The sequence below is a fragment of the Equus asinus genome, chromosome 11, assembly GCF_041296235.1.
Source record: "Equus asinus isolate D_3611 breed Donkey chromosome 11, EquAss-T2T_v2, whole genome shotgun sequence".
NCBI classification, from domain to species: Eukaryota; Metazoa; Chordata; class Mammalia; order Perissodactyla; family Equidae; genus Equus; species Equus asinus.
In genome coordinates, this window is record NC_091800.1 from 18,020,025 (window position 1) to 18,164,203 (window position 144,179).

Here is a 144,179-nt window from a genome sequence, read left to right on the forward strand (position 1 = left end):
GCCATGAGACCAGCAAGACCCCTGCCTGTTTGCTGCCTGGCTGAAAGATGCAGATTTCTCCCTAGTTATTTGTTAGTGATTAATACGTTGACTTTTTGCCATTCTGTGTGGCCTTCTCTTCTTTATCAGGGCTAATAAAGCTGATACTCTTTGATCCATACATTGCTCTTCAATTTACCTTAATTTATAGATGACTTCTGGCAGAGTGAATTCTAGGAGAAATTAAAGAGATATTCAAAACACTTTACATGAGAATAAAATAATATCTCTCAAAGCATTTTCTGTACAAATGTTTCATATTCATCCAGAATCTTAAATGCTTGACCAGTAAAACTTAATCATTTTTGGTCCTTAATAGTGGGCTGCTGTCTTTGCATATTATTTAGTGAGCCTTAGGTCTACTTTTAAGGCCTTTATTGAAAATAGTTAAGCACTAGAATAAAACAGATCCATTAGTTTTTGCTTTCTTCTTTGAGAGAGAAGTTTGGGTAGAGAAATAAGATCTTTTAGAATAAAGTTACCTTTAGAATAAGGCAGGTCATAAACAAACCAATAAAACATAAGATAATATTCTGCATTTACCAAATACAAAAATATTCTTTCCGATATGTACATATAAGTTATCTTACATTTTCATAAAATTGTAGTTTTCAATGCTTAACCTCGTATTATTTCATGTGGTTCTCGCAGTAACCCTGTGGGGAGGCAGCTCTGGTGTTCTCTCTGTCTTACCACCTCATAGGTAAGAAAACTAAGGTGGACACAGCTTTCATCACTGGAAAAAGTCTCCTGACTCACCCAAACGGTATCCAGCCACATCAATTGCCTGTCCAGAGGGAAAAATAATGCCCAAGAAACCACATTTTTAATGAAATTAAATTTTCTAACATATATTTCCTATAAGAAATAGAAATAAGGTTCTATTTTTGTTGAAGTATCTTTTGCACAATGATAATCTTTAAAAAATGAATGAGATGTAATTGCTGCTAAAACTCAACTATCGTGCACTTATTAACTATCAGAAAAGGTAAATTTGCAGATATTAGAGAAATTTAAAAAATTGTATGAGACTTGACTAAACTGATGGTTTTATTTTATTTATTTTTTTTAAGGTATGCTGCGTTTTTTTTTTCTTGGTGGGAAGATTGGCCCTGAGCTAACAGCTGTTGTCAATCTTCCTCTTTTTTTTTTTTTCCCCAAAGCTCCAGCACATAGTTATATATCGTAGTTGTAGGCCATTCTAGTTCCTTTATGTGGGATGCCCCACAGCATGGCTTGATGGGCAGTGTGTAGCTCCATGCCCAGGATCCAAACCGGTGAAGCCCCCAGCTGCAGAAGTGGAGCATGCGAACTTAACCACTTGACCACAGGGCCGGCCCCCTAAACTGATGGTTTTAAATTTGAAAGTCTCAATTCATTTTTCTCTTTATATAATTGGCCTGTGGGAAGAGAAAACTAATCATAGTTGAAAACATTAATGGGTCAGAATCTTACACTGCCTACTTTAGTAGGACAAGCTGTCACCTGATTTGGGCTTGCATTTGGCAGATTCTGCAAATATGTCGTTTCTTTTAAAAAAGGACAAGGTGGGTACTAGTTGCATCCTTAGCTTATGGATTCTCCAACAGTGGGTCACAGCTCCCCACCTGCGATGCCAGAAGAGTTTCTAGGGGATCGCAAGGCCTATTTCAATGTTCAAGACTCATTTTTACCATAAAAGACTAGGACTTTTACATTTTGAGTTAAAAGCATCTCTGGACATTAAAAAAAAATCATGAAACAAAACTAGTAGTTGCTGCAGCAGTAGCTGATAGTGGTAATAGCAGCAGTAGAAAAAAGAAAAACTCTTTCTGTCCTTTTTTTAAAAATAAACTTTTTATTTTGACTTGTAGATTCATAAGCAGTTGTAAGAAATACTACAGAAAGACCTTGTGTACCCTTTACCCAGTTCTCCCAGTGGTAAAGTCCTGCAAAACTATGGTGCAACATCACAACCAGGATACTGACACTGATACAGTTGAAAGACAGAACATGTCCATCACCATGGGGTTCCTCATGACGCCCTTTTACAGCCACACCCACTTCCTCCCCACCCCAACCCTCTCCTCAACTACTAATATGTTTTCCATTTCTATAAATTTGTCATTTCAGACTGTTTTATAAATAGAATCGTACAGTACGTACCCTTTTTTTTCACTCAGCATAATTCTCTGGAGATTAACCCAGGTTCTTGCGTGGATCTATAGTCGGCTCATTTTTATTGCTGCGTAGCAGAGCGTGGTGTGGATGTCCCACAGTTTGTTTAACCATTCACCTGTAGAAGGACTTCTGAGTTGTTGCCAGCTTTTGGCTATTGTGAATAAAGCTGCTATAAACATTCATATACACATTTTTTGTGTGAACATAAGTCTTCATTTGTCTGAAATAAATGCCCAGGAGTGCAGTTGCTGGTGCCATGGTAGTTGCATGTTTAGTTTTTTAAGAAACTGCCAAAATGTTTGCCACAGTGGCTGTACCATTTTACGTGCCCACCAGCAATGTGTGTGCAATCTGGTGTGACTGCATCCTCACCAGCATTTGGTGTTATCACTATTTTTTGTTTTAGTCGTTCTGATAGATGTACAGTGATAGCTCATTGTGATTTTAATATGCATTTCCCTAATGGCTAAAGATGTTGAACATCTTTTCATGTGCTCATTTTTCATCCATATATCTTCTCTGATAAATAGCTCTTCGTGCTTTTGCCCATTTTCTAATTAGAATGTTTATTTTTTTACTGTTGAGTTTTAAGAGATCTTTATATATTTGAGATACTAGTCCTTTGTTGGATATGTGGTTTTTGAGTATTTTCTCCCACTTTGTAATTAGTCTTTTCATCCTCTAACAAAGTCTTTTGTAGAGCAAGAGGTCTTAATTTTGAAGTCCAATTCATCAATTTTTCCTTTTATTGATTGTGCCTTTGGTGTAAAGTCGAAGAACTCTTTGTCTAGCGCTAGATGCCATTTTTTCTTATGTTTTTCTTCTTAAACAGTTCCCTTTGCATTTAAGCCTGTGATCCATTTTGAGTTAAGTTTTGTGTAAGGTGTGAGAGTTAGGCTGAGGTTCACTTTTTGCCCATGGATGTCCATTGCGCCACCACCATTTGTAGAAAAGACTGTCTTTCCTTCACTGAACTGCTTTTGCACATTTGTCAAAAATCAGTTGGGCATATTTGTGTGGCCCAAGTGTTCTCTGCTCTGTTTCATCAATCTATGTGTCTATTCCTCCACCATACTACACAGTCTTGATTATTGTAGCTATATAATAAGTTTTGAAGTCAGATAGATTGATTCCTTCTACTTTATTTTTCTTTTTCAAAATTATTTTAGTTATTCTAGTTCCTTTATCTTTCTATATAAATTTTAGAGTAATCTTGTCTACATCTTCTGAAAATCTTGCTGTGATTTTCATAGGAATTGTGTTAAACCTGTGTAACAATTTGGGGAGAATTGACATCTTTACTATGTTAAGTCTTCCAATCCGTGAACATGGTATATGTCTCTCCATTTATTTAGATCTTTTTTGATGTCTTTCATCAGCATTGTGTAGTTTTCTGCATATATGTCTTGTACATGTTTTATTAGATTTACACCTAACTATTTAATTATTTTGATTGAATGTAAATGATATTACATTTTTACTTTGTGTCCATGTGTTCGTTGCTAGTATATGAAAATATAATTGATATTTGTGTGTCTATCTTGTACCCTGTGACCTTGCTGAACTCATTTATTAGTTCTAGGAGGGGTTTTTTTTGGGTTTCCTGGGATTTTCTATGTAGACAATCATGTCATCTGCAGATACAGACTTTTCCTCTTTTCTAGTGTATGCATTTAGTGCCATAAATTTCCCTTTCAGCACTGCTTCTGGTGTGTTCCACAAATTTTGATATGTTCTATTTTTTATTTTAATTCAATATATTGTTTAAAATTTCCCTTGAAATTTCCTCTTTGGCCCATGGACGGTTTAAAAGTGTGATGTTTAGTTTCCAAGTTATTAGATGGCGATTTTTCTGTTATGTTTCTGTTATTGACTTCTAGTTTGATTTTCTTGTGGTTGGAGAGCACGTTCTGCATGATTTCAGTTCTTTTTAATTTGTTGAGGTTTGTTTTATGGTCCAAGAGATGATCTATCTTGATATATGTTCTATGGGCATTTGAAAAGAATGTATATTCTGCTGTTGTTGGGTAGAGTTTTCTATAAACGTCTATTAGATCCTGTTAGTTGATGGTTTTATTTTTTATATTCTTGCCGATTTTCTGTATTGTTTTTAAAGAAATCTTTTGTTAAGAGAGGAGTATTGAGGCCTCCAACTATTCTTTATCTATTTCTCCTTGCAGTTTTTGCTTCACATATTTTGCAGCTTTGTTGTTTGGGACGTACACATTGAAGATTTCTATGTCTTCTTGGTGGATTGAATCTTTTTTATAATTATATAATGTTCCTTTTTGCTTCTGGTATTTTTCTTTGATTGAAAGCCTACTTCATCCGATATGATAGCCACTCTTGCTTTCCTTTTATTAAGGTTTGTATGATATATATTTTTCCATCTTTTACTTTCAACTTGTCTATATTGTCATGTTTGTAGTGACTTTGTTGTAGACAGCATATAGTTGGGTCATGTTTTTAAATCCTGTCTGCCAATCTGTCTTTCATGTGTTGAATTTAGACCATTTACATTGAATGTAACATATTATTGATATGTCAGGGCTTGTCCGCTATTATATATTTTTTTGTATGGATGTTCTGTTTTTTGTTTTTCTCTTTTCTTTTTCTGCCATCCTGTGGGTTACTCAAACAACTTTTTGAATTCCATTTTGATTTATTTATAGTATTTTTGAGTATATCTCTTTGTATAGTTTTTTAGTGATCGCTTTAGTTGTTCTGGTTTTTCTCCCTTTACTCTCCCTCATTTATAATTGTCCTATATATTCCTCTACATATATTTAGAACCACCTCAGACAGTGTCATAGTATTTACTTCTACCATCAAACATAAAATTAAAACTCTAGAAGGGAAGGAAAGTTTTTTGTATTTAGCAATATTTTGCTTACCATATGCTTTCTTCCTTTCCAATGTTCCTGCTTTTAATGTTTTCTTTCTGTTTATAAAACTTTGTTTAGCTGTTGTTTTAGGGTAGGTCTGTGAGTGTCAAATCCTCTAAGCTTTCCTTCATCTGAGATTGTTTTGATTTTTGCTTTATACTTGAAGGACTTTTTTGCTAAGTATAAGATTCTATACTGACAGTTCCTTTCTTTTAGCATTTGAAAAATACTCCAACCTCCATGGCTTCTGATGGTAAATTCATTGTTATTGTGTTTTTTTTCCCTCTGTGGGTAAGGTGTCATTTTTTTCTGGTGGCTGTCAAGATCTTTTGCCTTTAGTTTTCACAGGTTTAATTATGATGTGTTTTGGTGTGGATTTCTTTGGGTTTATCCTGTAAGGAATCTGAATCTATAGGCTTATATCTCTTGCCACGTTTGAGGAGTTTTAAGCCATTATTTCTTCAAGCACTTTTTCAGCCCTTCCAGGGACTCTGATGATACAAATGTTAGATCTTTTTATAGTTTCACAGGTTCCCGAGGCTTTTTTTTAATTCTGTTTTCTCTCTTGATCAGATTGAGTAATTTCTATTGTCCTATCCTTCAGTTTACTGATTCTTTCCTTTGTCACCTCCGTTCTACTGTTGAGCTGATCCACTGAGGTTTTAATTTCAGTTATTTTATTTTTCAGTTTTAAAATTTCTATTTGGTTCTTCTTGATATCTTCTTTTACTTTCCTAATACTTTCTATTTCTTTGCTGAGGCTTCTGTTTTTTCATTCCCGTCAAGCATGTTTGTAATTGCATTGAAGCATTTTTATGTTGGTTGCTTTAAAATCATTGTCAGATAATTCTAACATCTCTGAAATCTCAGGGTTGGCATCTATTGATTGTCTTTTTTCATTCAAGTTGTGCTTTTTCTCGTTCTTGCTTTGATGAATGATTTTCTTTTGAAACCTGGACATTTTAAAATTTTGTTCTGACACTCTGGATCTTATTAAGCCTTTTGTTTTAGTTGACGTTTACCGACACTGCTCCAGCAGGGGCAGGGAGAGTGCTCTCTTGTTATATTGCCAGTGGAGCTGTAAGTACAGTTCCCCACTTGGCCTCCATCAACACCAAGGGGAAGCAGGACTACTTATTACTGTTGGGCAGGGGTAGGAGTTCTGGCTTACTACATGGTCTTTACTGTCACTCTAGTGGGGGTGGACTCATTACTGCTGGGCCACCAGAGGAAACGAGCCTCCTCTGACACCATCCCAGCGGGGAGTGGGTGAAGCAGCTTGTTACTGCAGGGTGGGAATGGAAGTGCAGGCTCCCCTGGTGACCTGCACTGGTGTCATGATGTAGAGGACTCATTACTGGCTGGTAAGGATGAGGCCCTGCTCTCTACTTGGTCTTCTCTGACAACACCTGGTAAGGGTGTTTAAGTGCCTTCTTACAGCCTCATGAGGGTATGAGTCTAGGTTCCCCACTTGGCCTTTGCTGTTGTCAGCAGGGGCCAGGGCATCATTTTTTCCATAGTGTTTGGTTGGAGTAGAGCACTTATTGTCTAGAGGTTTTCTGCCCCTTTCTTGGTCCTTTAGCAAGGGAGAGAGGCATTTATTGGGGCTCCTTTTTCGTCTGTGCTCATTGGCATTTTTAGGTTGCTGGTTTCAGCTCCAAGTCTGAGATATATGAGATGAAAAGAAAAGCCAAGGAGCCCACCATCATGGCAGTCCCTAGACAGTCTGCCTTGTTTGCACCTTTCAAAGTCTACTTATGGTTGTTTTATGTATAATGTCCAGGGGTTTTAGTTGTACTTAGCAAGAAGGATAGGGAAAAGTACATTTACTCCATCTTCCCAGAAGTCAAAGTCGTCCTTACTTTCATTTTTTTTTTGTCATGGTATAATTATTCTGATTTAGCTGGCCCTTCGACTAAAATTCCTGAGAAAATATTTCTTTAGATCTCAAGGAATACAGTGCAAAATATAAATGAATAGGACTGCTCTTCTAAGTTTATTTGAGAAGAATGACGAAGACCAAAAGGAACTGAGAGGATGTAAACTGTCTCCCCAGATGGAGGTGATTCTACTTTCATTGAAGTTGTACACTGTACATGGAGAGTCCCATAGAAATATATGAATTTATGGAAAGTTTTCCTAATTTTGAACTGCAAAGATTTATGTCCTTATAATATATCTAGCTCCTTGATTTTACATTATTTGAATTGTTATATAAACGTATCGCATTTTCTTTTTTAAGTAGACTATTTGAGGACAGACACCTTTTAATGCAGGGCTGCTATTGATTTCCTCGTAACAGTGTAGTAAATCCATCCAGAGATGCTTGGAAGCTCAGCATTCACCATGTACTCACTGAGTGAATGATGGAAGAAATAAATGATATATAAAATATATTCTAAAGACCTGACAGCATATGTATTCTTACTTTAATGACTTGTACTTTCTCTTTAATTTTATTTTGGAGGATTTGAATTTAAATTTATACCACTGGATGGTTGGGGGGTGTTTTGTGGGCATGATGCTTTTCGGGCCTAGGTTTTACCATCCGTGCTCTGATAGTAGAGTGAGTTGCACTGACAATGACCTACCCTCCACCTTCATCACACACACACACACACACATACAGGTACATCTTGTCACTGTAGACATTCATGGGTCAGAGAAATAGTATATGTACCTTCCTTTTCCTAGGAGTATTTCTGAGGTGCATTGTGATGCTACCCAGACAAGGACCGCTGCTGTCATTCTTGGTCCTCTCTCTGCTCCCAGTCCTTTCTATAGGACTGTCTGCCCTTTTGATGTGGCACTGGAAGCAGGTTTCCCTGACTCTCACACTGCCATTGATGATGGCTGGAGCCCTTGCTCTCCCCCAGCAGACTCTCCCTGGTGGGGGAAGTTGCCTGCAGTCTCCGCAGAGGTCACAATGAGGTTTAAACCCACTGCTGATGTGCCTGAGTTTTCACTGGGATTCCTAGAGATAGACGCCAGGGTAGAGATAGTTCCCTGGCATTCCCACTTAGAAAATGGAAAACAATTTTTCCACAGAAATACTGTTGCAAAGCATGGTTAGGTTTTACTGCAGACCAGTACAGAGTAGTTTAGGTATATTACAGACACGTTATACGTGTTTTAGACTGTTCTAAGGACGTAACCATCCTTTCCAACATTATTTCTAAGGGAAAACGCCTTCTGAGTTTCAAACAACTGATTTACAAGCTGGCTTGAATGAAACCCGCTTCTAAGTTGACGACAGGCTGAATGCTTCTAGGCATGTGGTTCTACAGGTGAGATTTGTAGGCATCACGCCCTTGAAATGCAAAGTCCTCAGAGGGTGGCGCCGGGATCTGTTTTGCTTGCACACGTAGAGCACTCTATTACTACAGCAAGTGATCCTGGATGAGTTTCAAATAAAGAAAATTTCTGTAATGCTATCAATTTAAACTACATTTTTCTCTTACTGAGTGCCTCAGATTCTATACTGTGCTTTTAGCTTAGGTGAAGCTGTGCCTAGAAAGGTAAATTAGCATCAAGGATATCAAACCTTTCTTAATAGTGTTCATGGATGAACTACGTATAAAGTATTGACACTTTCCCTCAAAATTCCTATTACGCTTCAAATACACATTTTTATTACTAGCTTACAAAGAACAGTACATACTTTGTCTTATTATAGTTTCATTAGGGATCTTATTTTTGGTTCAAGGCTTATCCTGAAATTGTTGTATATGCTCATGGTCATTATTCTATTTGCTGTCTGTCACTTCTACTTGCATAAACCTCGCCTTTTCCATTCATTTAAGTGACTTAAATGCTCTCAAACCCTGGTAGTAAAGGAAGTTTGTATTACCTGAGGGCTAAGCTGCTTCTCTATGGACTAGCCAAGACAGGACAAAGACTGGTGACTGATTCCAAATCTACTAGCTACCACTAAGAGGCTGATCCTTTTAGTAGATAATAATCTAAATTATGGTATTAAGTGTTTACTACATGCTAAGCATTGTGCTGGGGACATTTTTTTTAGATATTGTTTTTATTTTTATTGAGGTAACATTGGTTTTAACATTATATAAATTTCAGGTGTGCATCATGATATTTTGATGTCTGTGTAGATTACATCATGTTCACCCATGACTAATTACCGTCATCACCACAGGCACGTACAAATCACCCCTTTCACCCTCCTCCCCTCTGGTAACCACCAATCCAATCTCTGTTTGTATGTGTTTGTTTGTCATTGTTTTTATCTTCTATTTATGAGTGAGATCTTATGGTATTTGACTTTTTCCCTCTGACTTATTTTGCTTAGCATGATACCCTCAAGGTCCTCCCATGTTGTCACAAATGGCTGGATTTCATTTCTTATGGCTGAGTAGTATTCCATTGTGTATATATACCACATCTTCTTTACCCATTCGTCCCTTGGTGGGCACCCAGGTTGTTTCCAAGTCTTGCCTATTGTGAATAAGGCTGCAATGAACATAGGGGTGCATATATCTCTACGCATTTGGGTTTTTATGTCCTTTGGATAAATACCCAGCAGTGGAATAGCTGGGTCGTATGGTAGTCTTTAATTTTTTGAGGAATCTCCATACCATTTTCCATAGTGGCTGCACCAGTTTGTAGTTTTGATTTGCATTTCCCTAATAATTAGCGATGCTGAACATCTTTTCATGTGCCTGTTGGCCATCTGTATATCTTCTTTGGAAAAATGTGCTGATCTTCTGCCCATTTTTTAATTGGGTTGTTAGTTTGTTGTTGAGATGTATGAGTTCTTTATATATTTTGGATATTAACCCCTTATCAGATATACAGTTCGCAAATATCTTCTCCCGATTGTTAGGTTGTCTTTTCGTTTTGTTGATGCGTTTCCTTTGCTGTGCAGAAGCTCTTTAGTTTGATGTAGTCCCATTTGTTTATTTTTTCTCGTTTCTCTTGCCTGGTCAGACATGGTACTTGAAAACATGCTGCTAAGATGGATGTCGAAGAGCATACGTGGACACTAATTTTGAGTAAGAAATCATTTGTTTTCAAGGAGCTTATTGTCTAACGCAGATGTGATAGTATCACTGTTGTTGAAACTACCGGAGAGGAGTCATTTTTAGCCTATTTCCTTTTCCACTTAAACCTTGTCTTTAAAATGTTATATTCAATGTACTTGTATCTTTCTACTTATCCCCAATTTTCATACCTTCAGAAACTGAAGTAGCATAGTCAGTAAAAAATGGAGGCTCTGGATCCAGACGACATGGGCTAGTCATGACTCCACTATTTCCTAGCTCTGGGACGTCGAGGACCTAACCACGTCGCGCCTGTTCCCTCTGCTGTTGTTAAGTTAGGTGAGTCATTACACACTAAGCGCTCAGAACTGTGGTGGGCACAGAGTAAGCGCTCAATAAATATTAGGTATTATTATGATTAGTTTGCTTCTCTAAAACATCAGAAACAATCTAATTCTGATTTTTAGGGGTCAATTATTTTATGATTACTATTTGTTAGCCTTTACAGTATCTGAAAACACAGGCTTCTGATGTTACTAAGTAAATACATTTATTAATATTATGAAACTTTCTTTTTAATAAAGAATTTCTAATTTCTAATAACATGAACTCAAGAGAGAAGGATTGACAGGAGGTAAGAGAGTAAGTGCAGTAAAAGTAAGTAAAATTAGGAAGGAGACAAGTAAGACTGTATAAAAAAGCGGATACCTTTGTGACCAAGTCTATATCCTTTCTTTAACATACAATTTCCTAGGGTTTTATAGATTGAAATATGGGTTTAATATTGATGAATTTGTATATATTTAAATACATGCTAACTTTATTTTTAAATCTCTGAACACTGTTATATGATTGTGGTTTTTATTTACGTTCATGAGAATTATGCAGGCACTTTAGAGTACGAATAATTGCTTCTGTCTTCTGTTTAAAGACTGTATTTCTCAGAATCATAAGGATAATTAATCTAAATAAACAAAATTGCTAAAGCAAAAGAAAATCTGATTTTGTTTACAAACACCTTAACATTTTTTTGTTGTCGTTCCTAAAGGTGTATACAAATTTTTCCTTACGGCAGTTAATTCTTTAACATTATCAAAAGGCAGACAATGGCATAGGTTTATTCCAGCTTTATTTAAAATTTTAATTGCAAATGAAATAATATGACACTGATGCATAAGAACACAATCAATGATGGCAAATAAGCTAATTCACTTTCCTGGGTTGTTGAAGCCTCCAGGCCCCAGTCAGATATCGAAGTCGTATAAAAAGCAGGTCCTTGCCCATCTGTAGCCAGCTCCAAAACGGAACTAATTTAGAACCTGCAATTTAAAAATAAACTTAAATAAACTCAGGAGAAAATATATCAGTGTAAAATAGTATTTTAGAAGTCAATCTACATGACCTTGGTGAGCTTCTGGTAACCTTATTATTCATATTGTTAATGTATGTATGTATTTATGTGTGTATGCATGTTAAACATTTAATTCCACCTGTACGTTTAAAGATGACTTTTGGGGACAAATTTTCACGTTTTACACGCTGCTTTTCAGTCTCTCATGTACTACAGGGAATCAGCTACCCCTCCACACATAATACAAGTATGGATTAATAATCTTGAGATAAGTCCAAGACAAAAATCCAATTTTTATTCTAATTCTATCAAAGACTCTCAATCAGCTAAAATAAATACCATCTTGGCTAGGCCATCTTCTTGTGCTGTGATTGCCAAATGGCAACATGCCAAGCCCAGTTGACTACATGAGATTTGCCTCCTTGAACATGTTTTAAAAGCCCTTGCTTTGACCCCGAGGGATTTCTTTTTAGTAGGAAGTGGAGCTCCACCCCACTCCCCCCAGTTCAGGTAACTAGGGTGCTGGCTGGTAAAGTGACATGGCCAAGATCAGTACTAATCACTGACAATTTCCAGATTGGAGCATTGGGGCTCCAGCTGCTTTCTCTTTTTCTTTCTTTTCCCCCCCAGCTTTACTGAGGTTTAATTGACAAATAAAATTGAAATCTATTTAAAGTATACAATGTGATGATTCGATGTACGTATACACTGTGAAATGATTACCACAATCAAGTTAATTAACACATCCACCTTAATTATGTTTAAATCATGGACAAAAGAATTAAACATCTTCAAAGATGAAGTGAGTGGTTTCTCTAAAAACAACAAAAACAAAACATCTTGAAGTGAAATCAAACTTGGATCTAAACTGTGACAATTTCAGATGGCCCTAATAGGGAGGTGGGACTGACTATATGGCCGAGGGTTCTGGGAACAACTAATACAAAACTACTCTTTGAGTGCTGGTTATTGAAAAATAATACACAACTATCTCTGAAATGCAAACGAGCAAATGATATAAATATGAAACACATTTTTACTTTTCCCCACTTCATCTTCCCATAGAGTCTATGCTGGGCATAGATCAACACAGACAGATAACAGAGTTATCACTACAAGTCTGAGCAATCCTTTTACCTGCTTCCCAGTCCCCTTTGATCCATACTGCTACTGTGGAGATTAGTTAAATTTCTGTAAACTCTATTCGATTCAGCAAGACTCCAAGAGGTTTAAATTCGTTCTAGACTGTATAGTTTGTATGACTGCCAGACCGGCTCTTAATCTTTTTCTGTCCCTAAACATCTGAGGTTACAGAGCAATAATGGCTTACTGCAACAATGACTTTCCAGAGGAGGCCATGCTCACCTGGGGGACAGGTGACTTTGAAAGTCTCCAGATGATTGTTAACTGTTCCCACACTGTTAACTAACATAGGTTCATTCTAAAGTAAGCAAAGGAGAAAACTAGAATATGTTTTAAATTCTATACAGCCAGAGTAGTCTACACTTTTCTGAACAGGAATTATTAAGAATTATGATAGGGGCTGGCCCCGTGGCCGAGGGGTTAAGTTCGCGCGCTCCACTGCAGCGGCCCAGGGTTTCGCCGGTTTGGATCCTGGGCGCGGACATGGCACCGCTCATCAGGCCACACTGAGGCAGCCCACATGCCACTACTAGAAGGACCCACAAAAGAATTATGATAGATTTCACATTATTACAGATCTTAGAGATCTTTACGTCTTCACATTATTAAAGATCTTAGAGATCTTTTTGAACATATGTACAGATACAGTTAAAAATTGGCTGTGAATGGATTGTGGACATTTGGAGTAAAAACAACTATAATTCCTTATTTAGCTTTGCATAGTGGTTTGCAGGTACTCAATACCCACTGAGTTATGATTATCCAATGAGTAATACAATACTAAAATTACCCAATGAGTAATATAATACTAAAAAAAAAGGTGATGCAAACAATAAAGTTTATTTCTAGCCTCAGATTACTGTGATCTTGTCTACTGTAGCAAGTTTGATTGAATTTCTTGGGCAGAGCAGTAGGCCTACTGAAGACCTCAAGAAGAGACTGAAGTAAAAGAGAAGGCAGTGAGCCGGGTGGAGGGGATCAGCAGGCAGGCAGTACTCTCTATGGAACAGCCTCTCTGAGTCAAGACAGCTGAGTAGGCCCAATGGGGGCAGGGGGGAACATTAAAGCCAGCTGACTTTATTGGGCAACTGTATTTCTGATGTCTCCCCCACCCCCACATAAGATCAGCTGTAACATAAACAGTATACTCACCTTCAATTTCAGTCCAGTTGACAGCAATTTCTGCTATTGGAATTTTAAAGAACTGTGCTATGTAAAGCAGTTCTACGTCAAATGCCCTGAAATAGAATATATATTGATATTTATTTTTAAAAAGACAAATAGAGCGTAATTAAATCTCTACCTTGGCAGGTTTTAAAGAAGCTTACATGGCAGATGTAAAGCTTATACTGTTAAACTAAAGATCAGATTCACATAAGGTCAAATAAAAGGTAAGTAGTTCAGGAGCTTCAAGGCAAATAAAATAATTTAGTGTGTCATTGCATAACATTTAAATGAGAAATATCCTGTCTCTATCACAACTCAGAAACCCCAAGGATAAAAATGGCCTCTTGCGCTCCAAGAGCAAATTTAATCCTGGAAATTTTCATGATCCATGGTTTGCAATCCTAGCCTTAATTAGCTCAAGGTACAGAACTGACAGCATTTTCAACTGATTCAGAGAGCTGATAAAGAGGAACTCTGAGGAGCTCTTGGAGAGAATGTTCTAAATCACTTTAGAGTTGCTTGATTACATTCTACTGTCAAAGGATCAAGGGTTCTTTTCTAAACACAGGGCCCCTAGGGCCCCATCTTTTCCTTTGCCCTTCCCCGTGCCGTCGTGGACAATACAGCACTGGCAGCTGTTGAAAGTGAAAAGCCAGTTTAGACTGGTCGGAAATGCTCTTTGGGCATAACTAATACATACAGAGGAAGTAGATATATTGTCTCTTTCTAACATACACCGTTAAAAACATCTCCAGTCTCAATTCCCGGTCATCCTTCCTTCTACCTACGAAAGGTTTCCTCCTCACAGCCCCTCGGTTTAGGTCAAATCTGCTTTCCCTGACTCAGAAGTTTTCCTGGGCTCTGTTTACAAAGTTCTCTGAACCAGCTGCTTCCTTTCTCTGGCATCAAGCGCAGGAAGAGAAGCAGCACTACCTGTTAACCTTCATGCTCTTTAACTGCCCCTAAAAGTGCTCAAGTCCTTCACGGTTCTGCTTTGATCCTTGAGTCATCAGGCCCTCACTTTCTAGACTACATGGAACACACTTCAAACTTTCAGGGCTTGGTTTTAAAATATTAGCATAGAGAGGAAAATGCCTAAAACCCACTTCTGTTTGATTTCCCTGATCCAAGACAACTTGAATTCGCGAGTTTTGTTTTCTTGGCCATAATACCACCACCATCCATTATGCAACTAGTTTAAATCCCAAGTATTTGGATAATTCAACGAGAAAACTATTTTTTAAAACACTTAATGCTTTTTCTTATCCTAATAAAATATTTACTTAAGATGATAAACCATTTACAAAAGTGTTCTTTGTATTTTTAAAAGGACTATGTGAAACTTCCGTTAACTAGAATTATGACACTCATGAAAGGAGATAATCTGAATATTAAGCCTTGTGCTTAACCCTCTCCTTTAACACAAAAACAAAAATTTACCTAATGGGCTGAGTTAGTTCTAATGATATTCAATAATCTGAACAAGATTATTAAGTGTTTTTCTAAGAATATCAGTATATTCTTAGTGACTTATCAAAGACACAAAACAACATAAGAATGATGAAAGGAAAGGAGGAAAAAAGCACTGATTAATTGACATTACTTTATATTAAAAAAAATCCCTTAAAGGGCTATTTGTTTTCTAAATGATTACTTTTTTTTACTCTATCTTTCTTCCCTTAAACATTTTAGATGAAATGAAGATGCTTATTTTTTAAAAATTGCAGTAAACTTCACCGTATTATAAGAGACCAATCTGTTACCACAGCAAAGATTATAATTAAAATATCAAGTACTTCTGCACTGAACTGTATGCTACTATGGAGAAGCAGTACAAGGCTTATTCTCCAGTAAGATGCCTCCATGTGTTTTTGCAAGTGTGGGGAGGGCAGAGGCACCGTGTTTTCTTTTGTTACTCAGCTCTTGGACTAGCTGTTACCTCACAAACAGATGTATTCCTGTAGAAGAAAGGGCACGCTGAGACTCTGGGAAACACAGCAGACACACACGTACCCGACCATTCACTCCTGAAATTCCACTGAAATTAAAACAAGGATGGAACAGACACACAGGAACAAAGAGAAGAGGAGATGATAGCAGTAAAAGAGGAAATTTCAAAGTTGGAAAGTAGTTGGACAAGTGGTAACTAGGGAAAGTAGACAATGGCAGGGGGAGAAGTCTAGAAGCAGGTTAAGGGGTGCCACAGAAGGCCCAAAGGCTCAGACATCAGAGCCTCAAATGATGCCTGCAAGTGGGTGTGCAGGTGGGTTGCAGATGGGACGACTCACTGAAATCTAGATGAGATTCTCCTTTCCTCCAAAGATTCTGCGAATGCTGGCAGGCAGGCTCATATCTCCTAGGCAGGAGACCGAGGGATCCCATTTTAGTGAAAACGACCAGCCCAAAGGGTGGCGACAGCTAGGAGTTTCCTACACAAAATGGCCCCACTATTCAATCTGTAGTGAAATCTACGAGTCAATCAGAGGCTCTGACCATGCACACAGCTTCTGATGAGCTTTTTTTAGTATCAGACTAAAGACATCTGGGATAAACTTTAATGACTAAAACAAAGAAAAAAAATTGGTGCAACAGACACAATGCAGGGAAAGAAGAAAATGTCAAAGTTTTAAATGAGACATTAAGAGAAGTAGTGGAAGATATAGTAGTCATGAAACAAAGAGAGATTTTTTTTTAAAAGTGAATATTGGAAAACAAGAGTTGTAGGAAATTAAAATTTTCATAGCAGAAATAAAAATTCAAAAGGAGGGCTGAATGATAAAATTGAGGAAATCTTCTCAAAAGAAGAAAAATAGAAAAGAGGAGAGAAGATAAAATTATAGGATCAGTAAGGAGGTTCCATATCTGTTTTATAAGAGAGAAGAGAGAAAAGGGAGAGAGGAAATTGTCAAAGAAATGATTAAAGGACATTTCTCAGAACTAAAAGACAAGAGTTTCCAGATTTAGATGGCCTACTGAGTACCCAAGAAAACACATGAAAAAGGGCCACATGAGTCTCTGAATAATTTTAAAACACTGAAGCAAACTTCCAGAGGGGGATGGAAACAGCATGCCACAGACAAAGAAGCAGGATTCAGATTATCTACAGAATTGGACTTCTCCACAGAAACACCGAGTGCCAAAGACAACAGGGCCAGGCTTTCAAAATCCCGAGGAAATGATTTCCAACCTCTAATTCCTTCTCCCGTTAACTATTAGACAAGTGTGAGAGTAGAATAAAGACAAGTTTTCACATGCGAGGTCTCAAAGTTTCCTTCTCATATTTTTAGCAAGTTTAACAGAGGACGTGTTCTACTAAAACAGGTGTATAAACCAAGGAAAAGGAGATCGAGGACAGGAGCTGTGCAGCCGGCCAAAGAACAGCTAGAAAGAGCCCATGAGATGTCCCCAAGAAAAAAGGATCAGACTGGCGCATAATCTGATGTGTCAGATCATACTGAGAAAGAATTTATACTCCTGAAGGAGTGTGAGCGTGAGTAAGTGACAGATTCACAGGAGAATAAGGCCAACACAAAACTGCAGATATGGGGCCAGCCCGGGGGTGCAGTGGTTAAGTTTTTGCGCTCTGCTTCGGTGGCTCAGGGTTTATGGGTTTGGATCCTGGGTGTGGACCTACACCACTCATCAACTCATGCTGTGGCAGCAACCCCATACAAGATAGAGGAAGACTGGCACAGATGTTAGCTCAGGGCCAATGTTCCTCACCAAAAAAGCAAATGAACAAAAGAACCTCCAGATATTTATTATCTCTAGGAAAACAAAAAGTATGATAAGAAAGGTAATATAATCATACTGTATGCTACAGCCCAAATGTGAATTATCTTCACACAGCTATAACAATCAATACTGATCTGACCAAAAATTATTTTAAAATTGTATGAGGAGTGTAAGTGTGGAGGGTGTACAGGAGTTTAAGAGAACTAAATACTTATCCACTGATTTCCTATTTTGGAAAGTAACATCTAAAACTGGAAAATGGACACAGCTATGCAGACCCATTATTTTGAATATGAAAGCAAATACCACAAAGACAAAGTAAAAAGATGAAAGTAGCTACAGCCAGGGCGTAGGGATTGGGGATGGCGGGAGATGGGGCAAAGGACAACTGTTTTTCTGTTATAAGTCTTATTGACTTTAAATCATAAAAATGTATAACATGGATTAAGTATTTATTGAAGGAAGGACATTTCAAAGAATCCACTTTTAAAATTACTCATAAAGTAGGTCAAATTATACCTTAACATTAAATGGAAAGAATTTAGGTGAGGTACAGTTCTGCAGATGGAGATTATATATATATATATATATATATATATGTATTTAACATTACCCAAACTCAAGCCTCTAATTCTGCATCAAAGAGATGCCTATAACTCCTCAGTTGAGGGAAACAATAGACAAAATAAACAAATGGGATTTCATCAGACTAAAGAGCTTCTTCAAGGCAAGGGAAAACAGGATTGAAACAAAAAAACAGCCCACTAATTGGGAAAAAATATTTACAAGCCACTTATCCGACAAAGGCTTAATCTCCATAATATACAAAGAACTCACACAGCTTAACAACAAAAAAACAAACAACCCGATCAAAAAATGGGCAGAGGACATGAACAGACATTTCTCCAAAGAAGATATAAGTATGGCCAATAGACACATGAAAAAATGTTCATCATCGCTAATCATAAAGGAAATGCAAATCAAAACTACACTAAGATATCACCTTACACCCGTTAGATTGGCAAAAACATCCAAAACCAAGAGCGACAAATGTTGGAGAGGTTGTGGAGAAAAAGGAACCCTCATACACTGTCGGTGGGAATGCAAACTAGTACAGCCACTATGGAAAACAGTATGGAGATATCTCAAAAAGTTAAAAATAGAAATACCTTATGACCCAGCCATCCCACTACTGGGTATCTATCCTAAGAATCTGAAATCAGAAATCTCAAGAGTCCCTTGCACGCCTATGTTCATCGCAGCATTATTTACAATAGCCAAGATATGGAACCAACCTAAATGCCCAAAAACTGATGATTGGATAAAGAAGATATGGTATATATACACAATGGAATACTACTCAGCCATAAAAAAGGACAAAATTGGTCCATTCACAGCAACATGGATGGACCTCGAGGGTATTATGCTAAGCGAAATAAGCCAGACAGAGAAAGACGAACTATATATGACCCCACTCATAGGTGGAAGATAACATATAGACAAGGAGAACTGATCGGTGGTTACCAGGGAAAACGGGGGGTGGGGGGAGGGCACAAAGGGGGAAGTGGTGTACCCACAACAAGACTAACAATAATGTACAACTGAAATCTCACAAGGCTGTAATCTATCATAATCTTAATAATAAAAAAAAAATCCAACCCGTATTAAAGGTCAAAAAAAAGAGATGCCTATAGTCTTTTAACTTCAGCTGTCCTCATTGATGTTTTCTAATACCTAGAAAGTCTACTTGACTTGGATTTCCTGAAAGTTAGGAGAAAAATTTCAATGAATCTCTGTTACAATAAATTCTTAAAAAAGAGCAGTCTAGGGGCTGGCCCCGTGGCCGAGTGGTTAAGCTCGCGCGCTCCGTTGCAGGCAGCCCAGTGTTTCGTTGGTTCGAATCCTGGGCGAGGACATGGCACTGCTCATCAAACCACACTGAGGCAGCATCCCACGTGCCACAACTAGAAGGACCCACAACAAAGAATATACAACTATGTACTGGGGGGCTTTGGGGAGAAAAAGGAAAAAAAAAAAAAAAATCTTAAAAAAAAAAAAGAACAGTCTAAGGTGACACTTAAATGGAAATAAGGAGTAAATGCAGAACTTGGTTTCTATAAGTTATGCTGCATAAGAAAAAAGTACATCTGTTCTTTAGTCTTTCTTGACTTAAGTGCAGGAACAAACAGGTTTCAATAAAAGCCACTGATGAAACATTACTGTGGTGAAGGGTATACTGCTAATCAAGTCGATACATACATATTTGGTGGTTCTCCTTTACAGGCACAAAATAAATATAATTAAACCCTAACGAGAGATACAAGAGGCTAAAATTTTAAGTCAGATCAATAGCATGTCAATCAAGTCCAAAATAAATGACTCAAAAAGCATGCACATGAACATAAAATTTAAAGAAAAAAATTAAAAAATGTTCTTTAACTAAAAAAAAAAACAAAAACCCCAAAACACTAGAATTGTGCTGTCCAATAGAGCAACCAAGAGCCACATTTGGCTACTGGGCACTTGAAATGTGGCTAGTCTGAACTGAGATGTACTGTTGCTTGAAGACACAGTACAAAGAAAAGAATGTAAAATATCTCAATATTTTTTCATATTGAGTGCATGATGAAATGACAATATTTTTATACTGTTTTAAAGTATATTATTAAAATAAATTTCATCTTTCTTTTTACTTTCTAATGTGGCTACTAGAAAATTTAAAATTACATGTATGGCTTGCATTTGTGTCTCATATTATATTTATATTGGACAGTGCAGCCCTAGAACAATCCTGACAAGGAAACTTCATGATTTTTAAGTTATCACCCTAACCCTAATGTACTCCATTTCATAATCCTTCCTTTCAAACTGCAGAGAACCCTAGTTCTAGACGTAACGGCTGATGGCTCAATGCCCAAAGTAGAGGAAGGCATCAAGAGTGGCTTCTTAAATTAGGTTCTCTCATTTTGGAGTCCATTAACTATCAGGATGTTTTATTCTTTAACATAATAGAAACATGTCTGAATCTGAAGACCAAATATACATTAATTAAAATTTTTTAATCTAGGAAAAAAAGATTGAAAAACATGTTTGAATGATAATTTTCATTCTGAAATTATAGTTTCTTTAAAGTTATTTGGAGGGCTATATGATATCTATTTCTAGGGAGACTATAGATCTTTGCAAATAGATGCAAGAAAGTTGCAGAGACTACAAAAATGAACATCTACTGAAATAATTATGCAGATTCCACCATGAAAAGAATTCACATAGAGCCCACGACTAAGAGTAAGTATTAATTCTTTCAACGATATTGAGTACCTACGATGGGCCAGGCACGCTATCAGATAGTGGAATATACTAGTAAACAAAATCACATAGGACTCTTCTCTTGTGGAGCTTATGTTTTAACAGAGAAAAGGAAACATTACACAAATAAGCAAAGACTACAGATGTGATAGGTGCTATGAGAAAGGCTTATGGTACTGCAACAGTATACAATTAGGGGTGTCTGATCTAGTTTGGAGAGTGAAGCCAGGCTGTCCTAGGGAAGACCTGAAGGATAAGGAGAAGGTGAGAGGCTGAGGGGTGGGGGTGAGAAGGGAAGAATCTGCATGTGGAGACTCTGGTGGGCCAGACTATGCAATCAGTGCTGATATTGTGTATCAGTACACCTGTCAAGGCCACAGAAGGGGCCAAAAGGCAATGGGAAGCCACTGAAGGATTCTAAGCAGAAGAGATGCATTTGATTAATCACTTTTAATTTTTGAAAAGACCCCTTGGGCTGAAGCATAGGAAGTGATGATGTCCTGGATGGTGGAAGTGAAGATGAAGAGAAATGGAGTGACATAAAAGCTAAAATCAACAGGACTGGGTCATGGATTGGATATATGGAGGGGCTGTGGGGGATGTTGGGGCTGACCCCAAGGTTTCAAGCTTCTGTGTGACAGCGTTATTCATTAAATAGGTTGAGAGCTGAGGTGAGGTCCAGGATAAAGATACGCTGAGGGAACAGGATATTTCAAGACAGAAAGCTGAGAAGTGTTGAATACCAATGGGTTAATTAAGATAGTAAGTGGTCATATTAAACATGGTCACTGGGATTAACAACATGGGGTTAACGAGGTGTTTAGATGGAGGGATGGGGGAAAATCCATAGTAAGGTAGGTAAGGAGTGAGTGAGAAGTGATAAGATGGAGACACTGAATATAGACAACTCTTTCAAGGAAAGGTTTGCTGTGAAAGGAGAGAGGGCTAGAGCTGGAGGGGTGTTTGGGGTATCAATGGAGAGGGTTTTTTTAATGGCAAGAGAAATTTAAACTTGTTTCAAGAACTGATGGGCAAGATGTGGTTGAGGGGAAAAGGCTGCAGACACAAGAGAGAAAATAAGCCAAAAGGATTAGGCTCTTAGATGGTAGAAGGGGATGCAGAGGTCAAAGCATTGGCTCTTAGGCAGGAGAGCGAACTTACTCCTATAAAAGGAAGGGAAGAAGAGAAAATGGGTACCCTTCTCTTTTTCTTTTTTCTTCAAGGAAAAAAACAAAGCTGAAGGAAAGGGGATATTTTCAGGCCTCCCAATTTATACTGTCTACAATTAAGGTGAATACATAAGTTTATACCCTATGTTTGGTTTGACATTTTCAAAATAAGATCCAACCCAGTAAAAGGATAAAGGCACAGATTAAGTTTACATATAAAAATGTCAATCTGTTTAAATCTGGAGGTTCATTGTGAGAACACAGGGCTGCCTCTCATGATCTGGAATACCTTCTGTATAATAAGATATACCACATACATGCTGGTGAGGAACCTACCATCGTTCAATGTGTAGCGATGAAAACGTCCGCGAAGCTGCTTCTCGAGTTAATAATTTGAACCCACACTGTGTGTCCCTGATTCCTTTGACACAAAGGAACCACACCAGAAAGTGGAACCCATACATGAGAAGAGTACGGAAGTAAGAACGCTGAAACAAAGACAAAATAGAAATGATTTTTCCATTTATCTATAACAGAGACATTGAAATCACCTGGCCTGTACACAACTGCATTTTAATATTTAATTGACTGGTCGATGAACACACTGTTCCATTCCCTTCACTGGCAAAGCATTATACAGAAAGGGGGAGGATGCCTACTGCTGAGCGGACGGAGGCTCTGGAGAAGCAGTTACTCACGTCCTGGTGGTTGAGCGACAAGAAGCAGCACAGTACCGGTGAGAGGTCAGGGCCTCAACCTACCAGAATCATACCACAGCAGTTCTGGGCTGCCATGAGCAAGGAGAACATCTCATTCATCTACATATTTTGTGCCTCTCTGCCCAAAATATATTCCAGTTTCAAAAAAGGTGACAGTTACCAGAATATTTTGCAAAAGCAAAACACTAAGATTTGAACCTGAAGTTTGATACCTAGCTAAAGAGAATATTGATAAAAGAGGTACAGCAGAGTGTCATGGAAGTTACAGACTAGAAAGAAGTTTGAAGCAAAAACCCTGTCTCTCTAATTAGGTAAGACAGATATCTGATTAAATATATTTTAAATATAAGTTCTTTAATACTTTGGATATTAAACTTAAGTAGTCTTTAATCCTGAGTATTCACTGCTGTCATTAGTAATTAATTTTATAATTAGTAGTAACAGGACATAATATTCCATTATTCATTAAACATTGCAAACTTTAAAACATAGTAACAATAGATCATTATCATTGTATTCAAGACTTTCATGTTTAGGATTAAAAAAAGATAGGAATCTCAACATTTTTTATAACTAAGGTAATAGACCCACGTGATACATGCACATAAGGAACCTATTCAGAGTCTGCGGAGAACATTTAATGTCTCATACTATTAAATAGAGGTCCCTTCCTCCTTTTGGATTTTGCTTTTCATAATTGTAATCTTTAGTACTGTTCTTCACTCACATGGCTTTTTCTATCATTACTGAGCAGAACCATGACTGACCAGCGATGACACGACATAGTAGAAAAACGCCACTGACCTGTGCAGATCTCTATTTGAATCCTGGCTCCACTAACAACTAGCAGGGTGACCTTGAGCAAGTTACCTCAACTCTCAAAGTCCCACTTTCCTCATTTATAAAATAGGAATGAAAATGCCTACCTCATAAAGTTATTATAAGGATTACAGGAGATAATATTAAAGCCTTTAGCCAAATGTTTGGCACAGAAAGTAACAGGAACTCAATAAATGTTTTTAATATAAAGGAAGAAGGCTTGAAGCTCACTTTAACCTCCCGACTACAATTTCACTTGTGTATTAAATAGGGCAGGAAGGGAAGGAAGAATAAAATACCTATCTATAAAGTATGTAAAACAAACTTTTTGAAAGCATCTAGCACTTCTTATTATCTAGAATCATTAGTTACGTTTTGATGTAAATATGTCTTACCTCTCTAAGTAGGGCAGAAACCTCATTTTAAAATACTCTGGGAATCTCACAACAGCTTGCTCAGTGCCTTCCATATAAAATACTTCCAATACATACTGGTTGACTGATTAAACCTCCAAAAGAGTATTTATGCTTAGAAAAGAACAAATAGAAATTGAAAGATAGAAAAATAAAAATTAAAAGGTAGAAAAATAATACCTATATTCTCCTAGAATGATTTTTAATGTGATTTAGGTGAGCTTACTAGTTACCAAATAAAAATATTTACAACTGCTTGTGCTTGCATGTTAATACAAGATTTTTGCTTGTTTTATGATAATGGCTATCTTTGAAAAACCAGAAACATGTGGAGTTCACATGAAAACCTTAATTTATTTGATTTCCAACATATTTAAAAGCATAACAAGATACTACAAAAAGAGGATCTTTAAATTTTAAAACTTGGCAAAATACCTTAAAATTTAGAAGATATCTAAAAACATCATAGGATAGACTTATTTAGTTAAACTAAGCTAACAAAATCATAGAGTAGTACTATATGAATTTCTGAAGTAGATGTTTAAAAACATGAAAAAAAGACATTCACTACTTCAATATTAACAATAATCTCTCTAATGTTTATGAAATGTAAACAAAGAATTCAGGTGAAATTTAAAGTTGACTGGTAATTTCATTATCTTAAAGTCAGAAGTTCAAAGAAGTCCCAAGACTTAAGAAAAGACTCTTCAAAGAAAATCTGAAGACATCAAACAAATGGTAATGGATTCTATTTTAAGTCCTTTAAAAGTGATAAATTAAGAATACCCAATTTCCACATGATTGTTGTAACTGTTATACAGAACACATGGGGATGTGCACACATTTACGGATGCTAAAGGACTCCACTGGGGCTGTGTCATGTTTATCTTCCAAGAGAACAGTACAACAGATGGCAGGATTAACTGAGAATGTGTATAAACGTATCTAGCAAAGATAAGACTGAAAACTACAGGGTTAAACTATTGAAGTTGCTGTTTACTATCCTGATTAATTCTTTCACAATTTTTTTACTGTCCAGAGACTGATCACCATGCAAGCACATTAAGAGAAAACCTGAGTGGCTCAGAAAAGGAAGGCTATGCCGCAGTTTCTTGGACATGTGGCAGATGGATATGTTGCCTCTTGGAGATGAGCATCTCTAAGACAGGTCTAGCTCTACGAGGATCATCTGGATTTGAACTTGAACTACAAGCCTACTGAGCATCGGCAGTAGACAACTGCTGATCCCTAGTCAGTAGATCAGTTTATCCTTTCTTTCTACAGAGTAGTAGCCAACTCTATGGGGTCCAAAAAGCACTAAATCAATCACTAAGTTTTAGAGATGGAGGAACAGATGGATGGATAACAAGATAAATTATAAACATGTGGATCCTGGGCTAGATCCCTTGATGTGTGGCTAAAAGCAGTACTAGGTAAAAGAAGATTTAGACCATAGCAGTCTTATTTGAATACTATTCTAAGAAAAATTCAAAGAGTTTTCAACTAATGGATGTTCTATTTGAAAAGAATTTACACCATTAAAAACAAAACCAAAGAACAACATACTTCCTTTCTACTGCCACCAACAATAAATACAGGGCCCAAGTATCTCGTGCCTAGAGTATTTCAATAGCTTCCTAATTACTGCTTCCTATTTCTTCAATCTATCTTTTTTCCTCCACCAAGTAGATTATCCTCTTTTTCCCATTAATATATTATTTGAAAAAAGAAAAAATTCAATCACACAACCATGAAATTAATATCAGTCTATTTTGTGTTTTCGTTTGCATAGATATTTTTACACAATTATACTGTATTTACAATATAATACTGTTTTTTATACAACCTAATATTTTAGGTATTTTTCCCATGTGATTATGTAGTCTCCATTATCATCTGTTTTATTGGCTGCGTGACATTTCAGCCAGGGGAAATATCTATATTTTCTAGTGTTGGAATTTAGTATTTTATAGTTTCTAGTGTAACTATAAATAATGTGCTGAACATCTTGGGCATACACTTTTCCTTCCCTTATCCCTTGTGTGTCAGTAAAGTAATAAAGTTGGACTAGTTAATCTCTAAACTCTCTTTCAGTTTTAAATTCCTGGGAGTATGATATTCTCTATGGTTAATGGATTAAACTTTTTCAAATACCAGTAAGAGTCCATAGGAATATAGAATACTGGACCAGATGCTCAAGATGTTAAAATAATTTATTTATTAAAAAAAAGGAGAGTCTGTGTTTCCACATGTGAGCATAATCCTTAAGAGGTTTTATGACTCTGCCATCAGTATATTTTTTATAAAAAAATCAGAATTTCTTATCTTATTTCAGAATCATTGAGGAAAAGGTTAAATCTTCTATGCCACTGGTTCTCAAACTCTGGTATGCATAAAGGTGACCTGGGAAATTGTTAAAAATGCAGACTCTTGGTCCCATGCCTAGAGTCTGATTCAGTGTGGCTGAGACTGACCCAGAAATATGTATTTAAAAAAAACCTCCCCAAATAATTTTGACCTTGCACTGAAAAATATGGCTTTATTCTCAAACTACTTGACCACTCTAGATGAACCATTAAGAATATAATGGACAGGGGCTGGCTCTGTGGCGTACTGGTTAAGTTCACACACTCTGCTTTGGTGGCCCAGGGTTCGCAGGTTCAGATCCCAGGCGAGGACCTACTTACTACTCATCAAGTCATGGTGTGGTGGTGTCCCACATACAAAACAGAGGAAGACTGGCACAGATGTTAGCTCGGGGACAATCTTCCTCAAGCAAAAAGAGGAAGATTGGCAATAGATATTAGCTTAGGGACAATCTTCCTCACCAAAAGAAAAGAAAAAAAGAGACTATAATGGACAATTACTGAGCTTGTTACACTAGACCAACATTTTTAAGTGAAAAAATGATTCAAATAAAAAAAATTGCATAGAATAATTCCTTAATATATTTTTTCCTTTAAGTTACTCCAGCTTTTCTAGCCTAATCTACAAATTACAAAATGAAGAATTTCATGTCTTCGGTGAATTTTTTTTTTTTTTTTTTGGTGGGGAAGATTGGCCCTGAGGTAACATCTGTCGCCAATCTTCCTCTTTTTGCTTGAGGAAGGTCGTCTGCTGAGCTAACATCTGTGCCAATCTTCCTCTATTTTACATGGAATGCCGCCACAGTGTGGCATGATGAGAAGTGCTAGGTCTGCGCCTGGGATCCGAACTTGCGAACCCCAGGCCACCAAAGCAGAATGCATGAACTTAACCACTACACCACCAGGCTGGCGCCCCCTTCAGTGATTTTTTTTTATATCCTAAAAAGGGCAGTTACAACTTGTCAAATTTTAAGGTATAGTGCTTTTGTAAGAGGAATAAAGTTAAAAAAGAATTTAAACTTTGAATGAAACAAAATATAGTATCTAAGTGTGCAAGTATGACAAAACTAAAGGCAGTTGATAGGTTCAAAAATGCATCATTTAGAAGTTTGTTATATATTATAACTGAATGGGGACTGTTTGTGTCTTAAAAAAAAATAAAAAAGAGCTGCTTGCATCCTAAGTCAAAGTGAAGTCTACATCCTTCTGTAAACTCATTAAAAGAAAAAATCAATTCCTAAATGTTCCAATTCTTCACAAATTTCCAAAATTAAAAAAATTCTTTTCTTTTGAAAGGAACCTCATTTTTATGAGATTAAGTATGAAAGCTTATTTTGTGCTAATTTCTATGTAAAACAGGAATAAACTGCTGACCCCTGCCAGTTAATGAGCCTCACCTGAGCAATTGATTCTTTTTCCAAATGAGCTCGAGATCCACATGCAATAGCCATTTGATCCTGAAGAAAACAAAATCAAACGATTTTTCAAAACTTATGTATCATTAATAAAAATATTTATTTTCAATGTGAATATCTCATTTTTTAGAAAATGATTTTTTAAAAAAGTAAGACTAAATATCTTTAAAGGTTTATTGAGGAGCTCAGAATAGTTACAGCTTCAAGAAGCCTAATTGCACTTACTAAGAGGACACTAAATATAAGAGGCATGTATTACTTCAAAATTCACATATTTAAATGATTTTTCTGATTAAAAATACTATATCAATATAAGTATACTTTTTTAGAAAGAAAAATTAATAGTATTAGAAAGACAAGGGTTATCTGTAGATGGTATGATTTTATATATAATCACTAAAATCTTGAAAATCTAAGAATATCAACTGAAAACCTACTACAAACAAGAGAATTTGAAAAGATGAGTGGGAACAAAATGAATATATAATATTTTAGCCTTCATATGTACAAACAATAATCAGAAGATAAAGTGGAAGAAAAGACAACATTTACAACATCAATAAAAAAGAAAAATCTAGAAATAAACTTTACAAGAAATGTAGCAAGATCTAAACAAAGGAAACAAGTAAATGCTACCAAGGGAAACAAAACAACACAGCACACAGAGGGGCACACCATGATCGTGGGCAACGGCAGGTGACGACAGCATTAAAAAGTCAGTGCTCCTTAAATTAATCTTTAGTTTGAAGGCCATACCAATAGAAATACCAAAACAATTTTTCATTGAACTAGACAAGCTGATTTGAAAGTTAATATTGAAAAATAAAGAACCAAGAAGAGCCAGGAAAATTCTAAGAGTGAGGAAGGACTTGCTCCAGAGGATTTAAAAACATATTACAAATTACAATAATTAAAAAGGTACTGGAATGTAAACAGATAAATGCATGGGCCAGAATGGAAAGGCCAGAAACACAAACACACACACGTGGGTACTTAAAATACAATAAAGATGACATTTTAAATCCCGTGGGAAAAAGATCAATGAATAAATGCTGTGGGGTGTCCTGGTAGCCATTTGGAAACCAAGCCGCATGCTGACAAGGATATATTCCAGATACATCGAAGATTTAAGGGTAAAATAGAAATAATTTGATCTCAAGGAAGGCACAAGTACATAAAACCCAGAAGAATAAATGAATTTGAAATAAAAAAAATTGCTGTGTGGCAAAACAACAAAAATTCAACCATATTAAAAATTAAAAGACAAAATAAATGGAGGAAAATGTTGATAATTTATATTACAGACAAAAGGCTAATTTCCAAAATGCACAAAGTACTTCTACAAATTATTAAAAAAGTACTCAACAACTCAGGTGGAAAAGAGGCAAAGGCTATGGACAGAGAGTTCACAAAAAAGTAAGTAAAAACAGCTCTTAAACAACTGAAAAGATCCTCAATCACACTTATACCAAGAGCAATGCAAATAAAACCTAGCAGTTTTTACCGTACTGTGCCTACACACTATATGGACAATGATTTGAAAACTGTTAACAGAATTACAAATATACATATAATTTGACCCAGCAATTCCACAACTGGGAAGTCTTCCTAAAAATAAACTTGCATATGTGTAAGAAGATATTCATGCAAGGCTAATCATTTCATTGTTTGAAGCAGCAAACTTGTATATCTATCCAAAGGAACTAGCTATGAAGTTGTGAAAGAATGAAGAAGTGCTTTGATGTATATATACAGCTCAATCTCCAAGATATATTGTTAAATGGAAATAACAGAACAGTGTATAATGTTATGGTTTTGCGCTTTATTAAATAAAGAATACATATACAAACTTCCAGATGGAGATATAAGAAATGGATAACACTAGTTACTTCTAGGAGTAATTGGTTGACTGAAAAATGAAGGGTGGGGCTAATTTCACTGTATATCTTCTAATACTATTTGAATTTTGAATCATTCACCAAAATAATTAAAATTCGTGTTCATTGTAAAAAAAATTAGAATATAAATTTACATATATATGACAAAACTTTATTATAAAGAGAGAAGTCACATATAATCTCACTACCTAAAAGCAGCCACTGATAAATTTTGTATATTTACTTGTCTATTTTTTGTACTTTTTTCCCTCTGCATTTAAAAAACCATAGCTAAAATTTAGTCATGTGTATCATGCTCTTTTTCATTTAAAATAACCTAAAGTTTTCTTATATTCAAGTTCATTGTTTCCGAACTTTTTATTACAGGCATTTTCAAACATACCCAAAAGTAGAGAGAATAAGAAAATAAAGCCCCATGTGCCCGCCACCTGGATTCAACAATTATCAACAAGCCCCTCACTACCACCCACCCAACCTAGGATTATTTTGAAACAAATTCTAAGCATCCTATAAATTGATATATATTTCAATTATAATATCACTATCATACCAAAAACATTAATAATTCCTTAACACCATCACATATACTCAGTTTTCAAATTTGCCCTATTATCTCGTAATGTTTTCAGTTTGTTTCAATCAAGAGCCAAATAAAATCCATACAAATTGATTGGTATTTCTTTTATCCACGGGTTCCCCCTTATGTCTTTTAAGTTTTTTTCTTATAATTTATTTGTTAAAGAAACAATGGAATTTATCCTGTAGAGTTTCCTAGGTTTTGAATTTTGCTGATTTGACCCCCCTGGTGACATTTAACATGTTCCTCCGTCCTCTGCATTTCCTGTGAACTGGGTGTTAGAGTTAGAGGCTTGATAAGATTCAGGTTTATTTTGCAAGAACTTGTCATAGTCGTGCTTCACGTCGGTCTTTCTTTCCTGTGCCGATTTAAGGACAATACAATATTTCACTGTACAGATAACCACACATACTTTCATTTTTTGCCTATGTGTTGATGATTTCTAATTTCATGTTATTATAAAGGTGCCTAAAAGAATATCTTTGATATAAAACTCCAAATGTATTTTGGATTTCTTTCTTTGGAGAAGTCATAGAAGTAGAATATTAAGTTAAAAATATGAATGTTTTTAATGTATAGGATCCAAATTAATCTTTAAAAAGGCTCTTTACATTCCCACTAATTGGGTATGATATTGACTATTTCATTAAATTCTTGTCAGTTCTAATCATTCTCATTTTAAATTTGCTAATTTGATAACAGAAAAATATAACTACACATGATCTAATTTACTTTTTTTTAAAAATAAAAAGGTAAACTTCCGGGAAATTTTTATTAGCCATCTATATTTTCTTCTAGAAATTATCTGTTATCTCTTTGCTTACGTACTATTTAATAGTAAGAATAATTTCTTCCCTTTTTCTGGCAGAGGTACTTTGCTCAGGAAGGGAGAGAAGGGTTTTCTTAGAGGAGAACCACGTTAAAAGTTCAGATCATATATGGCGAATAAGCTTTAACTTTGAATCCAAAAAGAGCAGTAGCATTACTGAGCAATAGATAAAGAAGGACATCCTTCTACCTTTCAGAGACTGAGTAGAGTTAAAATACCACTTAATTAAACTAAAAACAAAGCAAAAGCAAAAGATTTCATTTTAAAATCTCCTTTTCTTTCAGCATAAGCCTCTAAAAGCTTTTAAAGCGGGTTTTGTGTATCTGGAGTTCTGATGTAAGAACTGAATCCCTGATAGTGATCTCAGTATCAGGTGGAATTCATCTAAGTAGCTTTTAGAACAGTTAGCTGTTCTTCAGGCATGAAGGATATTCTTGTTTTAAAAACTGCTCATATTAGAATATATATGTAGACATGGAGTCTCTTTCTTCTAAGCTTCTTTCAGAGTATAGCTGAATTTCTTATTGTTTTAAAAAATGAATATTTTAGTTGCTATGACAGTTGGCTTTTAAAAGTGGAAAAACTGGTGCTGTATTCTATTCTAGAAAGAAATGCTTAATTAGAATCTCTCTTTCCTAACACTTTTTTAGTTAAGTGTTCTCTCACAATTCATGGGAGAGAAGTAATAGACTAGAAAAACTAGGAAAGTCCAATGTACATTAACAATTATAAACAGTAACATTACAATTAGTTCTGAAAATCAATCACAGACTAATGTTAATAATTAGAGGTAACGGTTACTGAGTGCTGAACACACACGAAACGGTTGACATAGATTTCTAAATTTTGATCATTTCCTCAGGATTATGAACTTGGGCTCATCGTCCTTATGTCAGAGATGAGCAAACTGAGATGCCTGGATTAACCTGCCCCAGTTTGCATGGGATTTGAAACTAGGTCTATTCAAACTCCACATCCAAAGTTAAGAAACATATTGAAATGGAAATTGGCACAGGGCACTCCAAAAGACAAAAATGCTTCCAAATAAGGTAGAGCTATAGAAACAAAGTTGAAAAAATTTAGAAATTAGTAAAAAAAAAAAAAGTAAATAGTAAAATTAGCCATATTCAGCCAATATGGGCAGAAACGGAAAACTTGGTATATGAAGCAAACTACCAAGTTAAGAATAAGTTTTATTTATTATAAAAAATAAAGTTTTGATTTAAAAAAAATCACCCCTCCCCTTTTTCTTTAAAAGCAATATAGGTTCATTGTTAAAAACTAACAATAGAATTAATCTAAAAAAAAATCTGAAAAGATACCCATAATCCCACCATCCAGACAACTGATGTTAACACACTATTTCATATATAGATAGATTTATCCATATATATCCAGATGTTTAAAATTTGCTTTTTTCACTTAATTATGTATAATGAATAGCCATCCTATATGATAATGAGTTTAACCAGTGTAATTTAATATCGGACATGTTAAATTGTTTCTAGTTTTTTCCTCTTATTAAAAAACACTGCTCCTTGAAAATTTATTTTTATACACATTCTTAATTATTCCCTTAAGATAAATTTCTCAAAATTGGGTCAATGGATATGAATTATTTAAAGCTTTTGATTCATATTTCCAACTTGTTCTAAAAAAACTTTGTATCAATCTGCACAGACTCAACAGATAAACTTGGCAATATCTGTTTTGTTTCCTTTTATTTGAGGAAAGGTACCTTATTACTTCCCTGCCTTTTAAATTAAGAGTATTTTCTCTCGACAATCACAAGGATATGCAATTTATGAAAATTTCTGTGGTTAGAAAAAATTATGGTTGTTAAAATCAAGGTTTCAATCTTCTAGAACAAGGGTGGTAAACTACGGCCTGTGGGTCAAAGCCGGCCTGCTGCCTGTTTTTGGATGGCCTATGAGCCAAGAACGGTTTTTAAAAAAAGAAGAATATTCCAACAGAGACCATACATGGTCCACAGAGCCTAAAGTGTTTCCTCTCTGTCCTTTACAGAAAAAGTCTGCTGTTCCCTGTTCTAAGGGAGATCCACTTTCAAACTCGGTTCGTTGGTATTGAACACCTGCTCTGACAGGCAGCCCTTGGACTCCACTAGTTTGGGAAACACACTGTGATCTGCTGAGACAGACTCTCCTAAAGTTTTATTATGTACAGTCTACCACTTTTTTACATTTTCAAGCCTGCCTTTTTAATTTTTGCATTCTCCTTTGTTTGATTTTCACAAAGATTTCAGCAAAATGCTTGTGTAACTACCTGGTCTATAAAACGAATGACTTGGGAAGTCAAGGGATCTCTTTTGGAAGCCTGGTCATCTACCCACGTATTGAGAGGGTGAAGCAAATAGACTAGGTTCTTAGACCTGCCTGCGTGGTCCAAAAAAGGGGAAACATAATTGTTATTCTTTTATTTAAGGAACAACCAAACCACACATACACACATGAAATGCTGGTGTACCAAAACCGCACTTAACCAAGGTACCAGGTTGAAGATACAGGAACATGCAGGGTCATTAGTTAGCAATCACTCCAGATTGAGCTGTGTGCGTGGTTAATATTTGTTTCCTATAGTTTTTCTTAATGTAATTTTACTCCATATCTCTTTAATATCCATTACCTTTAATCATTTGTGGCCTTAAAAACCTGAAAACTAAGTTTGTTGGAACTATGTCTAAATGAGAATTTAAGATACAAATCATGGCCTGAGGAATTATCCTATGATTATGGATTACAGACTTCTTGTCATCTATGTTGCCTGTTCACGGATTTTTGACTCTATTTCAAATAGTTAAATCACTAAACAAGTGATCATCATATACTTTACTTAGAAAAATTACTGTAAAATCAACCATAATTTTATTAGAAGGGTAGAAAAACTACTGGTTAGGAAGTTGAAAAGCTGGGAGAAAGTTTTGCACTTAAAAAAAAAGATAATACAAGTAAAATATTTGGAACTAAAGGTAAATATCTCTTTTACTTGTTTATCGTACATAGCTCTACTTAAATTATGTACATTTAGTTTAGAACTTTAAAAGAACAATTTTCTTCAGAGAAGGAATTACAGGCAGTTTTTCTAAGTTCATCATATAAGAATAATCAGACCAGAATATATGACCTGGCTACTCTAAGAGGAAATCCAAGTAAGAAGCAGCAGCAAATTTCTTTTTGTTGCAATTAAAAATAAAATCCGCTGAGAAGCAAACATTAGAAGCCGTCAATACTGTAGAAGACATTTAAGTGAACTACTGCCATCTAGTGAGTCAGTCGTGGAGTCATTATAGAACTCAGCTACTTTGAAACCCATGTTCCCGTTTCATTATTTTCAGAACTGTTCTAGTCAATTTTTATCAGGGCTTAAGGAAGTATATGCAACGCATGCTTATCAAATCTGTGGCCTACATGAATTGAGAAGGCAAGAGCAAGTGTACTAAAGATAGAATAAGAAGCCACACCTTGAGAAACTGAAATTGAACGTGCTGATGTTTAATAGGGATAAGTAGCGAGCCACACTTTCCTTCCTAAACAAAACAAAGCAAAGGAAACACAGAAACAAAAATAACAACGGTACCAGTACAGGGATGTGGAGGCAAGGTTCAATGGCAACACATATGACAAAGACCTGGCTGTATGAGGTAAAAATGTAACGTGGTGACCAGATCGATACCAGCTGAAGCATCTTCAGTGGAAAATGACCAAGATGGTAAGAAAAAGAAATATGCTCTTTACAAACTGGAAGAACTACTGACAGCGTAAAATAGAGAAGACACATGGAAAATAGCTTTAACGCTCTGAAGGGCTGTCACAAAGAAGTAGAAGTAGACTGTTTTGTGTAGCTGTAAAATTAGAACCACCAAAAGGAGACAGACGTGCATTTAATGTAAAGAGGAACTTTATAACTGAGTTGGGATGGAAGGGCTGCTTGGGCATCACCAGGGCTATGCAAACAGACACTGAAAGATCACTTGGTGGTTGTGAAAAGTTTCCAATAGTGAATAAGTGACTAAATTAGATCAAGGGTCTGCAAACTACAGCCCGTGGCCTGAATCTGGCCTGCTGCTTGTTTTTATAAATCAAGTTTCATTGGAACACAGGCATGGTCATTCATCTACGTATTTGTGCTACAACCACAGAGTTGAGTAGCTGCAACAGAGATTGTATGGCTTTAAAGTTGAAAATATTTACCAAATGGCCCTTTATAGAAAAAGTGCCAACACCTGAATTAGATAATTAAAAAGTTTCTAATTCCTCTATGCACATTAGCTTCAGAATATAAGTTTTCTGAGAGCAATGACTCTTTATAAGCTTTGTGAGAATCATGAGTAGACAGGAGTCCTGATTCAAAAATAATTTTCACTGGGTCGATCCAAAGACTATGGATTTTGGAACTTTAATTACCTATCATTTATCTGCCTCCTTTCCACTTCCTCCAAAAAGTGTTACATGATGCATATTGATAAAAACTCTTAATAAACTGAGTTCCAATTAATTCAAGTGAGTTGTGATCCTCTTAAATAATCAGGCTTCCCTTGAGGTGCTACAGACCAAGGCTGTGAATTAATAGCTTAATCATATGAGTTAGTTCTTTAAAACGCAACATTTACAGTAACAATGCAGTAAACTGAATTATGACAAGGAAAAAAGATGGCATCAGAACTCCTTTCCTTTTCAGAGTAGTTTAAAGGGAACTGGATTTACAAGAGGAAGGATCAGATTTTTTTCCTGTTTATTGTTTGGTTCACCTCCTAATTTTGGTTAAATCATTTAATTTTTCTTTGCCCCACCAGAGGATGACAAAGTCAGCTGCTAACAATTTGACACCTTCCACCCCGCCCCCCCACTCATGGCTCCCCAGCTACAGGGATAATGAGGGAGCAACATCTATCAAGTCTCTGTGGGTTCTTTCGGGGGAAGTAGGAAATCAAACCCAAAAACTTCATCAGTTGGATTTTTCTTTTAGCTTATCATGATTTTGTGAGAGGTGGAAGAAGACATACTTTTTCAGTAAGAGTGAACATGTAACATATCCAATAATAATTTTGTATCATAGAGTATAAGGCAGTACTGTCCAACATAACTTTCTGTGATGATGGAAATGGTCTATGTCTGTGTGAGCCAATAAGGTAGCTTACAAGCTACAAGGATATGAAATGTGGCCAGTGAGACTGAGGAACTGAAATTTTAATTTAAATTTAAATAGCCACACGTGGCTAGTACCTACTGTGTTGAATAGCACAGGTAAAAGGGATATTTTCAGAACTAATTCTTTTAAGAACTATATTAATTAATTCATTTAGTATCTCTAAAGAAAAACTGCTGGGAAGAAAGGGGGAGTGGGTGATGGTGGAGGGGGAAATAGAATACTTCACAAATCACGAAATTAAATAGATACTGATTTCTAGGAAGTAGGATATGAGGTGAGGGTTTGTAATATTAAATTTTCTGTTGTTTGGAGTTTTGCTTTAATGAGTTTTATATGTTGTGTTTTACTTTATTTGGTTTTTGCTATAATGAATAGGGATTATTTTAACAAATATATAATAATAAAAAACAGTTCTAAATTAGGTCTATTTCATTCATGGGTAGTTCTATTTATTGATCTTATTGTAGCACTCAATTTTGCTTCCTTAGTTCTGTAACTTCTTTTTTAATATCGTTCTGTTGTTTTGTCATCTCACCTTCAAATGCCTGAATTTGTGTTGCTGAATGCTTATTTTCATTAATTATTATTTCCTTAGCAAAAATATTCTCATGTAATTTTACCCTTTTCCTTGGATTATAATGGCTTTCAGACAGGGTTTATCTTTCTTTTGTATGAAACTTTAATTCTTTTTTTGTAGTAATAGGTTAGTGTAGCTGCCATTTATCTCTTGAGCTCTATGTAGCATTGTTGGGTCACTTGGGTTCCCTGCTGTTGTGAGATGTGGTCTTGTCCTGTACAAGGGGACACTCCTCTGAGGAATGGATCTAATCATATGGATCTGTGCCCCAAACTTAGCTTGAAGCCCCGAAAACGGTGAGCCTCAGCAATTTTTCTTGCTTCTGCTGAAATCCAGGGATACTGTGTATTGTTTGATGTTGTCCAAGGGTGCTTATTCATTCTTTCAGTCTGATTCTTTCCAGACCAGGAGTATTTGGTAAAAAGCTCAGAATTTGGTAAATTCATCTTCTTTTTCTAAATGGCTTTTAAAAGATGGGAATGGCACCAGGATTTTCTCTTTCCTCAATCTCCACTTTTTTCTTTACATGAATATTGATACAGTCACATACTCCATAATGACATTTTGATCAATGATGGACTCCATATACGACAGTGGTCCCATAAGATTAGTACCATATAGCCTACGTGTGTAGTAGGCTATACCATCTAGGTTTGTGTAAGTACACTCTATGGATATTTGCACAACGATAAAATTGCCTAACGATGCATTTCTCAGAATGTATCCCCATCGTTAAGCCACACATGACTGTAGTGGCATTATTTGTAACTGCCAAAGCTGGAAACAGCCCAAATGTCCTTCAACAGTTGAATGGATAAACAAGCTGTGGTATACCCACACAATGGACTACTACTTAGCAATTAAAAGGAACAAATTACTGATACACGCAGCAATTTGGATGAATCTCAAATGCATTATACTGAATGAAAGTCAACCTCCACTTTTTGAAGTTATGGCATAAGTTGCACATAATCTTTTTTGAGTGGTTGCTGCTTGTGTTTTTTTTTTTTTCTTCTTCTCCTCTTCCCCAAAGTCCCCCAGTACATAGTTGTATACTCTAGTTGTAGGTCCTTCTAGTTCTGCTATGTGGGGACGCTGCCTCAGCATGGCCTGATGAACAGTGCCAGGTTCGCCCCCAGGATCCGAACCAGTGAAACCTTGGGCCGCCCATGCAGAGCACATGAAATTAACCACTCAGCCATGGGGTCGGCCTCTGCTTGTGTTTTCATTTATTTGTTTCATCAAAAACAAGATTCTGTGATCCAGTTTCATTTTACATCTTTACCTGGAAGTCTCAGTCTATGCTTTTAAATAAAAGCCTTAGCTAAATATGCATGATAAATATTAAAACTTTGGTAGAAACAATTAAAAATCAAGGGAGATGGCCAGAGTAGTAATAAATGTCAAATGAATCTCAGAAAATCAGTGAATGTTTGTAATAAAATGATTAGCTCTTCTGTAGGACTGTATACACGAATTTCACACCAAGAAAAAAAAACAATTTAAAACTTATACGTAAATTATAGGTAACTTACAGGTAAAGCCCATTTTAATTTTACTTTAGACCCCCTATATTCTTGATTGAATATAATTTAAACTATATTCTTAGACTCACAGGCCAAGGCTGTAGATCATTTAGTCCCTTTTCTAATTTCTCAACATCGGGAAACTTTGTAGCTCCATCAGCATCTGCCATAAGGATCTTTTCTCCTCGAGAACTGAATATACCCTGTATTTAAAAATTTCAATTAAAAGAAAGTTGCTTAAAAATTAAGGTTAAATTCAATGACATAGTTTTTTCTGCTTTACTTAAAATATCTAAGAGTGAAATATTAGGTATGAAATGGGAGAAGGAGGCCAAAGTTCAGTGGAAACAAATGACTGATAACTTTCCAAATGTATCTAACGCCTATTTCATGATTTTAAAAACTCTGTGAGGTCATACTACTATTACCTTGGAAAATATCAAGATAAGAAAATAATTTGGGCAAATTAAAGATATTCTGCATCAATAAAAATAGAAAGTAAAATACCTGTCATATACATGACATATTTTGTATAAATGACACATATATATGTATTGCAGATATATATTGTGTATATGTATCATGGCCCTTAAAGGGATCTGGGGCTACTTACAGCAGCATATGAAGGACATATTTATGGACAGACTGAACAAATATTATGCAGATTTGCTGTAAAATGCATCATAAGATGAGAGATCTTTAGTATTCTTTATTGTGGAATCTAAAGTATTTTAAATTATTATTGAATAAAGAAATATGGATGTTACTAAAATTTAGGAAGTGGGGATATATCCAAATACTATTTTATGTTATTTGAGGCATCTCACACTTAGCAAAATTATGCCACTCAATTTTGAATTGTTGGTCTTTTGTGCAAAATATGGCTGTATTTACACCGTATCTGTGCAAAATATGGCATATATTTCACACAGAAATCAACTATCAATTATTAATTTCACGGTACATTTGAGTCAATTCATTGTTTCTTAAGTGTAAATATATTTATGGTTTGATACAGTAGAATATAGCTTTGCTATCACTTAACTGTGTGAATACAGATAAGATATATACAAATGTAGACAGAAACCTGATCATTAATTCTATCGTAGAAGCCCACTCATTAGTATCTGTGATGTCTTTTATTATACCCATTAGAATATGGGAAAAAGGCAGAAATAAAAATGTTATGTTTAACATCTAAACAACATACATGAAGTTTTAGAAAAGAGAAAACATGACAAGGTGCAAAATCTCTAGCTATGAGTTTGACACGGAAAAAAAACCCCAATAAAATAACTATTTCCGCGATACATGACAAGGGTGAACTAGAGGTTATTATTTAGCATTAATGGAAAATTGCCTCTGCCCCTCAAACTTGTTTAAGCCGCCTCATCTTTTTTTTTTTTTTTTTAAAGGGGCGGGGGGTTTGTCAATGTCTGCTGCTCTCCCATTCTACCACTGATGGCCTTCGCTTCAAGGCCAAACTTCTTGAAAAGGTAGTCTGTTAGTGGCTCCCATTCTTGTCCATTCAATCATACCCTATCCACTCTGATTGCTCTTTCTCTTATTTTTCTTCCTCCCCATGTGCCTCTTTTCCCCAAGGCTTGCTTCCTGGCTCTCCTTTTGCTTTATACCCTCTCCCTGGCCAATTCAATGGGTTTCAACTATCATCCGATGCATGTGGATGACTCACTAGTACCCTCTCTACCAGGCTATTCGGGATATCACTACTTGGTATCTCAAACTTATTAGGGCTCAAACTCAACTAAACATATTGTCTCTTCAGTCAGTTTCATCTCCAGTGTTTCATTCCTTCTATTAATGATGTATCATCCTCTCAGTTACCCAAGGCCATTGGAAATTCATTCCTCTCCCTGATCACCTGTTACAACTCTACCTTATTTATAACACCTCCTACGTTTATTCTCTTCTCTTTTGTTGTGTCACCATCATGATCCAAACAAATACTCATTGTACCTTGTCTATATTACTGTGCTGGCTGCTGTCACTCTGTCAATGGTAAAAGTATAAAAGTCCTTAGCCTAAAGTTCATGATCCGAGCCCACCTGCCTCTCTGACCTTATTTCTATACAGTCAAGCCACATGTACCTAGCAGTTCCTTTTTTGCTGAGGAGTATTTGCCCCGAGCTAACAGCTGTTGCCAATTCTTCTCTTTGTGCTGAGGAAGATTTGCCCTGAGCTAACATCTTTACCAATCTTCCTCTACTTTCTATGTGAGCCGCCATCACAGCATGGCCACTGATAGACGAGTGGTGTAGGTCCATGCCTGGGAACTAAACCCAGGCTGCCAAAGCAGAGTGTGCTGAACTTAACCACTAGGCCACTGGGCTGGACCAGCAGTTCCTTTATTGTGGCATGTTGACAACACTACGCCTTTGGTCATGTTCCTCCTCTGCAAGCTCCCTCCTCTGACTTTTGCCTTGATAATTCCTATTCCTCCTTGAAGACTCACTTCAGAATTTATCTCCTATGAGAAGTCTTTGCTGCTCTTACTAGATGGAAGGTGGTAGCAACATTTTGCAGATATTTCTATTATAGCATTTATAACACCACTAAACTGTGATATCCTCAAGGATAGGATGGTTGTCTTTCATCTCGGTATCTCTAATAAAGTATCTGGCATGTAGTAGGCACTCACATGTTGGCTAAATAAATAAACGAATGGATGGATTTAAAGCCTATTGTTATATTCTGTCAATCCTATTTTCTTTTTCTTCTTTTTTGTATTCTGTGACCCAGTGAAAGCAAAGTCACTGTTTCTAGTTCTAAGAGTTCCTACTTCTATCTTTTCTTGCTTTGCTGACTGGCATGCTCTTCTCTCAACTTTTTCTCTATACAGTATCAGAGGGGTTAAGAGGACTCATTTCAGCATGAAACTAACCTAATCCAAATTTTGAATCTCTCTCTTAATATCTAAGTGACCTTGAGTAAGTTACATTACCTGTCTATGCCTCATTTCCATCATCTATGTAACCAAAATAATAGGACCTAACTCATGAGAGAATAGGAGGAGGATTCAATGTGATAATTATGTTGAAGTGGATAATTTATTGTCCAGCTCAAAATAATCAGCAAGTGGAAGCCAGTATTCACCACTGTTGGAGGCCTGGCTTCAGTGACATCCCTTTGTGAGGTCTGCTGTTTTCCTCATGTGCCTGAGACTGCTAGTTATCTACCCAATATTTATTCTTTCCTTCTTCCTTACTATTGGAATCCTGATTTGGTCAGGAATGAAAATATTAGAAAAAACATTTCTCAGCCTTCTTTGGAAATAGCGGGGGCCCTGTGACACTGTTCCAGCCAATGAAATTTCAGTAAGTCAATGGGTGGAGCTTCTGGGAAAGCTCTTTAAAAGGGGGCGAACCAGCTGGCAGGCATCTTTTGCCCTCTGCCCTTCCTCCTGTTTGGAATGTGGCTACAATAACTAATGCTCCAGGAATCATCTGTGTGCATGAGAAAAAGAGAGCGAAAAGGCAGGAGCCGGGGTTTCTGATGACACCATGGAGTTGCTGAATAAGCCCTGAACTGCCTATATCTAGATTTCTTTTTATGGCAGCTAAAATAAATAAACCTCTAACTCATTTAAGGCACTATTTTTTGGATTTTCTTTCACATTATCTTGACTTTTGGTCTTTCTTTCAGCGTATCTTGATTCCTACCTGATATGCCTCAGCTCTTAAAGTCACCGCTTTTCTCTGGGAATTTCTATAGGGCTTCGTCTGTAGCTCTCTCCTAAGTATACTCATCTTTTCTATTGGACTGTAATTCCATCAGGAGAGACCCACAGCAGATTCATCTTGGTTCACACTACCATGCTTAGCACAATGCCTTCATATAGGTAAAACTTAACACAAAAGCATTATATAAACTGCAAAAAAATCACAGAATCTCTTATCCAGTAACTAACTACATCAAAGACACACAGAAGTAATGGTAACATTTTAAATTTTGATTAAAATAAACATATTTTTATGAATCACTCAGTATGTTATAGATATGGCATATTGTTAGATTTGATCAAATTATATATACAATATGTCTGAAGTTATTATTAAAAGTAATTAAAAGTAATTTGCCACTAACTTGAAATGCTGGTATTCAACTAGCCAGCTGTAGAATATACATGTACTTATAGTCTGCAAAAGAGGTTATTCAAAATATCTTTATTTTAGATAAAAATGTTGAAAATATGTATTACCATCCTAATAGCTCCACCTTTCCCACGATTCTTCACCAGCGTTATCACTCGTACTTTGTCACTTCCGTATTTCTGGCAGTATTTAAAAGCTACCTGTCAAATTACATAAAAGTCAGACAAAATTAACTTGGGTTCCAAGATAGTAATATAACTGGGTTTTGCATTTTGGCTTAAACCCTGCTATTCCAGTTGCCTTCTTCCAGTGATTCGACTATATCCACCATACATTTTGGTGGCCGAGGGGAGTTGTCGAATTCCTGGTGCCAAGATCTGACACTGACTTTCTAGGTTGTAGTCATAATTCACTTTCCTGCAGAGGAACCACCAGAATAGGCAGCAGCCGTCTCTTATTCTCTTGACTCCTCTACCTAAGCTATTGAGCTGCTAAAAAAAATAAAATCCACGTGCTAACCAACTATTACAAACTTGTGATCAGGCCTCCAGTGCTGCTTAATGACTTATTTACTTGTCAGCACCTGATCTTATTCCCAAAAGGCTGTTTGTATCCTGGACCATTTCCCCCAAATCTTCTCACTCAAATTCTGTTCTCTCAGCAGATATCCATACTGAAACCTGTTCTCTTCTGAATCTTCACTCTCTTCCTCTCCACTGGCCCCTCAGCCTCAAATGTCCTCAAGTCTCCAGCATCCTAAACTCTTCCTTTGACTGCACTGTTATCATAATTAAGCACCTGCCATTACTCTTTGATTCATAAGCACAGTCACAAAACAGTGATCTACAGCTGCTATCTACATCTCTTCATCACTCATTTAGTCTTCAATCCACTGTAGTATGGCCCACACCCTTTGCTTTTCCACATTGCCTTTCTCTTTCACCTCTCTCCATCAATGGCACCCTCTCCTTTGACACGCATTTCCACGGGCAGTTGCGAAGTTATTTTCATCTGGTGTTTACCCTCCTGTCAGACCAGCTTAAGATGCAGCTCAAATACCATCTCTTTTTCCTAGCTTTCATGACCATCCTTACCGGTTCCCCAAAAAGGAAAATACAATTCTAACAATATGAGCTCCTGAGGCATCTTCCCATTCACTGTTACATAATGTAATTACAGACCCTCCCCAAGAGGCTGTGAGCTACTTAAAGATAAAGATTAATATTTCTATTGCCTGACACATGGACTTGGTTAACTTCCACAAAGAGTAATAATCCTGTATGCACATTCCTAGTATAGCACTGGGAGCTGCCTGCCCAACAAACAATGCCTCCTTCTTCCTTGCTATTATGGCCCCAATCTTGCATAGTGACAGTGTGTGCAGTCCTAGGAGATGAATTATGCTTGGTCTAAATCCTCTTTCCCAAGTACTTTCCCAGCCCCCCTTGCAGGAATGGGTGGCCATATCACCAAGTTCTGGCTCCTGAACTCTACGAGAGAGTTGGGGCTTCTGGTAAAGATTTTTACTCCCAGTTAAAATGGAGAGAGGCACACAAAGATAATTCTTAAAGTCCTGGCTGTTTCTTAGTGCTTCAGGACACGTGATATTTTGAGCTGTGGCCATTCTGTGATTAAGGAGCACATGAGAACTGAAAAGATGGGGATCTGGCAAGCTGACATTGTTCAAATGCTGAGCCAACTCCTGAAGCGATGACATTCAGACTTCCTGGTGTATGAGAGAATTAAATGCCTTTTATTACCTAAGCTCCCCATGAGACAGTTCCTAACTAATAAAAGTATCTAACACATTGTGCTCCATTTATCTGGTTCATATCTCTAGTATTAGATGAGAATTCCTTGAAGGCAGAAGACAGGTCTCCATCTTTGCATTTTAGTACCAGTCACAGCCCCTGACTCATGTTAATGGCTCAAGAAAGGTCTATTCAGAGAACATCTATTAGAGTTGTAGATGTTTGTCCTGGAATGGCATAAAGCTTGACAGTCACCACAAGACTCCAAAACCGGGAAGATGAAGTCATTGTGCAAGTAGCTGAACTAAAAGAAACTTTACCAGGCTAGGATGAAAGGCTCCTTCCAAAGGGGATGCTATCTAGCTTCGAAGAAAACAAATACTGTTGAAGCCATTTCTGTTTGGAATGCACAAACACTGAAGCTTTACAGTGTGTCCTCTGGACACCGCAGCAGCTGCTACTTGGCCACTGTTTGTGAATTTAGTGCATGCTGAGTGCTCACCTTTCTGGTACCTTGTATTATTTAAGGGTATAATAAATACCATTGTACAACTGCAACACTCTTATACATAGGATTCTGTGCATAAATTCTACCTCCTAACTTTAAAACTCCCTAAGAACACGAATTATATCTAAATTTTTTCTCATAAACCTCACAGAGTGAGAGACATAACATGCAGACAAATATACAACTTAGGGGAAGCTAGCTTCTTCTTTTAAATAAAAACTTCTACTAAACATGATTTCAAATTTTCTAGGTCTTCCAACCTCGGGAGCAAATGCCAATCTCTCCCTCACGGATCTTTCTAGGAGAGCAACCTGCCACTCACATGCCAAAGGGCCTCTAAGAAAAGCGCTCTTCAGGGAAAGCTGCTTTTCCTCAGCACGGTGGAGGCTGCGTCCGTAATCTCAGCAGCAGGTGCCTGATATTTATTTTCTAGGTCATTCCCTTCATATATGAATGAGTTGCCGGAATAGTTTGTGTTCCTATCTTTCATGTCATACTTACTATTCAAAGGGCAGCACTTACTCTTCCTAAAGTGGATGCCACCAACACTTTCTGGCCTCTAAGCCTTTGTTTACACTTTTTTTCCAATCTGAATATATTAACCTCCATGTTCCTAGTCATAACCATCTTTAAAGGTTTAGTTCAAAAGTCACTTCTCTTTCTCTCAAATTCTTTATAGCATGTTATTTTCAGCCCCACTTTTTATCTGCGTTATAGAATTTGTAGGCATGCTGCACACCCGTCCTGGAGGCTCCTTACACAAAGGGGCAGGCTCATGTATCTGTATGGTCCACCCAGGGCCTAGCACCTCGTGTACAGCTGGTATTTAATGAAAATCATTACTGATGAATAATCAAGTGAATAGATGTTTCCCTGTATATTTATTTTAAGGTCCATCATGTTGCTATTTAACAAAAATATCAATAGCACCATCAATGAATCTTTTATTAAAGAAATATGAATGTCAAAGAAGAAAATGTGAAGCATTCTTAATATTAAAAACATTTAGGTATTTGGAGAATAATTTATGAGGATCACTGGCAAGATTTCACAAGTGTACTCCTGCAAGGACTATCGCCCCTAGGCCCAGCAGTCACAGGTGCAGGAACACAGGAATGAGGGGGCTAACACTAAGACGCTGTTGCCTCCCAGGGGTGAATCTAGAAGGGGGAATGCCAAAGGACACACCTGACCCCAGTGGTAGACACGAGGGCATCTTCCTGTTTGCATGACTGCTCTGGAAACTGTAAGGCAAGGTGGAGCATGAAGAAAAGAATCACGCTTAAGAAAAAAGGAACCATCAATCTGTAGGCAAAGAGAGTTCCCCAGGCACCCTGGGGCACCATGTTGTTGTGCATGTTTTCTCCTGATCTGGTGACCCTCAAAGCTTCCCCGGTCTCATGGAGCAGTGTAACAGCAGGATATTTTCTGCTTTCTATAAACGCAATCTCTCTGCTTTTTCTACTATTCACACGATAACAAGGGGGAGTATCTGGCATAGCTTTAGGGTTCTCTGAAAAGCAGAGGTAAGATTTTACATTTGCTAAATGATTCTGTATTTTCTATCTACTGGAATTCTAAAAGTAAGTGTACTTACCTCTGAGGTCTGGTCTTTGCTGCCATCATCAACTACTATCACCTCATAAGTGAAGGTGGGATCTTGTTTCTGCAAGAAGCAAAAATAAAATACCACAATTTGGTATGAATGCCATCAAGAACTCTAATAAAATTGTAAGAACTTTAAAAAATAATTGTTTCAGGTTGATGTCTATAAATATGAATATAGAGAAGTACACAAACTACATAAGATAAACAGGCCAAGAACAAAAAGGAGGAGAGACATGGGGTGGAAGTAGAGGGTGAGTACTGACTGCATCTCCGCGGGCCTCCTGCTCTCCTTGTGGCCTGCCTGCCCCATGTTGGCAGGAGCAGCCAGGTTCTTGTGGTGCGAGCACATCTCAGAGAGGCTTCGAGGTGTATGAGAAAAAATCCCATGAGGTCTGAAGTCAGAGGGTGCAGATTCCAACCTGACTGCACCACTTCTTAGCCTTATGACCCTGGGCAAGTGACATTTGTGACTTGTTTTTATTTAAAAAAAACACAACCAAAAGCGCCCCCAGAAAACCTAGCCCACATGGCTGTTGTGAAGATTACATGCAAAGGAAGAAGCAGAGCCTCAAATATAACAGGGGCTCAATTCTCTTCCTCTTTTCTTTAAATTGAATTTTTGAGTAAGGCCCCCTCCTTTTGATGAATCTTTTATTTTCCCTTTACACAAAAAAACCTAAAACCAAAGTAAATCGAAACAAGTTTTCTACAAAAAAAAAAAGAAGCAGGAGCCACGAAGCTCACTTGTTTTCTTAAACTCTCCAAGGAGATTCCAACAGCAGCTCATGCTACAAAAGCGGGGCACATATTACTTTTCTTCTCTTTATGCAGGGAAAGAAGAGGAAAATAAATGAGGGGGACTCTTCAGAATAATAAATAATACAAGATACTTTCACCCTAATTATAAGTCTTTTTCAAATAAGTGTCTTTTAAAAAGTCACAAAAGTAAACACAGCATTGTGCTGTCATACAAAGCCTGCCAACATACACTGTCACTCGATTTTAAATATCATCAGGCAAGACAGGATGAAAAGCAGGTGGGAGGGTATATAAGAGAAACTTCAACTTTCCAGTTTCTGGGGTCAGCCACCTGCCTCTGGAGGTGGTGTGCTACGTGCTGGGCTTGCCTGCTAACAGCTGACCATGGACAACAAGCTGAGCACGGGGTGGCCCAGTGATCGGGATGGCCCGAGTGTGGCTCGCACTGCCTCTCACAGTGCATCTAGCCTGGGGTCCACAGGTTGGTGACCTGGTCTAGTTTTAATTGGAGACCTGATATTGAAAGAGAAAACCTGATACCTGTCTCTTCTCTAGATAGCTCAGAGCTTCATCCATCATTACAGGCACTTAAAGAAAAAAAAAAGACATATTAAAAATTGTTTTTGAACATCATTTACCAAGCCCCAGCACACTCAGTTTACGTACGGGAAAAGTCTAAATAATCTAACAAGCCCCTCTGGGACCTTCCCCCAGTGGCCATTCCCATCCGGAACGACTGTCTTCTGTTCACATCTGCTATTACTTCTCTAGACACTTCAGTCCCACTACTTCACGAAGCTGCTCCTACGCTTTACAGCTGATACTCATTTCCCCTCTTCTGAGCTGCAATAACCAACTACGCACTCACCACAGCCCACACCCATTAATGTTCTCACAAAGACAGTAAAGTCCATACTTTAAATTTCCCTTTCTTCCCAAATTACCCCTTACAGAAAAACCAAATAGGGCTTACACCGTTTTTCTTCATTGTATGAAGGCACAACAACAGAAAGCTGTTTGGTAGGTGAGTCCCATATGCTGGGTAAAGTTTCCTTCTGCCCCCTGGCGTTTAAGAAGAACTTCTCTTGCTCATGTCGATGAAGGTCTGGCATTTCCGTGGCAGTTATAAACGCAACAAAGGAAATCTAAAAGCAGATACGTTAACAAGAAACTTTGTTACGCTGTATGCCTTAAACTTATACAGTGCCATATGTCAATCATTTCTCAATAAAACTGGGAAATAAAAAGAAACTATGTTATGTTGCCCCTTTTCGTTACATTTGTTATTTTTTTGTGTGTGGAATATTTACTCTCAGTTTTTAGCCAATTAACAATGGTCTGGAGGTGACTCCAAAATTCAAACCAGTCAGTCCTCTACTTATGAACTGATTATTGTCCTCTTTTCCATTAATAAAGTACTAATGGCTTAGGAGGGTCTTTGTCTCTTCCGACCTGTCATTCCCCAGGCTTCTGTCATTCCAGGTCTAGTAGGGAACAGTGACTACAGAAGTGCAATCTACTCTTAGATGCCCTGAACGCCCGATCCCTGGCACACACACAATGAGTTCCCATCCCTACTTGGAGCCTATATGTGACGGAGGACAAGCTCGTATTGCAGTGGAATGCGTGGCGAGAGGGCAGACCTCCCATCTAGGACCAGACTGACCCAGGATACGAAGGGAAGATTCCCCCAATCCTCATAGTATGAACCACTAATGCTTGGGAATATGTTCTTGATACTTAGCTCAGATTTGAATTCAGAATGCAGTATTTCCTGGAGTACAGTATCAGACTTGTAGGCTGTAGGCACCATGCACTACTAACATTATACAGCTCCCTTTGATATTCATTTGGGAGCTAGTTTTGGACATACCATTCTTTGTGACATTGTCATTGGTACACCTTCTGCTTGCAAAACAATCAATCTACAAATTTTTGGAATGGTACTCATTTGTAATTTGATGAGCATTTACAATATTCCATTGGGTATAGACTGAAATTGAGTATGCCTCTGATTGGTTTGAGCATGGAGGCAGTATCCAGGCCAGTGGTTAAGAGTTCCCGTTCTGTACCCCTAGTGTCCAGATTGTGGTTTCTGAATTCAATTTCCCACTAAAAGTAACCAGTGCTCTTAAGAGGAATGGCTGATTCAGGTCTGGGGCAGGAAATGTACAATGGTGGAATAGCAGTCAGACCAGAAAGCGAGGAAGGCTTCAGCGATTGTGAGGGCCACGCCAAAAGGAAAAAGGAGCCAATGTGAGGGGCTCCCACTGGCCTATGATGGGAGGATTTGAGCATCAAAAAGAATAATTACTACAGTGGATTGAGACACATGAAAATATTTTATATTATGGAATCATAATGATCCTAAAAATAAAAAATTAATTGGTCACTTTTGCAAAATGCCAGGGAACTATCTCATTATTTTGAAAACTTGCTTTTTATCTTACTTGTATATATGAAAAGTATTTCAGGGTAACTGAATAGCTGAGTATAAGGTTTTTTTTACTTTTTTTTTTTGAGGAAGATTAGCCTTGAGCTAACTGCTGCCACTCCTCCTCTTTTTGCTGCAGAAGACTGGCCCTGAGCTAACATCCGTGCCCATCTTCCTCTACTTTATATGTGGGATACCTACCACAGCATGGCGTGCCATACAGTGCCATGTCCGCACCCAGGATCTGAACTGATGAACCCCAGGCCACTGAAGCAGAACGTGCGCACTTAACCACTGCACCACCGGGCCGGCCCGAGATTTTTTTCATTATAGAATTCCAGGTAATACATGAAGAAGGAATGATATAATTACAATATTTCACTTTGCAACTCATAGCGAAATAATGGATTTAGGTAATGATCATCAATGACTGCTAAAACCATTAGGTTAATGAGAAGATTTATAACTGGTGGGTCAGGCTAACAAGTCCTGAACCCACGGACCCATCTTAACACCAGCGAAAATTAGACATTCTACGCCTTCTGATGTGATAGAAGAGGAGGTGTTCTGCATCACTCACACACTTTTCTTGATTAAAAAACTCAAACAAGCATTTGACCAAGTCTCCAGATGTAACTACTAGCTTACAGGAAATTCAGGAGACAGAGTAAGATGCTAAAAGGCACCAAGGGGATGCAATCACTAAAATCTAAATTGTGAGAAATGACACAGGACAAATGACCACTTATCGAAGACAAGGAAAATGAAAAAACTGGAGTAGTTGTTACAGATTACGAGACTAGAGACATGTCCGTCAAGCGCTACATGTGAATGCTGACTGGAACAAACTGACTATACTAAGACATACATGAGGTATTTGAACTGACGGGATACTTGAAATCACTGAATAACAGTTACACTTTTAAAAAATCTGTGATAAGGGCTGGCCCGGTGGCGTAATGGTTAAGTTCACGTGCTCAGCTTCAGTGGCCCTGGGTCTGTTGGTTCGGATCCGGGCGCCGACAGATATTAGCTCAGGGACAACCTTCCTCAAGCCAAAAAGAGGAAGATTGGCAACAGATGTTAGCTCAGGGCCAATCTCTTCGCCAAAAAAAAAAAAAAAAAAAAAAAATCAGAAAGGAACAGGGGTGGGAAGAAAGTATGTATGGAGGATGGATATATACAAAACAAGATTAGTTGTGTTTTTGGGGGGTGGGGGTGGGGAATGATTTCCTGCTCTCACATTTAAAACAATGAAGTTCTACTAGCTGTGTTCCATTTGCATATACGAGCTCATCTCTCCAACCTGAGGTTCCTCACCAGTCACTGAAGCTAATGATGATAACATTTATACCGGTGTTGTTTTAAAGATGAAGTAAGACAATCCCTGCTAAACAGTGACTATAACACCCACATATTGTAAGTACTCAATAAACGTTGCTCTTATAATCACTTCAAGCTAGTGGGATCAAATACTTCCAGTACAACCTCATAAAACATACACATTTAAATTTATGCAACAGATTCAACAGAAGGCTGATTCAATCTAGGAGTCTGTCAAACTCTGCCCCACAAAAAACCTGAAAAACCCGAAATCTCCATAAACCACTAAGGGATACAAATCACCAAAGACATCAGCAGATATTGGTTTTTCGCTATTGAAACTGTTTCCAAGCTGTGAGCTTACAACATTTCTGGCAAGACCGCAGAGTGGCCTTCCTGGCAGTGTTATCTAGGCTGTTAAATCTGATTATCAAGGAAGCAGAAACCTCTCCATTCACCAAGTAGATGGCAGGCTCATTTCAAATTACATGGGCTAAAGTTCACTTGGCAAATTTTCTACTACTTATGGATCAGCAATAGAACGTTTGTACATAAACTGTGTTTCCGGAGTAATGGCAAAGTAAACCTGAGTTTGAATTCCACTGTACTGCCTCATTTAGAAGCAGCAAATTCAGGGCGTTTAATTCCGAGACATAAAGACCCCCAGACATATGGCAACAACAGGCCTTGTCTATCTTGCTCTTCCTGTGTCCCTCGAGGGTCTTCCTGATCCCCTGATTTATTCCAATCTGTAACAGACGGCTCCTGTCAGTGCTGTCACCGCTATTCGCGTAACCACACACTTTCCAGGGACTCAAGACCTCGCCAGGTAGGGCTAGACCCGCAGCGCTGCAGCCCCGGAGGAAGTCTTGCAGAGGTAGGGGCGGACCCGGCGGGCCGGCAGAGGGTCCGGGGACCGGGCGGAAGCGAAGACTGGGTGCGCACGTCCCCGAAGGAACAAGCGTACAAGGCTATGAGCAGAGAAAGAGAGAAAGCTCCGAAATAAAAATAAAGAGCAGAAAAAAGGGGGTGTGAAATTCCAGAAAGCGAAATTCCGGCTCGGGGGAAGCGTGGTGAAAACCGACACGTCGAGGAGCCGGCAGCGCGGCGGAGAGGATGCCTGTGAGCCGAGTGTCCAGGAGAGCAGGGAGCCCAAGCCGCGTCGGCCCCCAACCCCTCTCCTCACCAGTATTAGGGCTGAGGCCAGCAGCGCCGCGCCAAGCCCCGCCAGCTGCAGCAGAAGCGGAGCCATCCTCCATGACCCGGCCGCCGCCGCCGCCGCCGCCGCCGCCGCCGCGCTCCTATCCAGCGCCTACACACACGCGGAAGCGCGCCGCCAGCCCCGCCTCCCGCCCGCAGAGAGGCCGCGGGGCCGAGCGCCCGCCGCCCACAGCGCCCCCGCGCGGCCACACCCGGGACCGGCCGCCGCCCACAGCGCTCCCGCGCGGCCAGAAGGACACGTAGTAGCTCTTGTGCGCCAGGCGCTCAGACCGTGGAGAGGCAGGCGCTGTTCCCTAGTAGGGTTGCCAGAATCAGCAAGTAAAAATATAGGATGTCCACTTAATTCGAATTTCAGATAAGCAACTAATAATAGTTTTTTAACAACTTTATTAAAATATAATTCACACACTAAACAACCGACTCAAAAGATTTTGGTATATACTACGTTAACTTTTTAAAACTGTGAACAAAATAAAACATAAAACTCTAACCATTTTAACTGTACAACACAGTTGTATTAATTACATTCACAATTTTCTGCAGCCATCACCACTATCTATTTCTACAACTTTCCCTGCTCCCTCAGGCCCTGTTAACAACAAAGTAACACGCACTATTTCAGGCTCACTCAGTAAAAAAATAGTTTATCTGACATTCGAATTTAATTGGATGTCCTGTATTTTATCTGGGAACCCTCTCAAGGAGGGAGGTGGAAGCTGTGAGCCCCGACACAGCCTACGACACGAGCCGCTCCGTTGGAACCCGCTCTGGGACCTGCAGAGTGGCACCGGTGCGGCTGAGGAGCGCACAGAACGGGACCGTAACTGTCGGTGCTGGAGCAGGTTGCCCTTTACCTGGAGACGGCAAGCCCCGGGCCCGGCCTATGCAGGAGGCGGGAAAAGGATGCAGAAACATGGGAATACTGCTCAATACTCAATACCCGATTCTTTGCTACAAAGTCGGTTTTGTCTTAAACTCTTGAACTACCAGACTGTTTCTGAGAGCGGCCCTCTTTAGAAACAAGTCTTCACTTCACTAATAGCAGATTCGTCAAAACTCGTCGACGACAAGGAAACCTAGAGGCGAGTCTGGCTAGGGGCGGTCGAAGCGAAGCAGGGCCGGGCCCCAGCCTCGCCGCGCGCCGGCCTTCCGCGTCCCCCGCACGGGAGCAGGGCTCAGGCGTCCGTGTCGAAAGTGCGCCGGCGGAGCGGGCGCGTGGGCCGGAGGCGCGGGGTCGCCCCGGCGCAGGCGCAGGCGCGCGGGAAGATGGCGGCCGGGTTCAAGTGAGTGTTGGTGGCCGGCGGGCGCGAGTTTGTATCCTGGCGGATGGCGGCTTCCTTTAACCCTTAGCTGGGATTTTCTCACCTGGAGGCCATTCCACTAGGTCCCCACTTCTTTCCTCCGCGGAAGCAGGCGACAGGCGGGAGCACCTGGAGGTGGTCGTAGTGAAAGGAAGGGGAGCTTCCCCGCCCGAGCCGGGAGATGGAAGGGACTGTGCGTGGACTTGGGTGCTCGCGGCGAGCGCGTGGCTTGGTGTGTAGCGGAGGCGCGGCGCCGGGATTCCTTCGTGTTCTCCCTTTCCCGTAATTTGTTTCTAAAAGGACTGTACCTTGTTCGGAAGGTTTTACTTAAACCTTCTTTGTGCCGCTCTGGTGTAGCCTACAGATTTTCGTCCTCAGTCAAGTTTTTACATGAATAAAATAAATAGGATTCCAAAGGAAACCAAATATATGGAAAGTTATCTTTGAAACCGAGTTCATTATGTATATATATATGTTTTAAAGTTGATTCTTAACAAAATTTATGGGGAGTCAAGTAACTAACTCCTGGAATTTCAGAGTACTGTGAGCCTAAAAATACATTCGACAGCTATGAAGTAAAAACGAAAACATTTAATCTCTGATCTTTTTAAAGTCGTACATACTGCTTATAATGGTTTATTGCTTACAGTCATAAGTGAATATGCTAAATTTCAGTGAAATTCAGATAGTGAAGATAAAGATGTAACTTTTTTTCGTGCTCACTAAAAATCTCTGCTTCAGAGCGAGAGTGATACTATTGTAACACCTGGATTAATCCTTTTAAAGATGCACAAAGGCTTGGGCCCCCATCCTCTAATTGTTTAACGCAGAATTAAGGACAGCAGTTGAGTGATTGCTACTGCAAGGGTATCTGCTTTTTATAATTAGTTGCATGTGGCAGCGTAAACATCGGAATTTATGAAAGAAACAGTTACAAATTGTGGAAAGTTCTGCTGCATCACCATACTCTACCAATTTTTGGATTTATGTTAAGATTCATTAATTTACCTCAGATATGTTTTTAACATGTGTTTCAGAACTGTGGAACCTTTGGAGTATTACAGGAGATTTTTGGTGAGTAAAGGTGGTTATGTAGATGTTAATGCTTTTTGATAACAATATCTTAAGCTTCTTTTAAAGACAATTTTCATATATAGAAATATTGAATCATGTTGCACACCTGAAACTAATATGTCAGTTATAACTAAATTTAAAAAAACAATTTCAGGTAATTCAAATTAATCCATTTGAATTAACGAGGTTTACTGTGTTTTCTCTGGTGTGCGTAAAATATACATATAACCTACTTTCATATAAATACATTTAGAAAGAGAACTGCCGTCCTGATGGAAGAGAACTTGGTGAATTCAGAACTACTACTGTCAACATAGGTGAGGACGTTTTGAATTCTAAAATAGAATGTGGAAGTTGCTTTAGTTTTCAAAATAGAATTTTTGGTTTTTTTTAGTACTAGTAAAGAATTTTTATTTGTAAAGTTTTTTTTTTTTAACTCACTGTCCTCTCAATCGATATGTTTCCCATTTTAAATTTTAAAGTAACTGTACTTTTCCCCCCTTCCTTCCTTGCAAACCTCCATGCCATGGTTTTCTTATGTGTCTTAAACTTACTAAACCTTCTGTTGCAAACCTGGAATTTTCTAGTTTGACCTATGACATTCCCAAGTCTTAGCCTGTGAGCCACTTGAACAGTATTTCAGCCAAATTCTATCATGTTTAAGGGGTTTTAGTGATTTTCTGTAAGAGATTTTTATCTGTACAACAGTCCTGTGACAGAATGAAAATGATTAACTCAAATTCAAGGACAAGTGAATAATACTTAAGAGTAATTTTATGTAGTTATACCATTTTAAAAAGACTCAAGCGAGGAATAAATTTTCATAAGCAGCTGAGATATATAGTAAGATAAAATCATACATAGGCAACAAAGATACTTTCTGCTGACTTTTTCATTTTGCTTAAATACTTTTCAGGTTCAATTAGTACTGCAGATGGTTCTGCTTTAGTGAAGCTGGGAAATACTACAGTAATTTGTGGAATTAAAGCGGTAGGTCTAACATATGTCTTACTGAGATTTGAGTTACCAAATTAACCTCATATACTTATTGTGTACACCTACAATTCTATTGTTGACTAGGTGGTCAGGTGTCAGTTTTCTAGTATTTGCTTTCATTTCCCAAGAGCTTTCACCTTTGAGTATTAGATAATATGATCCAAGTTTAATGAGTCTTAATTTATGAACATGCACAAAATATACTAAATGAAATCATTTTTAAAATCCTCACCACCTTTAATTTTTAGAGAATTTGGTTGTCAATTGAGAAATTGATTTTTTGGTGACATCCTTTCATCCAGTGATGGCATTTAATCTGTGCAAATGTGTAGAAAATCTAGATTGTTCAAAAGAAAAGCCTGAGGGAATAATAGCTGCCATTTACTGGGTACCTGCTGGGTTCCAGGCACCTTGTATTAGGTGCTTTACAGAATTATCCAGTTTAATCCTCAAAACAGTCATTTGAGGTATGATTTCTCTGTTTCCTGTTGTACATGAGGTTCAGTAATGTATCCGGGAACATAAGGCTCACAAATAGAACTTAGACATAGCTCTGACTCCATAACCTGTTACTGTATTGAGTACATTGCACTCTGTGAGTTACTTAATCTAAGTTCAGATTCTCCCTCCCTGAAGCTGAAGTGATATCTTAACAATGAGATTTGAGCACTTACTCCGTGCCGGGTTTTGTTAGGGACTTTACAGCATTCTCTCATTTGACCTCATTAACATTCCCTAAAAGTAGGCTCTGTTAACTTCCCATTTTACAGATGAGGAAGTTGAATGGTAAGAAGTTAAATAACAGGGCTGGCCCGGTGGTGCAGCGATTAAGTGCGCACGTTCCACTTTGGCGGCCCGGGGTTTGCTGTTTCTGATCCTGGGTGCGGACATGGCACCACTTGGCAAGCCATGGTGTGGTAGACGTCCCACAGATAAAGTAGAGGAAGATGGGCACGGATGTTAGCTCAGGGCCAGTCTTCCTCAGCAAAAAGAGGAGGATTGGCAGCAGATGTTAGCTCAGGGCTGATCTTCCTCAAAAAAAAAAAATAAATAACTTGGCCAGAGTCTCTGAGCCAAAAGTGTGGGTGTGACTTTTGAACCAGGTCAGTGATTCCAGAGCTTTTGCTCTTTACCACTCTACCATCAGTTCCTAAATCCGGCTGTCTTATCACGTGGGGTTTAAATTCAGATTCTTGCCTACTGAATGAGTGGGAAAGAGGGTGAGGCAGAAACCCAATTAATATTTAAGAGCCTCAGGTAGTTCTGACGGGTAGCATTGTAGTGTAGTCAACTGTGCTATTCTTACCTTGCAGAGCCAGTGAGGATTGGTGCCAGTGTCCACAGAGCCCCTGGCATGACTCCCCAAGCACAGTAGACACTCATGATGTAGTTAACTAGCTAGAGTGATCTTTGGTGGAGCCTTCCATAACGGACTGTTAAGCTGTCTTCACAATTTTTGAGTAGCTTCTTTCATAGGAAACATTTGTTTGCTTCTATAGGAATTTGCAGCACCACCAACAGATGCCCCTGATAAAGGATATGTTGGTAAGTTAAATGGTTTTGTAATTTTAATACAGATACTTTAACACATTTAATACTAGTAGTTAAGTCCTAGTAGTTGAGCTGAAGAGGAAAATTATTCATAAGATTAAAAAATATACAGGAATGAAGCAAACATTCCTGGAAAGTTTTCTGTGTTAGAAGATAGCACAGTAGCAAGACACCGAATTTTGTACATTTCTTTATCAAACTTGATCAGTTTTTTCTTTATACATTCAGATGTCATCAACCAAGAAAATAGACTCTCTTAGGCATAGGGCTGTAACTGCAAATTTGCTTCCGTATTCTTCATTTGTACTACTGTGCTATGTTTTTTGACTTGGTCTTTATGGTAGGAAGCAACATTGTAAAATCCAGAAGAGTTGGGTATGAGTAGAGGGGCTATCTTCTGTTACAGATTGAGGTATTTTGAAAGAAATCTAGAAAACTTTTGTGAAGGCTTTAGGATCCAGGCCTTAAATAGATGCTTTTTTTTGGTGGTATTGTATGGAAAAAAAAGTTGGAAAATGTAAATTGTATGTAAGCCTGTGAGTCTTACAAAGACCAAAAAGAATATAATTGATGTATTACAATGCCTTCCACTTGGAAAAGCCTATCCATGGCCTCAGTTGCCTTTGCAGTGGATTGATAATACCTTTAACACTTCTGTAAACCAGAGGTGAAGTTTAGTTCATAGCTGCAGAGTGTTTCTTTCAGTTCCTAATGTGGATCTACCACCTCTGTGTTCGTCGAGATTTCGGTCTGGACCTCCTGGAGAAGAGGCCCAAGTGGCTAGCCAGTTCATTGCAGATGTCATTGAAAAGTAAGATCATCACGATAAAATTTGACTATCACTCATTTATAGAAAGTTTTTGACCTTTCATTTACTGTGCTCTCTGTCATTAAATCAAGTTCACAGATAATTCAGAAAGAGGACTTATGCATTTCTCCAGGAAAGGTAAGAGGAATAAAGAAGCTATGAGCTTTTATTCTGAAGTGTTTTTTGTGGGGAGAAGTGAACAGAGAAATTAAAATAACAAACCATGGTAGCCTTAAATATGGATGTCTTGTTCTTGGATGGATTTCAGTAGACAGACTCAGTCTTACTCTGTAACTATATAGCTCAAAAAAAGAAAAAATCAATTTTGACTAATTTATTGGCTGACTGGGAGCTACCTTTTAAGCTGAGGTAGGTTTTTCCCCCTTAACTTTTACAGCAAATAATGCTGTCATTTTTTATTCCTTATAGCAGATTAATAATATGTGATCAGCTAACGTGTTTAAGGTGAATCCATACTGTAAATTCCAAGTCTGAAAACTTAGAACTAATTAGTTGACCAAAAATCTAGAGGCTTTTACTATTTGATTATATTCTAATATGTTAGCATTATAAGACCTAAACATTTCATGTATTAAGGTTTCTGTGGGAAAGTACATTTTGAGTTTCATTTGGGACTTTCAAAAACATTTCCTGAATCTGCTAACTTAGCAGCAAGAATGGAAATTCCTTCTACACCTATAGCTCCCTTGAGGGAAGTGGAGATGTTCGTCATTTGTCAGCTGGGTAGTCAAAAGCCAGCTTTAACCAAACCTCTCACTTGTCTTGGTTTTTTTATAAAGGTAAAGCTTTTTTTAAGTTTTTGAGCCTTGAAGTTATCTTGCTTGTCTAAGCAAAGGTTCTGTGATTCTTAAGTTGAAGCAAATACCACCTTTTACCCATCAGAAGGCTTTAATTTACACTTTATGTAAATTTTATTGTAGCTTGCTTGGGTTCTATACTGTGATCTTATTTGCCTGGACTATGATGGAAACATTTTGGATGCCTGTACCTTTGCTTTGTTAGCAGCCTTAAAGAATGGTAAGCAACCTTAATAAACCTTAATAAAAGGCAAACTTAAGTGTCAGAATATTCTGTTTTGTTAAACTTTTTCAATAAACTTTTCAAAGGTTTTTGTTAAGATTTAGCTATTATTCATGTGTTTCTAAATTAAAGAAAAACTGTTTCTATCCACTATATTTACCTTAATTGTTCTAAGATAATTTCTTTAAAAATAGTACTTCTAGAAAGAGGGAAAAGTGAATTACCAAGCTTAGAAAGCCATATTTGTTACCTACAGTAGAGATACTCACTTTACATATTTGCCTTTTTCTAGTACAGTTGCCTGAAGTTACTATAAGTGAAGAAACTGCTTTAGCAGAAGTTAATTTAAAGAAGAAAAGTTTTTTGAATATTAGAACTCATCCAGTTGCAACCTCCTTTGCTGTGTTTGATGAGTAAGTTAATCAAATGTATTAAAAAATTGTACATTTAAAGTAATAAATTGTTATTCAGCTTACTTTTTGGGAAATGCCTAAGGTGAGCATACATCCTAGTTTGCCCTGGACATCTGAGTTTATACCTGTTCTCCCTGCACAATGATTATTTCAAAAGCATCCTGATTAGGATGATGAATTCTATGCTCTCCCTACTTGCTTCTTGGTTTGCTTATTCCTATGTAATGTTAATTTTCAATTATTTCACAAAAGATTTACCTTAGGCTTTCTTCAGTATTTGCCAAGGACTTTAGTATATTCATAAATTAAAGGGCAAAGATTCTTACAAGTAGTAGAATTTTAGGTTGCTATTAAACTTTTCTGGTTTCCTGCCAGTTCTTTTCTAGCTCTTGTATCTGACATCAATACCTAAACTAAAATGCAGGTAGTGAGTTTAGTATTCTTCTCAAATAAAATTTGTTCCGTGGATTGATAATTTATACTTTATTTTTTAAATAGCACTCTGCTGATAGTTGACCCTACTGGAGAGGAGGAACATCTGGCAACCGGAACCTTAACAGTAGTAATGGATGAGGAGGGCAAGCTATGTTGTCTTCACAAACCAGGCATGTTCCTTCTATTTCAGTCCTAAAAATGTAAATGAAAATTCAGTGTGAGTTTCTTTGTATTAGGGAGGGCCAAATGGAATGTAGAATGTTTTATAGTTTACCTAATGTGAGTTTATGACAGTTTCTTTATCTCAAATTCCTTACATTTTTATATTGTATACCAGTGAGCGATTCTTAAACTTATGGCATCGAAACCACTTGGAGGTTTTGTTGAAACATAACTTGCAAATCTTGAGACCATGCCACTGGTTTACATCATTGAATTTCTGTGTTTTATAACTTGACATGATTTTGATCATGCAAAAGAACAGATATTAAAAGTGTTGGCACAATAATTTTTCAGGTGGAAGTGGGCTGACTGGAGCTAAACTTCAGGACTGTATGAGCCGAGCAGTTACAAGACACAAAGAAGTAAAAAAACTGATGGATGAAGTAGTTAAGAGTATGAAACCCAAATAAACAACCACCACATTTTCAAAACAGATTTGTAAAAACTGTATTTGTTACACTGTGCACAAACCTTTTATACTAAATAAATATCAAACTACATTCTTCTGAAAGATGATTCTAGTATTTCTTATGTCACTTCTGTATGTACTATATACAGTGAAACCATTTTTAAAAAGCAATGACTTAGGCAAGCCAACCCTAATGGTTTGTTAAATCATCTCCCTGTTTTTATTTTAAAATCAAAGGGCTGTGCTTCTGTATAAAGTTTGTACATCTAGCAATGTAAAATACTGACACATTTAAAAAAACCAAAAATGAAGTAGAAACTCAGAATCCTTTTGATTCAATGCTCTTATGTTTTTAAAAAAGAGAAAAAAAGTAATGCGAGACTCAGAATTTTGGAGTGGTTGGCGTGCCTCTCTTCATTTTACTTTTTGACTGGCTGCCTGTATGCCGATGACGATGTAGCTGAGCTGTTTGTGCTGCTGCTGCTGCCATAGCCATTTGATGCTGCAAGAATCGCAACTGCTGTAAATGGGAGGGAAAAAAAAATCAAGTTATGTTAAATGTAGGCAGGTATGGAAAGGTGCTTTTCCTGAGAGTGATGAAAACAACAAAACTGAAAGGGAGATAGCACCAAGATAACAAAAAGGGACTATACCACATTGAGACAATGCACAGTCAAACAGCACCAGTGGCACAGAAGCCTGCTGAGGGCTTTAAAAATAGTTCTTGGTAAAGTTAAAAGGTATTTCTGTTACTTTGCCCTGCCAGTCTATACTGTAGTAACTCAGCAACTTCAGTTACCATTTTGTTGTATGATAGTTTATAGCAACATAAAACCACCCTGCATATTAAAGATAGTCAACTATAAAATGCTGACTTCTAAAATAATGGAATAACATTTTTCTAAAACAGTATGACATTTACTAATAGGAACACTGGTATACTTGCCTTTTTCTGCAGTACAGTAATAAAAAGTTAACCATTGGCACTTAAAACTGTCTATTTCAAAATATACTGGAAACTACCAAAAATGTACATCAATGTGCCACCAGCACTTCATGAAAGATTGTCAATTAAGGAAAGAGTATGGCTTAAATGTACAAAACATATTCAGTGCTCCAAGTTGACTAGCTAAAAAATGTCAAACTTTTACATAAAATTTGCTAAATTATTTACCAATTACTGTATAGTCTTAAAAGACAGTAAAATAAAACTGAAGGTATTTTGAGGTACTTTTGGAGCAGAGTATCTTTAAAAATGTAATCAGAGTGAAGTTGCTGGATTACTTGTATCTGTTGCTGCTGCTGTTGAAAGGCAGAGGAGAGCTGGAATCTCTGCTGAGGAAGGCTTTGCTCAGGTCTGTTCTCGGCAGAGCCAAGCTGAGACAACACTACAGAGAGGAGAAGGGGAAAGCAGGCCAGTCAAAAAGTTTGAAGGCTACCAGGGTTAGAAAAGGACAACACAGAAAATGAAATAGAAAAGTTATCAGTATGATTAATCTTAAGTATCAAATCACAGACATTTCAGAATAAATTTAGTATAGTCTCCTGTTAGTTGAGGGTACCACTGATTACAGAACTTCCTGGACATGAAAGGGAAGGGAGTAAACATGTGCCAAAGCATTGTATCCCTCTCTTTTCTTGCATCTCAATGAAATTTCATACTAATGCTATTTTGTTGAGAAGGCTTTCTTGCAAAGTGTAAACCACAGTATGCTGTTTTAAAATATAATCAATGAAATAGGAAAGGGGTTTGGGAGAAATCCAAACTACCATAATGACAAAACTGGTGAACAAGTGCTTTAAACTAAAGATGCTACAACGAGTATCAGACCATAAGCAACAAAGGTGGTGAACTGAGACTGCATTATTCCTCTTTGAGCTGGGTGGGACCACAATAATCAGTTCAACTCTCACTGTGCAGATGAGGAAACTTCAGGCCTAATGGTTTGAGTAACTCACTCAAAAGTAAGTAGTGGCAGATCTGGATCTAGGAACATTCTCATGATTTTTCAGCCTACAGGTCTTACCATTAAATTATACTCCAGCTATTTTAGGAAACTTACAACTTGTGTGGTAAAGGGTTATCATAAATTTCCATTTGGAAATTCACTAGCTCTAAATTAGAACTTTTGTTAAGACCTTGCAGATTAAATTTTAGACACTGGGAGTTGTATAGGATTCTAAAGGCATTGTAGTAAAGCCCAGTGATAATTCAAAATGTTGACAACAGGTTCATTCATTTAATCCTCAAATGCTATCATAACTTTCTTATTCATGTGGCTTATTAATTTTAATTAAATGTAAAGTTCTAATTACTGTCTTCAATTGACAAGATAATCTTCATTAAAGGTAAATCTGGTTCACCATTTACTGCTAGAAGAGGTGAGCAAGCATTCAGTATAACCTAATTTTTTACAAATGATAAAAGTGGCTTACATAAATTATGTGACTGACCATTAAGTCTTAATTCATGCAACTGCAAGCTACCAGAATGAGACAAAAGATTATGTGATCTAGAAAAATGCAGTCTCAATAACCCAGGAAACCTGAAGAGTTAACAGCTTTGGTAGCTTCCTATAAGTCTGAAAACTGTATGAAATTTTGCCAACAAACTGTAACATGAAGGAAACAACTGCTGTTAATATATGGGTCAAAGCACTTTTAATTCATCAACTGTCAAGTTAATGAAAAAATCTGAGGGCCATCAATTTAATAGTTCACACATTAAATAAAACTATACTTTTTCCCAGTTACTGCTTGCAAGAGAAGGAAAAGTAGTAATTAAAATGGTGAGATACCAAATGGATTACAGATACTTTCAGTAAATTCAAGATATGAAGTTACGAAGATACCAACCAGCTGCCTGTGACTGCATAAAACTTCCTACTCCAGCAAGGTTAATAACAGCAGCGTGCTGAGCAGATAAGGCCTGTTCTTGGCTGGTTGAACCTTGTTCAGAACCCTGAATAAAAAAATAATAAATAACTTGTGTAGATATAAAAACAATTTTGAAGTGGTGAAAAGAAACTAGTATTTTTTCCTGTATGAGGAAAAATACCAACATCAGACTTATAAAAGGAGTAACAAAGACTTCAAAGATATTTCGAATTAGTAAGAATAAATTTATGTATTTTAAAAGCAAAAAAAAAATAAAACCTAATTATTCTGAATTGATTCTATATTCGTTTGTTTGATCCTGTATTAACAATACAGCCTAAGGCTTCTAGGCTTCTGTAAAGCTTCATCAAAACTACTTTTTAGGGGCCGGCCCTGTGGCTAAGTGGTTAAGTTCACCTGCTCCACTGTGGCAGCCCAGGGTTTCGCTGGTTTGGATCCTGGGTGAGGATGGACATGGCACCACTCATCAGGCCACGCAGAGGTGGCATCCCACATGCCACAACTAGAAGGACCCACAACTAAATACTGGGGGGATTTGGGGAGAAAAAGCAGAAAGAGAAAAAAAAAACTTGGCAACAGTTGTTAGCTCAGGTGCCAATCTAAAAAAACACGAACTACTTTTTAAGGCTTAAAACACTCTTTGCAACACTATACTGGAATTTCTAGTGAGCACAGTAAGTCAATAAAAGGCACTGTAATGGACTGTAATGGAAAAAATAAAATTATCCTTCATTGCAAATGGCATGACTGTCTAAAAAGGAAATCCTGAGAAATCTACAAAAAAGCCCCCAGAACTAACAAGTGAGTTCAGTAAGACTGCAGAATACAAGAAAAACATACAAAAGTCAATTCTATATACTAACAATGAACATGTGGAAACTCAAACATACCATTTACAATTGCTCAAAAAAAAAAAAAACGGGGAACTTAGGTATAAATTTACAAAACATATATAGGACTTGTATGCTGAAAACTAGCTGACTGTGTACTAGCTAGAGACATACTACACCCATGGACTGCAAAACTCACAGAGTAAAGATGGTAGGTTTCTCCCAAACTGACCTATACGTTTAACTCAATTCCTTTAAAAAAAATCCCAGCAAGGTTTTTTGTAGATATAGACAAGATAATTCTAAAATTTATATGGAAAGGCAAAGGATCTAGAATAGCGAAACAATTTTGAAAAAGAAGAATACAATGGGAAGAATCACTGCCCAATACCAGATAGTCTAAAGTAACCAAGACAGTGTGGTATCATAAGAGGGATAAATACATAGATTGGTGGAATGGAAGAGAGAACACAGAAAATAGCCAAACAAATACAGAAACTATCCAAACAAACACAGCCAAGTGACTTTTCACAAAGGTGCAAAAGTAATTCAATTGAGGAAGGATGGCTTTTTCAATAAATGGTGCTGGAGCAACTGCACATCCATATCCCACCCCCAAAAGTAAACTTTCACCTAAATCTCACACCTTATACAAAATTAACTGATAATGGATCATAGATTTAAATGAAAAACTATAAAACTGTTAAAACGGGAGAAAATCTTTCAGGCCTAGGGTTAGGTGAGGAGTTCTTAGAACATAACACCTAAAGCACAATCCATAAAATAAATAAACTGATAATTCAGACTTCATCGAAACTAAAATCTTCTGCTCTGAAAAAGACATTCTTTCCTACCACCTAAAATGGTGTCTGAAATAACATTTCAGTATATAATACAAGTTAAACATTTCAAAAGTTACAAGACATTTTTCTTGAGGGGACCTCCCTGGATATAGAAAGAAACTGCACAGAAAAGCACAGAACTGACAGACTGACAGAAGAGGACACTTGAACTCAGAACTCTGCTCATGAAATAAATTAGAATAGGAAAAACGAGACCACATCCCTTCCGTAACAGATTTAGAAAATAAAAGAAAAAGCCCAAAATGCAGAAACACAACAAAACCCAGCTGGCACAGATTCTCCCCCTAAAAACACCCCACAAATCTAAACAAAATTGCAAGACATCACAAATGGAATTAAATATTCTCAAACAACCTGGAATCATGCTAACATTAATCAAAAGAAAGAAACAAGAAATATTACTAGAGATGAAGAAGGTCATTTATTAACGATAAGGTGTCAATTAAGGAAATAACAATACTACATGTGTACCTAGCAACACAGCTTCAAAACAACAACCTTCAGCAAAAAACTGATAGAACTGAAAGGAGAAACAGAAAACTTAACAATTTTAGTTGGAGACGTTAGCACTACTCTAAATAATTGATATAACATGTAAAAAGAAAATCAGTAAGGACACAGAAGACCTGAACACCACCATTAAACAACTTGATCCATCTTATATTTTAGAATACTCCATCTAACAACAGCAGAACACATATATTTTCAGGCACATAGGAATATTCACCCAGACCATTAAAAAAAAAACCTCAATAAACTTAAAAGACCTGAAAACATGTCTTCAGACCACAATGGAATTAAAGTAGAAATCGATTACAGAAAGGTATCTGGAGGGGCTGGCTCCGTGGCTGAGTGCTTAAGTTCGTGTGCTCCACTTTGGATCCTGGACGCAGACATGACACTGCTCATCAGGCCATGCTGAGGTGGCATTCCACACAGCACAACCAGAAGGACCTACAACTAGAATATACAACTATGTACTGGGGTGCTCTGGGGAGAACAAGAAGGGGGAGAAAAACAGAACACTGGCAACAGTTGTTAGCTCAGGTGCTAATCTTTAAAAAAGAAAGGTATCTGGAAAATTCCCAAATATCTGGAAATCAAACACCACACATCTAAATAACCCATGGATTTAAAAGGAATTCATGAGGGACATTAGAGAATACTCTCGAATGAAAATGAAGGCACACATATCAAGATCTGTGGAAAGCAGCTCCAGCAGTTCTGAGAAGGAAATTCATAACATTAAATGTTTATTTTAGAAAAGAAAGGCCTCAATAATCTAAACGTCCACTTTAAGAAATTAGAATAAGAAGAGCAAATTAAAACTACAGTCCAAGAAAAGCTTCCAGAAATAAAGACCTGAATCCACATATTAAAAGGGGCCATAGGAAAGACATGGAAGGTAAATTTTGACACATATCCTAATGAGAATTATACACTTTAAAGATAAAGACAAATTTTCAGGGCCTCTAGGCAAACTAATCAATAACTTACAAAAACAAGATAATTATAGAGACTGATGTCAGACTTCCCAAAAACATACAAAGCAAATTAACAGTGGGCAGCAGTATTACAATAAATTTAAAGGAAGAGATCTAAAACTATAAAACCCTCAGAAGAAAACATAAGGAAAAAGCTTCTTAACACTGGACTTAGCAAAGATTTCTTCAATATGACACACAAAAGGCAGAGGCAACAATAAATAGAGATAAAATGGACTAGGCCAAAATTAAAATCCTCTGGGCATCAAAGGACACAATCAAGAGTGAAAAGGCAACCCATAGAGTGGAAGAAAATATGTGCAAATCATACATCTCATAAAGGATTAATATCCAGACTCTATAAAGAACTTCCACAACTCAACAACAAAAAAAGCAAATAACCCAATTGAAAAAATGGGCAAAGGACCCCAAAAGACAATTCTCCAAAGAGGATATACACATAGCCAGCAAGTATATGAAAAGATACTCAGTATCACTAATTATTATGGAAATGCATATCCAAACCTCAATGAGGTATCATCTCACACCCATTTGGATGGCTACTACCAAAAAAAACCCCCCAAAACCAGAAAATAACAACTGTTGAAACTTGTTAGGATATGGAGAAACTGGAACCCTCATGTGCTGTTGGTGAGAATGTAAAATGGTGTAGCCATAGAAGCGTTATTCATGATAACCAAAAGATGGGAGCAACCCCAACACCCATCTATGGATGAAGAGATAAACAAAACGTGGTATATAAATACAATGGAACATTATTCAGTCTTAAAAAGGAAATTCTGACACATGCTACGACATTGATGAACCCTGTGGACACTATGTAAATGAAATAAGCCCACTACAAAAAGACAAATACTGTATGATTTCACTTATATGAGGTACCTAGAGTAGTCAAACTCACAGAAACAGAAAGTAAAGGGAATATGTGTACAGTGATGGATGGCAACTAGACTTCTGGTGGTGAGCACAATGTAGTTTATACAGAAGTTGAATATTCTCATGTACATCTGAAATTTATATAATGTTATAAACCAACGTTACCTTCAATTTTAAAAAAAGAATCAGTACAAAAAAAATAATTTAGAGCTTAAAAACAACAAAAAGTTGATTTAGAAAACAACTTAAAAGTTAAAAATCTTTTAAAGGGGACAAAAAAAAAAGGAATGATGGTTATCAGGGCTGGAGGGAGGGGGAAATGAGTTACTGTTTAATAGGTACAGAGTTCCAGTTTTACAAGATCAGAAAGTTCTGGAGATGAGATGCACAACAATATGAATATACTTAATACTACTACACTGCACGCTTAAAAATGGTTATATGGCACATTTTATGTTACATGTATTCTACCACAATTAAAAACAAATGTAAAGAAAGTGCAAATCAAGAATTTTATATCCAGCCAAGTAATCCCTCATGTGTTAAGAATAAAAAAAAAAGTTCTAAATGTGCCCTTCCTGAGAAATCTATTAGAGGATGAACTTTACCCAACAAAGACTTGACTGGGGAATCTCTGGCAGAAGGACTGATGGTAAACATTTCATATATTTAATTGTGAGCTAAGAGAGACACTAGGGGTTGGGCCCAGGAATCAGTAGTTTTTAGTTTTTCAGATAATCCCTAAGTATAGCAAAGTTTCAGAAAACCTTGTAATTCCTTCTTTTTTTCTTATTTAATTTCATTCTATTTGGCAATAGACAAGTATTTGCTTTTGTCTATCTTCCCTCTGCCCTAAGCTTCATGCTAAGAGGAAGATCTCTATTCTAAGAGACAAAATATTGTAAAAAGAAGAATGATGATTGGGTAGAAAATACATGGCCTATAAGGGCAGAAAGATTTGGGCTTGAATTCCTGCTCTGCCACTCACTGTAGGGCCATGAGCAAGTTATTCACCTGAATCTCTTTTGTACTATGCAAGATGGAAGTATCATTATCTATTCATTGTGGCCATTGTGAGAATTAGAAATACCCACCCAATAACTGATAGCTACTATTGTTAATAAAGAAAAACAGTAAGTAAAGGTTTATTTGAATAACTAAATAAAAGCACTTGAAATACGCTCGGAATATACCAAAAAATGTTTCTATAACAATTCTACTAACACAAAGCATATGGAAGGAGAGAAAGCACATACCTGCTCCCCTGGCTGTTGAGGACTAGAAGTTGTGGGTTGCTGAGGTTGTTGTGGTGTAAACTGAGAGAGCTGCTGTTGCTGCTGCTGCAGAGTGTTAAAAATGAGTGAACCACCTGGAAGCTAAGAATTTAAACAAAAATTAATTAATTAGCCAATTTCACATTATTTAAATTTATTTATTCTACAAATATTTTTGGAACATTCACTATGTGTTGGGCATTCTTCTAGAGATTCAGGAAACACAGGTGAACAAACATCAAAACAGACCACGTACCTTGCTCTTAAATAAAAAAACTCTTCTTAAAAACAATTTTTAAGTGCTATTACTTTGGGCTTTCAAATATGTTAATACTCTCCAACATAAATCTGCTTCAAGTTAATAGCTAGTTATCCAAATATACATACTGCTTTTATTTAACTTTTCTTATACATCAATATAAAGCAGCATTAAATGCATTAGAAAATATGAACAAGCTACTGATAATCAGAGATATACATTAAGAAAACCCATCTCTGAAAATTTCTTCCAGCTTTGCCAAAACCCAGAAATGCATGGATTCTTATACACCATAGTGAGGAATTCCAAAGCTGAAAAGAAAATGTATTAGATGTCCATACTTAATATGGAAACATTACTTGCTGTTATTCTAAATCTAAATTGATTTTTAAAAAAACCCACACACTTTTTTAAAGAAGCATTCAGAAAACTCCATGTTAAAAATTAAAATTATGCATTCCAAGTGCATCACGAAACAAATGCTTTTTCTATTTTATTCATCTATAGGGGTTTAAGTTATAAGCATTTTCAAGTCATCAGGACAAAGTTCAAGCAACTGCTACCAAACACAGAACTTTCAGGTCTGTAGAGTCAAAAAAAGGTGTCCTTGGGTCAAAATCTCTACACTCAGCACAGCTCACTGTTAGGGAAATTTGGACACAGCACAGGTCAAATGCTCTTTCCTCAGATAACAAATGTAGCAAAATATAATTAATTTATATGGTGGGTTTGTCCTTATTTCTTATTATTAGTGTTATTAAGGAATTCCACTCCTGTTAACACTGAGACTGATGATCCCTGAGAGAAATTCCAACAGCAATATGGAGGAAAGTTGGCTCAATAAAGCAATGTGATCTGTGGTTTGAGCATATTATAAGTAAACTGTTCTGTAATTAGCTTGTAAATACTGACACTGTTTGCATCTTCTCTAAGAAACGTTTTAAGTTTTGGCTCTAAACGCATTTCTCAATTTGTTATTTCTGGGGTTGATGTGTTATTGTCATTTCCCAATAATCCACAGCTCTGTGATTTTGTGTCTTCAGATCTTTATATTCATGTCTACCTTTCCAAAACTTCTCTGTAGATAATCCCATTTTCCAACCTACTAGCTTAATACTGGACTCCATCCTTAAATCCAAAGACCTAGCATAACACCCAGAATATTGTAAATTCACAATGTGTACTAAATTCTCCACCTTCACTCTCTCTTTATCTGTTAACAGTGATAACGTGTAAGAAAAGCCTCATCATTAGACAGAAACTGTAATCTAATAAACATTTACTGAATGACTATTAGGTGTCTGGCATTATGCTAAGAAATAATATTCTCCTCAGGAAAAGAACACATACTTATTTTTAAAATCTCTATTCAAGCACAAAATCTGTTTTAAGCAAACAGTAAGTAATACATATATAAATACATAAAATGTCTGCTGAGAGAGGAATTATTTTCTAAGTATATCTACTGCTGCTCTTGTAGGCAAGTATCCTCCTTGGTAGTTGTTAATTCTCCCCATTGGAACAGCTAGTTCTTGATTAGGCAGGGGTGCTGAATACTGATTCTTTCTCCTTATGCATTTGACCAAGCAAAGGTAGCAATAGTAACCACATCCTTGGAAGACTGTGAACAACCTCAAAATTTCAAATGCTGAAATGTATAGATATACACAGTTAAAAAAAAAATCAAAGTACAAAAACTTGAATCGAAAGCAGTGTTTCCAGGTTTACCTGAAGCAGATTTAGGGGCCTGAGACTTGAAGTATTTTTTAAGCCAAATGGAACACCTGTTAAATAAAACTCATGGTTATAATGGAATTAAGTTTCTTAGACTTGAAAATATTTTATGTTTTAGTATATATAAATACAACACTAAGTACTTTCTGCATAGATGGGCTTATTTTTTATACTTTTAAAATACCTTAAAAAAATTTTTCATTAGTGTTTATTAACACTGAGATCTTGTTCAAAGATATGGATCAGTACATGTACATTATATTCTGTATTTCAGAAACTGAGACTTCTTTATCACAATTTTGACTGTTGGTGAGAGAAATTAGTCTAGAAGTATGCAGACACCACGAATATAATACAACTATTGCTGTTGTGCAAATACATTTCAGGTACTGGCAACTATTTACATTCCTCAGTGCTAAATAGTATACAATAATAATCTCTGAAAACCAGTGTACTTTGTGTTTTTCTTTTTGAAGAAAGATTAGCCCTGAGCTAACATCCCTGCCCATCCTCCTCTACTTTATATGTGGGACGCCTGCCACAGCATGGCTTGACAAATGGTGTGCAGGTCCGCACCTGGGACCTGAATAGGTGAACCCCAGGCCGCCGAAGTAGAGAGCACCACTGGGCCAGCCCTTACCTTGCACTATTTTTTAAAGTACAAATGTTAATATTAATAATGCTAAAGAATGATGGGTTCTGTATAAGGATCAAACTGAAAGTCAGACAAGAATGCTGTTAAATCTGAACTTATTCCCTCAAATCTGTGACCCAACATAGAGTACATCATAAAGTAAAGTTTGGCAAACTTTTTAGTAGGCTTTGTAGACCACATACAGCCTCCGCTGCATATTGTTCTTCTTCTTTTTTTAACAAATCTTTAAAAACATAAAACCATTCTTAGCTTGGACTTTGGGCTCTAGTTTGCTGACCTCGGTCTCAAAGTATGTGTATATTTTGCTCATGAACAAAATATACCAATTTGAACACTAATTAAAAACGTATCTAGCAGACAACTGTTATTTTAAAAAGAGGCAGGAAATTCACAGGTGATAGTATGAAAGCCTTGCATAAGAAACTGAAAAAGCATAATCAGATGAAAATATGACAATATTGACATCCTCTTCAGGAATTCTCATGAAAAGAAATGGCATAACTTCCATTAAGGGTGGATGACAACTGTACAATGCTTTATAGCTTACCATAGGCACTTTCAAAACACTTCATTTATTTCTCACAAGTACCAACTGAAGTTAGATATTTTTACTCATATTTTAAAAAGAGCAGATGAAACTGAGGCTAGGGGAAAAAAATTAAGTAACTTCTTTCAGGACCCACCGTTAGCACTTGGAGCCACAGGTAACTGGTAGAGTTACATGTAAATATAAACATCCTAAATTCAACATCTGATTCCACTTGCATGGCTTCTGCCACTAGAGCACATTTGTGCACATTAAAATAAGAACATAATTTGGAAATTAAGAAATCACAGCAATATGTTAACATCTTTATATTCTTTGGGTTCTCTTTCTCATAACTCATAGAAAGTTTCAGATAAATTTTTCTTACTATGTCAAGTTTATTCTTCCTGTTAAATTTTTTCTCAGTAGTAAGCAACTGGATGGTCCAAGATACTACAATGTATTTTCTTACCTCTTCTCCTTCTATATTTTTGTTGTTACAAATTGTCCCCTTTTTGTATTGTGAGTTTACCAAATTCAAATGGTTATAGTTATTTTTAATGCTTTACGTAATAATTATTATTACAATAAAGCTACTACCACTAATGATGATCACAGCAAATATTTTAAAATGCTTATCATGTCTCAGGCACAATTTAAGCACCTTATCTGTATTTCCTCATTTAATCCTCACAACCACGAGGTAAGGTATTATTATCCCCATTTTATTTATGAGAAACGTGAGGCACAAAGGTATGTGAAACTGCACAACTGGGATTCAAACTCAGGCAGTCTGGCTCCAGAACCTAGGCTGTTACTGCCATGCTATGTTGCCTTTCTTGCACAGTGTAGGTTTTCAAAATATATTTCTTTTACTCAGAATAGGAGTACACTGACAACAATTAGACTATCAAAGTTAATTTCATTATAATGTTTGGAAGGCAAAGATTTGCAGACTTACAGGCTTACCAAGTTTCTTCACAGAAGTTGATTGCTAGATGGTTTTTAATTCAAATATCAGAACTTTAAAGGCTTTTGAAATGAAATACCTGTGACATAATATTTCATGAAATAAGGACATTAAATGTCTTTAATAATATGTTTAAAACGACATTTTTCACATTAGATGTACTTTAATTTCTTAAGAGGTTATTATTTCCAATATTCTGACCTGCTTGAGAAGTTGCCTGCATTGCACCGGGCAATGCATTTGGTAGCAGACTTCCTGAGGGTAGAAGGCCACTCAGGTTTATTCCTGCAGGAGTTATGGCACCAGTGTTACAGCCCAGCATAGGGTTTGAACCACTCATCAAAGCCTGAGCTCCACTGCAGGAGAATAAGACAAAGCATTAAACCTACACTACAAAAAGAAAAATCAGCCATATAACAATCTCTTGGATTAAAAAATAAATAAACACAATTAGATATTTCTGTCTGAAATATCAATTTCCAGGCTCAGTTTCATTTTTACACTAGAAAAGTGACAGCAAGGTTGACTAAAATTAAGTCAATATTTATCAAGGCTTAAAATATAATTTGGAAGAGTAAAGTGCTAATCAAGGGATTAAAAGATAGTAATGCAGAGGAGAAACAGGATAATCAAAGCTGCTGTCAATGCATAGCAGTATCATCGTAGTGCATGTTAATAGATGTATCACCCAAAATTAAAACATACTTGTTGAGACAGCTTCTATCCATATCTAAACTATTTTCTTTCAGTAATATGCAATTTGTTCTTAATTTTACAAAGAAGAATTTATTCAGATTGGTAAGAATATCTCAAAAAAAAAAATCAGGGCATCAATGCAAACTTACCAAACAGAGCCCACTACATTGATGAAGTTAAGTCCAGCAGAGTTTGCCATGACCTGGGTGGCCGTGGTTCCTGTAGTTATAGATGTTACCATGGTGGAAAGAGGAATGGTCGTTACAGGCATTGCCTGGCTCAGAGACCTTTGCTGCTGAGCAAACTGAGTTAACAAAGTGGGCTGAGGGGTGAAGCCTGAATCTTGGGGAGTAGGGGTGGCTGAAGGGGTAATAGGAGTTGAGCTCTGAGCATCAGGAGGGTGTGGGGTCGATGAAGGGGTTGGTGTAGGAGTAGATGGCTTAGGAGTTCCAGATCCTGCTCATTGAGAAAAATAAAAATTGCTAGTTTGTTATAAATGGCCAGTCCTTTTTAAAATAAGGTTAATGGAATCTTACTTAGCACTGACAATTTGTTCCAGTTTTTTTAAGCAGTTAACTGCAAGTGTTAATTTCTACACATGATACATGAGTGTTGCTACACTCAATTACAATTAAGGATGCAGTATATCACCTAAAAATTCCATCAGAGATGCTACTACAGTAACAGTGAAAATATACATTTGTATTCTACCACAATACCCATTTAAAAGTTAGTTCCCTACATGCTACCTTTGGCCTAAAAGTTTAAAAGGAATTCAAATTAATTTTTATTATTTACGATTTCACTAATTTAGGACTTTGTTTAAAAATATTGCTTATTTTCTATAACAGTCTGAGATAAGCTCTGAACATATTTAATAAATTACATACAGTTAACAATCATATTTGGCACCTAAATATACATGTTTAATTCCTAACACATCAAGTTTATCCTGACGAACAAATTTACAAAACACAGTAATAAAGCAAATATTTGATAGATAATACTGCATCTTTAACAGTAACTGTGTACTTCTGTTTAAATGTAGAATGTATAGAAAATCTGTTGTGAATGAAGTATGCACAGTTTATCAACTTTTTAAAAAAAAACAAAAACAAAAAACAAAAACCAAAAAAATAAAACCAAAAGCTCTTGAGGTGTTTTCTTTTTTAGCTTTCATGTCCTGCAGAAAGAAAGGAAAGAAATGTGAATGTCCAGAAGCTGTCACTCAACCCTTACTTAAAGTAACAACTGTGTGCAGTAGATTAACATAATCCATACCCACAACATAAGAAGTGTGAATAAGACTTTCAGGAAATTTATAAATTTTTCTTTGTGCAAAACAAGAAGGCAGAAAAATTACACCTTTTGAGCTATCAAGATGAAGATGTTTATATCTAATGCAAAGACCACCGTATCACTGTGCAGTGTACTAAAACTTTCAGCACACGTTAGTTATCTATAAAAAAATCTAAAAAACTGGAATGAGTTTTTGGAAATTGGTGCCTAAATATCTCAGATATTTACTAATTTGAAGAAATTCTCCCAAATCAATCCTAATATTCTTGTATAACTCCTTCATGTTAAAAAAAAATATTCAGTATTAAAAATTACATTTTACTATCTTCAGAATAGTGCTTTATGATCATCACCACATTGTAGTAACTGACAACAATTTATAAGAGTGTAGGAGTGTTCTGGAAAAGTCAGCTTTCAGTTTATTGTACCACCACCTTGGAAATAGTTGGCTTCTTACATAGACAAAGATAGGACTGCAGCAACAACTCTTAGGACAATTTTTCTTATTAGCTGCATAGTTTACATAAGATGTAAAATGATCGTAGGGTACACTGGAATAAAAAGCATTTTGGAATCTTATTGCCACATTTAACTACCAGATAATTTTTTAAAGAAGATGTGTAGGTTGCAAGTCTATAAGAAAGGTATACACAAAGTGCATACATAGATACAGAAAAACGAATACAATTACAATAAACACATAATACATACAATCAACAAGAGATTTGCCTGAAGCTTCTCAAAACTTATACATTTTGGGTACACAGTACATTCAGATTTCACTATTTCACTGGTGAAAAAAAGCTGTTTTAAGAAACACTAACGCAAAAGCTCATGAAGAGTTAATCAAAAATTTATGACTCACTTTGTGATGAGCTGGCAGGTGACAGGGCAGCTGGAGAAAGCATGCTAACTTGATTGAGATCCACAGATGACTTCCGAGAAAGGCTTGGTGGCTTAGAAGCAGGAGGAGGAGTTGGAGATTTAAGAAAGCTGCTGGCCTGTTGTGGCGTAAAATAGTTACCTAGGAGAAGAACATGAAAGTTATTTCCTAGGTTCCCAATTCAAAATTCTGTGAATTGTGTAAATCAAAATATGAGCAAAGATTTAAAAACAATTTACGATCGTATGATGTTTCTTACTCTAGACTACACAAAACTAAGGAATGTAATACCTGAGGAACTATTTCCTGAGCTTGAGGGAAGTTTGATGGGTGGAGGTCGATGTTTTACTCCCTTCCCCAATACTGAAGACTGAACTGACACAGTCTCAGGCTGCTAAGAGAGAGTGACATTAAGTATTCTTGTTAAAATTTAGGTCAAATCAGAAATTCATAAGTTAATACACTATAACACCTAGATGAAAACATACAATTTAAAACTCTGAAAAGTACTCTTAGTGGTTAAGGACTGGGTTTTAAAGATGCTACAGAAGAATATAATTTCACAAAGAGATCCATGAAATAAATTAACAGTATACATAAAGAATGAAGAAAGGATTTCTGAGTAATAGATGGGATGAAAGGGTTTGAGGGAGAAAGGCAGAGGATTTAAATGAGGTCAAAGCCCACCTTAAATTTTTCCCAGAAAATAATAACTGTTGAAACCAGGTGCTTAGTATACACACGTGTTCATTAAATTTTTCCCTTTATCTTTGTGTAATTTGAAAATTTCCATTATAAAAAGTTCAATAATAGTAATAAGAAAAAGTTAAAAGCAAAAACAAAACTAAATAATATCCCCATCCCTCAAAAAAATAGTCCTTAATATTTCTCAGATTCATTGAGAAACAATTAGGCACAAAAAAGTTATCAAACACACTTCTGTGTCTTTCCCTGGAGAAAGCTGACTCAAGCTGGCTGAGCCACTGGAGCTGTGTGACATCTTGACTGGACATTTGGCTTCATTCTGAACCAATTCCTGGTATTGATTGACTACCCTGAAATATTAGGGGAAAACAAATAAGGATTAGCTAACTGTGTTTTAAACAAAAATTTATTATATAGGAAATAATAACCGTTAATGAAAAAAATGTTCCATTAAAACACGAAGATAAAAACTAGACAATTTATCTTTGTATTAAAAGTACATTCTCCTAATCTTTTCAATGACCAGCTAAAGCTCAAAAACATTTTGCTAATAAAAAATCTAAACACAGACTTTCAGTATCTTGTTTCTAATACGGAAATTACAGGGATTATTTAACCAATCAGCAGCCAAAGGAATTACCCAATAACTTTCACTTACATTCTGATTAAAGTACTACCTAGAAACTGTTTTGCCTAGCTAGCCTAGATATTTCTAAGTTTTCTTATTTAAAATAAAACATTTTAAACATTATTCTTCTATTATTTTCCTAATTCTATGAAAAAAATCCTAGAATACCAAAGATATAACTAAAATCAAAGTTTCGACTCCTAACAGAGTTCTCTCTGTCCTCTAAGAGTGAACTACTTCATATCAATCCAGATCAAAAATAAAGATGCAAATATTTTTACCTCTCAGCATCAGTCTTTGATCCAATAATGAACCTAAAATGTTTAGAAAAGAGAGAAAAGTATTAGATAAGAGTTGTCATAAGAAGCTCTGGGATTACTTTCGAAGGTTGCCATATTTCAGTGATAGTAATTTTACAAATTGACTTAGACTCTACCAAGATAGCATAAAAAAAAAAATTTAAAAATACATTTAAACTTATGAAGCAATGACCAAGTTTTGCATGCATTATTAAATAATCCTGTGAATAATTTGGCTGACTTAATTTAGAGAGATTTATTTTGGCACACAGCTTATGTACCAAAACAAAATCTGGGTTGAAAATTGCCAAGTGCTATACACCCTTGTAAGTGTCTGCCCTACAGCAAAGCTCCCTGAACTATGGTGTGCAGGGCCTTTGGCCTTCCTCTCACTTCAACCTTTGATTTTGGAAGTCATTATTAACGTCTATATAGCAGGATTTTAGAATATATTTTAGACAAGGAAGATAGCTTATTGCCAATTCAAATAAAATGTCTTTACCAAGTCTTTTTAAAGTTTGACATTTATATGATTTCTTAACAGATTAAAATAGTGAGTTTGTTTATTTTTTAATTACCAATTTGAATGATCATCTGTGGAGGAGCTGAAATATAAAATGTAAAAAAAGAAAAAAACTTGGTTAATGCAGCTCAAACTTCAACTTCATAGTTCTAAAATCAAGTAATTTATGAATATGGAAGAATGACTGGAAGGTAATAAATCATGCAGCATTTTTGCAGCGACTCCCTGATGTAAAGGCAAAAAATTCAATTATCTTCTTGTCAAACACATCTAGTCAGTTGGCTTTTTGAATCAATTTTTTTTAATTATTAAAAATAATATTATTCCCTTGTGTTTGAGAAAAGTTAAATTTATTTAAAATGACCAATATATATCTTTAAGGAAAAGATTTTTAAAAATATAGATACAGTTGGCCCCCTTTATCTGTGGGGGACACATTCCAAGACCTTGTGGGGATTCCTGAAATCACAAACAGCCCAAACCCTACACACTATGTTTTTTCTCGTACATACATACCTATTATAAAGGTTAATTTACAAATTAGGCACTGTAAGAGATTAACAGTGACTAATAACAAAAGACAATTATAACAACATACTGTAATAAAAGTTACCATAGATCTTAGAAACCTCCGCATATGACCTGCTTTCTTTCCTTAGACCTTCACCTTTTTCATTTTAAAGGAAGTACTTTATGGCTTCCCTTTGGCATATCTGAATTGCCAGCATCACTACCCTTGTGCTTCAGGGCCGGGATGAAGTAAAATAAGAGTTCTTTGAACACAAGCACTGTGATAGCTGATCTGATAACGGAGATGGCTACTAAGTGAATAATGGGCAGGTAGCATATACAGTGTGAATATGCTGGACAAAGGGATGATCCACATCTCAGGTGGGATAGAGTGGAACGGCTTGCGACTTCATCATGCTACTCAGACGGGTGCACAATTTAAAACTTACGAATTATTTATTTCTGGAATGTTTCATGTACTATTTTCGGACTGCAGCTGACTGGGTAACTGAAACCATGGAAATCAAAACTGCAGGTAAGGTGGGACTACTGTAATCAAAACATCTGATCTTTCTACTTAGTATTCAACAGTAGAAACTGCTAATGTGAAAAAATTAGCCAAGGATTCCCTGATTGCTACTATTTCTTCCTATCAACTTTTATGTAGGTTATTGGTGAGGTTAATGTTTAAAATTCATCTTTCTGGTGTAGTTTCAATTAGCATTTGTATAAGGCTTTATCAATGATTTAACATAGACCTGGACCTTGCTTTTCCTGCTGAGGTCCTCTTTGTTTTTTATTCTTTTCAAAACAGCATCAACTTGATAAAAAAACAAAACTAACAAGAATAAATACACGTACAGTATTACTATAGTTAACAATACTGTACTGTATATTTGAAAGTTGCTAAGAGAGTAGATCTTAAGTTTTCATCATATGAAAACTTTTTTTTTTTCTTTTGGTGAGCTAAACTGGCTCTGAGCTAACATCTGTGCCAATCTTCCTCTGTTTTATGTGGGATGCTGCCACAGGGATAGCTTAACAAGTGGTGTTGGGTCCGAACCTGAGAACCCTGGGCCACTGAAGCAGAGCGTGCAAACCCAACCACTACACCACTGGGCCAGTCCGCCGCAAAATTTTTAACTATGTATGGTCATGGATATTGTGGTGATCATTTTGCAATATATACAAATATCAAATAATTATGGTACATACCTAAAGCATAATGTTATATGCCAACTACATCTAAATATGAGAAAACTAAATATTGGTACCTTGTACTAAATAAATGTACTCCATAAGTTTTGGAAGATTATATATATTTCTTTTTTTTCCTGTTTTTTTGTGAGGAAGATTAGCCCTGAGCTAACTGCTGCCAATCCTCCTCTTTTTGCTGAGCTAACATCCATGCCTATCTTCCTCTACTTTATATGTAAGACACCTACCACAGCATGGCTTGCCAAGCAGTGCTATGTCCGCACCTGGGATCTGAACCAGTGAACCCCAGGCCGCTGAAGCGGAACGTGCGCACTTAACCGACGCGCCACCAGGCCGGCACCGTAACTATATCTATTTCTATGGCCAATAACTACACTAAGCAGAATCCATGTCCTTACACAGAATGCTGAAATACCAAGTATCTTCAACAACTTTTACATTTATAATGAATTTGCCTCCCATTTAAACAAAATATTGCCTGGAAACACTTCATGCTCAGAGGTTAAAGTCATAAGAGGCAACACATAAACATACCAACAGGGATATCGAAGGCATATCCTTCAAAGCAAATATAAAAATAATGATACCATATGTTTCTAAAAAGAAATTATTACTATTTTAAATAACTCTTGGACAACATGGTAACCACAATTTAAGTTTACTTAGCACTACTGCCAAATCTAATTGGAGTATTTAACCAACAAATGAATCCTTGAAGGGAAATTTTTATTCATTAATGGCTCATCAATAGGTGCAAATTAAACTCCAATGACTGGTTTTGACAATTACATGTATTTACAGAACTCACTGGGATGGAGACATCTGGCTGTCACTTTCTTCATCTTCTTTACATGGCTGTATTCTACCATAGTAAAGTGGATCACCAAGTGACTGTAAAATGGTCAGCTTTGTTTTCTGATACTGATTACCAGCTTCACATTCAAATACATAATCATCTTTTACATCCTGAAAAAGGCAGAGCATCCCAAATAAATACCTTCTCCAGTAAACATATCATTAGAATTAACAAAAATCAGGAATAATTTGTATACTAATTTGTACCAGGCAACAGGAAGACACACAGCACTTGGGCTATAGACCTGTTCAAGAATGCTTACTAGAATAAAGCCCAGGATTCTTTCTCACATGGTACTTTGGAAATCAGAGTTCCAATGGGGTATTTACTTGAATAAGCTTGAGTGAAATACGGCAGAATTTCATATACTGGACATATGAATGCAAATATTAAATACTAAAAAGACACAACTTTCAAAGACAGATCTGTTTCTATATGTCATTATTCTTTCTGCTATCATACATATAAAACATCTCTCATCATTTCACTCCTACACTTACCTAATTTAATACATTATGCTTATTTCTCCCTTAAAGAGGTTATTGCAATTAGGGAAACTTTCATGGAACACTTCTCTTAAGAGACACCCTTAGAATAATTTACTAATTACTAAGTTGAAACAGAAAACAAATCAGAAGTACCAATATGCAACCAAAAGTAAAAATGAAGTTATGCAATAAAATTGCCCTTTAAAATGGAAATCATACTTTAGAAAAACAAAACTAAATAGTTGCTCCTTCTTTTAATTTACTGAATCCCCCAGAAAGTCCTTAAAAAAAAGAAGGTCCCAAATTAAAGGCAACTGCACCTTATGTTTAATAAATTCAGATCTCAGATTAGAAAAAGCATCATTAGAAAGGGAGAATGCAATGGTTACTTACATGGGCTGGCCAGACTGTTGGTTGTGAGTCATCAGATTTGATAGACTTCTCCACTTTAGCATATTTCTCCACCTAAGAAATCAAATTAAGAGACAGCCGATATAATGGAATCACTATTATGACTAAAGAGAAAAATGTATGTAACTTAATATACTTTTTGGCACAAGAATTACTGAATCACCAATATCACCAACTACTTATGCTTAAGTACATAGATGTGTCATTTAACAACAGGGATATGCTCCAAGAACACACTGTTAGGAAAGGAAGTAGTTGTGTGAACATCACCGAGTGTACTTACATAAACCTAGATGGTACAGCTTACTATATATCTAGGATATACAGTACTAATCTCATGGGACCACTGTCATATACGCAGCCTGTCATTGACTGAAACATCAGTATGTGGTGCATGATTGTAGTTTAAAACTCTCCTGATATATTCAATTAAACCAACTGGTTTCTAAAATAAAACATTTGCCATTAAATAAATCTAATAAACACAGCTGCTTTTTTGGACTGTGCCTCTTTTTAGTCCATAAGTTATCACACTTGTCATTTAGAGAAATTTGAATGTCAGAGAGATGATTAGGACCAGGATCTTTTTCTCTGGCTGGGTTTTCAATGGAATAGGAGTTGTTGTGTAACAGTGGGGACAAAACTGGAAAGAGATGAGGGAAGTTACATTAAAGTTGATAAAATTTTTGTGAACCTTTCCAATTTTCTAGTCAGACTTGGACCACATATTCCATATATCTCATACAAGTTCATTTGAATCAAATGTTCTCACCTTCCTAGTAACCATAATCTTAAGAGTAACTTAGACTCACCTGGGCACGTGGTAACAATTTCAGATTTCCATGTCTCTCCCCTGGAGACCTTACTCAGTAAGTAGGTTTGAAGCAGGGCTTGAAATCTGTATATTTAACTGGTATCCTAGATGACTCTTCTGATGGAATTAGAGTGAGAAACTTTGTACTGGGGCTTTGCTACTCAAAGTGTGGTCTGTGGATCCCAGTACCATGCAACCTACAAGCTCAGCAGCAGCATCTCAGGCCTCAGCTCAACTTGTTGAATTGGAATCTGCACCTCAACAAGCAACCCAGGCGATTCGAACATACATTAAAGTTTGGGAAGCCTTGCTTTAGACAGCCAGCCTGCCCTCCAGGGCTAAATTCCACTCTTGGGTATTTACACTAAACATCTTTTTTCAGGTTGAATTTCTCAAGGAGTACATAAGTTTCCAAAAGAGAATGTGGCTTACTCCCTTGAGTTGTATATACAGTCTACCTCTGATGCTTTTGGCTTTGCACGTTTCACAATTTTTAAAAAAAAATCATAGATAATAAAATAAGACGTGCTAGCCTGAGAAGGATATACAAGCAGAAGAGCAGACATCTGTTAAAATAACTAATCAATCTTAAAGAGCTGCATGAAAAATAAAAAGGAACACAAGAAATAGGAAAATAAAAGACCTAAGAGGGGCTGGCCCCATGGCCGAGTGGTTTAAGTTCGTGCTCTCTGCTTTGGCGGCCCAGGGTTTCGCCAGTTCGAATCCTGGGTATGGACATGACACCGCTCATCAAACTATGCTGAGGTGGCATCCCACATACCACAACTAGAAGGACTCACAACTAAAAATACACAACTATGTACCGGGGGGCTTTGGGAGAAAAAAGGAAAAATAAAACCTTTAAAAAAAAGAAATAAGAGACCTCTCACCAAGACCCCTTTCCTGTCTTTGATCATTTATAGTTCATGTTAACTACAGATCAGCAAAGACTACCATTAAAGGTTCCTAATCTCGGCCACTGCTCCAATATCATTAATTTTTAAATTTAACTATCAAGAACTCATGATGACATATTATGAAAAAACGCACAGGCATTTTATGCATATTATGTAATATGTATCATCTTTTTCCACATTTTGAAATTCTTTGGTTATTATTCCTGCTTTAAACACAGACCTATATTAAGGGAGTACGTTCTTAGACAACTTAATGTGAAAGAATACAGCTTCTAAAAATGATCAGTTGCTTTTTTAAAAAAGAACTATTTTGTTTTTAAAAGATGTAAGATTCCTTGTTTTCCCAAAGTATAAGCTACCATTAGTTAAACTTAGGTACCTTCTATGAAATAAGTGCAATTCATGAATTGACTTACATCCACTTCTGAAGGTATGGCCAAGTTACAGGGACTCTGCTTCCACATATCTACACACTGAAAAATTAGAAACAATGTAAATATACTGAAAATCCAAAATAAGGCAAGTCTTTCGGCATAATAATGTTTCATTAAAAAAATACATACTTACATTTCCTGCTTTAGAAATTTTGAGGTCATAATGCTGACCTGCTTTTCTTTCCTTTCTTTTTTGTAAGAAATCAAGTAATTTTAGCTGAGGAGGAGGTGGACAGTGAGACAGATCCTGCTGCCGATTGAGAGAGGACCTAGAATACCTCTTGAAACACCTGAAATGTTAAGAAATTTGAATTAAACAAAGCTAATGAGAGAAACTCAGAATACATATGCATTTAAATTAAATCAGTGAGCATTAAATATGTAATTAAATAATAAATATCTGTAGAACACTATCACTGGCCAAGCAGTGTTCTGGACACTAGTGAAAGAAAAATGAAAACGACTGACAAAATTCCTGCTATCTGGAGCTGTTAGTCGAGAAAGGAAGACACTCAGTCACAAGTAAACAGGTAAGATCATTTCAGAAAGCAATCAGTAAGAGAACAAAACACACGGTTCTGTGGTAAGCGATAGAGAGGGCAACATTAGGCTGGGGAAGGACTCTGAAGAAATGACGTGAGCTGAGATATGAATGATGAGAAGGAACCAGCTATGGAAAGATCAGGAAATCAGCATTTGAAGTAGAGAGAAGAATTTAAAAAGGTGGTGAGGCTGGAACAAACTTAGTTTGTTTTAAAAACAGAACAAAAGGTAGGTGTGACTAGAGCACCAGGGTCCATGAAGGAGACGAGGTCAGAGAGAGAGACAGGAGCCTTGCAGATCAATGATAACGTGTTTAGATTTAATGTGAAATGTGATGGGATTCTGTTAAGGGAATTTCAGCAAGTGGTGGCATGATCTGCTTTGAGGGTTTTAAATTACTCTGGTTTGCCTAAATGGTGAATAGACGAGCAGAGCAAAGGTGGAAGCAGGAAGACCAGTTAGGTAGGAGTTTCTTAAAGAAGTCAAGATGAAGATGACAGTGGCTTTGACCACGTACTGGCAGTGGGCACGGAGAGATGTGGATAGAGATACAAGGAGACTTCATAGGACGGCTGACAGATCCTATATGAACTTATTTGACTATTTCCAAAGCTGTACCTTTTCCTCAGCATATATTATTTCAATAGGAAATCAGGGAATTTAGAAGTGGATAGGTTTTTTGAGCCCTTCCAAACTTGAAAAAGGTCCAAAGTGGGCAACTCAAACAGTTACGTAAAGAGAACTAGTGCTGAGCCACCTATTAACTGCAGTCCAAATTAACATGTGTTTTTATTTTATCAAGAACAGATGCTAAAACATTTAAAGACAAAATTACCATGTTATAAAAAGACATTTAGTTATAAACTGACTTTTAAAACTATATTTTCCCTAATCCCAAAAACAAATTTAGAATTTTTTTAACAAGTGCTATTAATAAAAATTAAATGGGTTACTGGATATTAGGAAGTAAAGAAATTATTGTTTCCATTCATACTTGTCTCTTCTCAACCTCTATCTGTTTGGTGAACAAGCTCTAAACTTTTAGGAAGCTTAAGAAGTTTGTTCTTTAAAAGAATGCAGAGAATGCATCACTTCAATAGAAAGCAAGGGTATTAAAAAAAATCACAATACTTACACAAAAAAAGTAACATAAGGCAATTAAAAATGCTATTTTCAAAAAAAAAATCATAGCACTTGCATACTTTGGAGGGAAAAGAGACCATAAAGAGCCAAATTTAGAGCTACATGTTTAGGAGCATCTTTTGGTTTATCACTCCACAAAGGTAATTACCGTTTCATTGGGCGTGTGTTCATCTTTTGCTTGTTATAGAGCAGTCTGTTTGCAGTGCAGGTTACGGCGATAGAAGGGTCAAGACATAGTGGTTCAGCTGTAGCAAGGATCAGTTGGCTCTCAAGCAAAAGTTTGTCTTCCTGAAATGTATAAGAGCCCACGTCAACACCAGATTTAAGATTTTCAAATCATACTTACCACTTCATCTAGAAATATTCCTTGGAACTCTGCCTAGGACTACAGTAAAATATGGTATTTCAAGTTCCAACTTTAGTCTGTAAACTTTAGAAACTTGACAGCACAATGAAATTACTAATGGAAATCCAGTAATTAGTAAAGTGTACAAAATGGTCAAATTGTTAAGAGTGTCTATTCATTAATCCAACAAATATTTACTATGATGTGTTTACTATGAGTACCTATGACGTGTTAGGTACTGTTCTAGGAGTTGGGTTTAAAGTAGTGAGCAAAACAGATAAAATCCTCCACCCCGACAAACCTTAAGAGAGTACGATGGATCGTGGCATTTTCAGTAACTAAGAGATAATGGTCACATTCTATACTCAGCTTTGTTTGATTACAGGAATGAAACTGACTACACAAATACTGTGTAAACCTTATAAACCCAATCCCAAAGTGGATACGGGCTTTTTACTGGTATCATGTAACTTTACTGAACCCTATTGTTTTTGCTTTATCTCTGAAATATTTTAGTAGCTATAACTAAATTTTTTAAAGTCAAATTAGTCAATTAATATTGCTGAATAAGAAGTTTTGCAAAAAACCCAACACTGGTTGTTTCAACAGTTTCATTCAACCTTTTATTACGGAAATTTTCAAAAAATACACAAAAGCTGAAGTGTAATGACACACATGTACCAACACTCAATTTCATTTAACTACTAACTTTTTCGTTTTTGTTTTGCTAGAGTAATTTAAAATACATCTCTGATGTTGTATTTAACCTGAAATACTTCAGCAAGCATTGCTAACTGCTAAGGACCTCTAATAATCAGTCCAGATTTAAATTTCCCATTACTTCAGGAGGGTATTTTCAGTCAGTTTGTTTGAATTTGAACTTGAACAAACCGTGTGCATTGTATTTGGTTTTTCTCTCTCTTAAACATCTTTTTTTATTCTGTAATGATCACTTCTCCCCCCGATCTTTTTTTCTTTCCTCATGCAATTGAGTTGTTGGATTTGACCAGCTGCTTTCTCATGGTATCATTTAACTGCATCTGGTGGTTGCTTCCTCATCATGTCCTTTAACGGTTTCTTTTATTCCTTGAATTGCCTACAAACTGTTAGATGTAGAGGCTTGGTTTAATTCAGGTTCTAGTTTTTTAGACAAGCATTTGTCACCGGTACTACCGTGTACTTTCTCATGCATTAGAAGGCACACAATGATGTGTCCCATTTTCATACCAGTGGGCTTAGTCATATCTCTGCATTATAAAAATTCCCATGAACCTATAATCCAACAGTTTTTCACATCTTAGAAGTATAGCTGTATAGATTAAGATTTCCAAGTTGATATTTTTAAAAGTTTATCATTTCTCTTGTAACTATTAGCTTGAATTTTTCTAAAGAAGAATTTTCCCTTAGTTACTATTTGGCTACCTAACATACAGTTCATACAGGAAAGGCCAAATAAATGCTTTCGTTGCTCTCTTTATGAATCTTCAGAGTAAGAAAACTGATACCCTAGCAACCTTCAATGATGACCAATGAGTTTATTTTTGAATTTTCTTTTAATAGCTTTTAACCTTCTTGTAAATGAAAAGATTATAGCCCAAACTAAAATACAACACTTGATAGTTACTGACGAACTGAATCTTACTTTATAATCATATTTCAGATAGAATAATTTTCATTATCGCTATTCTCTTTGGTTTAGTAACTATTCCTCTCTATGGTGGCAGAGAAATAAGTGAACACTCCTGTGAGTGGGAACCTCATATATAGTGAGCAAGCCCTAGAGGGTTACCTGGCTGTTTCAGGGGTAGGAGTGGTCCCCTAGTGCTACAATCAGGATGAATGGCAAAAACGCTAGGCTTGCTTTAGAACTCTAGATGAAAGAAAATCAGTATTTGTACCTAAGGTACAAACAAAACATTATTCTTCTGTTTCAGAGGGGATAAAAACCTAAGTTTCACATTGGGCAGATCAGGTCAACCTCACCCTATTTCACCACGTCTTAAAGGAACTGAGACTAAACTGTTTTAGTCCCTTAAGGAATTACTGCTTGTATGAAGAGATCCTTAACTTCTAAAGCTCATAAAGGAATCCCAAACTTTACTCATGAATAAAATTACCAGCAGAAAATATCCGTTGCTTAACTTAATGGTAAGTATTGTTTCATCCTATATTTTGCCTGTTTGGGATCAAAAAACAAAATAACCAACCTGGGTCCATTTGTGGTTATCACTTGTAATTGAATGTACATCACAGATTAAAGTCTAGAGAAAATAAAAATGTAAAGAACACATTAATGTATAGGTGTGCAAACATATAACGACTTTAGGTTAGAACTCCAAATAAAATCTAAGAACAATACTTAAGCGAACATTCTTTACCTGCATTGTTGGACGTAAGAGAATGTGCCTACTTTGGTAACCAGGAGATTTCATATTACTGGACTGCCTGTAGTCACGTATTTCTGCTATGACACATCCACAATGAAAAATATTAACCTGTTTTGAGTGAAAATATTTAAGTAAATGTCATTTTTCAAAAGCCTAAATAAGTGGGTTTATAGTGAATGTTTCAGGTTCTTTACACTCTCATGCAATGTTTTTGGCCACTCACATACTCTCAAATGGACTTCCTTGGTAGATTTACATAAACCTTTTAAGAGGAATTATTTTATCTTCATCACCATGACTCAAGAAGCACTTTAAAACTGTTCAATGGTTTCCAGTTAGAGACTGACTTTTTGGCCTTTATATATTAATGTTATAGATCATCAGAAGTGCTGCTGTTCTTGATGCTCACTGGCTCAATGTCATACTTTGCTAACTTTATCATTGTTATAAATTGCCAATCAACCCTACTGGAGACTGGTTCTGGATACAACTGCTGTATTTGCTCTGTTAGAATTTCCAGGAAGCAGTCTTTATTAATAAGAGTAAGAAGGCTAATTATAAACTCAAATAATAATCTTTTGTAAAAAATATTTTCTAATCCTTTTGCTAAGTCCACAGTTAAGAACTTTCATCATTCAAGTTTTGCTGATTATCACTTGCCAGTCACTCATAGCATTTTTTTCACCCATTCAGAACTTTGAGCACTGTGACCTCCATGTTATCAGTCATTATCATGCTCACACTTTCAAACAAATATTTATTGAGCCACTACAATGTGAACTATGTGTCAGTCACTATCCAAGAAGCTAGAGATATGGTGGTGAGACAACAACTGCTCTCAGTGTGGGAAGGCAGGCAATAACATGTAAACAAATACACAAGATAACTTTAGATAGTGATGAAAGTTACAAAGGAAACAAAATGGGGAAGGACTAATTTAGATTATGTGCTTGATTAAAAACCTGCCTGAAGGAGTGATGTTTCAGCTGAGACCTGAATCACAAAGGGCTAGGCATCTGGGACAGACCACTCCAGATTCTAGAAGAAAAAGCAGATGAATAACGAGGAATAAGATTGGCATGTTTTAGTATAGAAAGAAGGTATGGATGGCTGGACTGTAATGAGTGGGGATGAAAATCAAGAGGTGAAGACAAACTGGAAGGCAGGGGATTTGTGCAGTGAGAGGATGCTAGAGAACTTTAAGCAGGGAACTTTGTTTTTTTGCTTTTGTTTTTCTTATTTTTGTTTTGTAAGCTTAATTGGCTATCTGTGGAGAACTTATGGGGTTCTAGAATGAAAGGAGGGAGTTTAGCAAGGTAACTATAGCAGGTCTTGACCATACATTTTAAAGGTAGAGCTGATATCTGCTGATAGAAAGAATGTGAAAGGTGAGAGTAGTGTCATTCATTGGGTGTTAAGACTGGTAAAGGAACTGGTCTGGGAGGAAAAATAAAAACTTCTGTTTTGTCACGCTACGTTTGAAGAACCTGTTATACATTCCAGTAAATATGTAAGTTTGGAGATTGGTGGAACAGTCATTGTGAGAGATAAGCAAGGGATTAAATGTCATTTTTAAACTCATAGAGCCAGTTGAGATCATCCAGGGAGAGTGTTACTAAAGAAAAGAATGCCTAGGACTAAACACTGAAACCTGCACACATTTACAGGTGGAACAGAGACGACAGCAAAAACTGAAGGAATAGAGACAGAAGAGGAAAACCAGGAATGTGATGTCTCAGAGGCCAAAAGAAGGGTGTTTCAAAGAGAAAGTAATCACATGCACTGAACTTTGCTAAAGAACCAACTAAGATGAGAACAGAAAAGAATTTTTTTTAAAGTTGAGAGACAGCACAATATTCTTGTATTCTTTACCTAACTGAGAGGGGGAAACAGATGATAGAAGACAGGGAGGTTATAGTTGCAACTACTTGAGGAGGAGGATGATCCAGAATATAAGTGGAAAGAATGCCTTAGGAACAGCGTACTTCATTTTAATAGAAAGGCAGGCAGAAAGAGTGGACAGAGATACGGGGATGCTGGTGGACCAGTGCTAGGAGGATATGAGAGTTCCCATCTGATGGCTTCTTTTTCCTCAATAAAGTACATAGTATGGGGTGGATTGAAGTCAAGGGAGTAATTTGTTCTATGATTTCTTGATTGTAGCTATAGAGAGATTTCCAGTAGATGAGTTAATTGTTACAGAAATTCTAGAGGAATCAACTAAATCTATACATTTCAGTACAGCCTAAAAGATAAATATCCTACCACAAACCAATTTTCATATAGCTATGTATGATGTCTCATTCCATGTTCTAAGCACTGCTGAGAACACAATTAAATATCCTTTATCACAAAATGACATACAGTTGACAAATCTAAGGACATAAACAGGAAAATTTGGTACCTGAGATTTTTCTAGGAGATCAACCAAAATAGGAGGTAATTCTTCTGCATCCAAATATTCAAGTAATTCCCCTTCTTCATAAGGCAGTCGAATGGTCTCAGAATCTTAATTTTAAAACACAGAAAACAATCAGGCTCACCAAAAAGCCTACGTGCATAATTTAAATGACTTTTCATAAAAAAAGAGAACAAAGCCAAAGGCTCTCCTAAAGTTTGGTCTTTATTTACATCTTATAAGTGAATCACCTTACATACTGCTAAAAGACTTGATAAACTTTATAAAATTTTAGACCAGAAAGGAGAAAATGCCTAACATATAATGGAAAAACATCTGGCATAACAATCATAATACAAATGAAAGCCAGCAGTACAATAATCAGAATATGATAAAATTCCAAAGCTGGTAACTGAAAGTTCCTTGAAGACTGCTTAATCTAATCTGGAAATCAGTCATGATATGGTACCTCATCTGAAAAACGGTTACTAAAAGAACAAAATTCTCTTCATGTTACATTTTAGAATGATTTATTAACACAGGAAAAAGTTCTTAACTAGGTGAGTTCCTTGTAAAACCCATTTCAGCAGGATATCAAATTTTTAGGCCTCTCTTTAGTGACATCTAAGAGTATTTATATTTTAAAACTGTTTTCAAATTCACATTAATAGAAATAAACTGTTAACATACGAAAATTATTCAAAAGGGAGTGAGTCTGTTTAATTTTGAAGGTTTCAGACACAGAGCATATCCAAAATGCAGAAGAGAAACTTAACTTTAAACACCTTATGCTATCTTAAAAAATAAAATGCAACTGAGGGGAAATTTTGACAATTATTTAAAAATTACCTCTTATACAATTTAACTTCAAAGACCTATCTCAATTAGAATACTTTTCAAATGCATCTTCAGGAAGGCTAATCATATTGAAGATAATTTTTAATATTCTAACAAAACATCACAAAGAAGAGAATTTGGGCTCTAAGTGTTCTTTCATCAAGTCACTACTGATCTGAAGGACAGATCATTTAGCAAGTTAAGAAACTACTTCTAAAAGACAGCACATCTGGCCTGGCAGAGGGATTTTTGTGGTCACTGCTCTCTGAAGGTTCTTACCTGATCCATTTTTTCCCCTGAGCATCAGAGAATATCCCTCATTTCCTGGGTATAGGTTGACCACTAAACACGACAATGTCTCCTGCATAACAAGCTTCTCCAACAAGTTCACATTTCTTCTTAATTTCTGCTTTAAAAAGAGGTGGAGCTCATGAAAATAATCCTTAACAGAAAATGCTAAAATTTAACAAAATCAGACCTCCTGAACTAAATTTTGGTGTTCCTTCTACATTATGATCCTGAGTATATGGGGAAGATTCACAAACACTACAGCTACCAAGGATGGAACATCTATGTCAACTTAATTTTGATCTATTACTACGTTTTATGCAAATTCGTATCACAAAGAAAAACCAGTGATCTACAAAACAAAAATACTTTAACATAAAATATGTACCTTTGAGTACAGAGGTAGAAAATCCTAAACTAAAAATATTAAAACAAGTAAAAGGTAAAAAATGTAAATATATAAAACAAAGATGCTATATAATTAGTTTCTATTAAGTATAAGTCTGTATAAATAAATCTATATAAATAAAGAATTTGGGGCATTCTCTTTGGTCATACTGTCATAGATGCACATTTCTTAAATATTTTAAGGCCTAAATTAGATCCAAACAAGTTCAACAGCTCTAATTAGCTGAAATGTTAAAATGCTAAAAATATCTATCTGGTAAGAGGAAGTAAGAAATTTAAGCAATTTTGTGCAAATTAAATAGCTCCTTAGAAACTACTGGTAAAAAAATCCATCAGGAAATATAATACACATATACATCAAAATTCATTATTTTGAAATGCATATGATGTAAAAATGAAACCCACTTATAACACTTTCTTTCACTAAATCTTATTTACAAAAGATATCTGAGTCAATAGGATATTATTTTTGCAGGATCTCAAAAAAATGTTTTTGGTATCTTAAATATGTACATATATAGTCATACACAGAGAGAAATGAAAAAACTACATTTTGAAAATTGAAAAAAAAATGGCAAAACAACTTTTAGCCACTTTATTTTTTTAAAAAAATAGGGGCCAGCTGGTGGCGCAGTGGTTAAGTTCCCACGTTTCGCTTCTCGGCAGCCCGGGGTTGGCTGGTTCCGACATGGCACCACATGGCAAAAGGCAACCTGTGGTAGGTGTCCCATGTATAAAGTAGAGGAAGATGGGCATGGATGTTAGCTCAGGGCCAGTCTTCCTCAGCAAAAAGGAGGACTGGCAGCAGTTGGCTCAGGGCTAATCTTCCTCAAAAAAAAAAAAAGCTAGTAAAGAGAAACTAAAATTTCAAAGTCTTTTCAAGTGTAGAGAAAACCTCATAATTTGATATAAGACAGAACAGTTAGATAAATTCTGACAGTACGAGTACCTCCTCAAGGAAACTAGTTGGTTACCATTTAGTTCTGGAGTGAAAAGGCCAGATAGTATTTTAGGCTTGTGGGCCATATGGTCTGTGTTGGAACTACTGAACTCTGCTGTTGTACCTTGAAATTAGCCACAGACAAGACATGAACCAATGAGTGTGGCTAGATTCCAATAAAAGTTTATTTACAAAAACGCAGTGGGCCAGATTTGGCTAGTAGACAATGGTTGCCAACCCCGATTTAGAATCTTTATTTATGTATTTCTCCTATTTAGTTCTGTCTCTGAGGTGATGGATACGTTATGTTGATTGTGGTGACAGTTTCATGGCCATATACATGTCAAAACTTACTATACTTTCAAATAAGTACAATTTATCGTATGTCAATTTTACCTCCATAAAACTTATGGAAAACATACCATAAGATTTATTTGTAGTTTAACAATCATTTTTTCCCCTAATGTTAAGGTTTTAAAGGCTAGATACTACTGAAATGCCACTAATTTTTTGCCTAAAAAGTAAAACGGTGTTCATTTTTAAATTACAGACAGACAAGAGAAACTCATAGAGCCCTTTAGGTCCTTATAACCAAAGAGTCCAAAAGATATCAATGAATCAATTTCTATTACATTTCTACTGCCCATACTTTTATGCTAAATAAACACAAATTAAGTTAACCTGGCCATGAACTAATTTTTGTGACCAAATTCACTTTTATTATCAACCTGAATTTCCTACATGTCCTGTAATAGCTTTAACTTTCCAGTGCAAATCACCAGAAGAGAGGCTACTTTTCCTCTCCTGTCTTTAGTCTACAAATCATTTTGCAGAAGAGAGAAGCAAAAAATATATATGGTGGCTTTGCTTCTTCTAATTTCCCAATGAGATAATCTGTTCCTCAGTAAACACTGCTCCCTTCTCCTAACTAAGCAGGTGCTCTTTGCCTGAAGCCAGATTAGCCAGGGCTCTCGGGAAGTTGCAGAAGTGTCTACAGTCTGGCTGGAAAAGATGTTAGTTCACTCACAAAATTATAAATCATTATCTCCTTCAACTGTCCCTCTTCCTCTACTCTTCAGAAGTCATAACAACATAAAAAATGTATACTTACCTTAACCTCAGGCTCTTTTTCACATTCTTCAATATATAAGTCATAAAGTTTTTGAAATACAGATTTTCTAAAATTTAATAAAACAAAGACAATATACAAAATAATATGAATGTTATAATTGTAAAATAAACATTACTTTTAAGTTTTCATTAATTTTTTCCCGATTTCCCCAAAATTAGGAGTGGATATGACAGCTAACATCAACTTAGAAATTTCTAATATTTGGAAAGTACCTGTAATATAACATTTCTAGCACAATGCCTAGTAAGAATGCAATAAATGGTGGCTAGCATCATATTTCAATAAATCTGTCATCAATTAAGTATTCATACCTTCCACCAGATAGGTATTTCCTTTTAGGAGGTCTCTGTCGGGCACTTTCAATGACATACTAAAAAAGAAAAGTTCATGAAAACAGCTTGCCTTTTGCTTAGTATATGAACAACTGTATTAAGTATATTTAAAATATGTGTAAGGCTTAAAAAGGCTATTCAGTCACTGAAGTCTATGATTCATATTAAATTACATCTCATAGGAAAAACTACCTAACTTCTAAATGTCTATTACAAGCAAATGAAATTTAAACTGCACTAAAATTTAGCACAATATTTCACTGCTATAAGCAAAACCATACAGTTCACAACTGTGGTTTCATAGGTCAGAAACATTCTCAATGTATGCTTTATGGCTGTTCAGAATATGCATAGCACATCCAATTGGAAGGACTGTATATATTTTTGAGCTATTTATATTTATTTAATATAGCATATAGAAAATCTGCCAAAACAGGAAAACACAATTTTAGAAATTCTATGTCCTTGTTCAAATATTTATTGCACAACATTATTATCTGAGGATTCCAAGTAACAGATGATGTAACCATCACCTGGTGTTTTTACGAATTTACAGCAAAATTATTTGTCCTAAAATATTATTAACGTACTCCCTTGACAATGACTACAAAAACATCTAAAACTGAGTTTTGTCACTTAAAAACAACATTTCAATATTTAACTTAGTGATGTCTCACCTCTGCACGATCCAAAGCTAGTTCCAAAGCTTGTTGCTATAAAAAAGTAAATAGTGTATTTGATAATATTAGTTATTTTCACAAGATAATTTAACATACATATAGGATCTTTAATTAAGTTTAAATGTGTTTTATTTTCTAAAACAAATCTAACATATTTTCCTTTATCTCTCTGCTCCACCCACTCCATTCTATGCTCAAAATACAGTATACACAACTAGAAGGACCCACAACTAAAAATATACAACTATGTACCGGGGGGCTTTGGGGAGAAAAAGGAAAAATAAAAATCTTTAATAATAAAAAAAAAAGATACACTAGAAAGAAAAAATATGGCAGTCCTGGGCACCCGATTATGACAACAAATTAGGTAAGAAATACCAAAATGGTTTTCTCTGGCCAGTGCTTGTGAGGTTGATACAGGGCCAAGGGCTGGATATGGTAACTACTACCATTTTATAAACTTTAATTTCCTTAATATTCTAAGAGCACCATGAGGAAAATATAATGGCCATCAAGTTTGTAATCAAAGTAAAGCAAAGATTAAACTCTCCTAATCTGGTAGGAGTCCTAAAAATTGGTGGTACTGTTACGTTGATACCTAACATCAACTTAGAATCTGTAATACATTTCTAGGTCAGTGCCTAGCAGAAATGCAATAAATGATGGCTATCATTACCAGGTTTCAATGACTTTAAGATATCATCAATTATAAGCATGCATCAATATTTTAGGTAATACCAAGAAAGAAAAAAGTGCTGCCTCTTATAACTGTAAGATGCCACTGACTGTAGACTCATCAATTCAGTAATACTAAAATGTAAAAGAAAATGCAACTTACAATTGATGAAATATGGTATTATTACTACATGTACAATTTAAGATCTACCAGTAGATCCCTATCCTTCATCCATTCCTTAGAAACTTTAAGGCAAGGGGGAGAAATAAGAAAGTAAGTTCTTTCTTCCTCATTTGTAAAGCTTTCTGTTGTAATGATGCCTAAGAACAAAAAATATTAAGTTTTAAACAAAATTAAGCAAATATACCACCGATGATTTCTCTTTCTGGTTTTGTGGTTTGAGTACCACACACCTTCTATAGTATTTTTCATTCACAACGACAGTCACTTTTAATTCCATTGAGAGGCACAGAACCTTTATTTTTTATTTACAAAGACCTAAATTTTTCTTTTATTTTGTAGACTCCAGTAATTCAACCTACCAAGCTGCATGGGGTAAAAATTCGCAGCACCCACCAAAATCCCAACAGGGTAAGGGGAAGAATAAATGTTGCCAGCCTGTGGTAATCACGGAAAGGTTTAAGTGACCCTGTCACTGTAGTCCTAAGGATGGAGAACTCATATGTTTACAAAAACAGCCAGCCTTTTTAGACTGCAATAAAAAATCCACACTATCAAACATCTAAAATGTAATAAGTGAAAAAAGTCTGAAATATGCCATCATTTCAAAAGGTTCAGTTAAAATAAATTCACACCAATTTATTAAAAATCTTACAAGGAGCAGATTCCCAATGAAAATGATTCCCAGGATTCAAGATGGCGCTCTTGGGTAGAAATCATTTTCCAACACAAAAATACAACTCTGGACATATACTCTTGACAAACAGATAAGGTTCTTTTAATTATTTTGGCCATAAAATCCTAAAGTAAGTTTATATAAAAAATTATAATAAAAACAATCAAATATATAATACAGGACAGTTTTAAATAGTCTTCTCAAGTAAATATTTCATCCTCTGAAATCAAAACTTCAAAAGGTCTAAGGTGAGGTCAGAACCCCACTGCACAGCTCCACTTTTCTCTAACAGGGCAGGGGCAGACAGGCAAGATCCCAAGAGTCTTGAGAAGGAAGATAAATGTTTTCTGAGGTTTATTCAACACGGTGAGTGTTCATTTATTCTCTCACTGTCAAATGATGCTGCTTCTTTAAAACATTAGAAAGTGATTTCTTCCCTCTCTCTTTTCAGTTTTTAATGGCAAAAGTTAAATACCCAGCCCTTAGTATGTTTAGTGACTGTAGGTCAGTGAACAGAAATGTGCCATCAGAAGGCCAACACTTCTGCTGCTTAAAGTATGTTATGTGCAGTAAGCAGGTTACATTTGCTTTTAAATTAAAAAATATATATATAAATTAAGAGGATCTTTAAGACATGAGAAACCTGTGCCCCTCAAACTATTTGTATCTATACCCATCCTCCTTGACAACGATTTGGACTACGGTAAATAGAAGTAAATGTTTTTTAATACTTCACAAAGATAAGGACAGACAGATTACCTGTGTAACCTGGATACGATAATTATTAACACTAAATTGAGAGATGAGTCCCCTATTTTGTAGATTAGATTCTGCCATGTGATTGCTAAGTAATTTCCTGGTCAGTTTAACTTTGGTAGCTTTCAAGAGTATTTCTGTATCTCTAATAAAGATATTTTTAAGGAGATGAAGGAAGAGTACATTCTAAAACACAAATATGAACATACTGAGCTGTAGCTTACCATTGTGGTATAAAAAACGGGTCCAAAAAAAAGAGAAAACTTATGTGCGCTGATGAAGGGACGTGAAAACCATGTCTTTAATATCAATCTTACAGTACTGTGAAAGCAAAAACAACAAAAACCTCATATTAACATAAAGCTATTAAGAGAAATGAGACTTATTAACAAGGAAAATTATTTACACCCACATATTTCTAACACGTTAAGATTCAGCAACAATAAAATTCACATACCACAATCTATGTACTCATTGTTGAGAGGTACAGTTTTAACTAGGTAGGACAAAATACCGTTTGCAAGTTAAAAATCATTATTCACTTTCTTCAAAAATATTTCAGATCCAGGAGAGAAAAGAATAAATGTTTTTGAATTTCTTCTCTCCATCATCACTGCTCCTGCTCTCACCCTTCCTCTGGATCATTCTAACAACCTGCCTACTGTCCTTGGCCACTGTGCAGTCCACTTTACAAATCATACATTTCACCAGACCAGCTGATAAAAGCCCTTTAACGATGTTACCTCACATACCCCAGGCTACATCTTCCAGATGCAGCTCCAGTCGCTCCAGCCCTTCCCCTCCTCAAGCAAACTTGATACCCTTCCCAAGAACCTCATCCCTCTAACACAGGTTCTCATCCTGTCTGCAACACAGAGTAACCAGGGGAGGTTTAAAAAGTGGGATACCTGTGCCCCACCCTCCAGAGATTCTGATTAACTAGTCTGGAGTAGAGCCCAGCGATCAGCATTTTTGGAGCTTCCCAGGTGATTCAAAGGCGCTGCCAGTGTTGGAAGTCTGCGGCTGCCATCCTCTCTGCCTCCCACAGTGGGAGTGCTCTGAGACCGATGCTAAACAAAGCTTATTTTTAATCTTACTCTTTACCTAATTCACTGTAACCCGTGTGTCCAGACACAGGTGAGCTAAAGGCACATCTTCAAGCGACAGAAAACAGTATGTTTAAAGTAAAATGGTTTTGGCTTGTTTTTGGTGAACCCAAAACTTAGGTTTTGCCGTAAAGGTTTAAAAAAAAGGAAGAAAACAGGGGCGAAAAAAAACCACCAAAAAATGACAGGCACCACAGAACTTCCAGGAATAATCATTTAAAAAATGAGTAAAATATTAATCTTACCCTCGAAGAGCTCATAGGAGATTTAAGATGAATTTAAATTAAAGAGAAAATTTTCTGACCACTGAATCAAAGATGAAGATACACTAAGTACATGTAAAATGTGATGACTTTAAAATCAGATCTCTCGTCAACAAATTGGGGTGGATGGGGGAGAGGAAGGCTTAGTGACTTTAAATTATTTAAACACTATAGACCAAAACCAACAACTACGTACCACTTACAAACCAACCATTCTGACTGTATACAGATTTTACTAGAGTCCTGTGAGAAAACCACTGTAATCATCGTCGTCTCCATTTTACAGAATGAGGCACTCAGAACGAGCAACCTTCCTAAGACCACACAACTAAGACCAGAATTGACCTCTCTGTTTTTAATCTTAGATTCTTTGTAGTAAACCTTAGAATCTTCAGACCACTCAATCCAGCATCCATTTTTAGATTTTCAAAAGCAAAGCATGTAAAATAAAAGACTCGATTCTGCTCGGACTGATATATTTTTTTCTGAATTTTGACCTAACTTTACATCACGGTGGTCAACATTCGTACAGAGTACTCAATCCAACTTCGAAAATCTCGGGGGCCACTTCCTATGTTGAGTCCTACCAGCAACTTGAAAGTACTGGACTCGAGAGAAAGCAGCCCCCTCCGGCGCGGAGGTTGCGGGAAATGGCTTCCAGGGGCAGCTCTTCACCAAGTTCGTTTCTGAACACCCAGTAAACACGGCAAGCACCAGTACTGATCCAACTCAAACGCAGCAATCGAGTCTAGTGATTTCCCTGATCGACCTGAATCTCTTCCAGCTGCTCGAAGCTGCTTTGGTAACAACTTAGGTTTTACCTGCCAAACGCCGCAACGCCACAGCTGAGCCAACAGCCTTTATTCAAACGGACAAGAAACCCGCCCCCCAAAGCGTTACGACCAATTCTTCCGCGTTTCTGGATATACCTGTTAACTGGAACCCAAAAGTCAAAACTAAAATGAAAAGCGTGGCTTGGCAGCACGGCGAGAGGGAACGGAGGCGACCGCTGTGAGGGCCCCTCGCTCGGCCCGCCGCGTCTCCCAGGGCAGCGTCCTCCTGCCGCGGGCTCCGGGAAGCGCCGAAAAGCCACTCGGGAAGCCGCTCGCTCACCTCTGACCCCGTGCGGATCTCGCGGGCCTGCCACGCCCCCCCGCCACCGCCCACCTGTGCGTGCCGCCGCAGCCTCAGACCGAACGCGACGTGCCGGGCTCGGCCCCGCGCTGCCGGCTGCGCGCCCGCCGGCCGCTCGCTCCGCACGCCCCCTCCCCGGCGATGCGCCGCAGGCCGGCCCAACGTCTGTTCCGGTGCCCGCCTCCCGGCTGGCGCGCTGGGCGGGGCGGGCGGGCGGAAGAGGCGGAGCTGAGGAGCTCGGGCCGCGCCCGGGAGGCTCGTGCAGGTGGTTCCGCCGGGGATGAGTCCCCGCGAGGCCCAGGTGCGGCAGAGAGCAGTGCCACGAGCCCTTCGCTGGCCTGGCGTCCAGGTCCGTAAAATGTTAAGTAGGCCGTGGCTGTTATTTGGGGGTTTGGGTGCCCTGGCGAATTTCTAGAGTGAAGGAAACTTCCAACTGGTTTACCTTGTTGCCCAGCCCATGGGAACAGAAAGAGAATGACCGCCTTCTTACCTTGACTAGTCCAAGCCGTGCAGCCTTTAATAGTATAACAGGTGCCAATGAATATAATGCTAAAAAAAAAAAAAAACCTCGCTGACAAGTTTAAAAATTCAGAAAATAAATGACCAGCACACATCGCAATATATAATTGTAATTCTACACCTTTAAACGACTTCGGTTGTTGGGTTATACAGTTCTTTTTATTATTCCTGAGGTATAATTCACAGGACATTGTGAAGTGTACAATTCAGTAGCATTTAGTACATTCACTATGTTGTGCAACCACCAATTCTATATAGTTCAGAAACATTTTCATCACCCCCATTAAGCAGTTACTCTCCATTCTTCCCTCTCCCAGACCCTAGCAGACACCAATTGCTTTCAGACTTTATGGATTCACCTAATCTGGATATTTCACATAAATGGAAAGTGACCTCTTTGTGTCTATCTTCTTTAATTTAGCATCATGTTTCAGGTTCATCCACCTTGTAGCAGGTAGCAGTACTTATTCCTTTTTAGGGCTAATATTCTGTTCCGCTGTATGTATATACCACAGTTTTATCCACTGATGAACGTTTGGGTTGTTTACACCTTTGGGCTATTTATTGTGAATAGTGCTGCTATGAAGATTTGTGTGGAAGTATTTATGTGAGTCCCTGTTTTCAATTCTGTTAGGTGAATACTATTCAAGAAAACCAGAGCCAGACAGGAGTTCACGGAGTAAGAACAGATTTTATTCAGGAACTATTGCTATAGGGGAAAAGAGATCTCAGTATAGAACTGGGCTCAATTCCAAATACAGCATGAACAAGTAGGAATGTATAGCCAAGGAGCAGGGTTGAGGTCAGTGGATGGAAATTTCTTAAAAGGAAATATCAAGGGTTGAAGGCGGGAATTCTGGCTAAACTGACTTGAGAGGATTCTGACTGAAGACAGATCAGGGTGATCAGATACCATGGGTGGGGGCTGAAGAATTCGATCAGATATTGAGGGTGATCAGGTATCCAGGTGAGGCTTCTCTCTAAACTGACTTAGCAGGATTCTTGCCACAATTGGTTGATATAAGTCCCACAGGTGGATGCTAAGGTAGAGGCCTCAAGGGCTTAGAGGAGCCTGACTAAAGTTTAGTCAAGGAGAGAGTCATTGTCAATACCTAGGAGTGGAATTGCTGGGTCATATGGTAATTCTGTGCTTGGATATTTGAGGAATTGATAAACTGCTTTCCACAGTGGCTGAGACATTTTACATTCTAATAGCAATGTGTGGTGTTTGCAATTTCTCCACATCCTCAGTAACACTTGTTTTTTTTGTTATTGCCATCCTGGTAGGTATGAAATGGTATCTCATTGTGGTTTTGATTTTCGTTTCCCTAGTGGCTAGTGATGTTGCACATCTTTTCATGTCCTTGTCGGCCATGTGTATAGCTTCTTTGGAGAAATGTCTATTCAAGTCCTTTGCCCATTTTTTAATTGGGTTGTTTGTTGTTTAAGTTATGAATTCTTTAAATATTCTGGATACTAGACCCTTATCAGATATATGATTTGCAAATATTTTCTCCCATTCTGTAGGTTGTCTTTTCACTTTCTTGCTAATGTCCTTTGATGCACCAACTTTTAAATTTTTGATGAAGTCTAATTTATCTATTGTTTCCTCATGTGGCTTGTGCTTTTGATGTCATACTTAAGAATCCATTGCCAAATGCAAGTTCGTAAGGATGGTCAAAAACCAAACTCTGCACACTAAGTAAAAAAACGCAGAAAGATGAGTTTATTGCAGGGCTTTTGACCTGCAAGCTGGGAAACTCAGGAGCAATGCTTTTCGTTGCTCACAGACTAAAGGGTTTTTATGGGGTAAATGTGGAGGTTATTTGACTTTTTCAGCTGATTGGTTGCCTAGTTGTCTTCTTCCTTGTTTGTGTCAAGGTAGCTGAGTCAGGGGAAGAAGGAAGTCCAAAGATGGCATGAACAGACCTGACATTTGGGGATTGGCTGGCATCCTGTGCTAATTTCTGAGAAGAGCTGTCAGTTCCTGCAATTTATGTTAGGTAAGGCTGTTTCATTTTTCTTTAATGTGCCTGCATTGTCCACTTCTATTTTGGCTCCAACATAAATGACTCCGCTTTAGTTTGGGTTTTACAGGGTTTACCCCTATGTTTCCTTCTAAGAATTTTGTGGTTTTAGCTCTTATATTTTCCATTGATCAGTTAATTTTTGTATATGCCGTGTGGTAGGGGTTCCGTTTCATTCTTTTGCATGTTGTCCCAGAACCATTTGTTCAAACTATTCTTACCCCTAATGAATGATCTTCACCTCCCTGTCAAAAATCAGTTTGCCGTAGATATATAGATTTGTTTCTGGACTATTAATTCTATTCCATTGGTCTATATGTCTATCCTACGCCAGTACCACATTGTTTTGATTACTGTAGCTTTGTAGGAACTTTTGAAATTGGAAGGTGTGAATCCTCCAGTTTTGTTCTTTTCCAATATTGCTTTGGCTATTCAGGCCCCCTTGTAATTTTATATGAATTTGAGGAATAGCTTTTCTATTTTTGAAAAAAAGGCCACTGGGATTTTGATAGGGATTGCATTGAATCAGTAAATCACTTTGACAAGTATTGGTATCTTAAAAAATTAAGTTCTCCAATCCATCAACATGGTATCTTTCCATGTATATAGGTCTTCTTCAATCTCTTTCAGCAATGTTTTGTAGTTTTCAGTGTACAAGTCTTTCATCTCCTTAGTTAAATTCATTCCTGGGTATTTCATCTTTTTGAATGCTGTCTTAGTCTGCTTGGGCTGCAATAAGAAAATACCACAGACTGGGTAACTTAAACAACAGAAATGTCTGTCTTACAGTTCTGGAGGCTGGGAAGTCCAAGATCAAGGTGCTGGCTGATTCAGTTTCTGGTGAGAGTTGTCTTCCTGGCCGGTAGACAGCTGCCTTTTCACTGTGTCCTCACGTAGTACGGGAGTGAGAGGGCAGGAGGGAGAGAGAGACTGAGCTCAGATGTCTCTTCTTATGAGGATATTAATCCTATTGGATTAGGGCCCCACCTTTATGACCTATTTAATTACCTCCTTATAGGCCCTGTCTCCAAAAACAATCACATTGGGTGTTAGGGCTTCAACATACAAATTTTGAGGGGACACAATTCAGTCCAAAGCAAATGCTATTACAAATGGAATTTTAACTTAATTTCTTTTCAGATTATTCTTTGTTGGTACATAAAAAACCATCTCTTTTTTTAGTGTTGAACTCATACTCTGCAAATTTGACCAATTTGTTTATTAGCTCTAATAGTTGTGTGTGCGTGTGTTCTTTAGGGTTTCTATATATAGGATCATATTATCTGTTAATTGAGATAGTTTTACTTCTTCCTTACAATTTGGATGCTTTTTATTTCTTTTTCTTGCCTAATTGCTCTGGCTAGAGTCATCTCTTTGTTTTAAGGAATTGGCTCATGCAGTTGTGGAGGCTGGCAAGTTTGAAATCCACATGGCAGGCTGAAAACTCAGGCAGGAGTTGATGCTGTAGTCTTGAGACAGAATTTCTTTTTCTCTGAGAAACTTATTTTTGCTCTTAAGGCCTTCACCTGATTGAAAAAGGCCTACTCATGTTATTAAGAGTAATCTCCTTAAATTTAACCGGTCACAGGTGAAAAACACATCTACAAAATACCTTCACAACAATACCTAGATTAGTGTTTGATTAGATAAATGGGCACTGTAGCCTAGCCACTATAGCACTAAAGCCAACCATCATACCCAGTGTGATAGATGGTATCATTAGTTCACAATTTTTAAAATAAAATTTCCCACTCTTCTCATGGCTTCAGTTTGGGTGGAGTATACTTTCCCACTCTAGTGACTTTGCATTTTGCCATATGACTTGCTTTGGGCAATGGAATGTGAGCAGGTGTAACATAGTCCACTAGCTGGGAAACTAGATGGGGTCTTGGAGAGAAGGGGGAGACATGTATATGCTGAATCCTTTGGCTTTGTGTGCCTGTGTGTGTGTTTGTGTGTGTGTGTTTCTGTAGGCAATGATATAGTATCCAGTTTGCAGGGGCTCCTACTGGCAAAACAAGGGATAATTGAGTACCAAGGACAAGCAAAAAGATTTTTGACTGCAATGGATTGAAACACATCGAATATGTTAAAAATACGTGAATTCTTAATAAAGCTTAAAAAACTCACTGGTCACATTGAAGATTGCTAGGACACCAACTTGTTATTCTGAAATTGGTAAATAAAGGTTAAAAAAATCAAAATTGTCCTGCTTTTCCTACACAAACTGAAATTTGCAGTAACCAAATTATCAATGAGGGAAAACTTTTTATAGGGAAAGTTCAGTGAAGAAATAAAGAAGGATGATAGAATATCACCATTTTGCAACCCATAAGAAAATAATGCTTCTAGGAAATAATCTGTCTAGTTCCACATGTAAGGAGCTTGAAAGTCACTTCATCCTAACAACAAGTAAAAAGCTGAAAAATCAACAACTCTTCTTAGATCCATAAGAGAAGGGGGATCACAGGGCAAACTGCTGCCCCTAAAATAGAGAGACTGACAAGTGAATATAGAATCACAACTTAATGGAGCAGCAGTCTCCGTGGGAACCAGTGCTGGGGCTAGGAAACCTGAACTGTAACTGATGCATTGCTGGAGATTCAGTGTGGACAACTCTGTGAGTTAAAAATTCCAGGGGGACCCAGTCATAAGGTAGTCCCCACACTTGTAGGTTTTACCTTTAGGAGGTCTATCAGATTCTCATAGTAAATACTGGAGAAAAATCCCCTTGTGCTTCAGGCAGGAGGAGGGGAAAAGGAACCATTTTAAAATACACCAGAACACTCTTGTTCTTTCTAACAAGGCCTGCCATCAGTGGAAACTAGTTAAGCAGAGCCTAATCTGCTGGAGTTCTATCAAAGCCCACCTGCCCTGGGGGAAAAGAAATAAAGTTGGCTGTCCGTATCCACAGGTTTTTCGTTCCATCCCAGGTTGGTTGAATCTATAGGTGCAAAACTCATGAATGTGGAGGCCTGAGTGTGTTCGTTGTACTGTGCCTTTTTACTATAAGGGACTTGAGCATCTACTGATTTTGGAATCTGCACAGGTTCCTGGAACCAATACCCTGCAGATACAAAGTGACAGCTGTACCCACCTCTGGCCCATTCTAGCCATCCTGTCCCACCAATGGGTGGGGGAGTCTGAGAAGCACTTGTTAAGTTCACAGTTCAGAGACACAGGCTCACTAAAAGACTGAGACCTAATCATAGGACAATGGAACTCTCACCTCCAAACCCTACCACCACATAACTGAAGGCCCATTTACAGCAGTTCTTTTTACCCAGTACATCATGTCTGACTATCAAGAAGAAATGACAAGGCATACTAAAAGGCTAAAAATACAGTTTGAAGAGACAGAGCAAGCATCAGAACTAGACATGGCAAGGATGTTGGAATTATCAGACTGGCAGTTTAAAACTATGATTACTATGGATCTAATGGATGAAGTAGATAGCATGCAAGAACAGATGGGCAATGTAAACAGAAAGATGAAAATCCTAAGAAAGAACCAAAAGGAAATGATGGAGTTAAAAAACACCATAACAGAAATGAAGAATGCCTTTGATGGACCTCTTAGTAGACTGGACACAGCTGAGGAAATAATCACTAATGGTTGGGAAATAACTATTAGGTAGAAAATTGAAAGAGAACTTTGTAAGGAATGGATAAGGAGGACAACACCTGATCATTCTTAACAATACTGGGCCAGCCCCAGTGGCCTAGTGGTTAAGTTCAGCATGCCTGGCTTCAGCATCCTGGGTTCAGTTCCCTGGCATGCATCTACACCATTCATCTATCAGTGGCCATGCTATGGCAGCAGCTCACATACAAAAAGAGGAAGGTAGGCAACATATGTTAGCTCTGGGTGAATCTTCCTCAGCAAAAAACCAAAACAGAACAACTTAACAATACTAAAAGTGAGATGATCAGTATTTTTGCCTCCTGATGTGATGTACTTTGTATTTTTACTATTTACGAAATATTTTCTTTTTTTTTTTAGGGAGATTAGCCCTGAGCTAACATCTGCTGCAAATCCTCCTCTTTTTTGCTGAGGAAGACTGGCCCTGAGCTAACATCTGTGCCCATCTTCCTCTACTTTATATGTGGGATGCCTGTCACAGCATGGCTTGCCAAGCGGTGTGTAGGTCTGCACCTGGGATCCGAACTGACAAACCCTGGGCCGCCAAAGTGGAACATGCGAACTTAACCACTGTGCTGGCCTCATGAAATATTTTCACAAAAACAGAAATTGAATCTGAATCTAATAAAGCCTCAAGGTATAACTACCAGTTTACTTGAAAAAAGAGGCACAGCATAACATAAGTGATGCCGTGATAATACAATCCACCCCATATATAATGTGGTAAATGCTGGAGGAAGATTGAATGTGAACTGGCTGCATGATAGTAAGGAATTACTGTTAACTGTTAAGGGCTGAATTGTGTCCCCCTAAAAATTCATATGTTGATTCTCTAGACCCCAGTACCTCAGAATGTGACTGTATTTGGAGATAGGACCTTTAAAAAGGTGATGAAGTTAAATGAGGCTGTTAAGGTGGGTGCTTTTCCAGTATGACTGGTATCCTTGCAAGAAGAGACTAAGACACATGGAGAGACCCCAGGCACGTGAGCACATAGAGAAAAGACCATGTGAGGACACAGCGAGAAGGTGGCCATTTGTAAGCCAAGGATTGAAACCTCAGAGGAAACCAACCCTGCTCTCACCTTGATCTTGGATTTCCAGCTTCCAGAACTCTGAGAAAATAAATTTCTGTTGTTTAAACCACCCATTCTGTGGCATTTCTTATGGGAAACTTAGCAAACTAACACAATAACATTAGGTGGAATAGTGATCTTTTGGTTATGAGAATAAGACAATTGGACCTTATGTGTTAGGTGTACAAAATATAGCATTTACAGGTGAAATTATGAATTTGGGGATCTGCCTTAAAATAGTTAAGATAAAAAAATTAAGGGGCCGGCTCCATGGCAGAGTGGTTAAGTTTGCGCGTTCCGCTGCAGTGGCCCAGGGTTCGGATCCTGGGTGCGGACATGGCACCGGTCGTCAGGCCACGTTGAGGTGGTATCCCACATCCCACAACTAGAAGAACCTGCAACTAAGATATACAACTATGTACAGGAAGGGTTGGGGAGATAAAGCAGAAAAAAAGAAACAAAACAAAACAAAACAAAAAATTAGGATATGGTAGATGAAATAAGAATGGTAAATTATTGGTTATTATTGAAACTGAGTAGGAGGTATTAGTGATTCATTATATCTCCATTTTTTGATATGTTTGAAGATGTCCAAAATAAAATTAAATTAAACATACACACATGTGCATGCACACATATACACACAACATGCCAGTATATGCCAAATGTAAATATAGTTTATCTCAGGATTGGGACTCAAACTCATCCACTCTCATGGATTTAGCTACTGCACATATGCTGAGGACTCTTGAGTCTAGTTCTACACATTTCTGGTAACTCAGCCTTTTCACTTGATGTACCAAAGGCCTTCAAATATAAAGTGTCCAAAATCAATTTATCATCTTTTTCCTCAGATTTTCTATATTCTCCCTGCTGGTGGTTGTCAACTTCCCACAGACTAGAGCCTGGCTTAGAGGTCTCTTCTCTTAGGCCCCACATCCCACTGGTCCTCAAGTCCTTGGAGTTTCATTTCTAGATCCTTCACAGGTCTGGCCTCTCCTCTCCTATGGGGTCACTTCCACAGCTCTCGCTCCAGGTTGCTGTATTCTTACCTGGGCAGCTACAGGTACCTGCTACCTTTAGTCCCTGTTTCCTCTCTCACCTGGTATCTCTCACTTCTACTTTTCCTCAGATTGTTGCTGAAGTAGGCTTTCTTTTCTCATAACTTTCTAAGAAAGTGGACAGATAATACATGAACATGAAACAGTGCAAAAGTATATAGCAATAAAAAAGTAAGTCTATCACTGTAGCACTATTCATAAATAGCATGTTATGTTATAATAGCACAAATCTACAAGGAAACAAATTTCCATCAAAAGGTAACTTGAATAAACCATGATAAGGCTGCATAATACAGTAATCTGTGGCCATAAAAAGGAGTGAGGAATATCTCGGTCTGTAGTATATATTGTTATGTGAAAAAAGCCTTACACCTGTACTGAGCCCTGGTTCCCTGTAGTGGGAAAGTAGAGCACAACCTGGCATAATAGTGTTCATGACTACCAGATTATCGTTGTTTCTAGGCATTTCAGTGGACAAAGGTAGGAAATAAATATAGGTATAAATAAAAATAATATATGAATATATATGATAACATACATCATGAACTTATATGGACATTCCAATTCAAATTCAGTACTATAGGGTTTTTATTTAACCTCTTGATCTTATGTCTGTAAGGCCTTTCTCCCACACTGAAAATGCTGGTTCCCAGCTGCACCAAAATAATGACTCATTGCTTTATCCCACATAACATTTGCAACCGTCTCAGAATAACACCACCAATGCTACCATCAATAATATGTTCACTGAAATGTTTAAAGATGTTTTGGAGATTTTTTTGTCCTTAGAGTATGTACTACTGGAAATGCATATATAAATTATGTGTTTTTTAAGTCATTAGAATAGTTTTTTTCTGATTGGTTATGTCAACAACTTGATTATAGAGATATTTCTTTTTAGCAATTGATTTTTTTATTATTTATTTTTATAAGTATGTAAAATAATTATATAGTTACAAATCAAGTCTACAAAACAAAGTTAAACTTAGAAATTCTACCTTCTATTTCAGTTCCCTCATCCTGTTCCTCCCTCCCTCGATTGGTAAGTATTATATTTTAGTTTTTTGGTTTATTCTGTTTTTTAAATATAGTATACAATATAATATGTGTAGATATAGATAAATATTTGTACCTCTTGTTACCAATACTAATGGAAACTGGCAAGTAAAGAGATAAAACTGAGCATTTATCCTGTTTTTGTAATTCACTGTACCTCATCATGAGTGGAACTTTCTTTCTTTTTTTTTGTTGCTGAGGAAGATTCACCCCAAGCTAACATCTGCTGCCAATCCTCCTCTTTTTTTGCTTGAGGAAGATTTGCCCTGAGCTAACATCTGTGCCAGTCCCTCTCTATTTTTTTGTGTGTGGGATACCTCCACAGCATGGCTGGTGAATGGAGTAAGACCACACCTGGGATCCGAACCCATAAACCTGGGCCACCAAAACGGAGTACACAGAACTTTAACTGCTCGGGCATGGGGCTGGGCCTGAAAGTTTCTTTTTAAAGAAGAGTAAAGGCTAATAAATGCAGAAAGATGAATAGAATCAGGATTTCACCGTTATGAAACTCCAAATGAAATAATGAATCTAGGCATTGATTGGTTGCTAACATCACGTAAAGAAAAATAACCAGATATTACATTCCTTCTGACAGATGTACACAGAATTACGTAGGAAGGAGTCTTGCAAAAAAGCCAAAAGTCCAGTTATGCCTCTATATCTAACTAATTACTTACAAAGAATAAAGAAGACAAAGGAACATGTTAAATGACATAATAGAGATGCAGTCAGCAAGATCCAGAATATAGGAGATTCTACAGGACACGTAACAGTGTTTCCTCACAAATATATCATAAGGAAAAAACAGAAGGGAGGGAGAGCTTACATATTAAAAGAAATTGTTGAAAAAAAGGTATAAAAATTTGAGACAATATAGGAAATTTGAACATTGATTACATATCCAATAATATTAAGGAATTATTGCTATTTTTTAGATGTGAAAATGGTACCATGGCTTGTTTTTTTAAAAGAATCTTTATTCTTTAAAGATATATCCTCAAAGGATACATACTGAAATGTTCATAGATGAAATTATATGTTTCAGATTTGCTTTGAAATAATACATAGGGACAGTAGTGGGGGAAATGGGTATGGGTTTAGGTGAATCAACATTAACCATGAATTGATCATTGTTGAAGCTGGTGGATGGAAAGCCAATATTCTCTTTTTTTTCTGCTTTTGTACATGTTTGAAATTTTTTATAATAAAATTTATTATGGTCCCACCTCAGATAACTGACTTCTCTCCCTAGGGTCAACTACTGTTAACAAGATGTTTATTTAACTTTCCATTAATTTTCTATGCATATACAAGCCTTTGTGTATGTGTAGGCATGCTTGTGGATATATGCTCTTTTGCTTTCATATGAATGGAAAAAGAGCATACCTGTCTATGCTGTTGCCCCTTCTTGACAATACGTTTTGGAACTCTTTCCATATTTACATGTACAGATCTACCCCATCCTTCTAACATATGCACTCATTCTATTGGATGACTGTACCATAATTTCTTTAAGCCAGGCTTCTATTGTGGACATTTACATAGTTCTTCATGTTTTGCTATTACAAACAATAGTGTAATGAATAGCTTTATATATAAATTCTTGTTCCCATGTAAGAATTTATCATCTGTAGAATAAATTGTTAGTAGAAATAGTAGAATTGCTGCATCAAAGGATAGATGCATTTTAAATTTCATTAGATCATAGTATTGCAGAATATTACTTTAAGAATTTGCATCCACAAACGCTTCCAAGAGTGTCTGTTTCTCGCCTCTATCACCAAAACTGTGTATTATTAAACTCTTTGATCTTGCCAGTCCATGTGAAAGCATGATCTTGTTAGATTTCATATTTCTTTAATTATGAGTGAAGGTGAACATCTTTTCGTACGTTTATAACTTCCTTCCCTCCTCCCCCCACGTTGCCTTGCATGTTTCTGCTCAAGCGTCATAGCTAGAAAGAATCGCTAACCCTTCTTCCCTACTATTCTATGCCTGATTCAGTGCTGCAGCTCTAGGCTCCTTGGCTTCCTATGCCTCCTTCTATCAGCACTTACACTGGAATGTAACTATCTTTCTCCCCTGCTAGATCTGGAACACTTTAATTTTAAAACTATATTTCTTAACTCTGTTTCCTGCATCTAACAGAGTATTTGGCACGGGGAAGCTGCCTAATAAAACATGAATTAATAAAAGGTTGATAGTGTACCTCATACCACAAACCTCCAAATCATCACAATTGGAGCAATACTCATTTATCTTTTACTTTAGTTAACTCATTTAACTCTCATAAGAACCATACAAGGGAAGTATCATTTTTATCTCTATTCTACAGATAGAAATCTAAGGCTGCTGCATGGCAGAGCAGGGTTTTGAATCCAGAGTGTTTGGCTCTGGAGATAATGATCTTAATTACTAAAGTTACGCTGCTACTCATAGAAAAATGTTTATTGAGCATAATTCTCAATGCTTGATCTGTATCCTTTCATTTCATCCTCACAACTCTGTGAGTTGTTAAACAATATCTAATGGTGACAGACTCTCTTCTTGGCCCAATGTTCGTCAGGCTCCTCTTACCCCTCTTCTCGACTAGCTCTCGGCCTTGCACACCCCCCACCCCCACCAACTCCTTCTCCCCTTGCTGTCCTTGTATGGCACAGTTTTAGCAAGAATGTTGCTCAATCAGTTTAGAGAGAATCCCCCACCCTTGATGTCTGAGGACCCTGGCCTGCCTTCAGCAAGAATCCTCTCAAGTCAGTTTAACAAGAATCTCCCTATCTTTGATGTTTTATCTTAGTAATTTTCTACCCACTGACAAGCCACCCTCACCACACCCAGCCTGCTCCTTGGCTATAAATCCCTACTTTTCCTTGTCGTATTTGGTGTTGAGCCCCATCAGTCTCCACTATTGTGAGAGTCTTGACACCCAAGCCTATTGCTATAGTCCCAAATATAGTCTTACAGTTTTAAGGTGTCAGAATAATTTTTTTTTAACGACAGTTACTGAGCATGTGCCATGCATTGTTCTAAGGGCTTTACGTTTAACATTCACAACAATCCTATGGGGGAAGTTCTCTGATTAATCCCAATTTGCAAATGAAGAAGATGAGATTTTAAAGAGTTTAAGTAAATTGCCCCAGATCACACAGCTGAGAGACTCAGAAGGCTTTGAGTTTCTGCATCACACTTTCTACAAAATGTTCTTTCTCTTCTTACAGTCACTAGCAGTGGTGGCACTGCAGACCTGCCCAAATCTGGATATGTTTGGCATTTGTCATGTAAGTTACTCATCAAGGGTCTCACAGTCCTTCCCTGATTGCATTCAGGCCTGTTTGTCCAGCGGTACTCCCTCCCCGGCCCCCCCCACCCCCCAACCCCTGCCATATTAGTGTGTCCTCGATTTTAGAATTGAAGGCTTAACTGCCTGGCTCTGCTCTGAGTGGAAATTATTTTCTTGAGTGTCGCCTTCTCTCTCCTTCCCAAATGCTTGGCTCTCTGTGCCCTGCTGTTTCTGTCACAGCTTCTTTTCTGGCTCAGGCTGCTCCTCACAGGATTGGGGGAGAGGGGATGGTGAGTGCAGGGAGAGGATGGTTGCAGCAGTATTCAAGGAGGACCTGCCTGTTTAAGGACCTGGCTTAAGGATAGCTGGCTTGTCGGGTGTGCTGGTTGATGAGGATTTTTAGGCTGCTTAATTTTAAAATGGCTTATGATGAGGATTTTTAGGCTGGTTAGTTTTAAAACTACAGATGAGATTCAGGCTCCAAGGAGTGGAATTTGTTTGCCCCTTTGTTGGGAAACATTTACATTTCTAAGGGAAACCTCTATCTGTGAAGATGCCTCCCTCTCTGTGCCAGGAAGAAGGGGGGATGGTCTTATCTCTAGAAGCTCTTAATGGGGAAGGCAAGAACTTAAGTTGGTTGCTGTCTGGCAATCTCATGTAACTGGTTTAGGGTGGTGGCGTCTAACCTTTCTAACCTTTGCTTAATCCGATTTGATTCTTGTCTAAAAGTCATGGGATCACCCAATGACCAGACCCCACCTGCACTGATACCGTTTTAACTTTTTTTTCATGTTCTTTCCTTTGTCTTGTAAAGAGATGAATCATATACCTATGCCTTAAATTTAGCCCTAATCCTCAACTCGGGGCAGCAGCAGGAGCTCTGACTGTCCGTGGGTCCTGTCCCCACACACCAGCTCTGCCTGCCCGTGGGTCCTGTCCCCATGCCAGCGGGGGCAGCAGAAGCAGCGGCAGCAGAAGCTCTGACTGCCCATGGGTCCTGTCCCCATGCTATTCCACACTATTCTCTAAATAAAAGAGCACTACTGCCAGATCTTGAGAGTCTAAGAAATCTTTCTTTCGACTCCTCGGCTCACCGACCCCGCATCACTGGTCACAACGGTGGCAACAGGAAGGCCTGACAGGCAGGACCTCCTTCTCTTGTCTGTCTCCCCCTCACTTAGCTGCTTTCCATACTTCCAAAACTCGGATCATGTCATATCCCCACTGTTAAACTTTTTCATTGAGGCCTCAGTGTTCATAAAATAAAGTCTGCCTCCTTAACATGATATTAGGGCCCTACACAGCCTGATTCCACCCATGTTTCCAGATAGAGTATTCCACAACAACTTCTTTTACACACTGGTGTCTTCTTAGCTGTACTGCCCTATCTCGTTGTGAACTTTCATTTCCCTTTCTCTCTCTCTCTTTTTTACTAATGATGTTACCTTACTTGGCATTTTCCTCCTCAATAACTTTGCCTGCTGAATCTTACACCACCTTCGAGGCCACATAAATGTTATCACTTCTGAGACACTTTCTGGGATTCCCTAGTTGGAATTAGTTTTTCTCATCTCTGATGTCCCCAAATGCTTTATTTTCACCAAAAAAGCCTTAAAATTCCTCTTAGCTTGGCTAAACTTTACATAGGCTTCTTCCTGATTCTAGGCCTCTGACTTTTCTTTTCTTAGAGAATATACTTTGGAAAACATGTAATTGTAAATTCTTTCTCTGCCCCTTTGAGATGTACATTTTTAAAAAAGCCTCCAACCAGTTTTTACAACCCAGGACTCAAGGACCTGGGAGCCATCCCTGTGAAATGTAATCATCAGGGAAGATATGCCTCTATTTCCCAATGTCTGCTGGGAGAGTAGGAGTCTAACTTCTGTTTATGCCTAGCTCCAAGTTGTAAAATTACCCCCTGTCATGAAGATAAGAGAAAGTTTCATTTTCCTTTGGATAATGCCACTTAGCACAGATGGCCTACAACCCCCTCACCCAAGCTCTTAAAACCTTTCCGGCTAAACTGTACATCAAAGGACACAATCAAGAGAGTGCAAAGGCAACCCACAGAATGGGAGAAAATGTTTGCAAATCATATATCTGATAAGGAGTTAATATCGAGAATATACAGAGAACTCGTACAACTCAACAACAATAACAAAACGATTTGATTGAAAAATGGGCAGAGGAAGAGCTTCGGGGTTGGTGAATGCATCCATATGCCTGGTGGGTGGAGCACCTCAGTTCCATGGGGACAGAAGCTCCTGGGACCCTCCTTGACCTCTCCGTATATATCACTTCATCTGGCTGTTCATCTGTATCCTTTATAATAAGCTGGTAAATGATTTTTCTGGTGATTCCTATAAACTTATTCTTCTGGATGATCATTTGTGTCATTTTAACAAGAAAGAGGTTATGTTAAGAGCATTTGAATGGTAACGTGTTTAAGGGATTTTTTTGAAACATAAGAGAATGCTATTTAGAAAGAATGAGAAAATAAAATGAAGCTGATGGCAAGACCAGTGCCTGAGATGAGTTTGCTATAGTTTCTCAAGTTGCCTTGAAAGATATCTATAATTTCTTTCTGCTTTTAAAAAAAATGGAAGTCAAGAGGCCAGCCCAGTGGCGCAGTGGTTAAGTTCTCACGTTCTGCTTCGGCTGCCCAGGGTTTGCCGGTTTGGATCCTGGGTGTGGACAAGGCACTGCTCAGCAAGCCATGCTGTGGTAGGCGTCCCACATATAAAGTTGAGGAAGATTGACAGGGATATTAGTTCAGGGCCAGTCTTCCTCAACAAAAAGAGGAGGATTGGCAGCAGATGTTAGCTCAGGGCTAATCTTCCTCAAAAAAAAAGACGTAAAACTAGAAGAATATATAGTATGTGATAAATTGATGTATTGTTTGTTACATGAGAAAGTGGACTTTTCTCTCCTGTGTATTTAACTGTTTTGGCTTTGAACCTTTATACTTCAGTCAGTGTGATATCAAAGGAAGACTGTCTTAAGTTTTATTGAAGACTCAGCTATGTTTTCTTTTCCATTGACTGCACCAGAACTAAATATCCTGTCAGAGAAAATTCATTGCTTGCTGCCATTCTAAGTACCCACTGCCCATAGGCATAATTACCCATCATTCCTGAAGGGATTTGTAATTTATTTGGAAGACCTGCAAATGAGATTGATCCAGTAACACACCTAAGAAAAAGAAGCTGTAAAAAACACTGGGAACAAATATGCTTCAGTCACCTCCCTTAGCATCCACTGTAGCTAGCTCCATAACAGAAAACAAATAAAAATATTTTATGACAAGTGGTAACATTTCTGACTGAATGATGGTAGACTTTTTAGCTGTACCCTTGAGAGGGAATAGATGTGTGTGACATATGTGCAGTTACTCAGTTTTCACTGTGTGTGTGTGTAATCTTGAGCAGCTCATATCTTAATATGTTTTAAAGTTTTACATGATGTCATCAAGCCTCTATGTGTTGTACACCAACAGAGCCAGCAAACACATGTTGTAAATATTGCTGTGATCTCTAATAACCAGCTACACGTTGGGTAAATGCATTTAAGTTTAGAAATATCAAATTATTGGGCTATTTGCTATATTTCTGATGTGGAAGGCTTGGGGAATCTATAAATACTCTAAACTCATTTTCTATGGAAAAGTTTTACTCATTGCTGAATTATTACTTGGCCTCCGAAAATCATCATCATCATTTGGCTCTCTTGAAGACATAATTTACCTCATGTGGACAAGCATATTCCCCTGAAGAGGGAGTAGTTTTACTAGCCAGCACCTCATAGGATCAGAAATACTTTAAATTGTTTCTTTAGTGCTGATAGCTTCTTTCAGTTGATGAGAGCACTATTTATCTTATGCAAATACCAATCCAATGAAATAATATGATGTTTATATTCACAGCAATTCTGTTATAGCTTCAATTTCTGTTCTGCAACTCATAAATTGCAATAAGAAACTATAGGAAAAAATGGGCAGAGGACATGAATAGACATTTCTCCAAAGATGTACAAATAAGCATATGAAAAGATGCTCAACATCACTAATCATTAGGGAAATGCAAATAAAAACAACAATAAGATATTACTTCACATCCATTGGGATGGGTATTATCAAGAAAATGGAAAATAATGAGTGTTGGCAAGGATGTGGAGAAATCAGAATCCTTGTACGTTGCTGGTGGGCATGTAAAATGGTACACTGCTGTGGAAAACATTATGGTGGTCTCTCAAAAAGTTCAGCATAGAATTACCAGGAATTCCACTCTTCGGTATATTTCCAAAAGAATTGAAATCAGAGACTTGAACAGATATTTGTACACCAAGGTTTGTAGCAGCATTATTCACAATAGCCAAAAGGCAGAAACAGCCCAAATGTCCATCAACAGATCAATGCATAAACAAAATGTGGTATATACATACCATGGAGTATTTTTCAGCCTTAAAAAGGAATGAAACTCTGATACATGCTACAAGATGAATGAACCTTGAAAACATTTTGCTAAGTGAAATAAGCCAAACACAAAAGGACAATTATTGTATGGTTCCACTTAGTGAGGTACTTAGAATAGTCAAATCCTTAGAGACGGGAAGTAGAACAGTTTACCAGGGGCTGTGGGGAGAGAGGAATGAGAAATTATTGTTTAGTGGGTATAGAGTTTCCATTTTGGAAGATGAAATGTCCTGGAATTAGATAGTGCTGCTGGTTGTACAACATTTGTGAATGTACTTAATGCCACTGAATTGTACTTTTAAAACAAGTTAAACTGGTAAATTTTATCTTAGCTATATTTTACCATAATAAAAAAATATTTACCCCCTGCCCCCTGAACAACTCTCCTATCCTTTTCTTCAGTGGAGTCGAGTTTAGACTGCGTTCGGATCTCTCTTACCTATTTACATAGCCTTGAATAAAGTCTTCCTTACCTTTTTAACTTTATCTGGAGCAATTTTTGCTTTGACAGTTCATATTTCTGGCATTGCGTTGTATGTACCAATGCATTTTATTTAGCAACTTGGACACATCTATTTATCTGTGACAGTTTAAGCTCCCTGAGGTTGGGAACCTTGTAGTGTTCATACTTCTATCATCCAGAACGCATATTCTGGTGTCCTTACAAATTAGAGCCTTAAAAAATGTTGCTGAAAAAAAGTAAAATTGTTTCTATCGCACTTGGAGACTTTTCTTGTGTATCAGTGACATCTTGTGGCACCAAATGGAATAGCTAGTATTGTGTTAGTATTTTCCTTGAACAAATTATTCTCTTTTTAAAAATCCAGATTTTATTTGTATTCTTTAAAGTTTACTTAAAATAAGCATTGTCGAAGTCAGAGGGTAAAAGCCTGATGGTATTGCTAAAGGATGTTTTTATCAGCTGGGGTGGAGCCTACCTGGGATAATTCCTGGCTGGATCACCACAGCCCTTACCAGCCTGGAAGCTCACCACACTTTTAAGAGAGTCCCTAAATCAGAATTATTAATTTGTTAATAATTGGCATAAAGATGATAGTTGAAACCAAAGAAGTGTGTGTGTCGGCTGTGAAGGAAAAAGGATTTGCAAAGAACCTTGAGAAATGCCAGTTGTATCGCTAATTATCTTGAGGGGAGATTTTGGGCTTGAAAAAACTATTTATGGTTGCCAGTGTCTTAATGAATATTCAACTTACTAAAATTGTAAACATGTAAATTTATACCTTTTAAGACTTTAAGCTCAATGTACTAATTTTATTATAAACTTAGTAAATTTTGTTTCAATTACAAACAGTCTTTTTTTCTAACTCCTCAGGGGATTCTTAAGTGCCCTGAAGTTTGAGAACCATAAGTGGGATTTCTAAATTGTGGTGAATGAATCTCTAATTCTTGAATTATTGTCTCAGTGAGGCCATCAAGAGGATATTTTACAGATTTTACGTGAGATTCCATGGCATGTCCAGTTCCAATTGGCACAGGCTGAACCCAAGTTTCCTTTAGCCAGTACTGGTTCCAGGAGAGTCTGTCTGACTTTTTCCTAAGGATGACCCTGATTAAGAAAGAAAGGAAAGGAAAAGAAAATAAAGTGGGAATGGAAAGCAGAGTAACACAGCAGTCTCCAATGCAGAATTTGACTTTCTTTCTCCGTCCCTTTCTTCATTTCCTCAGGAAAACTTATTGAACCAGTATTGGTGAAACTGGGCCATTAGTCTGAACGTATCAAGGACTTGCTCTGATTCATGTTTGTGTCTCTAAATGTCTATTAAAATGTGAGTGTTTAATGTTCAATCTTTCATTCCACAACTATTTATTGAGAGCCTATAATATACCAACTATGGTTCTAACTGCTGGGGATGTTAGCAGTGACCAAACAGACAAAAATTTATGCCTGCATAGAGATACATCCTAGTGAGAGAGACAGACAATAAACAAATAAACAAAAAGAACCTATACATGTGTTAGTGTCCTTCAGGTAAAGATCACCAGGAACACACCTATAGTTGAACAACTTGGGTTTATTGTTGCAGTGAGGGAGAACTGTCATCGTGGGGAACCATGGGGAGGCTCAGTAAGACGGTGTTAGAAAGAACCTATTATAGGATTTAGGTTTTGGTTGAGTAATGTTGGGGAGAGTCTAATGAAGTGGACATTTGCTCTGGTTTGTATATTTTCAGAAAGCAAAGACAATTCTATAACTGAGTGTTCTTTTCTGTTGTTGACATTCTGTGAGATTGTTTATGTCCAACAGAACACCATGGCTGAGCTGTGAGCATCAGGCAAATTTACAGAGGTCAGGGACTTTTGCCTTCTCAGATGATAATAAGTGCCATGAAAAAGAAATAAAGCATGGAAAGGGGATAGGGAGTATTGGATGGAAGAGTGGTTTTGATTTTAAAAAGGATAGTTAATGGAGGACTCCATGAATAATTTACATGTGTGCAAAGATCTAAAGGAGGCGAGGAAGTGAACTCACACCAAGTGAAAAGGTAGGAAAATGAGTAGGGGGAGTGGAGGAAGCCTTGGCACATTCTAGGAACAGTAAGGAAACCACAGGGCTAAATGGTCAGTTAACAAAGGTAGAAGAAACAACCAAACTAAGATATTGTTGCTAGATATAGAGTGACTAACCCAGTTACCCAGCACTGAGTGGAGTTCAAACTGACTTCAGCAGGCCCTGGGTCAAGACTGGATCACTTTTTGGTATCCAGGTTTGGATTAATCTAGACTGGATTATTTTGGAAACCAGGTTCAGACAGACTTTATCTCCCCAGCATTGTCTAAGAGCAGTTGCCCAAACAGGTGATGAGCTTTGTGCTATCATACAGTGAGCATTCAAACATTTACTAAATGCATTTACTTGGTCATGGGGCCTCCCTAAACAGATTCCATATGGATAACGTGAAATCATCTTCAAATGTGTGTTTTGCATGAGAATGAATCTTGAGTTATGAAAATGCCTCTTCTAATTTGTTACTAGACAAGGTCTTTCATAACAATGCTTTATACATTTACTCTGTACATTTTTGCACATATTAATCTTATTTGAGCATTTTAACTGCCTTGTGAAATAGGCCAGAAATCTTCCTTTATGTTTGTTTGAACCATATGAAATTGCTAGTAGTTTACTAATTTGACCTACAAAAATGGCAGTTACATGTGGTCCAAATTAAAAAGTGAGGAAATTGGAGAGGTTAAGATAGGCAAAGGAAAGTTAGTGGTAGAATTTAACAACTCCTATATGTATGTATTCAACCTAGATTACTCCGCTGAACTCCAGACTCATCACCATCTCCTCTTGAATATCTAGTAAGCATTTCAAATTTAGTATGGTAAAAACTGCTCCAATCAAAAGACATAGAGTGCTGAATGGATAAAAAAAGCCCAAAACAAATATATGTTGCCTAGTTTAGCTTTAAGGACGCACATAGACTGAAACTGAATGGATGGAAAAAGATATTCCATGCAAGTGGAAACAAAAAACAAACAAAGAGGAGTAGCTATACCTATTTCAGCCAATATAGACTTTAAGCCAAAGAGTGTAATAACAGACAAAGAAGGTCAGTATATAATGATAAAGGGGTCATTCCAACCAGAGGATACAACATTTGTAAATGTGCACTCAACATGGGAGCACCCTAAATATATATAGCAAATATTAGCAGATCTGAAGAGAGAAATAGATAGCCATACAATAAGAGTAGAGGACTTCAGTACTCTACTTTCAACAATGGATAGATAATTCTGACAGAAAGTCAATAAAGAAACGTTGGACTTAAACTGTATGTTAGACCAGGTGGACTTTATAGACATGTACAAAACATTTCATCCAAAAGCAACAGAATACACATTCTTCTCAAGCACGCATGGAACACTCCTACCAACAGTGCACAAGGGTTTCCTTTTCTCCTCAGCCTTGCCAACATTTATTATCTGTTTTCTTTTTGATGACAACCATTCTAACATGGTTGAGGTGATATCTCATTGTGGTTTTGATTTGCATTTCTGTGATGATTAGTAATGTTGAGCACCTTTTCATGTACCTGTTGGCCATTTGTATTTCTTCTTGGAAAAAACGTCTATTCGATCCCTCAGCTCGTTTTTTAATCAGATTGTTTGATTTTTTGCTATTGACTTCTATGAGTTCTTTATATATTTTGGATATTAATCCCTTATCAGATATATGATCTGCAAATATTTTCTCCCATTTCATAGGTTGCCTTTTCATTTTGTTGATGGTGTCCTTTGCTGTGCGAAAGCTTCTTAGTTTGGTGAAATCCCAGTTATTTTTGCTTTTATTGCTGTGCTTTCTGGTAGGAATGTAAATTTGTGCAGCCCCTATGGAAAACAACATGGAGGTTCTTCAAAAAATTAAAAATAGAGCTACCATATGGTCTAGCAGTTACACTCTGAGTAGATATCTGAAGGAAATGAAATCACTTTCTCGAAGATGTATCTGCATCCCTAGGTTCATTGCAGCATTATTTATAATAACCAAGACTTGGAACCCACCTAAGTATCCATCAGTTGATGAATGGGTAAAGCAGTTGTGGAATATATAAGCAATGGAATATTATTCAGCCACAAAAAAGAATGGAATCCTACCATTCATGACAACATGGATGGACCTTGAGGGCATTTTGCTAAGTGAAATAAGTCCTATAGAGAAAGACAATTACTGTATGGAATGTAAAAAAAACTGAACTCATAGACACAAAGAACAGATTAGTGGTTGCCAGAGAGGGGGTGGGGGCTGGGGAAATGGGTGAACATGATCAAAAGGTGGACAAAAGGTACAAACTTCATGTTATTAATACTTTCTGGGGGATATAATGTTCAGCATGGTGGCTATAGTTAATGCTAATGTAGATTTGAACGTTGATTGAGAGTTCTCATCTCAAGAAAAAATTTGTAACTATGTGAGGTGATAGATGTTAACTAGACTATTGTGATCATTTCACAACATACACATATATCAAATCATTATGTTGTGTCACTTTAAACTAATACAATGTTATATGTCATGTGTATCTCAATAAAACTGGTGGAGAAAACATGGTAAAAACTGAACTTCAAATTCCCCACCAAGTCCTCTCCTGTCATCTTTCCCATCTCAGCAAAGGGCAAATCCATCTTTCCAATAGCTAAGGCTAGAAACCTGTGGCCATCTTTGACTCTTTTTTCTCACACTCACATTTAGCCATCAGTAAATCCTGTCAGCTCTATTTTTTTTTTCTTTGGTAAGGAAAATTGGCCCTGAGGTAACATCTGTTGCCAATCTTCCTCTTTTTTTTCCTCCCCTAAGCCCCAGTACATAGTTGTATATCCTAGTTATATGTCCTTCTAGTTCTTCTATGTGGGGTGCCACCACAGTATGGCTTGATGAGCAGTGTGTAGGTCTGCGCCCGGGATCCAAACCAGTGAACCCCAGGCCTCCAAAGCAGAGCATGCAAACTTAACCACTACACCACTGGCCCGGTCCCTTTCAGCTCTACTTTTGAAATATAACCTGAATACGACCACTTCTCACCATGCTGTCCAAGCTACCATCTTTCTTATTCTAGATGATGGTAATAGCTTCCTAACTGGTTACCCTGTGTTCACCATTGCCTGTTGACAGTCTGCTTTCCATACAGAATGACCTTCTAAACTTCTAAGTCCGATTATATCACTTCTCTGCTGAAAATACTCTGCTGGCTTCCCATCTCACATAGCCAAAATCATTGAAAATCCTACAAAACCCTTTGTTTCCACATCCCTATGACCTTTTTGATCTCATCCTCTCTAACACATTTCTGTCTCAAGGCGTTTCCATTTGTAGTTTTTGTCCTACCTGTAATTCTCTTCTTTAATATTTAAAAAATTTCAATTGTAATTACTTCACCATATATCTCTAAGAGATCATTTAAAAAGTAATCATAGGGGCTGGCCCCCTGGCTAAGTGGTTGAGTTCACACGTTCTGCTTTGGCGGCCCAGGGTTTCGCCAGTGTGGACCAGGGCGCAGGCATGGCACCACTCATCAGGCCATGCTGAGGTGGCATCCCACATGCCACAACTAGAAGGACCCACAACTAAAAATATGCAACTATGTACTGGGAGGCTTTAGGGAGAAGAAGAGAAAAAAAAGTAATCATAATATCTATATCACACCTTAAAAGTAAACTGTAATTCCATAATAACATCTGATATGCAATCAGAGTTTACATTTCCCTAGTTTTCGCAATTTAAAAGAAAATTTGTTTGTTCAAAGCAGGATCCAGATAAGGTCCACGCATTGTGTTTGCATAACATGTCTCTTAAGACACTTTTAATCCATGAGAGTTCTCTCTCTCATCACGTTTTTCGTGTCCTATGTTTAAAAGAAAAAAATTGGGTCTTTTCTGGGGTAGAATTTCCCACATTCCAGATTGATGTTGTTTAACATGTTTATCTCCTTTTTATTTCCTCTAACTTGGTTGGTAGATTAGGCCTGGAGACTAGGTCAGATTCAAGTTTGATTTTTTTCCACAAATTTTTCATGGGTGGATCTGTATGTCACCTATTGCATTACATTATGGAGGTTATAATGTCTGGCTGTCTCTCTTGTGTTGTTAAAATTGTTCAGTAGATTCTGGTATTGAATTAATTCAATTTAGCCACCAGAGGTCAGGACTTTATTTTAAAAGTAGACACTTCATGTAGGATCTATACTTAAGTTTTGTAAAAGAGTGAAAAAGTCTATATTAATGAGGTTTCATTATTAGGAATTTCTGGATAAAATTTTTTTTGACTTTTTTTGAGGAAGATTGGCCCTGAGGTAACATATGTTGCCAATCTTCCTCTTTTTTTTTTTCTCTCCAGAGTCCCAGCTCATAATTGTATATCCTAGTTGTATGTCCTTCTAGTTTTTCTATGTGGGATGCCACCACAGCATGGCTTGATGAGTGGTGTGTAAGTCCGCGCCCAGGATCCAAACTGGCGAATCCCAGGCTGCCGAAGCAGGGCGCACAAACTTAACCACTACACCACTGGACCAGCCCACTTTTTGACTCTTAAATATGAATGTTGGTTGCTTTAGAAGGTTAAATATAGTTTTTCAATATAATTTTTCCATTTTTAGCTTATCACTATGCTAAAATTATGCTTCCTAGATTTAAACACTCCTGTACTTTAGAAGTTTGTCAGTTTATATGCTGCTTTAACTGTATACAACACTCTGGTTAAAATGATAAAGCGAAAGATAGAACAGTAAGAAGAATAGTGGTGAAACCAATTATGGAAAAAAGGACAGAGCGGCAAAGGAGAGGAGAAAGTATGGCATAGTCACATATCCGTGGCTGCAGTGGAAGCCCGAGGCTGCTCCTCCCTAGGACTCTGCTCAGGCCTGGTTCCCAGACATGTCTCCAGAACTTATATAAAACCTGCCTTGCTATTGGCCGGGTAGCCTTGTGAGTCCAGAAAAGTTCTTCAATCATAGAGAATTTTGATTGGGGATGCTGATCTGTGTTGTTTGTGTTCTTCACAATAGGAGAAATTTAACTCAGTAATATAACTATTATGGTAAATTACTGGCCAAAAACTTCATGCCAAAACAATAGATGAGTATGATAATAGCAATAATATATATATTTTTAGAATCATATCTTTTCTTCAATTACAATCCTACAGGGGTGGAAAAACATGAACTAAATCCAGATAATCCAGAGTTTAGAATCTGGCTCTGCTTTACTATGGCATCTTGTAATATGGCCACTTTGAGCTTCTGTTTATCTTTACGTAAGGAAGGACCAATAAGACCTAGAGCTTCCGGGGTGGTTGCAAGGATTGGGTTTTCATCTTATCTCACTGGTTGCCTCTATTTAGTCTCCTTTGCTGGGTCCTCTGTACAGTCCCAACCTCATTTTTTTAAATTGCTGAATAATATTCCATTGTATGGATATATCATTTTTTTAATTCATCGGTTGATGGACATTTGGTGCATTTCCACTTTTTGGCTATTTTGATTAATGCTTTTATAAACAGTCATGCACAAGTTTTAGTGTGCACATGTTTTCATTTTTCTTGGATATTTACCCAGGAGTGGGATTACTAAGTCATATGGGAGTAATCTTTTGAGGCTAGACTGTTTTTCAAATTGGCTGGACCATTTTACATTCCCACCAGGCGTGTATGAGGGGACTCCAATTTCTCCAAATCCTTGCCAACGTTTGTTATTGTGTGTCTTTTTGATTATAGCTATCCTAGTGGGTGTGAAGTGGCATCTCATTGTGGTTTTGATTTGCATTTCCCTAATGACTGATGATGTTGAGCATCTTGTTATGTGCTAATTGGCCATTTGTATATGTTCTTTGGAGAAATGTGTATTCAGATCTTTGGTCCATCTTTTAATTGGGTTATTTGTCCTTTTATTGTTGAGTTGTAAGAATAGTTTATATTTTCTGGATACTAGTACTTTATCAGACATGATATGTTAGTATTTTCACCCATTTTGTGGGTTGCCTTTTCACTTTATTTTTCTTAAAGATTGGCACCTGAGCTATCATCTGTTGCCAATCTTTTTTTTCTTCTTCTTCTTCTCTCCAAAGCCCCCCAGTACATAGTTGTATATTCTAGTTGTAGGTCCTTCTGGTTGTGCTGTATGGGATGCCACTTCAGCATGGCTTGATGAGCAGTGCCATGTCCACACTCAGGATCCAAATGGGCAAAACCCTGGGCCGCTGAAGCAGAGCACGCAAACTCAACCACGTGGCCACGGGGCTGGCCCCATGCCTTTCACTTTCTTGATAGAGTAATGTGAAGCATAGAAGTTTTATTTTGAAGATGCTGAATTCATCTATTTTTTTCTTTTGTTTCTTAGGCTTTTGGTGTCATATCTAAGAAACTATTGCCTAACGTAAGGTCACAAAGATTTTCACCTGGTTTTCTTCTCAGAGTTTTATAGTCGGAACCTCTACTTTCTCTGATATTTTCCTAGAAAGCTGTTGATAAGAACTTCATATTTAGAGGCATTATCACACTCACCCCCAACTAATGGCGTGTGGGTAAATGTTTAACAAATGGCTTTCTGAAAAAAAGTGTATGCATATCTTTGTGCACATAAGTCATTATGAATTTTACTGTTTAAAAGGAAATGTAGTATGTAATTTATAAATAATCATAATAAAATATACTATACTTTGTATTGAAATTTCACATACCAACTGATTATCATAGAATGCTTTCATTGATTTTTGCCAAATTCTTTTTTTTTTGTGTTACTGTTACGTGCTTTTTTTTTTTGGTGAGGAAGCTTGGCCCTGAGCTAACATCTGTTGCCAATCTTCCTCTTTTTTTGTTTTTTTTCTCTCCAAAGCCCCAGTGCATGGTTGTATATACTAGTTATAAGTCCTTCTAGTTCTTCTATGTGTGATGCCGCCACAGCATGGCTTGATGAGTGGTGTGTAGGTCCGTGCCCAGGATCCAAACAGGTGAACCCCAGACCACCAAAGTGGAGCACAAGAACTTAACCACTATGCCACCAGGCTGGTCCCCCAAATTCTTATATTCATGACTAACCTGTAGTTGCAATTCAGCCGTGATTTGACAAATTAAATTACATCTCAATCCATTAACTCTTTCCTAATAAATTTATCATTAAATCTGATATGTGATGTACTATTAAATGATTTCTCACCTGAACAAACTATATTTATTAAACTTAACTATTTCTCAACTTTAGTACCAAAGCAATTCCTGATTTTTCTTTTTGAGGAAGATTAGCTATGAGCTAACATCTGCTGCCAATCCTCCTCTCCTCCTCTTTTTGCTAAGGAACACTGACCCTAAGCTAACATCTGTGTCCATCTTCCTCCACTTTATACGTGGGACACCTGCCACAGCATGGCTTGACGAGTGGTGCATAGATCCACACCCAGGATCCAAACTGGTGAACCCTGGGCCAGTGAAGCAGAATGTGCGAACTTAACCGTTGTGCCAACTGGGTGTTGTGCCAACCGTTGTGTTAACTGGATGGGCCCCAGCAATTCCTAGTTTTTAGCGCTTGCTAATGACCATGGTGTAAATACTCTCCCCATGATTGATTTCATGCTATCAGCATGATATCACTGAATGCATAGTTGGGAATATGAAAAGTAGCACATCATTATACAGTATTTACACACCAGATAGATATAGTAAAAGTAAATAATCTCAAAAGCAAAGATAATAGCAAAAAATGCAATAATATATTTAGGAGCTGATGAGTTTTAAATATTTTTTACCTTTGTTTTTAATATAATTTAGTTAATTTCAAGTTCATATAATTTAATTTTTAATAGTCACTATATTTAACATCTGGCTTGTAAAATTTCTGAAAATTTGGCAGTGAGCTCTCAAAATCCCGTAAAAATCAATTTCAGCATGCCACTGATCCCTCTTCTTCCCATTGCCCCAAATATATCACACACATCTTGATCACAAATGATGTAGAGTAGGTTTTTGGGACTGATGTTATGTGTTTTGGTGCCACATCATCTACGTTTTAGAGCCTTACTGTGGATGCTCTACTTTTGGGGCTATCTTGGCTTCTGAGTCTTAAAGAAGGTAGATAAAAATTAAATCGTTACCAGTAATCTCTGTCCCTACCTTTAGTATTTATTGGCTATTCATAGGCTATGGCAGAGTTCTTTAATGTGTCTATGAATCATCTAAGTAATTCACTAAATTGCAGATTCTAGGGCTTACACTCTAACCTTCTGATTCTATAGGCATAGTGTGGGGGGTAAGAAATTTAGCATTTCAGGAGATGCTGACACAGATAGTCTTCATGCCTTGAGAAACACCTCTGTCTCAGTATTAGACAAGTGAAAGCACTAAGATGAATTCTTCTTATCAGTGCTGTCAGTGCTGCTCTCAATAAACCTGAATAAAGTGAGCTTTTATATTAAGTATAACTCAATAAGGAGGTCCTAGCTTCTGTCCCTGGATAAATCTTTTAATTAGTTTGTTCAGGAAAAGATATTCTCACACGTCTCTACTTAATTTACTCTTAAGCATCAATTCATAAATTTAGAAACAATAAAAATCTCTTCATACCTTAATGTCACCAGATCACGACTCCAGAAGAGTAGATTCAAATCTATTTCTCTCTCTATATCTCTATCATGTCTACCTCTGTCATCTCTACCTCTATCTCCATCTCCATTTCTATCTCCTTGTCTATCTCTGTCTCTTTAAAAAATTTATTCTTGGTCAGTTTATCTGATGTTATGTATTATCAAATATGATATACTTAAAAAACTCCCACTGGGGAACAAAAGAAATGGAGAGATTTTTGGGTGGGAAGAGTGGAATACTACAATAGGTTTTCAGGGAAGTAATTTTCTTCTAAGTAAGAAAATATTTTACTTGCTTTACTTTATTTTAGTTGAGAACTAGTTGGGTTTCTATCTTGGCCAGAAGCAAGGCAAGTTGAGAAAACACACTCTCTGGACCTAAAGGCAATCAGACTAAGAATTAATGACATCAGCAAATTGACATCTAAAACTAACATTTCAGCATCTTGGTACATATCATCCATACATGTCAAATAAAAAGGAGAACCAATATAATCTTGGGGCTTACTGTGAGAAGGGATCCTTTGAATAGATGTGCAACTGCTTTTATTATTATCTACAGCTGGGCCTGGCCTGAATCATGCTGGACTAGTGTATATCTAGTTAATATGTCCTTAGGAATTTCTTAAATACTTAGCTAATGTAAATTTTTCACTTATTTAAAAATAGAAGTTATAGGATTCTTTATTATTCCCCTTTCCAGTAAGTTCTTAGAAATTGTTTCTTACAAGTATGTCTCTTCATTCCAACCCATATGGTATTAAACTTTTAGGTTTAATTTTAACTACTTAGAAGAAAATTCCATACTATCTGATTTGTTATCCAGATGTACAAGAACATGCTTGGAAACGTTTAATAGTTTTTTGTTGTTGCTGTTAAGTAGGGAAGGTGAAGAAGAAAATAAAATATTTTTTTAAGCCTCATAATTTACTAAAATAATTGAAAGCAACATTAAATTATTCAGATATTCTAAGCTTCTGTAAGTAGAAATAAAGTCAACTACAGAGTTTATAAATAAGTTGGATAGCTAGTTTTATTCCATCCATGAATTTATTCATTAATTGAATGAAAGAGAAACCAAATTACATTTAAAGAATCATATCCTTTGGAGACATGGAGTCATATTGAGTAGAATTCAAATCTCTGCTGGTAAAGATTAAATGAGGTTTATTATCTATGTTTCTATCTATCTATCTACCTATCCATCCATCCATCCATCCATCCATCCATCCATGTTGAATGAACGAGATTCAAATAAAACATGGTCCAGGTTTTCAAGAAGCTTCCAGTCCAGTGAAGAAGCAGATAATAAATCAGTGGTCACAGTTCTATTACAGGGTGTGTGGATGCTGTGACAGTACAGTGGGGGAGATCTGAGTCAGACAGGGGTGGGGAGGATTAGGGAGAGCTTCAGAGAGGTGATGCTTGATTTCGCTTCTCAAGGCTGTAAGGAGTCAATCAAATAAGAAATGGTTGAAGGCCATTTTAAGGAAAATAATTAAATATATGAGGGCCAGGAGACCTGAAATAGCCATAATCTAACTGCATGGCAAATCTCTTCAAATTTTTGCACCTCTTAAAAGAATCCAAAAGTGGAAATCATAGAATACACATTATAGAAGTGATTTATACAAGAAAGAATGGACTCATACTGAAAAAAAGGGCGTTATTTCTCTACTTACAAGTTTAAATTAATATATAAAATATTTAAAGTAGATGTGCATATTTAAAAATATTTCCCCACCTTAACTTATTTTTTTTCTTTAGCGACCAACTACTAGTCCTGATTATGCTGGGTAATAAGGCATCTACTGGGGTTGTTTATATTTTGGGGCTCCTTGGTAGGTGGTGACTTTTTTGAGGTCACTATGTTTTATTCAACTTATATCAGTCCAACTCACTGACATGCCCTGCTGTAATCCTTACAAAGGAAGATGTTAGGAACTGTGAATAGAGGGATTGGGAACTTAAAGTATGCAAATACATGGCTCACTAGAACAGTGCTTCTAGAAAAAAATTACCTGAGATTTTAAAACAATGACCTGACTTGGGATAGACTAGAGTAAAAATAAAATATGGATTAGGAGCTAACAAAGACTAGAAACACCCCTCGTTGTAAGAAATGAAAAAGCAATACATTGAGATTTTGAGATGAAGCAGATACAGTTTGGCTGTAAGGTAAGCAATATTTCCTTTTATATTTTTGAAGTAGGGGGTAAATAACCACACTACATGAGTAGATGCCTAGGTCCCAGGAGCAACAATGTATGAATATTTACAATGGGGCAGGAAAAAACCTTCAGTCAGAAGACCTGGATTTGAACTTCATCTTTGGTACTTCCTAGCTGCATGACTGCTCTTCATCATCTTGAGTCTTACTTTTGTTGCTTGTGAAAAGGAGATCATCATCATTGTCACCATCATCATGTTTCCTCTCACAGAATTAGATGGAACAAATAAGCTAATGTATGTGAAAGTGCTTTGTAAATAGTAAAGCTCTCAGGAAATATGTTGTTGTTGCTGGTTGGCTCTAGAAGGAACCCATCATACTAAGAACTTCTCTTCTCTAACCTAAACTTACATTCTGCTCCCATAGATGACTCTCAACCACAGCAATGCCTAAGATGGCTCTACCAGATCAGGATCTGGGGAGTGGCTGTAACTAACTAATCATAGACAGTAATCCAGGAGGCAGAAGTCCAGGACCAAACTCACCCAGTGTGCCTAACTTCTAGGAAATAATGAAATGAACCTGAGGCAGGAACTATGGAGACAGTACAGGAGTGGTAAAGGCTGGGAAGAGACGAGCATTTCTAGAGTTAGCTTCTAGATAGGAAGAACTAGGGAGGGTAGAAAGCTGCCCTGAGGTTCCGCTGAGCATTCTGATCTCTGGGACTGGAGGAATCCAGGTTACTGGACCTCTTAACTTGGGAAAGCAGCTCTGCCAAAAAATGTCTTCTCCATACTTCTTGGCATATTTCAATTACTGACAGATGAGCTAATAGTTAGAAATTTTTTGAAAAAATTATTTTGTTTTAAAATAAAAACAGCTCCTGGAACATTGAAAGGGAGATACAAAATAAGTCAATGTGCACAAATTTATAAGGCTATTTTTCTCTATTTCTGCTGGGTTCCTAGTTCCCAAAAAGTAAAATTAAATTGGTATTTTCTCTTTCAAGTAACTTTCCCACAAAAAAGCTCAAAATTCTGGAGTTAATTTTGACTATATGAAATTTACAAAATACTGAACTTTTAATATTTGCATCATTAGTTTAAGATAGTATTAGATATCACAATATAAGTCCATTAATTTTATTTCTATAATTCATTCAACCAACAATTACTCAGACATCGGTATTATGTACCAGAAATTGTATTATAGACATAAGGATGAAAAGTGAGGCTTCTGTCTTGAAGGATCAACTAAGATATAATTTTATATTTGGTAGAATGGATCGGTTCACAAGTTAACGTGAACAAAGAAGACATTGCCTTGGAAAGTATGGGAGAGTCCTTTCCCTGAGCACGTGAAAACAGGAATGTGAGTGCCCTAAGAAAACTGGGGATGCAGGAGTCATGCATTAAAAAAAAGTACGCCAAGTCTATTAAGAAGAAGGTTGGAGGAGATTGGCTCTTAAGCAATAAGATTATCTGGAAATTTAAAGGGATTTGTGCATGTTTGTATTCTGCCAATGGCAAGGAGACGTTCCATATACCAAAAAGAGGAAATCTTTGCTATCATTTAATAGGTTTTCTGAGTATGTTAAAGAGAAAGGATTGCAAACAATAAACTAAAGTGGGAAGTAAAACAGCTTGTAAGGCATACTTAGAATGATTGATGGGTAAACACTCTAGTGTGTTTATATTTGGATTGGGGAATATTTTAAGTACCTGGATTTTAGTTAATCCCATTTCCCAAAGCAGTATCATTCTCCATATTTGTAGAGCAGCCCAAGGAAGCCAAACAAAATAGATTGCCAGCACTGAGGCTAAATCAGGTATTCTTTTGTATTAGAGTTACAGAGTTAAAGTTGTCTGCATTGGGATGTAAGCAACATATCTTTCTCCTTTAATTATCTCACATAGAAAAAGTTAATATGAACATGGGAAACTTAAACTGGAAGTTATAATACTCCATGTTGTTTTGTAAGAAGAGAGGCATTAACATTGTGAGTAAAAAGAACTTTGTAATAGTAAAGGCTGTTGAACGCTAGAATGGGTTATCAAAAGAGGTTGTAGAATTTTCCTGTTGTAAGAGCTTTAAACTTATGATATGTATCTCTTTAAGATAACGTTTTAGAACAACCTCTGGCTTTGTGCACATGGTTATCCTAATGTCCTTTTTATGACCCGCTCAATCACTACTTTAGCAAGCCTTTCTGTGGCTATCCACACAGATTTGACTATTTCTTTCTTTGTATCCTCATATCACACTATCATAACACCTATAAAATTTTGGGACAGTTCTTTACGTATGTCTCCCTTTACTACATTATAGTTCTCTGAGGGCAGAGACTCTCTATTTGTCAGTTGTATTTCAAGTTTCCAGTTGAGTTCTGGCAAAAAAAAAAAGACAATCAGTATTAAACAAATGCCTTGCCTTTTCCATTCTAGCTAAATTGGTCATCTCACTGTTCCAGGAACTGTCCATGAACATTCCAATGTTCTGGTGTTTATGCTGTTTCCCTTATTTTGGAATGCATTTTCTTCTTCTCTGTATAAGTCTTATGTATCCTTTCAGGTCTAGCACAAGTCTCACTTCCTTCATAGAGAGCCCAGAAGATTAGAGGCTTGAGTGAACATTCCTTCCTTGGAAATTCTAAAGTATTTATTTACAGATTTGGTGGAGTTTTAAAAAATGCACGCCCCATGACGCAACTAGTTTGTGAGCATCTGAAAAAGAGGGATCATGCCTTATCCTTCTTCATTGCCCCAGTGCCTAGCTCCGTGCTCTATTCAGAGTAGCTGGTCTGTAATAAATATTACTTAGTAACGAGGAAGGTGAGAAAATGGCTAATCTGATCATATATGAAACTCTCCATTGAAAACACTAATGTTCATTGTAGTTTCTAAATCTGCACATAATGGAGAAACAGGACAGCATTTCCAATATTATAAAATAGGGGTAGAGCTCCCCATCCCTCTTCCAGAACGCTTGAGACAAGATTGTTTTGGAATTTCCTCTTCACTGGGTAGCACTTCCCATTACTATTTCACAATAAGTTGGTAAATAAAGATAACAAAGACTACAAATATCCTCATGTCAGTTCAGATCAGGTTTGAGTTAATAAAGTGAACCTTGATAATCTGAATTGCATAGACTGTGAAGTCAAATTATTTGCTTGATGATTAATCTACAAATCATACTGTTGACCTTTGAAATGGGTCATAGTCAGAAATTTAGCCTTTGCAGTTCATTTACTATTCTTTTTAGTTTCAATGGGGAGATGCCATGTTAATGTAAATGCCACAAGAAGATTATAAATCAGGATCTAAATATTCTGTAAACAACCATTCTTAGAGTTTGACTGACTCGTACATATAGGGTAATTTATGTATCTTAGCTATTTTCTGGTGAGACTTCTGGCAAGAGTTTTTAAGATTCCCTGTTCAAAATAAACTACCTGTTCAGACAAAGTGAGCTTGAAAGACAATAAACTTCTAAATGTTGAGAAAACTTTTCAGTTGATTGTTTTTGGAGCACACTGCTGATTTTCTATTTTTTAAGTGTTTAAAGAGGATTTAGAAATTAACTGCATTTTTATTTGACCTGAACTCTATACAGCATTTTCTAATCCCAGCCTCTACTGTTCTTGGCTAGAGTTTAATTATATTTTTTAATCCAACATTTATGGGTTAAGTTGAGCCATATCTGTTGACATATATTTTGGTCAGTTTATTTGTCCACAAAAATGAAGTTACTGTTATGTGGAAGCATTTAGTGTATTATTTAGCTAACAAATGAAAACAATGAAACCCAGAAAGCTGGGGCCGTCTCCGTGGCCGAGTGGTTAAATTCACGCGCTCCACTGCCGCGGCCCAGGGTTGGATCCTGGGCGTGGACATGGCACCGCTCGTCAGGGCACGTTGAGGTGGCGTCCCACGTCCCACAACTAGAAGGACCTGCAACTAAGATATACAACTGTGTACGGGGGCGTTTGGGGAGATAAATCAGAAAAAAAAAAAGATTGGCAACAGTTGTTAGCCCAGGTGCCAATCTTTAGGAAAAAAAAAAAAAAGAAACCCAGAAAGCATTTTAATCAAGCTAAAATATCAAACCACTATTGGTTCAGTTTCTCTTGGAACCCTGACTTATACACTTATCATACACTTATTTTTTTCCAATTCTGGTTGAATACAATCATGCATTGCTTAATGATGGCGATAGATTTTGAGAAACATGTTGTTAGGTGATTTCATCATTGTGTGAGCATCATAGAATATACTTACACATATCTGGATGATATAGCCTACTCCACACCTAGGCTGTATGGTACTGATCTTATGGGACCACTGTCATATATGTGGTCCATCATTGACCAAACATCGTTATGTGGTGCATGACTATACTAGGATTTGTAGAATCAAGACTAATAACCTCATGTCTTTAATTCTCTGTCCTCTCCCTACAATACTGAAATTCCAGCTAACTTAGGACCATCCCTAAAGACCTGTAGTTGGTATGCCAAGGGAGCTGGCAAATGTTCTTCTCAATGTGCCATGGCATCCTGATAGGCTGTGAATGAGATACAGGTGTGTTTGCAGATAGTGAACCCCACAGTCCTCAGTGTGGCTGGGTGGGACCTGCTCTGCAGAACCTCTAGTGGTCACCACCAGCAGTGAACAGCCCCTGGCCAAAGCTCTTCCAGGACCTACCTGAGCCAAGTGCAGCCTGGCAGCCTATCCCACGGTCCCTGCAGGTGTCTAGTGGGATGAGTGGCATCTGACATTTGCTGCTTCATCAAGGAAGAGCTTTTCCTCTCAGTACTTCAGGAGCCAGTTGCAAAACTCACCCCTTCCCCATCAAAGATAGGGGGCAAGTGAAGCTGCTGGAGGAGTGCTTAATGGTGGTTCTTCCAAGAATGGAAGTGGGAGGAGTCAGAAATTTAGGGTACATAGAGGCAGCAAAGCGAGACGGCCCAAGGAGACAGCCCAGTCATTCTGGGTGTGATAGGCAGCTTCTGAAATGGCTCAGTGATCCTCACCTCCTATTCTTCATGTCCTTCTGTAATCCTCCCCTTGAGTGTGGGCTGGTCCTAGTGATGTGCTTGTAATGCACAGAATACTGCAAAAGGATAGGATGTCACTTCTGAGATTAGGTTTTAAAAAACTGTGACTTCCATCTTGCTGTCATGCATCCTCTTTTGCCTCTCTGATGAAGCCAGCTGCAATGTTGTGAGCAGTCCTATGGAGAGGCCCACATGGCAAGGAACCAATAGAGGCCTCTGGCCAGTAGCTCATGAGGAACTGAATACTTTTGACAATCACCTGAATGAGCTTGAGTGCTTCCTCAGTTAAGCCTGAAATGACTGCAGCCCTGACTGACACCTTGGTTGCTGCTTTGTGAGAGACCCAAACCCAGATTCCTGACCCATAGAAAATGTGAAATAAAAACTACTATCTGTGCAGCAATAAATACCTAGCACACGGAGCAAGCAACTCATCAGTCTCAGGCTGCAGGACTATTGGGGACCCCAGTGGAGTTGGCAGGCCATCATCTTGGAGGGAGCAGCTGCAGGACAGCTGGGAAGAAGCAAGCAGCTGAGAGTCTAGTGATGACCTCAAGAGACCCCGAGGAGGCACACAAGATGTATCTGATATATTGGCCAAATTCCACATTCTCAGAGGCTTTGCAGCATGGTGAAAAGATAATAGATCCTATGGTCAGAAAGAAATAAGTTCATCTCCCAACTCTGCCATGAGTTACTCAAGTCGTCTTAACCTCAGCTTTTTTCTCTGTGAAGTGGGAATGATAATACCTCCTATTTAGAGGGTTGGCTGAGTTGCACATGTAGCACTGGGCCTGACACAGAGGGGCTCCTAACACATAATCTTTATTAGGTAGATTGTAGACTCTTTAGTATTTGGTAACTTGAACAATTTCTCCTTGTTGAAACTCTTTCCAGGCAGCATTTATCTGGTTTATGGTTCTGAAACACAACCCTCATTTCTCCTCCTATCTTTCTGGCTAATCCTTACCTTTGCTGGCTTCTATTTCCCCACTTGCTTCTTTATTTGTTTTCCCCAAGATTCCATCATTGGTCTCCTCCTCCCATTCTCTATAGTCTCCCTGAGCAACATTATCTCTAGGGGAATCATCCATTTTTCCCTCAGAGTTCCTGCTTGTCATAAATTCAAACTTCCACCAACACTTTCACCCATTTGGAAGCACTCATTTGGGAGAAAGCTTTCCTCTTCTCCATACCTCTGACCTGCTTTTCTGTCTGGGAGTGGAAGTGACTTCAGTTTTTGGTGAGATCTGGAAAAGGGTCTTGGCGTACAACCCTGGCTTCTGGTTTCCTAGAGTTATCTCTCCTTTTCTTTCTCTCTCTCTCCTTCCTACCCTTTTCTCTCACTCTTGGCATTCTGTCCCCAGGTCTTCTGTGGTCTTCTCTTCTTAAAGGTAGGCATATCAAGCAAGCCTTGAATCTTTTTGAATTGGACAGGTAAGTTCAATCTTGTTTAAAATTAAAGAAATATGGAGTCAGAATAAACGTTGTTGACACAAGTGTTTTAAGAATTCAAAGTGTAAGACTATCATTTATCATTTCAGATAAAAAATATTAAAGAAAGACAGTTTTATTTTTAATCCCCTTTTGTTATAACCTATAATATTAAGACTATGGTAACCTAAACGCTTATTCAAGTGTTTGTTGTAGGAAATTATGTTGGCTCACTAAAGTTATAAGCTGTATTTGTCCCAGGAAATTGAATTGTTCACCAACCTTCTGATAATTAACCCACTGACTATGACCGCATTGATCTTACTAAAATTGACCTTATCTATATTTAAACTCTGTAAGTTCTCTTTAGACAGGAAACTACTTCAGACTCTTTGTTGAGATTTTTCTTCTTGCTGGTTGTATAGTTAAAATAAAATGGCAAATCTCATTCTTACAGAGGTCCACATGAGGTCCCAATCTGGTTTTTCTGAAAATAAATGTTATATCTTGATTCCTATCTGATTTTTTTTTCATATTTCTTGATTGATTCTGAATCTAGAGAGGAGGGGTATGATAAACTGTTCTTTTCAAACCCTGACACAAATTAAATTCACTTGGGGACTTTTTAAAATTATGACATGCCACTTGGTAGTACGGTTGAGGAAGAGGGGATGAGTAGCTCCAGTTAATTTTAACATGGGCAGCTACCAACATTTCAGAAAGGAACCTGAAGGACATCACCAAGATGGCAACATAGGAGGCTTCTTAATTCCCTTCCTCTCACAGACACACTGAATACACAGCTACACATGGATCATTTTTCCTCTGAGAGAACCAGAAATTAGTTGAGTGACTTCTGCACCTTAGGCAACTGAGAAAATACCCACAATGAAGTGGATAGGAAAGACTGAGACACACTCTCATTATAACCCCACCCCAGGCAGAGTGCCTTACAATTGGGAGGGAATCCCCAATACCCAGCTTCCTCCTGAAGAGCTAAGGGTGTGGACCACACATATAGCATCCAACTTTTAAGGCTGCCACCCAAGGGACAGGGCCCCAAATCACCTAGCTCTGAGAGCCAATGGGACTATAGCAAATAAAGAAACAGATGTTAATAGGTGTGTAAGCATTCCCCATGGTTATCCCTCTTGGCTCAGTGCAGAGGGAGCAGATAAAAATGCCCATCTCCAAGTTTTCCCCTGGAAGGGATTTGACTGCATACTTTACCAGTTGCTGCCTGAGGGTCCACATCTAGGTGCTGACTGGGATCCTTCCCAGAGCCTGAAAGAGCTGGAGGACATTTCCCTTGTGCTCTCCCTGTAGCTTGCTCCGTCAATAAAACTCAGTTGCTAGTTTCTCCCTAGAAGGAGCTTGTGCACCCATCTAGCACCCAAATTGTTATGGCTGCCACTTGAGGGGCTGGAGTACTGCATATATAATGTCCTCCATTTCCCAGCTGCTGCCTGAAGGTTGAGCTTCCAAATAGACTACATCAGGGAGCAGAAAGGGTAGGCCATTAGTAGTCCTCTGGGAGGCTGAACAGGCTTATGGTCATTTCCCACACTTTTGGGACATAGACAAGCCATGGTATACCCTCAACTACTGGGAGCCACTAAGAACAAAGACAGCAGGTTAGACAATCACAAAGGTTTGAGAGGCAACCAGGAAGTTAGGCTGGGCTAACCAATGAAGTTCATCTCCTCCATGTCGCCAGACTATCAGGACTGGTAGAGGTGGCTGTTTTATCTAATGCTCAGAAACTAACACAGAGAGTTAAGCAACATGAAGAAACAAAGGAATATGTTCCAAGCAAAAGAACAAGATGAATCTCCAGAAACTGACTTGAATGAAATGGAGATAAGTGACTTATCCAATATCATGTTCAAAATAATGGTTATAAAGATGCTCAGTGAGGTCAGGAGAGCCATGTATGAACAAAGTGAGAATTTTAACAAAGAGGTAGAAATATTAATAAGTACCAAACAGAAATCGTAGAGTTGAAAAATACTATAAGTGAACTGAAAAATTCGATAGAGGCATTCAGTAGCAGACTAGCTCAATTGGAAGAAAGGATCAGTGAACTAGAAGAAGGGGCAGTGGAATTCACCCAATCAGAAGAGCAAAAATAAGAATGAATGAAAAAGAGTGACGATAGCTTAAGGCACTTATGGGACATCATCAAGCAGATCAATATATGCATCAAAGTTGTTCCAGAAGAAAAAGAGAGAGAAAGGGGAAGAAAGCTTATTCAAAGAAGTAATTTCCCTAACTTGGGAGAAGAAACAGATATCTAGAGCTAAGAAGGCTAGAGAGTTCCAAAAAAGATGAATCCAAAGAGACTAAGACACATTACAATTAAACTGTCAAAAGTTAAAGACAAAGAGAAAATCTTAAAAGCAGCAAAGAAAAGAAATTTGTTACGTACAAGAGAACTCCCATGAAACTATCAGCCAATTTTTCAGCAGAAACATTGGAGGTCAGAGGGGAGCAAGATGACACATTCAAGTGCTGAAAGAAAAAACCTGCCAACTAGGATTACTCTACCTGGCAAAATTGTCTTTCAGAATTGAAGGAGAGTTAAAGAGTTTCCAAAACAAACAAAAGCTGAAGGAGTTTATAACTGCTAGACTGGCCTTAAATGTTAAAGGGAATTCTTCAAGTTGAACTAAAGGATACTAATTGGAAACATTAAAAACATGAAGGTATACAACATGCAGGTACATAAAGGAACATATAAAGTTAAATTCAACATACTCCAACATTGTAATGATGGTGGGTAAATCACTTATAACTCTAGTATGAAGATTAAAAGGAACAAGTATTAAAAATAACTATAACTACAATAACTTAATGGATACACAAGGTAAAAAGATGTAAATTGTGACATCAAAAAAATGTAGGGTAGGGGAGGAGTGTAATAATGTAGAACTTTTGTATGCATTCAAAGTTAAGTTGTTATCAGCTTAAAATAGTCTTATATAACTATACGATGTTTAATGTAAGCCTCATGGAAACTACAAAATAAAAACCTATAATAGATACACAAAGATAAAGTGAAAAAAATCAAAGCACACTACTACAGAAAATCATCAGATCATACAGGAAGAGAGCAAGAGAAGAAAGGAACAAAGGAATTACAAAACAGCCAAAACACGATGAACAAAACTGCAATAGTAAGTTCATATATGCCAATACTTCAAATGTAAATGGAATGAATACTCGAATGAAAAGAAATAGAATGGTTGAATTGATAAAAAAAAAAAAAAGGACCCAACCATATGCTGCCTATAAGAGACTCTAGCTTTAAGCACATACATAGGATAAAAGTGAATGAATGGAAAGAATATTCCATGCAACAGGAAACCAAAAGAAAACAGGGCTAGTTATGCTTATATCAGACAAAATAGACTTTAAGCCAAAATGGTAACAAGAGGAAAAAAAGTCAATATATAATGATATAGGGGTCAATTCATCAGCAGATATAACAATCGTAAATATATATAGTCAAATTGGAACACCTAAATATATAAATCGAATATTAACATATCTGAAGGGAGAAACAGACAGCAACACAATAATGGTAGGGAATTTGAATACCCTACTTTCAATAATGGATAGATCATGGAGACAGAAAGTCAATAAGGAAACATTGGACTTAAACTACATGTTAGAGTAGATGGACCTAACAGGCATATACAGAACATTTCATCCAACAGCAGCAGAATACACATTCTTCTCAAGCACAAATGGAACATTCTCCAGGATAGATTATATATTAGGCCACAAAAAAGTCTTAACAAATTTAAGAGTATTGAAATCATATCAAACATCTTTTTTGACTACAATGTTATGAAACTAGAAATCATTTACAAGAAAAGTGAAAAATTCACAATATGTGGAGATTAAAGAGCATGCTCCCAAACAACCAGTGGGTCAAAGAAGAAATCAAAAGAGAAATAAAAAAAATCTTGAGACAGATGAAAATGGAAACACAACATATCAAAACTTATGGGATACAATACAAGCAGTCCTAAGGGAGGACGTTTATAGCAGTAAATGCCTACATTAAGAAAAAAAGATCTCAAATAAACAACCTAACTTTATACCTCAAGGAACTGGAAAAAGAAGAACAAATTAAGACCAAAGTTAGCGGAAGGAAGGAAAAAACAAAGATCAGAGAAGAAATAAATGAAATAGAGCCTAGAAAAGACTAATGATACCAGAAGGGAATGGAGTGGGGGAGGGCAAAAGGGGTAAAGGGGCACATACGTATGGTGAGGGATGGAAACGAGACTTTTGGTGGTGAACATGATGTAGTCTATACAGAAGCCACAAGATGATGATGTACACCTGAAATTTACACGGTGTTATAAACCAATGTGACCTCAGTAAAATAAAAAAAAGAAAAGACCAATGAAATTAAGCTGTTTTTTTTAAAAGATAAACAAAGTTGACAAACATTTAGTTGGACTAATAAGAGAAAAGGAAAGAAGACTCAAGTAAAGAAAATAAGAAATGGAAGAAAGGACATTACAACTGGTAACGAGCTAATAAGGATCATAGGAAAATACTATGAAAATTATACACCAACAAATTGGAGAAGAAATGGATAAATTTCTAGAAACCACAACCCATAAAGGCTGAATCATGAAGAAATAGAACATCTGACCAGAACAATTACTAGGAAGGAGACTGAATCAGTAATCAAAAACCTCCCAACAAACAAAAGTCCAGGACTAGATGGCTTCACTGTTTAAATTCTACCAAACATTTAAAGATGAATTAATACCAATTCTTCTCAAACGCTTTCAAAAAATAGAAGAGAAAGGAACACTTCCAAACTCATTTTACGAGGCCAGTATTACCCTAGTACCAGAGCCAGACAAGGACAGTACAAGAAAAGAAAATTACAGGTCAATATCATTGATGAACGTAGATGCAAAAATCCTCAACCAAATATTAGCAAACCAAATTCAGTGTTACATTAAAAGGATCATACACCATGACCAAGTGAGATTTATTCCTGGGATGCAAGGATGGTTAACATCTGCAAATCAATGAATGTGATATACCACCTTAAGATAATGAAAGATAAAAATTATATGATCATCTTAATAGATGCAGAAAAAGCATCTGACAAAATTTTAATCCATTTATGATAAAAACTCTCAACCCAATGAATATACAGGGAATGTACCTCAACATAATAAGAACCAGATAGGACAAGCCCACAGCTAACATTATACTCGATGGTGAAAAGCTGAAAGCTTTTCTTCTGAGATCAGGAACAAGACAAGAATGTCCCTATCACCACTTTTATTCAACATAGTACTGGAAGTCCTAGGCAGAGCAATTAGACAAGAAAAAGAAGTAAAAGATATCTAAATCAGAAAGAAATAAAATGGTCTGTTTACAGATAACATATTATATATAGAAAACCCTAAAGATGCCATCAAACAAACTGTTAGAACTAATAAACAAATTCCGTAAATTTTCAGGATATAAAACCAGCATACAAAAGTCAGTTGCATTTCTATACACTGATGATGAATTATCTGAAAGAGAAATTAAGAAAATTCCATTTGCAATTGCATCAAGAAGAATAAAATACTTAGGAATAAATCTAACCAAAGAAGTGAAAAATCTATATACTGGAAACTATAAACAGTGATGAAATAAGCTGAAGAAGATGCAAATAAATGGAAAGATATTCCATGTTCATAAATTGGAAGAATTAATTTGTTAAAATGTCAATATTACCTAAAGTGATCTACAGATTCAACATACTCCCTAATAATACTTCAATGGAATTTTTAACAGAAATAGGAAAAAAGTCCTAAAATTTGTGTGGAACTACAAAAGACCCAGAATAATCAAAGGTTGAGAAAAAAGAACAAAACCAGAAGCATCACACTTCCTGATTTCAAACTATATTTCAAAGATATAGTAACCAAAGCAGGGTGGAATATAGTCAAAACAAGTATTGGAATAAAATAGACACATAGATGGAACAGAATAGAGAGGCCAGAAATAAACCCAAGCCTAAATGGTCAATTTATTTTTAACAGAGTCACCAAGAATATAATGGGGAAAGGATAGTCTCTTCAACAAATTGTGTTAGGAAAACTGGATATCCACACGCAAAAGAGTGAAACTAGATTTCTATCTTACACCACACACAAAAGTAGACTCAAAATAGGTAAAGACTTGAATATCAGACTTGGAACCTTAAAACTCCTCAAAGAAAACATAGGAGGTAAGCTCCTTGACATAGGTATTGGCAATGATTTTTTGGATTTGACACGAAAATCAAAGGCAACAAAAGCAAAAATGAACAAGTGGGACTACATCAAACTAAAAAGCTTCTTCACAGCAAGGGAAGCCATCAACAAAATGGAAAGGCAACCTATAGAATAAGAGAAAATATTTGAAAACCACATATCCGATCAGGGGTTAATATCAAAAATATATAATGCAACTCAATAGCAAAAAATCAAATAATTCAATTAAAAAATTGGCAAAGTACCTGTATAGACATTTTTCTGAAGAAGACACACAAATGGCCAATAAGTACATGAAAGGATGCACAACATCACTAATCATCTGGGAAATGCAAATCAAAACTATAATGCGACATCACCTCATGCCTGTTAGGATGGCTATTATGAAAAAGACAGGAGATAATACTGGTGAGAATGTGGAGAAAAGGAAACCCTTGTACACTGTTAGTGAGAATGTGAACATGTACAGTGACTATGGAAAACAATATAGAGGTTCCTTAACAAGTTAACAATAGAACCTACCATGTGATCCGGAATCCCACTTCTGGGTATGTATCCAAAGGAAACAAAAGGACTGTCTCAAAGAGATGTCTGCCCTCCCATGTGCACTGCAGCATTATTCACAGTAGCCAAGACATAGCAACCACCCGTGTCCATCAATGGGTGAATGTATAAAGAATGTGTGGTATACACATACAATGGAATAATTTTCAACCATAAAAAAGAATGAAATTCTGCCATTTGCAACAACATGGACGAACCTGGAAGACATTATGCTAAGTGAAATAAGCTAGACAGAGAAAGACAAATACTGCATGGTATCACTTATATGTAGAATCTTAAAAAAAAAAAAAAGTCAAACTCCTAGAAACAGAAAGCAGAAAGGTGGTTGCCAGGGTCTAGGGGGGTGGGGGAAATGGGAAGAGTTTGGTAAAAGGATGCAAACTCTCAGTTATAAGATGAATAAGCTCTGAGGATCTAATGTGTAACATGGTGACTACAGTGATGATAATACTGTTTTATATAATTCAAATTTGCTAAGAGATAGAACTTGTGTTCTCATTACAAAAAAAGAAAAAAGGAAGGTAAATATGTGAGGTGATGGATGTGTTAGTTAACTTGATGGGGATGATTCTTTCATGGTGTATAGGTATAGCAAATCATCATGTTGTACACTTCAAATATATCACAATTCTATTTGTCCATTATACCTCTATAACACTGAAAAAAAATTAAAAAGAACCTGCATTTCTCAAAGGGCCAAATTGGCTTTGGCCAGTTTGCAACAGACCCTCCAGGATGAAATCTAAATTCCTTAGAATGACACGTGCTCCTCAGTGATATAGCCTTCCAATAACTCTTCCAGTTTCACTCCCATTACATTCTCCAACACTTACTGTATTCAGACATTGTGAGCTTGGAGATCATGTTCCTTTACACACTACCTTTTCTTAGGCTTGCTTTTCTCTCTGCTTAGAATACTC

At 37.1% G+C, this 144,179-nt stretch overlaps 3 protein-coding genes across 31 annotated transcripts; 1 reads left to right on the top strand and 2 right to left on the bottom strand.

Moving 5' to 3' along the window:
• Positions 1 to 11,196: 11,196 nt before the first annotated feature.
• On the bottom strand, positions 11,197 to 53,188 carry ALG5 (ALG5 dolichyl-phosphate beta-glucosyltransferase). 3 transcript variants are annotated; one of them, XM_014862689.3, is made up of 10 exons: positions 52,834 to 53,188; positions 47,975 to 48,146; positions 47,542 to 47,588; positions 46,232 to 46,300; positions 42,483 to 42,575; positions 38,353 to 38,466; positions 27,673 to 27,732; positions 22,295 to 22,446; positions 13,731 to 13,816; positions 11,197 to 11,403 (listed from the first exon to the last, which is right to left on the bottom strand). In XM_014862689.3, exons 2-10 carry the CDS (start codon positions 48,111 to 48,113, stop codon positions 11,288 to 11,290), a joined length of 876 nt encoding a protein of 291 aa, XP_014718175.1. In that variant the 5' UTR covers positions 48,114 to 48,146; positions 52,834 to 53,188; the 3' UTR covers positions 11,197 to 11,287. The 3 variants fall into 3 exon arrangements, with proteins under 3 accessions (XP_014718175.1, XP_014718174.1, XP_014718176.1); XM_014862688.3 differs by lacking the exon at positions 52,834 to 53,188 and adding an exon at positions 51,945 to 52,127; XM_014862690.3 differs by lacking the exons at positions 38,353 to 38,466; positions 52,834 to 53,188 and adding an exon at positions 51,945 to 52,116.
• EXOSC8 (exosome component 8) lies at positions 53,053 to 60,320 on the top strand. Its single transcript, XM_014862691.3, has 11 exons — positions 53,053 to 53,262; positions 54,318 to 54,354; positions 54,608 to 54,671; positions 55,271 to 55,344; positions 56,850 to 56,895; positions 57,607 to 57,712; positions 57,802 to 57,847; positions 58,651 to 58,747; positions 59,043 to 59,163; positions 59,662 to 59,768; positions 60,115 to 60,320. Exons 1-11 carry the CDS (start codon positions 53,246 to 53,248, stop codon positions 60,228 to 60,230), a joined length of 831 nt encoding a protein of 276 aa, XP_014718177.1. The 5' UTR covers positions 53,053 to 53,245; the 3' UTR covers positions 60,231 to 60,320.
• On the bottom strand, positions 60,252 to 99,870 carry SUPT20H (SPT20 homolog, SAGA complex component). 27 transcript variants are annotated; one of them, XM_044777273.2, is made up of 26 exons: positions 99,321 to 99,870; positions 97,247 to 97,343; positions 94,732 to 94,767; positions 94,034 to 94,092; positions 93,702 to 93,768; positions 91,234 to 91,360; positions 90,124 to 90,227; positions 87,711 to 87,827; positions 87,540 to 87,593; positions 85,135 to 85,274; positions 83,434 to 83,590; positions 83,283 to 83,339; positions 81,118 to 81,189; positions 80,189 to 80,346; positions 77,708 to 77,734; positions 77,112 to 77,144; positions 76,435 to 76,552; positions 75,789 to 75,891; positions 75,480 to 75,638; positions 73,465 to 73,534; positions 72,821 to 72,975; positions 70,463 to 70,518; positions 68,458 to 68,577; positions 63,086 to 63,191; positions 61,514 to 61,617; positions 60,252 to 60,749 (listed from the first exon to the last, which is right to left on the bottom strand). In XM_044777273.2, exons 2-26 carry the CDS (start codon positions 97,247 to 97,249, stop codon positions 60,612 to 60,614), a joined length of 2,340 nt encoding a protein of 779 aa, XP_044633208.1. In that variant the 5' UTR covers positions 97,250 to 97,343; positions 99,321 to 99,870; the 3' UTR covers positions 60,252 to 60,611. The 27 variants fall into 27 exon arrangements, with proteins under 27 accessions (XP_044633208.1, XP_070376649.1, XP_014718163.1 ...); XM_070520548.1 differs by having other exon boundaries at positions 75,789 to 75,888; positions 91,234 to 91,363; XM_014862677.3 differs by having other exon boundaries at positions 73,465 to 73,771; positions 75,789 to 75,888; positions 91,234 to 91,363.
• Between the last annotated feature and the right edge of the window lie 44,309 nt (positions 99,871 to 144,179).

What these genes read in the sequence shown, in the direction of transcription:
- SUPT20H (XM_014862675.3), bottom strand. An exon ending in GCAGGCAACTTCTCAAGCAG is followed by an intron (nt 70,519 to 72,820) that starts GTCAGAATATTG and finishes TTTATTTAACAG; the next exon opens with GTGTTCCATTTGGCTTAAAA. An exon ending in GGCCCCTAAATCTGCTTCAG is followed by an intron (nt 68,578 to 70,462) that starts GTAAACCTGGAA and finishes TTAAATTCTTAG; the next exon opens with CTTCCAGGTGGTTCACTCAT.
- EXOSC8 (XM_014862691.3), top strand. An exon ending in TAATTTGTGGAATTAAAGCG is followed by an intron (nt 55,345 to 56,849) that starts GTAGGTCTAACA and finishes TTGCTTCTATAG; the next exon opens with GAATTTGCAGCACCACCAAC. An exon ending in ATGTTGTCTTCACAAACCAG is followed by an intron (nt 59,769 to 60,114) that starts GCATGTTCCTTC and finishes ATAATTTTTCAG; the next exon opens with GTGGAAGTGGGCTGACTGGA.
- ALG5 (XM_014862688.3), bottom strand. Translation starts at nt 52,010, where the DNA reads ATGGCTCCGCTTCTGCTGCAGCTGGCGGGGCTTGGCGCGGCGCTGCTG. An exon ending in GCAAAGACCAGACCTCAGAG is followed by an intron (nt 42,576 to 46,231) that starts GTAAGTACACTT and finishes GTAATTTGACAG; the next exon opens with GTAGCTTTTAAATACTGCCA. An exon ending in ATGATCTACAGCCTTGGCCT is followed by an intron (nt 27,733 to 38,352) that starts GTGAGTCTAAGA and finishes TGTTTTCTTCAG; the next exon opens with GATCAAATGGCTATTGCATG.